At 61.8% G+C, this 140,515-nt stretch overlaps 1 protein-coding gene across 2 annotated transcripts; it reads right to left on the bottom strand.

Annotated features, from left to right (window-relative positions):
- Positions 1-20,712: 20,712 nt before the first annotated feature.
- On the bottom strand, positions 20,713-114,756 carry TAFA5 (TAFA chemokine like family member 5). 2 transcript variants are annotated; one of them, XM_087814030.1, is made up of 4 exons: positions 114,628-114,756; positions 51,548-51,697; positions 32,800-32,927; positions 20,713-21,280 (listed from the first exon to the last, which is right to left on the bottom strand). In XM_087814030.1, exons 1-4 carry the CDS (start codon positions 114,737-114,739, stop codon positions 21,272-21,274), a joined length of 399 nt encoding a protein of 132 aa, XP_087670156.1. In that variant the 5' UTR covers positions 114,740-114,756; the 3' UTR covers positions 20,713-21,271. The 2 variants fall into 2 exon arrangements, with proteins under 2 accessions (XP_087670156.1, XP_087670157.1); XM_087814031.1 differs by lacking the exon at positions 114,628-114,756 and adding an exon at positions 72,543-72,655.
- Between the last annotated feature and the right edge of the window lie 25,759 nt (positions 114,757-140,515).

The following is a 140,515-nucleotide window of genomic DNA, read 5'->3' as shown; positions in this document are numbered from 1 at the left end:
CTGTGGTTCCCAGGGGCCTCGGGGTGACACGCCCTGTGTTCTGTCGCCTGGGACTGTGAGCCAGTGTCCAGCCGGGTTACCTGTGAGGACTGTGTCCCACCTGGAGTGAAGGGGTGTCCTCGGGGACACTTGCATTTGCTTGGCCAGGTGACTCAAAGCACCGCAACTCCAGAAGCCTTTTAAGCTCATTTCTTCTCATTTCAGTTTTGCAGACTGTGCAGGTGGCGGAGATGCCAAACGCAGTGGGCCAGGGTGCACCTTTGCCTCCGGCTCACTGTTTCTCCATCCACCCTTCCTTTGCTGCTTCCACAGCCTCCGAGAAACCTTCCCACATTTCCAGGCCGGGAGGAGGCTGCCCCCGGCAATGCCAAGCACACGAGCTTGTCCCCTGTGTCCTTGAAGACAAAGCCGAGCCTCCCGGCTGCTGAGGCTGGCAAACAGCCCGAAGCCATCGCAGCTCCCATGGAGACTCGGCGTTTCTGATCGCTGGGCCTCCTCAGTGCAGCCCTTGAGGATTTTTTCCCACTTTCTGTAGAGCTCACTGCATTTACAAGAGTATGTAATTGTTATCTGCAGCCTTTCTGTGCGCTTGGAAGGACAGGATATCCGATTCCGCCCACCGCTCTAGGCGGGAGCCCCCGGCCCTCCGAGGCCCTGCCTGGCTGTGCTGTCCTGGCCGCGGCCAGTCACCAGGATGGCGGAGAGCCCGTGCGGCCTGGAGGAAAGCAGGGACGCCCACGGTGCAAGAGAAGCCGTGTGGACGGGGAGGGAACCCTACGACGGAGTCTGTGGCCTGTGGATACAGTTCCTGAGGACCTACTGTGTGCCAGGGGTTCAGTCCAGCAGCAGAGCTGGGCCTCTACTCCCAAGCCGAGCATCCAGCCTCACGACGAGGAGAAGCAGGGTGAGGGGGCGAACCCACAGCCTCTGCCGTCAGCGGCCTCGGGCAGACTCATCTCTCCCAGGACACCTCCAGGAAAAACAGGCAGAAATTAAGGAAAACAAATCCCGCTCGGATCCCTCTGTGCTCCTAAAGGCACCCAGAGGGCACGGTCCACTCACTTTAAATCATTCACTCCGACAGCAAAACACAGCAGTCGATGGTCTTCCAGCAGCCAAAAGAACCCCTGAAACCTCTGTGGCCACAGCTTGGGGACCCGAGGCTGCGCTGCAGGACCTCTGCGGTGACCCCTGGCTGTTCTCTGCGTAGGAGCCTCTGAAGGCCAGGGTGAGACCACGGGGTCCCCTGCTCAGAGCCCAGCAGCCACTGTATCCCACAAAGAAAGGAACCAGCATCCTCAGCGGCAGCCTCCAGGACCTGCTTGATCAATCACCGACCCTGACCCTATCCCACCCCCTCCAGCCACACTGGTCTTCTTGTCACCCTCAGGAAAAAACAGGTTCCCCAAAACCTCAGCCGCCTGCACCCCCTGAGCCTTCTGCCTGGGTCTCCCTCCTCCCGCTTAGTCACATGACTTGTTCTTTTACCTCCTTTGGGGCTTTTCTCAAAAGTCACCTCCTCAGAGAAGCCCTCCAGGACTGCAGTATCTAAGCCAGCCCATGGCCCCTCTTGCATTCAGTTTCTCCCCAGCACCTGGCGGCCTTCTGTTCCTTCCTTGTCGTTCCCTCGCTGGGCCCCCGCTTTCCTCTCCGCCCCATAAGCTGCAGGAGCAGGTGGGTGTCTGGCCTCCTGCCCACTCCCCTGGGGCCTTCACAGGTGCTGCCCACAGAGTCCTAATGGATGAACTGAGCACCCCCCGTGGGCTGGCACCAGGCCACCGCCACAGGGACACCAGTCCACAAACCTGGGCCAGGCTCTGCCTCTGCCTACGGGAAGCCCTCCCTGCCCCCGGCCCGCCGCTGCCTGGGAGCCCTGGGGGGGGGGGGGGACTCAGACACCCACAGCTGCCCCGCGCCCCTGATGACTCATCTGTCTTCATGTCGCTTTGCTGACAGCTGTCCCCGTGTCCCCCGCCGTAAGCGCTGGCTGGGCACACGCAGGGCCCTGGGCCGTACCTGCTCCGTGGAGTGTGTCTCCTCCCGACACGCACTTCGCCCACTCGACTGGTCATTAACTAATCATTTGCTGCCTGGAGACAATATTTCTAATCCGTAATGCAATTTACAGAGCAGGGAAAGTGCTTACGGGACAAAGCTGTTACTGGGGGTCGCGACCCGCGCGGAGATGGAAGAGGCTGCGTCCCTCGGAAGCCGGGCGCCTGGCGGGGCCACCTGCGCGGGAGCCGCCGTCAGCCCCGAGGGCGGGCGAGCCTGCGCCTCTCTGGAAGCCCGTTGGATGGACTGCGTGTCGCCCGAGGAGCCTCGCCGTCCATCACTCGGGGTGATGCACGTGGGTCAGGCCCCACCGACGATTTTAATCTTCTAAAAGCACATTCCTATGCTAATTTTTAATTACAGGGAGCCCAGTGTCAGCCCGAGCTCTGGGGACCAGCTCCGTGGTGTCTCCCACCCCGGGAGGGGCACTGCGGGAGCGGCCTCGGGGAGCGGCGGCTGGGTTTCAGGGACGCGCTCCAGCCTCGCGCAGGACTCTGTGGATGGACGGGGCCCGCAGTTTGGCTCTCGTTCTGCGGTCACCACCCCTTGTCCTCCACACCCGCGTCTGCCCCCCCGCTGCACCAGCCCCGCCTCCGAGCAGCTCTGGCCTGGCCTGGCCTTGTCACCGCGCACCGAGGGGGGTCCTTGGAGGCTGGCTTTGCGGTGGACACCAGGCTGAGCCTGCCGCTGTGGGGGGAGCAGTGGGGTCTTGGGTGAAGGCGGACACCTCACCTGTCACTTGAGTTAGTGTAGCCTGTGGGTCCAGGCAGGCGGTCTGAGAGGGTGGCCGTGGGCACTGCTCCTCCCTCCTGGCTGCTACCCACCCCTGGCTGCCCCCCCCAGGGCTGCCCCTCCCCCCCCAGGGCTGCTCCCCCCCAGGGCTGCTCCCCCCCCAGGGCTGCTCCTCCCCCAGGGCTGCTCCCTCCCAGGGCTGCTCCTCCCCCAGGGCTGCTCCCCCCCCAGGGCTGCTCCTCCCCCAGGGCTGCTCCCCCCAGGGCTGCTCCTCCCCCAGGGCTGCTCCCCCCCCAGGGCTGCTCCCCCCCAGGGCTGCTCCCCCCCCAGGGCTGCTCCCCCCAGGGCTGCTCCCTCCCAGGGCTGCTCCCCCCAGGGCTGCTCCTCCCCCAGGGCTGCTCCCCCCCCAGGGCTGCTCCCCCCCCAGGGCTGCTCCCCCCCAGGGCTGCTCCCTCCCAGGGCTGCTCCCCCCAGGGCTGCTCCCCCCCAAGGCTCCTCCCCCCAGGGCTGCTCCCCCCCAAGGCTCCTCCCCCAGGGCTGCTCCCCCCAGGGCTGCTCCTCCCCCAGGGCTGCTCCCCCCCAGGGCTCCTCCCCCCCCAGGGCTGCCCCTCCCCCAGGGCTGCTCCCCCCAGGGCTGCTCCCTCCCAGGGCTGCTCCCCCCAGGGCTGCTCCCCCCCAAGGCTCCTCCCCCAGGGCTGCTCCCCCCCCAGGGCTGCTCCTCCCCCAGGGCTGCTCCCCCCCAGGGCTGCTACCCCCAGGGCTGCTCCTCCCCCAGGGCTGCTCCCCCCAGGGCTGCTCCTCCCCCAGGGCTCCTCCCCCCCCAGGGCTGCTCCCCCCCCAGGGCTCCTCCCCCACCAGGGCTGCTCCCCCCAGGGCTCCTCCCCCCCCAGGGCTGCTCCCCCCAGGGCTGCTCCCCCCCAGGGCTCCTCCCCCACCAGGGCTGCTCCCCCCAGGGCTGCTCCCCCCCCCAGGGCTGCTCCCCCCCAGGGCTCCTCCCCCCAGGGCTCCTCCCCCCCCAGGGCTCCTCCCCCAGGGCTGCTCCCCTCCAGGGCTGCTCCCCCCAGGGCTCCTCCCCCCCCAGGGCTGCTCCCCCCAGGGCTGCTCCCCCCCCCAGGGCTGCTCCCCCCCAGGGCTCCTCCCCCCCCAGGGCTGCTCCCCCCAGGGCTGCTCCCCCCCCAGGGCTGCTCCCCCCCAGGGCTCCTCCCCCCCCAGGGCTGCTCCCCCCAGGGCTGCTCCCCCCCAGGGCTGCTCCCCTCCAGGGCTGCTCCCCCCAGGGCTGCTCCCCCCCCAGGGCTGCTCCCCTCCAGGGCTGCTCCCCCCAGGGCTGCCCCTTCCCTCCTGTCCCCTCCCCTGCTGCCCTGTCCCCTTCCCTCCCCTCCCCTCCCCTCCCCTCCCCTCCCCTCCCCTCCCCTCCCCTCCCCTCCCGAGCTGCCCCCTCCCAGACCTCCCCCTGCTCCGACCACTGGGCTGCGGCTGGGGTGTGGCCACGTCTAGACTGACTAGCGCGGGAGGCCCAGGTCTGGTGGCAGCCCCTCCCTGTGCTTGGGGAGCCCTGACCAGACCATGGGGACAGGTCAATGCAGGAAAATGTCCCCCCACCCCTACAGTCCTCGGGGCCCCTTCTTGGACTTTCCAGGTGGGGTCGGGCAGGTGGAGTGTGGCCACGAGCTCAGGTCCACAGACGGACGACTTTAGGGAAATGGTGAACTGCTGCTGTTTAAGCCACAAAGTTTGTGGGTGACCTGCCCCCCAACCACAGAAAGAGCATGAGAGAGACGCCCCCCAGGGACATGCAGGAAAACCCTTGAGTGGAGGAGACGCTGGCCTCGGGCCTCCACCTCCAGGAGAGTGAGGAGGGGACAAGGGGCTGCACCCCACTCTCATCAGAGATTTGGGGGTGGGGAGAGGGTGGCGGCAGCCTGAGGCTAGAGGAGAGGGAGGCAGGGAGGGCCCCAGAGCCCTGGGCATCTGCCACCCCCCCACCCCCCGGCCAGGGTCTCCCCCACCTTCCCCTCAATGTCTGTGGCTCAGCTTCATAATAAAAGCTGACAGAATGCAAATGAGTTTCTAAAGGAACCAGCAAAAGTGGCAATTTTTCTCATTGAATCTTCAGACGAGCTGTCTGTCTCTGGGAGCACAGGCTCATTAGAATTCGGAGACTAATTTTGTCCATCAACACGAGATTATTGGTGTGAGCGAGGTTGGGGGCGTCCTCGGGGCCAGGCTGGGCTCCCAGCTTGGCGCCCGGGGCGCCCTCGGCACCTGCACAGGGAGCCGCGAGAGTGGGGACCCCAGCACAGCCAGCACTCAGCCCTCTGAGCCCAGGAGTCGGGGGGCCTGGCTGCCAGTGGGGTGTCCTCCTGAGAGCGGGGTTCAGTCCGGAGTGGCCCTGTCCGGGCTGTACAGCACGGTACCCGCTGTCTTCTAAGGCCAGGCAGAGCCTGGTCGCTGAGCAGCTGGGGAAAGGGGGTCCCATCCACCTGGGGCCACAGAGACCCTCCTACAAGGGCTCGGCCAGGAAAGAGGGAGGCGCCCGTCTGGCCAGTGGCACCTGGTGGGCTCTTAGCCCTGGCGAGTCGAGCATGTCACCAGCCTCATTTCACATATGAGCCTGATTGTTCCTAAAAGAAGCTTCCAGAAAGGTGCACCCTGGGCCCCACTCACCAACACCTGACCCGTGTCCACACCTGGGCCTGTTCCTCTGCTCAGGGTTAATGCACCCAGGGGGGCCTCTCTACCTGCCCTTTCTCAGGAGGACCCCGCTGCCTCTCTGCACCCCTGAGATGGCCCATCCGGGTTGGGTGAGGGGCAAACAGGCTGACCGAGGGCCACAGAGTCACAGGGATAGCTGGTTGCACCCAATTTTGGAAAAGGCATAAATCAGTGCAAAACAGATGCAAATGCAAACCAGTGGGGGAGGGCAGGCTGCCTTGTTGGCGATTCCGGGGTGCGTGGGCCCTGTTCTCCGTGCCCTGCTCTGGGTGGCCCATTGAACTCTCGAGCCAGGGGCCAGCCTGGTGCATCTGCACATTTTATTTTTCGGCTCTGAGTCAACAGGCACAGTTGTTTGGGCCGGAGGCTGTGCCCGATGGCGCTGATGGATGTTAACGAAACCTCAAGCGGAATGGAAGCTTCTCCTGCTCTCCGAGAGGCAGAGAGGCCGCAGCGGGAACCCTCCCGTGTTAATTCGCGAGGAGCCCAATCCCCGCTCACCCGCCCTTCAGAGAGCGTTTGACAGAAGGCTCGGGAAGGCTCTGCAGGGAGGCCCGGGAGCTGAGTCCGGCTTCGTGCAGGGCAGGGGCCAGCTTAGCTTAGGCGGCGGGGGCTCCACACTCGGGTGCTCTCAGGGACCTGACACGCAGATGTGGGCCCAATACAGGAGAGGGGGGCACCCGGGTCCCAGGCCCCTGAGTCCAACCAGCAGCTCCTCTGAGAGGAAAGTGACATCGGTTACCCATGAGCCTGGGATGGAGAACGCAGGGACCGGGCATTGTGCCCTCTGCGCCCCTCGACCACGGGAGGAGCACTGGCCTCCCGTGCGGTAGGATCTGGGGGAGGCAGTTAAGCAGACCCCTGACCCTCTGGACATGTCTGAGCTCGCGGGGACAGCCGCTCCTGCAGGAAGTTCGGGGTTAAGTAGCTCTGCTCGGTCTGCTCTTTCTCCTCACTACCCTGGGGTACCCCGAGATTTCCCCCTGCAGGGCCTGGCTCACCCAGCTGGTGTCTCCTCGCTTCTGAGGTCAGAGCCTTGGCCACGGCTGTGAAGGGCTTCTTTCCAGACCCAGGGCTCCCACCAGGGTGACACCCTACGCTAACCAGGTCCCTCCTGTGCCACCCCACCCAGCCTCGCCCTCTGCTCCATGGTCAGCGCCAGGCTCTGGTAAGTGTTCCAGGCAAACCTTCCCGATGCAGACGGGCCTTGCGTTTTCTGCCCTCGTCACCCTGCGCTGTCCCCACATCCTCACACAGACACACGGGGCCATCTGAGCTCGGGCAGCTGTGGAGAAAGGATTACCAGGAACAACGAAGAGCAAGAGGCCCAGCGCCGCCCCTGACAGGGTTAGAGACGCCCAGGAAACACTTCTCACCCCAAGGTCAGCGTAAGCTCCGGGGGCCACACCTCCTACTCCTGCCCGCACAGAGGCCCCTGTGACCTGAGGGGGTCCTGGGGTCCTGGGGTGCTCAGGGATGGTGTTGAGCTAAAAACCTTAGGACAGAGCGGCATCTGTGGGATAAAAGGCAAGGGACTGCACCTAAGCCTGTCCCCTAGTGGACAGGGCTGACCCTCTGATGCTGCTGGACATGCAGGTGACTGGACGGTTCAGTAAAGGGAGGCGGCTGGGGGCCGGTTGCTCCCTGTCCTGGTGGGGGTTGGGTCAGCAGGGCAGCAGGTGATGGACAGGATGTGGAGATGGCCGTGAGGACGCAAACGGAGCCTGGTCAAGACCCGGGTGGTGTGTACAGATGTGTGGATATGCTGGTGGGTACACGTGCATTTCCTCTCTCTGTGAGCTGAGAGGACCCAGGAGCAACAAGACCTCGCCCTCTGAGACACAGGCTGCCATGGGACGTGGTGGATTCTAGGACTAGGAGGGACGCGGGCAGGCGGGAGCAGCTCCCAGAGCCAGACAGTCGGGGAACGCTCACGGGACAAGCAGGAGGGAACAGGAAGGGAAAGTGACACAATTACGGGTGGTCCAACGGAGAGTTCCCGATGGCCAAGGCAGGAACAAGGTGCTGCAATGCAATGAGCACAGGACTGTACAAGGAGCTACAATGCGATGAGCACAGGGCTGTACAAGGAGCTACAATGTAATGAGCACAGGGCTGTACAAGGAGCTACAATGTAATGAGCACAGGGCTGTACAAGGAGCTACAATGTAATGAGCACAGAGCTGTACAAGGAGCTACAATGTAATGAGCACTGGGCTGTACAAGGAGCTACAATGCGATGAGCACAGGACTGTACAAGGAGCTACAATGTAATGAGCACTGGGCTGTACAAGGAGCTACAATGCAATGAGCACAAGACTGTAGCCAGGAGCCTGAGTGAGCACCAATGAGTTTAGGCTGACGTAAGTACATGATGGAGCAACTAAGTAAATGAGACAAAAGGGACATTTTTCCCTGCAAAACAACCATGAGAAATTTACGTGGATGTCCACCCTGGAGGAGGTGACATCACTCCCATCCTCACCCGAGGGTCCTGCAGAGCCACTTCCTGCCAAAGAGGACAGGACGCAGGGACAAAAACCAGGATGTGTTAGAGGAGAAGCCAGGCAGACGCACCTCAGCCAGGTGACCCAGGCCAACCTCACGGTGACAAATCATGTTGGCAGCTGAGCCCTGGTTATCTCCCTGCAAAGTAACAGCAATGCCAATAAAAATACCAGACAAATGCAAAACACCCGAGGGGAGATTTGGAGAGGGTGAGACGGCCGGGGGTGCCTGAAAGGGGACAGTGCGGTCCTGTTGGTCAGGAGGTGGCCTGCACTCCAGATTCCACGCCCAGCCCAGGTCTAGGATGGGCAGGAACTGTGACCGTGGGCACTGCAAAGGACAAGGCACAGTTGACACCATGGCCTAGAACTATTTACTTGTCAGTCTGTTCACTGCCCTGCACTGGAACCGGGATGGGATGGGGTCTCCGTTCTCCCCCACCAAGAACACACTGGCTGGGGAGGCACACGGAAGCCCAGTGACAGCTGCCGGCCACCAGGAATCTGTTGCTGTTGGATTAGATGTTAAAGGCTCCCTGCTGAGCCCAGTACTCAGGTTGGAGTCCCCATTCTCAGGCCTGGAGCTGAGCCTCCTGTTAACACGGAGGACAGACCTCTCCAGCTGAGGCCTCCCTAAAGCTCTGCCATCCCCCCTGGAAGTGCTGAGACCTAAGGGAGGCTGGCAGGGGAACCGAGGGGGAGGAGGCAGGAGCAGGGCAGCCGGGACACCCCAGAGGGGCTGCTGGCTTCTGTCCAGGCAGATCCTTCGCACCCCTGATGCGGGAGGCAGCCTGGCGTTTTCAATGGCTTCATAAATGTTAAGGACTTGTTTACATAAACGGCCCATAAACATGAAAAGATGCTCAACTCAACAGTCATCAAAGCCACGCAAATCGGAGCAGCAGTGTGATCAGTACCTGTTTCTGATCAGCAACGTGGCAGATTATGCAGAAGATGCTGCCCGGTTTGGGAAGCAGGGTGGTAAGGGCTCAGGTCCCCCTGGGTGGGCGGGTGGTTGGGTTTCCGGTGTGTGTGTGGGGGGTGCTCGGCTGCTGCAGAAATAGAGAAATGCAGAAATGCAAGGAGCTCCCATCCGCTTCACCAAGCTCCTCCGCCACGGGCTGATCACAGAGCACAGTGAAGTGGGCCTCGGGGTTGCACAGGAACCTGTTATCCACCCGCATTATCCGTCTCAGCGGAACGTGGGCCATGAAGGGTGGGCACAGAGGGCTCAGTGCTGCTTGGACCCCACATCACCACTGTGGATAACTGGACGTGTGACTGCCCTGGAACTCGTCACACAGAGGTGGCTGCAGAGAGCAGGGTGCGAACAGCTACACGGAGCCCTCACCCGCTCAACCCGCAAGCTCTGACGGTGCCACCGCAGGTGTGGAGGTGACCGCCCAGCACAGACTAAGGAGGTTTCACCAGCAGGTGCAGAAGACGAGGTGTCAGTCCCCAGAGTCACCAGGGCTGCTAACCAGTCCCCACAACTAGGTGGTTTAGAACCACAGGATTTGTTCTTTCGTGGGTCTGGGGCCAGAAGTCTGAAGTCCAGGCCTCCGTGGGGCCAAGATACCTCTGGGGACTCCAGGGTTGACCCTTCTCTGCCTTTTCTGGGTACAGGTGACCCCAGCATTCCTGGGCTTGTGGAAGCCTCAGTCCAACCTCCGTGTCTGTCTGGACCTGGCTTTCCCCGTGCCTGTTTCTCTCTGTGTGAGGACAGCAGTCACAAGGCTTAGCCCTGACAGACTCGCAGCTGATGATCTCCAACCACAAATCGGTGACATCCTGTGCCCCGCGGCCCGTCGCCTCCAGGCCTGTCCTCCACAGCCCACCTTACACGTGGGGCTCAGACAGCAGGTTGCCCGGTCAGAGGGCCCATGCGGTGGAGGCTCCAGGTTCTCACTCACCTCCATCCCCTCCCCTGGGGGCTCCCCAGAGGAGCTAGGACAACCCTGGGGACACCCCGGCACACACCTCCCCCCTCTGTCCCCAGGCCGCCTACCGTCCAGCCCCAGTAACCAGTCTCCTTACTTTTATGGACATAAACGTAACTTCTCTGTTTTCCTTCGGAGTTTCACAGCTCACAACCACATCCCTGAACCCCGAGGCCGAGTTCCGCCCCGTCCTGTCCCAGGACTAGAAGCCGGTGGCGCTTGCACCTCGGGCCCTGTGACTTCCCGGCAGCACTGACTTTGGGAGGGAGCCTGCTTCTCCTAGATTTGGGGTTCGTCCCTTCCCATCGCTGAATACAGCTCATCGATTCCATCTGCCGCGGACACGGGCCCTCGGCTTGTCCCCACTCGGGGCCCAGGAGCACTGAGACCCAGTGCTGAGCCCCCGGTGGTGTGTGTCCCGCGAGCAGGGCCGCCCGGGTGTGGGGTGGGGGTGCCCAGTCTGGTCGGCCCCCATTTCCCTCGAAGGGGCCTGAGTGGGGCGGAACCTGGCTGTGCTCACTTCCCCTCCCTGTTCCCGAGACGCTTCCGTTCCTGGAAGCAACCCCACGAGTCACTAAACCGTTTGGGGGGAAGCTGAGGGAGGAAGTGGCGCTGTGTCGGAAGCCGGGACTCAGGCCTCCACCCTGGGACCGGGGATCCTGTGCCCTGCTCCGTCCCAGCCCGTGGCAGACGATGCTGCTCTCGGGCCTCTGCTCCTCCGGCGAGAGCCTGCGGAGGGAGTGAAGCTGCAGGCGCCGCAGGTCAGCCTCAAGGTCAAGTGTCAGAAACTGGCTGTGGATTTGCAGCCTGAACGTAGCTCATTAGAGCCTAATGAGGCAGCTGTGCTCCCAGGTACCCCAGCACCTCCGGGTCACGGTGTCAACACAAGTGCCAGTCCTTTACAGTGACCTGCCCTCAGGGCTAAGTCAAGTCCCCCCAAATTCACACCGTGATGCCCTGACCCCCGGGACCTCAGAATATATTTGGAGATAGATTTTTGCAGAGGTAATTAAGTTAAAATGAGGTCGCATGTGTGGCCCTAAGCCAGTGTGACCGGTGTCCTTATATGAGGAGGAGACTGGGGCACAGACGCCTGAACAGGGACGAACAAGTGAGGACACGGGGAGGAGATGGCGTTTGTGTGCCCAGGAGAGAGGCCTCAGGGGAACCAGCCCTGGGACGCCTGGGTCTCGGACTAGGGGACAGACGGTCAGCTGTGCGGGCCCCGGGCTGGGGTGTCTGTCACGGGAGCCACGGGCGACTGACCCCTGCACCCTCTCGCCCTCCGGCAGCCTGTGGTTCCAGAAACGGCGCCTCTTTCCACCGCCTCCTGTTCCTTCCTGTTCCTCTCTGAGCAGGTCCCGCGGCCGCTCTGCCACTGGGAAGGGTAGGTTTTTGTCTTTATTTTTTTTTAAAAATACATTTTTATTTATTTTATTTTATTATTTTTTAATATGCTTTTATTGATTTCGGAGAGAGGAAGGGAGAGGGAGAGAGAGAGAAACATCAATGATGAGAGTCTTTGACCGGCTGCCTCCTGCACACCCCCGACTGGGGATCGAGCCACAACCCGGGCCTGTGCGCTGACCGGGAATCGAACCCTGGCCTCCTAGTTCATGGGTCGACGCTCAACCGCTGAGCCACGCCGGCCGGGCTGTGGTGGTTAGTTTTATGTGTTGACAGGACAGCTAAGGGACGGCCTGCTGGCTGGTAGACCTCGTTCTGGGCTTGTCCACGCGTGTCCGGAGGCCAGGATTTGAGTGGGTGAACTGGGTAAGGACCTCCCCTCCCCCGGGGTGTGGGGGCCTCATGGGCTCCATCCAGGGTCCAAATAGAACCGAGGGGGGAGGAGAGGAGAGCTCTCCCTGCTGGAGCTGCCCTGGGACTTGGGTGCTCCTGGCTCTGGGCTGGGACCCACCGTCTCCGCCTGTCCCGGCCATTCCCAGGCCTCTGGATGTGGGCTGAGACGCTCAGCAGGACCTCCTGAGTGTCCAGCTGGCAGCCCCAGGCAGTGGACGGCCGGGTCTCCACCACACGGAGCCGGTTGCTATACCGGGCCTCCTCTCCCGTGTCCACAGGCGCCCTGTCTGGGCCCTGCCTCGCAGCCCTGAGGGGTAGGACCGCCGCAGGGCCCGGGCCCAGGTGAAGGCGGGGCGGCACCCTCCGCACGACAAGACCTTGTCTGAAATCCTGCGGGCCGGGTGCGGGTGGCCTGCTCCAGGCCGGCTGTGAGGCCCGCGTGAGTCCCTGCGCCCCTGTAAACCCGCTTTCTCCCGTGAGAGGAGGGCGATTGTCCGGATTAAACAAACGGCCCAGGTCCAGCCACGCCGTGCACTTGCCCCGAGCACGTCTCTCTTGCTCGCTGTCTCTGCACCTGGAGAGACGGGGACCCCTGCGCTGACCCAGGAGCAAGAAGGGCGCCTGCAGGTGCGCCCGCCCCAGCCATCTGGGGGTGCGGATGGGGCCACCGGCCCGGGGACAGCAGCTCAGCGGGCAGGAGGAGAGAGGAGCCCCTGGCCCTCGACATTCTGCTGACGTCCAGGTCAATTTTAAATAAGTTGCTCAGAGAATTTTGCAAAGTCCAAGGTTACAGGAAAATAAAGGCAAATGGGCCATTTTATGATTTCATACCGGCCACCATCGCAGGGTAAATGGCACCTCGGTGCGGAAACTGATCGATTAATCTCCCCGTGTCTACACCCAGGCTGGCTCGGAGCAGCTCCCATCCGCGCCCTTCACGCGCCCTTTACCCCTGGTGGGGGCCGGGCTCCCCGACCCTGGCCTGTGAGGGTGAAGCCTGTCTGCAGAATGGTCCCCCTGGGCCCCAGCAGGGAGCCTTGGCCCCGCCCCGAGCCGCTGTGTTGGTCCTGCCAGGCCCCTCCACCCCGCCCCCCCAGTGGCAGTGTCTTCCCATGGTCTGGGGCCCCCACAGCAGCCAGTGGGCCTGTGACCCCTCAGTCAGAGCAGCCCCACTCCTGCTCCTGGACACACAGCCGCTGGTGGGTCCCACCACCCCTGCAGGGGACCCGACCACAGGGCGCCCGTGGGCTCTGACCTCGCTCGTGACCTCCAGGTGCAATTCCTCGGGCTCCACACACCCTCCAAGGCCCTAACGCCGGCTCCCACGTAGAAACCCTCCTTGCCTTGTGGCCCTTGGGTGCCTCCACCCACCCAGTAGTGACGCGGCTCTTTCCTTACAAAGCCAGTTCTGTCCTTAATGCTCACGCTTTACACTAAGTGACAGGATGTTTGCGACGCCTTCCTGTACCGTGAAGCCCTAAAGAGATGTGAGAAGGCGGCTTTCACGAACTCAGGGCGACGACAACCCTGGGGGGGGATTAGAAGAAGAGACTGGGGGTGGGGGCTTCGCAGGGGCTGGGAAACGAGCGTTTCGTTTCCGACGGCTCTTTAAACCGTCCCCATACGCGCTGAGTGCGTGATACATTTCATAAAGACGCCAAGGACAAGACAACCCGATAAACAGATTTGTGGTGACAAATGTGCAGACTTCAGTACACTAGAAACATTTCTACAAAAGTATAACTTAAAAAAAAAAAAAGACCCCAGAAGAAATCGCAAGCCCACCCAGACCTAGAAGCGCTAAAGAAAGCGCGTCGCTATTTTAAAGCCCACCCGTACGATATTTTCAATTTAAAAGGAGGCACGGACGGTTTTATGGGTGACTTTTACCAAACAGTCAATGAACAGATCACTCCAATTTCATAAAGAATTTTCCAGACGATAAAAAGCGAAAGAACTCGTTTTATGAGTTGAGTATAATCTCGATCGCAACCAGGCGAGAACAGGGTAAGAAAAGAAAACCGAGGGTCAATATAATTCATGAGCGGAGGCTTCAAAGGATCAATCAAAACATTAACAGTTCAAATGCAGGAGCCCATTAAAGTGGCTCCGGAACGGCTGGGGGCCTCAGGAGTCGGGGGGGGGGGGGGGGGGGGGGGGCGCCGGCTCCACGGCTGGAACTCACCGCACCAAAGCCCCGCAACGGCGGGCAATGGGCGGGAGAGAGCTTCAGAGGATGTGACCCCGTTTTTTACAGAAGCCGTGAGACATGCGTGAAGAGGGATGTACGTCCTTAACTCAACACAGGCCATCTGGAGACCGACAGCAAACGCCAGGCTCCGGGATAAAACTCCTAGACACACGCTCTTTAAAATTTGGGACAAGTTAAGGTGACGTCGAAAAGAAAGATGAACAGAAAAAGTGGCATCCTGACGACTTTACTGGATCGACAGACATGTTATTCAAGTGCGTAGAAGTTTCCCAAAGTCGCTCCGCGTAAAAATAAGGAAGAGAACCTGGAGACGTGGAAGTCTGCTCGGGAGAAAACCGGGAGCTGCTGCTGAAGGACACGGAGCTAAACAGTGGCGAGGTCCGTCGTGTCCGCTTAGTCAAGGCTCGGTGACTTAAAAAGGTCGGTTTTCCCACGTTGACCCGTAAATTCAATGCCATTCTCATAAAAACTCTAATAAGACTTTCGGTGGAAACGGACAATCTGAAGTTAAGACGTATGTGTTCGGATCTGTGGCGTTCATTGGAGTCTCGCCTGGGACTCGGGGAGCCGGGAAGGGAGATAGTAAAAGGACAGTCGGCCTGTCGGGAAGACGCTGACCCCAGAGGCCTCGGGGGACTGCAGGGAAAACACAAAATTAACCTGAAGGCAGGAATATTATTTCCAAGGGAGAGGGCTCTGACACAGATCAGAGTTTTGATTTAATGACAAGATACAGCAGTATGTATGGTGCACGCTGTTAATAAGGGAGCTTCCACAGAAATAAAGAAAGAAATTAGTGGACCTGCTGGGGAAAGTAATAGGCCATCATTTTAGTGGGAGATTTAAAAAAATTTTTTTTAATATATCTTTATTGATTTCAGAGAGAGGAAAGGAGAGGGAGAGAGAGAGACAGAAACATCATTGATGAGAGAACCATTGATCGGCTGCAGCCCACAGCCCGGGCATGTGCCCTGACCGGGAATCGAACCCTGGTCGCCTGGATCCTAGGTTGACGCTCAACCTCTGAGCCACGCCTGGCTGGGCTTAGTGGGAGATTTAAATGCACCTTCGGTCTGGATAGGCCAGGCCAAGAAGCGTTCCCTGCCCGGCGTCGTCCGAGTTCGGTGAGGGCTGAGGGCTGGGCCTGGGCCACCGAGGCCGGACAAACGACTGGGGTCCAGCCGCAGCCTTTGACCTTGAACGTGGAATATGGAAGGTGGAGGCCAAGGCACCTGTGAACAGGGGCGGAGGTTTTTGGAGAAAAGCAGTTGGTTTGGAAGTTCCTACAGGAGCACGGAGAAATCCGGAAGGGCCCACTCGTAGCCACGCGGCCTCTGGGAGCCGTTCTAGAAGCTCCCGTCTCCTCTCGTTGCTCATGTCACTTTTCAGGGGTGGCGTGTGTGTCAGACGGGTAAGCGGGTGCATGTGTGGGGGGTGACCGAGCCCCACACTGTCCGCCACCCCGCAGCCTTGGGGTGTCTGTGCCCCCCCAGCTCCCCCGTGAAGGGACCCCTCGCATGCCCTCAGTTACACGGACGTTTTCCCCAACGGGAAGGCAGGCAGGCCACCTCTGGACTCCCCTCACCCCCTCCGTGATTTAGGGGCCCTCGCGGTCGTAATTAACGGGAAGTTTGCGAATCCGAAGCAGAAAAGGGAGTTTAATTATTTGAAAGTCAGGAGGCTCATTCTCTCCAGGTGATTTGTGACACCCAGCCGCCCGGCCCACCTGACGGCAACACCGGGTCACATTTTAGGGATTAAACTGATAACTTGGCCAAATTGATTTCATTAGCGGTTCTGTCATATCTGCAGTTAATGATGGCGCGTTTGGAACAAGAGCCGGCGACAAGCCCTGAAAAACGGGCAGGTCGCGATTGCCTCGGGCTGGCGGCCTCGCACGTTAACAGATCGCTGCCTCTGCTGGGTCTGCCTTCAGAGGGGGAGCCGGGCTGGGGGGGCACGGTCGTTGTCCAGATCCACGGAGAGGGGGCTCAGGGAGGTGAGAGCAACAGGGCACACTTTCTGGATGGACGTCACGTCCCCCCAACAGGCACGGCCGGGCCTCAGCTGCTCCTGGGAGATGACGTAGGTCCGGGAAGACTCGGGTGCCCTTTATAGTTCACAAACCTGAGCCCCAAGCCTGCTCCGCCTCCTCCCTGCAGCCGGCGGGGGAGAGGGGACCCATAAAGTGGTGGCAGAGGCCCCAGCAGTCCACCATCAGCCGGGGCCACCGGCACCCTGGGCTGTGGCCTGACGTGGCCCCGACTCAGCCCGGTTAGCGTGCCTCGCAGTGACTGGGAGCCCCGTGCTGACGCCCCACATGTGGCGGCCTTTCTGGGACGATGCCTCACAGGTACAGGCGGCCAGGACGCCGCACCTGCACCTGAGTCCAGGGCTCGTCCAGACCTGCGGCCAGGGGGCCCGGGCCTTCCCACCTGCCGGGCTCCGCGAGACCTCATGCCTGGCGATGGGTCCCAGGACCATTGGCAGTGTGGCCCCCACCCCTGGAGGTGACGGGGTGTCTGGTCCCATCCTGGAATCATGATCACTGACCCTGGACAGAGCCCACTGGGCCCAGCCCGGTCACTCACGGGCTGAGCACACCTGCCCTCCCGGGACTGGAAGGAAAGGGCTTTCCGCACGCCATGCGCGCTGGGCCTCATGGACCTTCCGGAGTCTGGGCAGCATCAGACAGGTGTCACCCTGCCGGTGGCCTCTGGGGGTGACCCTCCTCCATCCCCCTGCACGGGCTCAGCACGAGTCAGGCCGCCTCCCGGGCTCCAGGCTGCCTCCTCGCCTCGTTGCGCTGAGAGAGAGGCCGGCTCTGCGGAGCCGTGTGCAGAAGGCACCGTTTCGGCGTCGAGGGGAAACTCCTGACGGCTCGCTTCCCGTCCCGCGAGGGCAGGTGCGCTCAGCCCGTGAGCCACAGGCCTGTGGCCCAGGGGTCGGTCCAGGGCCGAGCGCTGTGATTCCGGGATGGGACCAGACACCCCTTCACCTCCGGTGGCGGAGGCCCCAGGACGGGCTCTGGGAGATGGAGCAGGGCCACCTGTGGGCACCGCCAGGCAGAATTGCCCCTGTGCACCGGGACCTCCCGCGCTGCTTCTCCCTGGTCCTCGTAAAACCCGGGAGCTCAGACCATGCCGTTTCCCACCGATGGGAGGTTGAGGCACAAAGCGGACGTGTCACCTGCCTGTGCAGCACGGCCGAGCCAGGCCCACCCCCAGACTCGGCCCCTCCCCAGGCCAGGCAGGGCCCAGAGGGAGCTGTGCGGGGCTGCAGGCGTGGCCAGCGGGCGGCCTTGGGCAGGGGGCTGGCGTGGGGCCCTCCTCCCGGGACAGCACCCACGCACCCAGCCTCAGCTCACACAGGGCCAGGACAGGGCACCCGCAGGGAGCACATGCCCAGGCGGCCCAGGCTGACCGTCCCCGCGGCAGGAAGGTGGACCTCATGCTTTGCCTCCGCACGGGCACTGAGGCCCACACAGGGCTCCCCCCAGCCTGGAGGTGGGCAGCAGTTGACTGTCCTGTGCGGTGGGCAAGGAAGCTGAGGCCAGAAGCCCAGGTCAGCGAGCGACACACAGTGGGAGCCAAGGGGCGGCGCTGTCTCCCCAGATCAGCCATGAGGGGCCTCCTGGGAGGCTGCGGACGGCCCTGGCTGCGGCTCCAGAGTGAGGGCTTAGGATGGTCAGCCTGAGGGGGCTGCTGGCTACCGCTGCTGACCAGGCCCTCCTGGCTGACCAGGGGCTCTGGTGGGCAGTCGTCTGTTGGGCGGGGCTCTGGTGGGTGGGATCTCTGGTGGGCGGGGCTCGGTAGGGTTTGGGCTCTGGTGGGTGGAGCCCTGTTGGGAGGGGCTCTGGTGGGCGGGGACTCTGACACGAGGATTTCTAGTGGGCGGGGCTGCGACGGGCGGGGCTCTGGTGGGTGGAGCCAGGCTGGGCGGGGCTCTAGTGGGCGGGGCCCTGTTGGGCGGGGCTCTAGTGGGTGGGGCTCCTGTGGCGGGGCCCGGTGGGCGGGGACTCTGACATGTGGACTTCTGGTGGGCGGGGCTTTGGTGGGTGGGGCCCTGTTGGGCGGGACTGCGGTGGGCGGGGCCCGGTGGGCGGGGCCCGGTGGGCGGCGGTGTCCTCGCTCACGCCCCTGCTCTGAGGAGCTCGTCCTGGTCTTTCCACGCCCGGCGATGGTTTTCCCTCCGACACCCCCGAGACACTGGAACAGTCACGGGTGGGGGGGGCCCTGCAGACTGCCGGGGGCTCCGGGGGGCAGAGCCACACAGGCGTCTGGCGTGAACGGCTTCCCCGGCCCAGGACACCTCGGGAAAGGGCCGGTGGGTGGTGGGTGGTGGGTGGGCCGTGGGGGCTGGACCTCGCCCCTGGTCGCGCCGCCCGCCCTGTTTGTGCCCCGGAGCTGCTCGCCCGCTGCGCCCCCGCACCGGCCCTTCGGCACCGCCGGGCCCCTGGGAGGGGGCGCCCGGGTCCCCGCCCTAGGCCGGCCTCCGCCCTCCCCTCCCGCCCGGGACCAGGGGTCTCATCTCCCCCTGGGACAGCTCCAAGGGCCAGAGCCACCGCGGAACCACACTCACTCCTCGCGGCCCACGGCCCCGGCCCAGCTGAGGGTCAGCATGTCCCAAAGACCAGCCGCACGCTGACCGGGGCAGCCCCCTGCTCTGAGCACGTCCGGAGGAGTGGACAGAACTGCGAAGACCTCTCTTTAAAGACCCAGGTGGCCTGCCCTGGGAGGGGGTCATTCAGCTGTGAGGCCCTGTGGGAGCCCCTGAACTCAGTCCTGCCCCTCTGGGCCCTGGGCCATGTGTGGGACCCACAGGCCCTGGGGAGGGGTGGACGGATGTGGCCCTCACATCCCTCCGGCCTGACCGGGGGCACTGTGCCGGGGGAAGGAGGTACCTGTTTTATCTCGGTGGCCAGGCACTGACCAGTGGGAGGACTGGACTTGGCCTGTGGCTGGGTATTCACATAGAGGGGGAGGGAGGCCCCTGACTGTTACTGGCCGGGCACTGACCCCTCACCTGGGCCATGCTCCAGGGAGCACCCTTGGGGCTGCGGGAAAACCCAGAGGGCTCACAGATGGCGCATCCTGACCGCAGGCCCGGCGCCTGGGAGGAGGGTCCCATCGATCACCATGTGCACTGTGAGCTCCGTCCCCGCTGGCCACGCCTGCCACTGCCCCTCTCCCAGGACACCACGGCCAGCGAACAAACGCCATGCTTATCAAAGGACTTTTTCTTTATTTTCATAATTTAGCTGAATCAACACAAAATTGAGTACTGTGAAACAAGAAAAAAAATGCTGTAACATCTCAATCTCCCAGTCTCTGCCCTCGAAGACGTCTGCACTCGCTGTAGGCGAGGGGGAGGTGGCGGGGGCGCTGCCAGGCCGGGGCAGAGGCGGAGGTGTGCTGGGCTGGGTGGGGGATCCTGCCAGGGTCCCGCCCGGTTCCGGAGCCAGCCCAGGCCGTGGAGCCTGGGGCAGCCGCTGGGGACAGCACCCCGGGCAGGCCCAGGGCCTCTGTGACAAGGAACCCGAATCTCAGCCGGTGCCTTTACGCCAAGACACAGGTGCCTAAGTCCGTGGTGACCGAAAGGTAAATGAAATACTCATGGACGTGGGGACGGGTCTTAAATACGTGGATTTTCTGTCCTACCTTTAGTCTATGGGTGGCGGGAACAGTTGCTATATAGTTTGGTTTTTTTTTTTTTTTTTTTTACTTTTTTCAGTAGCATAGAACTAGCATAATACTCCTGTTAACTGGACGCTTAGGTAGTATACTTCACGGAAACTCAGGAAAACAGAGGCACCTGGCACAGGATGGCCAGGGGAACGAAAAACAGAACTGTCCCTTCCCATTGGGCCCAGGGACCCCGCCTCGTAGGGGGACCGTGGGGAGATGGGCCACCCGTCGTTCTGTGTGCCATGGCCCAGCCCCATTGTCCCAACCTCGGCCACGAAGGCTGGGAAAGGGAGCATCAGGGAGGGGCTGCCCGCTGCCCTCAAGGTCTGTGGATGTGACAGGTAAGGAAAAGGGACACAATTCACCAGAACAGGTGAGATCCAGATACTGTATACTCGGGGGTCACCCAGACAGAGGCCCACGGGAGGGGCACCGAACGCCAGCCAGGTGCAGAGACGCGGCCTTCCCACCGGCACTGTCCACATCTGTGACATCACGCCCTGGTCCTCAGCTCGCTGCCTGAGTCCCCGAGGTCGGGCGGCCGGCTCCTCACTGTGCCCACACCCCAGAGCCTTCAGGGCCACCTGGACTTGGCCCCGTGCTCAGGACGGCTGGGGCTGCCACATGAATGGTTAAATAGGATTTTCTACAAATATACAACATATAAAAACTGTTAAATATATAACTTTAGGCTTTGCAAAATACATTTAATGATCTCTTTCAAACAAGTGTTACTTCAGTTTCCTTTAATTTGCTTTCTGGAGCTAAATGGTGCATCGGATGAGACAGCGGTCACGGGAGACCCAACATGCTCTTGGCGGAGACTGGATTATCCCACTATCGGAAATGGAGCGCGGCGGCGAGTCTAACTGGTTAAAACAGAGTTTAGTACGGTGGTCGGTCCATCTCAGCACAGAGGAGCAGTGCCCGCGGCCCCTGTCCCGGGGAGGCGCCCAGGGACCTGCGAGGGGTCATCGCCCCCGCGTCCCACAGGGCTGCCGGCGTCCTCAGGGTGCGGCCCCTCTCAGGGCGCACCGCAGTGTTCGTGGGGCGGGGGCCTTGGCCGGGGCCGCCCTCTCCGCCCCGCCGCGGCCCCCGGCATGTCTCTGCCCCTGTGCCCCGGAGTCGAACCCGGGACTGGGATGTGGGGGCGAGTCCACGTTAAAATAGATTTGCTCTTTGGTCTATGGAGTATACTGAAAGGGTAAGAAAATAAAAGCCATTCGGACAGTCTGGGCACAAGGAGAGGCCACTTCTGCGCCCGAGAGTCATTCCTCCGCCAGGCAGGCGCCGTCCGGTCCCTCCGCCTGGCTGGGCCGCAGCCCCTCTGCCTCCTCCTGGTCCTGGTCCTCTTCAGGGGCACAGCCGACGTGGGCCAGGGAGGGCGGGTGAGCAGGCTCCCCGGATGCAGGCGCACCCCCAGCTGGGGCCCAGGCCGGACTCCTGGTGCAGCCGGACAGACAGCTCAGAAGGCCCGGGACGCAGGCCGTCCCTGTGGGGCTGCGGAGAAATGGAGGGCGGGCCGATGGCAGAGAATGGGGGTGTCTGTGGCTGGAGGACCCTCGCCCAGGCGTGGACTCGCCAGGGAGCCAAGGCCTCTCCCGGGCCCCTCGGGAGCTGCGTTTGTCAGGAGACCTGAGGAGCAAAGAGAAGAGAACAGTCAGCCCCCCAGACAAGAAGGGTCCCCGTTAGAAACGGTGGGAACTCAGGAAACACCCCAAGGCCCGCCCGGCGGGACAGCACCCTCAGCAGATGGCAGTGACCCCCTCCAGGACCTAAACTACATGGGGACCTGCGTCCCGGGGGAGTGGACACGTGCTGAGAGCAGCGCCCCGCCCACCTGCCCCCTGTGTCCTGTGTGGGACCCCCTTGTGCAGTGACGAGGTGACAAGAGGGCACGCGACTGGCTAGGGTGCTGGATCCAGGTCCCTCTGCAGGTTTCTCTTGCGGTGCCTCCAGCCTCGCCATGCACACAGCAGGCGCTGCCTAGTTGCACAGGGAATAGTGGTGGACGCCTGTGGACCCGTGGAGCCCCTGGGTGGCCAAAGAACTGGGGTGGCGTGCATGTCCCTGGTCCATGAGGCCCCCTGCACCCCGGCCACCCAGCACCCCAGAGTCAGGAAATGCAACGGAACAGCCAGCGAGCGAGCAGATGTGAAATGACAGTCCCGTGTCACGGGTGGGGCAGCGGGAAAGCCACCTCTATAAAGGCAGAGAGAAGAGACCCACAGACTCCAGAGCCTCTGCCTGGGGGCCCGGTGTCCAGCACCCTTTGTCCCATGTCCCTGCTGGCTGCCGGCTCCCAAGGGTGCCTGAGCTGCCGGCCCTCCTTGAGGCTACGTGAACGCAGGCCACAGACGTGCCACACAGCCCTGACCCAGACCTGGACAAGCCTCGGGGCTCACATCCTAAAGACAGGCGGCTGGTACCAATGGGGGCCCCCCATGCCCCGTGGGAACTGGATGAGTCCAGCACAGCCTCCTGCTGGACTCTGCATCCGTGTCCCCTACTGTGGTCCCAGACAGCAGAATGGACAGTGACAGGGGACCATGGGCAAGGTCACTGACCTCCCTGAGCAGTGGAGCAGCCATGCCCTCGCCCTGGACTCAGGCAGGGTGGGGAGATTTTGGGCCCCATGCAGAGCAGCCAGATCTCAAAAGTGGTTCCCGCCTGCGGTGCCCACAGGGTCCCCATGCCCCTCCGGGCCACACTCCTTGCAGTTCCGCCCGCCCTGACCTCGGGGAAGACAGGCGGCCGTCCTGTCCTCACAGCCTGTCTGCAGCCAGGCCACATGCGGACACCACAGGGCGCCGTCCCAGCCAGGTCACCTCCAGCTCTGCGGCATGCTGGCGGCCACCTCTCCAAAGCCTCGTTTGTGTTTGGAGCCGCAGGCTCGCCAGGCGGCATTTCAGACGGGAGTGTTGACAAGCGCAGGATGGCTCTGCGGCCTCCGAGCCGTGTCCTCTTTGTCCCTTGGCTGGGCTCCCAGGTGGCACCGGCTCTGAAGCCGCCCCGGCCTGCACTCAGGGCTGCGGCTCCCTGGCGCATCAGAGGACCACAGCCAGTGGACTCTCGTCCCGAGCCCACAGGTGATGTGATTAAAGGGGCCTGGAGGTGACAGCGGGCGGAGGGCAGGCAGCTCCTCAAAGGCAGCACTGAGCCCGCTCTGGCCGACACCTCGCCATCCGCGGCGGCGAGGGCGGGCGACATGCTCCTGAAGCTCAGGATCAAAGCCCCACTGAGTGTCCACTTTCAGGGGCCACGGCCACGTGGCAGCAGGGAGGTCACCTCCGCCCAGCAGGGTCAGGCAGAGCAGAGGAGTCCAGAGAACAGGGGGCCCACGCCGGCCACACCCCCTGGGCTCGGATCTCCGACCGTCTGTTCACAGCGGGTCCCTGAGGTGTCGTTCACACACCCACGGCCCATCAAAGGGTCGATTCAAGCTGTGTAGTCTCCTCACGGCTGCGCAGCCTGCAGTCGGGCCAGAGCACCGTCGCCTCCCGGAAGGAGGCCTCGCGCCCCAGCCCCGCCTTCACGCGAGCACAGCCTCAGCCACCTTTCTCCTGATTTAGTCAAGTCCTCCAGGTCTCTCGCCCGAGGCTCTGCCCTTCCCCCTGCGGAGGTGCCACCTTTCCCCGCCACGGTTATTCGAGCGTTTCACGCTCATCCTGCTGTTACTCACGGAGCTCTCTCCTCTCCCACGCGCTCACCTTCATTTCACGCACTCACTTTAATTAAAACCATGAGACATTCTCGACAGGCAGCCTCGGAAGCGGGAAGGCAGTTCTGTGTTCGCATCTCCTCCGGGGGCAAGTTCCCCCCAACAGCGGCCTGCGAGTTCACCCGAGTCCACCTCCTACCCGACGGCGCCTGGCCGCTGCCCCCGCATCCCGGCGGGCGGGGCTGGTGAACCCGCATCCGGCGGGTCCGGGTGGCCAACGCATTCGGGGAAGGGCCAGGTGGGGGTATCATCCACTTTGGGACGACTCGGCTCTGCCGCTGCAGCATGAACACATCCCTCGGTGACGTGCGTACGAACAGCACGGCTGCGTCCCAATAAAACTTTATGACAAACACAGGTGGGGGCTGGATGGGGCCGGCGGGCCACGGTTTGCTGACCTCTGGTCTTGTTTGTATCCATGAAACTTACACTGAACACAAGCGGAGAACCTTCTATATTCCTGCTTGGTCCAATTTAATCAACTCCGTAATTCGTTTCCAAGGCAGGTCCCCAGGGTCTTGGGAGCACCTGTGTACCTCGCTGGTCAGCAATGATGACCTAGTTCCTCTTACACATGCGCATGTGGCTGTCTTTGCCGGGACTCCCACGAGCAAGCCCTCACGGGATGGCCACACGGGGGGTTTGGGACCCGGTGGGCAGGGGCCGGGCTAAGCGCCCCGCGGGCTCAGGTCTCAGGTGGGCGCTGGGTCCCCGGTGGCTGCCTTCCCCTCCAGGTTGGCCGCAGGTCTGCTGTTAGCGACACCGATGTTTCTCGGAGGCACGAGTCTGGTGTCTGCCTGTGACTTTCTGGGCACCTCCTGGGCCAGAGCACATCTTTTATTTATCTCCTGCCAGGGCCCGTCCTCCTGATCCTGAAATATTAAAATGCACTTTCGTCTCCCGCACGGATCGGCGGTGAGGCCGCGTCCTGTTCTTTTACAGGGAAGCAGAGTGCAGCAGGCCGCGACTCTTGGCAGGGGCAGGTGGCCCGTGTCCCCATCACCTCTGCGTCTGGGGAGTGCGCATCCCAGGGGCGGGGTCACCATATTTGTCGGCAACCCCAAAGCAACGCTGGGTATGAGGGGACTTTGCTGAGTGAATCGGAGCCTGGCCCAGAGCCCGGCCCACGTCACAGGCTCCGAGTCTCCGCTGAGCGAGTCGACTTCGCCATGAACTTGTCTGCCTTTGGGGGCACTTCTAGCATCCGGCTTCCCTGGTCCCTAAAATAAACTGGGTAACGCCCCAGCGTTTTGGGAAAGTTACCTGCACAGTAAGTGTTTTCAAGCGCGTGACTGTTAAATTCCAGTCTGGGATTTTTACTGCAGAAGGTTAACGTATTTCTCCTTCTCTAGCTATTTTTTGGTAATTTCCCCCCAGAAAATCATATAGTTAATAAAATTTTCCCAAGTTAGTGATCGATACACTAGCTATGGAAGCGCACTCTTGAATAATCCAAGACTCTAACACAGGCCAATTGTCCCGTCTTCCTGGCAGATTCATTTTCTAACTTAAAACAATAACCGTACGTGACAGAGGCGAGAACACATTTTTAATCTTGGCAGAGAAGCAATGATCAATCCCAGGCCTTTCTTCTTAAAATTCATAAGTATTTCTTTTTCATCTTTACTAGTGTCTCTCTTTCCTCTTTTTTTTTTTTAGCGTGGCTCTTTCAATAGCTAAAGTTATTTATTTTCAATTCTTGCTGATTTAGAAGTAAGGTTATTTAAAGACACGGGTACACTCACGAGTCCATCTTTCAGGGAACTCGCAGATACGCAGTAAGGCATCGATGTTCTAATCTTCAATCCTCACAGCAGCCCTAGGAAGCCGAGAATAGCACTTTCCCATTTTATAAATGTGGAAACTGAGGCAGAGGGGTAAGTGACTCGCTCTGGGTCAACCAGATGACACACGCTCTACCCAGGATGGGACCCTGTACCCTGAATTCACACCCTGCACAGGACTCCCGTGGGCCGGCTGCACACTTTTTTTTTGGTCTTCACCTGAGGATATATATTTCTTTTTAAAAAATTGATTGTTAGAGATGAAAGGAGAGAGAGAAATATCGATGTGAGAGAAACATTGATCAGTTGCCTCCCATACATGCCCCAACCAGGGATCAAACCCGAAACCTAGGTATGTGCCCTGACCGGGAATAGACCCGGCAACCTTGTGATGCCCAGGATGACACTCAACTAACAGTCACTCCGGGACAATATAATATAGTTTACCTACTGATTTCCTTTGCACTTCATTTGTCTGGGGAATCTTTATTCTTTGCTTTTAGCCTTATTGTCTGTAGGAACACTCAGAGGGCAACACACGTTTGGCTATTTTAAAACTATTAAAAGAAAACAACCCTACAGAGAACAAAAAAGTGGAAAACAGACAAAAAACAAAACAAAACAAAAACAAAACCCTATTTGATGGTCTCTGCCTTTTAGTAGAGGAAACTGACCCATTTACGTTTGTTGTCACCACGGATACCGAGTCTCAGGCACGAACGGCATGGCTCTGCTCCTCTCGTGGTTCCTTTCTCTACTCTACGCACATGAACAAGGCATCACGCGCTTTTCCTCCTGCCGTGGTTTAGGAGAAACTGTGTTTTTTTCCTCCACTCCTGGCGGCTGGCGTGTGATTCATATGCACCCTGGATAACGAAGCCTTTTCTCTCATGACCTAAGTCCTTGGGGTTCCTTCCAGTTCATGAAGAGACATTAGGTGGCCCGGGCTCTGCAGCGGCCCCGTCCCAGCCTTTGTCCATTTAACCCGAGATTACACCTCAGCTTGTCATCACACAACATCACCTTCCACGGCAGGCAGAGTATTAAACACCACTGCTGTGGATTCCATGCGCACGTTCATACCCACGGCCACGGGGATGACTTATACCCCCCCATGTTTAACTGCTATCTACAGTCACCATCCACCCTCCTACCCATGACCTTTCCCATGTTCTGCTCCAGACTTTTACGCCTTCGACTGGCTCGAGTGTATCTTTCATTCACCTCAGGAAAGGTACGTGGATGGTGCACTTTCCACATCCTTGCACATTTAAAACTACTGTATAGTCCCTTCGTCCAAACAACAACTAGACATAGGGCTGAATTCATAAGCAAAACATTTTTTCAGCCAAATCTCCGGAGACGATCCTCCCTCTGGCCTCTGGTTCTGGGCCTCCTGGGGTCCGGAGGGCGCGTCTCTGCGCCTTTGTGGTTCTGGGGACTCTCTGCACCTTCATGGTTCTGGGGACTCCCCTCCTTCTGCTGTTATACTCTCCCCCCCACTATAACCGCCAGACTTAGTTCTCTTGTACTCTGTCAACTCAAAGATATTGCCATAGGATGGCCAGGTCTGGGCTGCTTTTGTTTTGTTTTAAATCGGGGATTACCCCCAGCTCCCGAGAGTTTCTTTCTAATGCTCCGTTTCTACCCTAACCTATTTGTTCTGTTCTTGTTACTGTGGTTGCCCTCGGAGCCTCACTTCTCAGGTGAGACACCGACCCCCGTCCTCCATACCTGCCACCTCCGCTCTCTGGCTCCATTTCTTTGCTGCCCCCGAGAAATCGCCTCCTGGTGGAGGCTGGTCCATGTCACTGCGCTGGTTTTCTGCAGTGACGTTCCTTTCATTGGCAGCTTCCAACAGCACTCGTTCCTCGGGCCTCTGTGGGCTCATCCCTCGCTCACCAGCAGCCCTCTGGAGGTCCGCCTGCACTCCACGGCAAGGTTCTCCCTCGGCACCTCGGTCCTGCGTCACAGAAGCCACAGGCCTGTGTCCCTCTGACCCCAGGAAGCACATGTGCTCCGGGCACCTCACCTGTTTAGTGCAGAGGCTATTTTCAGAGCTAACCGCCTTTACATCTTCAGAACGTTTCCTTTCCATAGAGAGGGCTGATGTTTTCACACTCACGTGGGCATTTGGCTTCGATGCAATTTTTTAAAATTCTCCTGTAAACAGGCACAGGCCCATCCTCACTTGGAATTACAGCAGGCTCGGTGGGAGCCAGTCCTCACCCTCCCTCAAAGGGCCTGAGGGTGCGGGTGGCCTCGCCGGGGCCAGGCTGGTCAGAGGGTTGGGGGAGGGTGCAGAGACCCAAGATCCTAGTGTGGGGCCCCAGGCTTTCCCTGTGGGGGTGGGGGGGGCACCTCCCCATGGGGTTCTTTCTCACTTGGAGGCCAGGCTTTCTGCCTGAGCTGCACAGGTCTGTGCTCCTGAGAAGGGAGAAATGAGCCGCTGACTAGGCCCCGGGCGCCAGTCCTCTTGTTTCTCCTGCCCCACGTGAGCGGCTCTTCCCACCAACTCTGCCCAGCCAGTGACGCTCCCTCCAGGGCCACCTCCCCTCCTTGCCAGGCTGCTGCACCGGGTGAAGGGACGAGTCCCGGGGGGCACGCTGCTCTCTGCCTGCTGGCTTTCGGACACCAAGCAGCCTCCAGGGCCTGACGTCAGGCCGGCACAAGGGGTTCCCAGGATGTGTCTGCATTCTGGGAGGCCACGGCCATGGCCACGGAGGACAGAGCTTTTCCTCCGAGGTGTCTCAGCTCTGTTCCTGGGAGGCGCCTCTGGCGGGTTCAACCTGAGCACACGTTTCTCTTTTCTTCAGGTCGTGGCGCCACTGTGCTTATTTCCAAAAACATGTGGAGGTGGCAGCTGGGCCGAGGCTGTGCAGCAGGGGGCCCATCTGCCGTGGTCATCAGGAAAGTGTGGCCACCGCTCGTGGTCGAGGATTGGCAGAGGGGCAGGGCCTTCCTCCCTCCTCCCCATGTCGGGGAGCCTGTCTGCTGGTGGCGGGTGGCCATGGTCCCGGGAGGAGGGGCTGCCACCATCTCCTGCTCACCTGCTCCTAGTCTGTCACATGCCCACCTGTCCTGAGAAAACCTGGCACGTGGGCCATGACGACACAAGGCCGGATGCCCCCTCAAACCAAGCAAAGCAGAGACGCAGCCACACGACCAGTGCCTGGGCTTCCCTGTGTGGCAGCAACGCCCGAAGCCCCCAGGTTCCCCGCGGGGGCTGAGGCGTGGCGCATTCCGAGGCAACGGGGACTCGGGAGTATTCCAGAAGGTGGCACGAGACCAAAACCACTATCTACCTGCACAGGCGCTCCTGGGTTTTGGAAAAGTTTCTGATCCATCATTTGTCTCTGTCCCCACCCCCTGTGAGGCCAGCCTGGGGCGCCCTCTACAGATGAGGAAACTGAGGCTCAGGTTAAAGCGACCTCGGCAAGGTCACCTACCACGGGCACGTTAGAACTGTCACCCTCACGGGCAGTGGGACAACTACCGGATCCAGAAAGAACAGCGGCCCCAGCGCAGGGCTCGTGGCCGGGGGAGGCCCAGTGAGGTGCCGCCCGCACCCTCCGGGCGCCACGGTCCAGGGGTCCCGCAGGAGCTCGGGGTCCGGCGCTCGGCCGTCGGTACCAGCGGGAGCCGGCGCTGCAGCTCGGGCGCGGCGGGGACCTGGCATTAGAGTGCCCGGGCTCAGGCGCAAACCCTTCTGTTCCCTTATAAAGACTGAACTTGAACAAGCGTCTCTGCCAGACGCCGGGTCTCATCCCCGGGCTGCGGGAGCCTCTGGACCGGCGCCTGCAGGAGGTCCCCGGGCGCCGCTGTCTGGGCCTCGGAGCTGAGCTGAGGACAGAGGGTCACCTCTGGGGACACAGAGAGGGCAGAGCACGAGGACAGCGACACAGGGACAGGGCGTAGGGGGCCTGAGGGCGTGGGCGAGGCTGGCCTGGGAGGGGCGGTGCTGGCGGCGTGGTTGTGTTGGGCGTGGCTGGGGCGTGGGTGTGGCCGTGTTGGGGCGTGGCCGGGATAGGGGCGTGGCTGTGTTGGGCGTGGCTGTGTTGGGGGCGTGGCTGGAGTGTGGGTGCGGCTGTTGAGGGCGTGGCTGTGTTGGGGGCGTGGCCGGGATAGGGGCGTGGTCAGGATAGGGGCGTGGCTGTGTTGGGCGTGGCCGTGTTGGGGGCGCAGTTGGAGTGTGGGTGTGTCTGGGATGGGGGCGTAGCTGTGTTGGGGGTGTGGCTAGGGGTTGGTGCGGCGGTTGGGGGTGTGGCCGGAATAGGGGCGTGGCTGTGTTGGGGGCGTGGCCGGAATAGGGCGTGGCCAGAATAGGGGCGTGGCTGGGTGTGGGTGTGGCAGTGAGGGCGTGGCTTGCTGAGGGCGTGGCTGTGGCGGGGCGGGGCCTGCCGCTGGGCCCTCGGCTCGGGACACCGTCCGCGCGGGTCAGGCGGGCGGCCGCTGCCCTGCAGCCTCCGAGGCCCCGCGGCCGCCTTTCCTCCACGCACGACCCGCCCCCGCAGCACAGCCGGGCGCCGTCGCTCCCACCCGTGTCCTTCCTGCAAAAGTCAATGGCGAGGAGGCCGCGCGGTAAAGCTGCAGAGAAAGCCGGTCCCGCTCTGCCCCACCTTCTGCCCAGGAGTTCGCGACCCGGGGCAGGAACTGGAAGGAATTAAGCGGCTCCGCTGGGAACGTGGGGTCACCTCGAGCTCTGAGTCCTGATCACACCTCGCTGTTGGCAAGACGGCGATGCTGGTGGGGGGGGGTCGGGGGGCGGCCAGTCCCGGGGCCCCTGACGTCGGCTTCCAGGGCGGCCTCGGCAAAGGCCCGGGGCAGGGAGGCGGAGGTGGGCGGGCATCCTGGTGGGTGGGCCTCGTGGTGGCAGCGGCATGTCCAGAACATAGGTCTGTCCCATTCAGGTTGTTCTTTGAAGGCCCCTCTGTGGGGCACGTCCCACAGCCAAGGCGGGGCCCTGCTGCCCCTTAGGATGGCTGGTTGGGGACCCTCGGGCAGGGATGTGGGACAGGGCACCTGGCCAGCACCTTCCGGCCTGAGCGTTTGCTTCCACTTCTCCAGCAAACTCTTTGACTCTCATGTTCTAAGCAATGCACCCGGCTCTGGGGCCATCTGTGCAGGTGCAGGCCCATCTGCCACCCAATAAGCACCCCTCCAGGGCATCCTGGGGGAGCTGCTGGCTCTCTGGGACCCTGGGGGCCAAGTGGAGGCCAACAAGGATGTGGGGGCAGGAGGAGAGGGGGGGACGGGGGGGCCTCCGGGCACACCTGTCACCTCTGCGGTGTCAGGACCACCACACCACAACGGGCTCACCCAGTCACGGTCCTCCATGGGCCCCTTTCCTCCGCGTCAGCCCTTCTGGGTTTACATAGTTAAGAACAACGGCTTCAAGGCAAATTGAGAGAATGCAGGGCCTTTACCCGAACAGCCGCTGCCTGTGACACCTCCTGGCTGGAGGTGCCCGAGAAAGAGGGGGCCTGGGCAGGCCCGTTTGTTTGTTGCTTCTGGGCTCCTTTCTGCCGAGCAAACGAAGGATGTTCATCTCCACAATACCAGCGGCTGCCGCATGGCCAGACCGTTTCTGTTTACACACAAAATGTGTTGAGATGCCGGCCGTTACTGTGTGATGAAAGGCGGTGATTCGGGAGCACAGGACGGATCTGGGTGGAGCCAGGGTGAGGATCCCGTCGCTCACGGTGCAGAGAAGGGCTGGGCAGAGCTTGGATGTCTGGGTGCCCATGAGATCAGAGGCCGCTGCTGCCTGGCACCCTCGGCCTCTCTGCTCCAGGGAGTGTGCTGTTGCTGGCATGACTTTCCCTGAAACCTGGTTCCTGAACAGAACCAGGCCGACACCCCGGAACTGTGCTCGGCCCACAGCGGGTCCTCATGCCGCACAGAATCCCAATGAGGTGCTTCAAAGCTGATCTGGAAATGGATTTCAACCTGGCGGTTTATTCAGAGTTAGGGCACCTTGCAACACACAAATGTGGGGAAACGTGGACAAATGAGCATGATTAGAATATTCCAGAACACGGGCACCAGGCACCTGTGGCCACGAGGTCCACGGACAGAAGCGGCGAGTGGGCAGGAAGGGGCCTGCTTGCTGTACGGCCCCGGGACCCGGCTTCCTCCTCTCTCCCTGCTCAGCGAGCCTCACGGCACAGGGCGGGGCGTGGCCAAGAGAGGGGTGACTGTCCAATGAAGCCTGTCCCCAAGAGCACGAGCCCGTGTGCGGTGCCAGGAGGGGTCACTGCCCTGGACCCCGGGGAGAACATGTCATGTCCACCCGGGTCACCCGGCTGGAGGCAGATGAAGGTCCACAGAGCAGAGACGGAGAGAGAAGGCAGAGCCTGGAAACCCAGCAGGGACGCCTGGTTCCCCACATCCCCCAGGGCGGTCCCAGGTTTTCACTGCAAACCCACCAGTCCCTGTGTCTGCCACCGGGACCACGCACATCTCGGTGAGCAGCGCCACCCTGGACATGGATGCCCTCTGACATTTTATTCTGTTTCCTCCTCCCTCTCGCTGCTGAGAGTGACCCACCGACACCTTCACGACCGGCTAACGGGGGACGGCCTGTGCTTTGGGAAGCGGGGGGCTGGGGACGGCAGCACCAGCACGCGTCGGGGGCCCGGTCAGTCAACCAATGCGCCAACTCATCCCACGTATCCACGGGCCCTGGGCGCAGGGACGGGAAAGCGGGACCGGAAAGGCCCACGCGCAAGGCTCACGCTCTGGGGCCGGGGACACCGGCTCCATCTCGGCCTCAGTGCTCAGCTGCCCGATCCCACAGACACCGGGGACCCTGACAGATGAAAACTCCGCCAGGGGATGGCCGGGGTGCAGCCTTAGCTGGAGTTGCCACCTCACAGCTTCTGTCCTCAGTGTGTCCCCAGAGGCCTGGATGGTGCTCAAACCCCACATGGCCTGGGGCCCGCCGTGGGGCCCAACCAAATTGGTCCCTAGAGCATGTGGATAAAACAGCCTGTCCGAGTCCTGAGAGGCCGCCAGGACAGGACACGGCGGGTGCTCCTCTGCCCCCGAGTGATCCTGGTAGAGACCCTCCCGAAAGGGCCCGGATCCCAGATGCACGCCCAGGGCACCTTGGCGGAAATCACGGCCAGGACCCCAAAACCCTCTGGGGCCTCTTTCTGTCCTAACGGCCACCATGCAGAGCCTGGGCAAGAGGCGATGCTGGGAGGAGGACCCCACCCCACCCGGTCCTTTCTCTTTAAAGTCCCTTCTCCCCGGGGAGGTACCTGAAGCCCCTCTGGGGTGGGGACTCTAACATCCCCCAGAAACAAGACAACTTCCACCAATGATCTTTCCTGTGGGCACAGAGAGAACTTTCGGTCTGACAAGCCTGGAGGGCAGTTCTGTCCAACCACTCGGTGCCAGGCCCAAGAGGGCAGCTGGGGACAGTGGGGAGAGCTGGAGAGAGACTGATGGTCCCCAGAGGGAGGCGTGGGGGTTTGGGAGGCTGAGGGGGCTGGTGGGATCTCCCCATAAGGAAGCCAGGGACCAGTTTCCTCCGTGCCTGTCGTTGCTGGTGTGAGGGCCACCTCCCTTCCCGGGTATGCCGCATGGCGGAGGCCTCTTCCCCTCCCCCAGGGCCCCCCAGGAGGCCAGGGGCCGCTACGCACCGTGGTGGTCTTGATGCGCCCGCCGGGCTGTGTGCACGTCCAGCCGGACCGGTTGATCAGCAGGTCACAGCCCTCCCCCTCCAGGCAGGGACGCATGTCACACCACTGCTTCGTCTTGATGATCCGGGCTGCAGGGGGAAGAGAGAGCCGGTCAGTCCCCCTTGGCCCACACACGACAGCACCTGTGCACCCGACCTTGGGGACAGAACAGCCTGGTGTCACTCAGGGTGGCCTGGCCAGGCCGTGTCTCCTCCCCCTTGTCACCCAGCCACAGCACCTGCTACACAGTTCACACACACACACACACACACACAGAGAAATGCACAAGTCACAAAATGCTCATGTACAGGCACATGCACATGTAAACACACACATGTGCATGGACACTGATCTGCACACACAGCCACATGTGTGGGGCCACTGGTGAGCGGCCTGGCGTGCAGCAGGCAAGTGGACACATTTGCAGAATGAAAGATGGGAGGACACTCAGAGTCACTGACCGCTGTCCCCCCGGGACACAGGCCTGGGTGTGCCCGGGCCAGCCCTGCAGAGGGCGCTGCAGGCTGACGCTCAGCACACACTGCCTGTTGTTTGCCAAGGCGGCTCTGCGCGCCCAGCCCTGCCCACTTCCTGCTGGAGGCCTGGGAGGCAGAGCGCCGGACCACCACGTCCCAGGGACAAAGGGCCTTTCATCCCACACGTCACAACTTCATTCCTTTGCCCAGACTTTGTGGCAGCTCTTGGCCGGGAGAGAGTGTCCCCAAAGGGCTGACGGTGCTGAGGGAGCCTGAGTGATGGTGGCTGATGGCTGGGGACAAGGTCCCAGACTATTCATGTGTCAAAACGCCGAGGGGCTCCCAGGGCGGGTCAGGAGCTTGGGGTCATTTATGGTCATGGCCTTAACGCCTGTCCCTAGGCCCAGTGGAGAGCAGGTTTGTCCAGCCTGGGCCACTGAGGGGACCATGCAGGCCCAGAACCCAGCCCAGGCCTTCTTCACCTTGCACCCAAACATATCCATGCACCCACACACGTCCATGCACCCACACACATCCATGTACCCACACATGTCCACACACCCACACATGTCCACGCACCCACACACGTCCATGCATGCACCCCCCCCACACCCACACCCACACCCACATGTCCACGTGTGCACACAGCAGGCCTTGCTCTCTCTAGTGGAGACCCCAAGGGCTCAGGCTCTGGCCGGAGTGACCTGCTCCTTTCTGGGCTCTGAGTCTCCCTCTCAGAGGACCTTTGGGTGCTTCTGGGCACAGGGGCTCATTCCCCGGCCTCCCAACCCCCAGAATGAAGCCACTGCTACAGCCCAGATACTTGTGACAACAGAACAGAGGACACAAGCGCCGTGAGGACAGAGGGCTGGGGACAGAGTGAGGGGCACACGTTTCAGGGAGGGGCGCAGGAGGGTGGAGGGAGAAATGACGGGCAGGCAGAGGCCACCACGGGCTGGGCCCGGCCTCATGGTCCTGGGACAGGAGCAGGGCCGGCTGCCTGGGTCCCGGCGTCAGGAGAAGGGCTGAGAAGCTGTGGGCTCAACGGGGCGCAGGTCCTGGACATGCAGTGGCTCAGGCGGGTCCTGGTCACTCAGCTGAAATTTGACAATCTGTCAGGGAGACGGTGGCTGGGTTAAGGACAGACTGCGGCAGCCACGGGTGACACGGACCTGGCAAGAGGGTCGGCAGGGACACGTCTGATAAAGTCAGCAGTGAGCCAGCAGGGGCAGCCCCTCACCAGGGGCACGGCCACACCGACGCCCGGCCACGGGGCAGGTGGGAGGGAGGGGCCTCCAGGGCCACGTGCCCCGACTGGGGTCCTAACAGGCCTCCGGGGACCCACCTGGGGACAGGCTCCTTCTTCCAGGAGACGGAGGGAGAACATGAGCCTTCACCTGGGCTGTTTTTGTTACGTGAGGGTGACGAGGGCTGCGGCGAGCTCTGTGGTCCCTCCCAAGTCCCTTTTGCGCAGACATCAGCCTGGCCACACCCCAGTCGCCTGGCCACACCCCAGTCGCCCTCAAGGCAGCGCAGCGCTCTGTGGGATGAAGCCTGTCCTCAGGGAACAGGCCGAGGGGGAGACACCGGGATCTCCCATCTCACGTGCTGGTGGGACGGTCCTGCGGGGGACGAAATGCCTGCTCTACACAGGACGGCGCAGTGGCCTCAGGCCTGCGCCCTCCCCCTCGCGCCCGCTGTCAGATGCTGGAGGACCCGAGCCCGGCAGGAGCCAGCGGGTCCACTGACGGCGAGCCCGCCGCTAGAGCGCGTCTGCGCCAAGCAGCTGCCCTGCAAATTTAAATGTTATTGGTTTTGCCATTGTGTTTGTTTAATTTTTAAATGGGCTTCAGTTTTTCCAGTTTATAGTCTAACGAGCGCTGCCGGCCTGGTGTTCACTTAGATTCCTGCAACGTGACAACAGAAACTAGTTAGGCCGATACTGGGGGGGGGGGCAGGGAAGCATCTTCCCCTTAGAAGGGTTTTCATGAGACTTAAGTCTGAGGAACACTGTGGCCGGTCCCCAGCGACAGGGCCTGACCGGAGGGGCCGCCAGCAGGGGCCGCAGACCCACTGAGCAAGCCCTGGCCGGGCCCGGGGCCTGCGGGACCGAGCAGAACCGGCCTGGGCCGCAGCAGGGGCTCCGGAGGCGCCTGCCCTGCAGCCGGAGAGCTCTCGGGGCGGCCCCAGCTCCCTGCGCCCACACAGGGGGCTTCCGTGTCTTGGGCGCAGGCGTGTGCGGTGAGCACGGGTGTGGTGTAGCCTTCGGGCCGGCTCCCCTCTGTCCCGCTGACCCTCCAGCCCCCCGCCACCCCCCCAAATCTAAGGAACTGGACCACAGGGGTGACCTTGTTGAGCCCTGGAGTGGGTGGATGGCACACTTCCAGGGACAGCTCTGCGGGGACACACATGCTGCTGACTGGGGTGTGGACAGATGGACAGGGACAGGCGGTGCTGATCACGGGGGGCCGGGGCTGTGCTGCTCACTGCTCACCCAGGCCCCCTGCTCACACACTGCGGGGCTCCCCCGAATAAGCTGTTTCTTCATTTCCATTACATGGGAATCTGCTCGCTTTACCCAACAGCTTGGAAAATGAGTCATCAGAACAGAACAGCGGGGCTCCAGCAGGGAGCCCGGCCACAGCCGCGCCGTCCCCAGGGGCCAGTTCCTCCGCCGGGCAGGCGACGCTCTGGCAGCCTGTGGCCCAGGCGGATATGTCCCCCAACTGCCCCAGATCCTGCTGGTGACGGGGGGTCAGGCAACACAGGGAGAAGGGGCAGTCGACATTTAATACGCACATCTACATATTAATTATATATGTATGCACTCCCCACACACAGTCCCACACACAACCACATAGACACAATCACACAGCCACACACACAACCACACACGATCACACACACAGTCACACACACATGATCACACACAGTCCCACACACAACCACATAGACACAATCACACAGCCACACACACAACCACACACGATCACACACAGTCACACACACACATGATCACACACAGTCACACACACACGATCACACACAGTCACACACACAACCACATAGACACAATCACAGTCACACACACAATCACACAGACATGATCACACAATCACACACATGATCACACACACACAATCACATAGACACAATCACACAATTACACACATGCAATCACACATACAATTACAGCCACACACACAATCACACACAAGTACACATACACAATTACAGACACAGTCACACACATGAGCACACAGCCACACACAATCATTTAGACACAGTCACACACACATGATCACACACAATCAGATAGGCAATCACGCAATCACACACACAACCACACACACTCACAATCAAACACACATACTGACGTAGCAGGTCTGACATCTCGAGGGTCCAGAGGAATCGACCGCATGAAGATGGAGACAGGGCCCCTGCAGACGTTGTGAGGTCCCAGGAGGCCTTTTTGCCCCAGGTGCTGGCCGTGGTACCAGCTCAGGCAGAAGGCCCGTGGGGCCGGGAGGTCAGAGGGCACCCAGAGCTGTCCTAGGTGGCCTCTCCTGCAAGAGCCCTGTCATAGGCTGGCCCCAGGACAGAGAGGAATCCGACGAGCCCTGCCCTGGAGGACAGGACGGGGGTGGCGCAAGGACAGGCGACAGGCACGTTGAGGCGCTGGGGGTCGGGCGGGGGGATCCCAGTGTCCACCTTCCCATCTGCCAGGGTCGGCGGCGCCGGGTTCAGGAAAATGCAAACAAGCCCAGAACCCCAGTGGGGACACCCTGGAAGAAATTCATTTTGCTCACCTCACCCCCCGGGACCTGGGCTCCAGGACGTCACGTCTGAAAGGCCCAGGCTTAGACCCACCAGGTCACCGTGCCGGTGGCGCAGCAGGGTCACGGGCGCGGGGGCTCTGCCGCCACAGACGCAGTCGGGAGACCCGCCGTCCCAGAGCCGCAGGGGGCTCCGGGGCCGGGGCGGCACGAGGCTGGCCAGCGTCTCCCCCAGGCCCCAAAAGCGGGCAGAAAAGGGCACCGTCTCCTCTCAGCACTGAGCCCCTTAATCACCGAGGAAAGAAAAATCTGCAAAACCCACATTACGTCTTAAAATTAGACTAAATTTTCTTTCTACAACTTCTCGACAGCATAATGTAGTGAGAACAGTCTCGATAATTATTTTTTCTTTAAATAGTTTCAGGAGAAAGTATCAATTTTCCAGACGGTTCTCTGATGAGTGCGATTCATTAGCCGGGCGCCGTCCCCGCGGCGCGGGACAGAAGAGCCTCGGTCTGTGATCATCAGACGGCACCGAGCAGCGGAAAACCCTCCAAACCCGGTCATCAGATTCGACCGAGAAATAAACACACAGCCGTCGCGACCCACCTGTTTCATTATTTCATTAGAATTAAGGGATGCAAGGAGAGGGGGACAACACTCCAATCATTCTTCTTGGGCAAATTTCCACAAACTGACAGGAACTACTTACAAGGGAAGAAAGAGCGGCAGCCGTTTTTTAATTCTAATGCGTGGAGGGAAATGTGCCCCCCTCCAGTTCCGGGGGCCCCGGGGGCCCTGCTGGTGGCGCAGCAGCTGCCTGGGCAGCCGCAGGGAAGGTCGGGCCTTCGTGGGTGGGGCGGCCACGCGCTCCTTCGTGGGTGGGGCGGCCACGCGCTCCTTCGTGGGTGGGGCGGCCACGCGCTCCTTCGTGGGTGGGGCGGCCACGCGCTCCTTCGTGGGTGGGGCGGCCACGCGCTCCTTCGTGGGTGGGGCGGCCACGCGCTCCTTCGTGGGGCGGGGCGGCCACGTGCTCCTTCGTGGGGTGGGGCGGCCACGCGCTCCTGCACTGAGATGGGACACTCCTGCCTTTGAGAGGCCACCCCAAAATGAAATCACCTCCCGGGTGCCCGTGGAGTCAGGACCTGTGTTGTGGGTCAGTCTCCAGGGAAGGGAGGGGTGACTGTCCAGGGAGGGAGGTCTTGCCGGGCAGGTGCCTGACCCGGTCCCCTCCATCGCCGCCTCCACCCAGGGAGCGCATCGAGTTATCCATGAGCCAAGGCTCGGGCTTGGTGACGTGGTAGCCCACAGTTCTGACGGTCCGAGGCCACCCCTGCCCAGGGAGGGCCACGTCCACTCCCAAACCCGATCCAGGCGGTGGCAGCCGGTACTGAGCTTGCGTGACTTCCCTGAGGTTGTGCACGTCGATGACACGGAGGCACGCAAGGGAAGCACGACACGGGTCACACCTCACGTTCCACGCCCCACGCTCAGGCGTGACCAGCGGAAGGCCCACGTCTCCGGGAAAGTGGACCACACAGTGGGCGAGGCTGCCCAGGATCCAAGGCGAGGGTTCCCCGCCGAGCCGGACACCACGAGGCTGCGGCGTCTGCTGAGGCGCGTGGCACAGGCCGCGTCTGGACGATGCTGAGTGATCGGCGAGTCTGCAGGAAGGGCAGATGGCTTCTCCTGAATCAGAATTTTGCATGTGGTTTTACCTTAGACTCTGAGGACGGCGCCTCTACGGGAGCTTCTCACTTGGGTTTTGAACTTTGCAGAGTCTGATTCCGCCACGGGAAGCAACTCTCTCCTGATGGCCTGTCTGCTCAGTGCTTTGGTCCACTCATGACCCCAGAGTCTCCAAATTGGGGGCAGACTAGGTTCTGGGCCTTGGGATGTGGTTTCCTTGGTTATGACCATGATTCACAGCCGCCCCATCTCGCCCACCTCTGAGCTTCGGGAAGCTGGGGGCCAGCACCAGGTCCGGCACAGTCAGGCCCTGGGGGCCGGCGGCAGAGAGGCCCCTCTTCCCTTGGACCCTGCCCGCCCCCCATGCTCTGCGTCCTCCTGCAGCTTTGCAGGTGGGTGGTGATTAAGGCCGGGACACAACGTCTAATTGCATTAATATGGATCAGCCCAATATCGATGCCGAACAACAGTGCAGTTTGCAGACTGTGGTTCGGTCAATAAAGCCACCCCAGCCTTTGTGGGGACAGGGCTTGCGTTCTGAGGAGGGACAAACTGGGAAGGTCACCTCTAAGCTCCCTCCAGAGCAGGTGGAGACGGCCCCCGGGTGGGTGAGCCCTGGCGCAGAGCCCGACGCCGGGCCTCCCACTTAGGGGAGAGGACAGGACCCCCAGCTGCCCCCCCGCTCACTCACCCAGCTCCCCCGGGTTAGAAAGAGGCAGAGGCGGCCGGGGCGGCCCAGGCGGAGGCCCCCGCCGAGGAGCAAAGGGAAACGGACCGCAGGGGAGCAGAGGCAGGCAGGGCCAGGCGCCGGGCAGCGTATTTCAAAGACTATCTGTCCCCAGAGCGGGTCACAGGGACGTGGCTGATGCAACATGAGCTGCCAAAGGGCTTCAAGGAGGCAAACGCCAGCGCTGTCGGGAGTTCACAGCAAGACTCTGGAGCAAGGACACGCAGAGTTAACGAACTCGGCCAAAGTCCCGATCCCAAACCCAGCAGTGACGTCGCCCGCGGACAGGTCCCCGTCGGCCTTGGGTGGGTGGCTCTGCCTGCGCACACGCCCAGCCCAGAGTCCCTGGTCGCTCGAATCCACTGCCGTTAGCACCCCGGTCTCTGTGACAGTTAGCACCCCGGTCCCTGTGACAGTTATGAACACCCACAGGGGCCTGGGTGCTGGGCTTCCATCCCCCGTTGAGAACACTGATCCAACAGGCGTTCCCGGGACAGCACAGACAATGGAGATCGCATGGGGTAAGTCCCCGGAGGTGGACCTGAGCCGTCCATTCAAACTGCCCACTGAGCGTCCCCTCGGCTGGGATGTAACCCAACGGTGGCTGAGTCCAAAATTCAAAGGGAAACTTGGAAAGGCCGTGGGCAGGACGGGAGGCAGGGCACAGAGAGGTGGCAGACGGAGGTGCCCGCCCGCACCCCGGCATCAGACACACGTGGGGGCTGTGAGATGACACGTGAGGCGCTGTCCCCACAGCTGAGTGACCTGAGCTGTGATTTTATACCCAGCCGAGACATCTCGCAACACGCGCCATGGTCCGAGGCAACGCTTACCCAACGTTCAGCAATTTCCGTGGCTTTTTAAAATTATCGTTTCTGAATCATTCAGGGGAAGCTGATACTTTCGAAAAAGCTACTAGCAGCTTTCTTTGGGTAGGAAAAGTATATTTTTCTATTTTCTGCTTCACACTGTTTTTCTCTAGTGTCCAGATCACCTGCCACAGACACTTAACATTTGATGCTAGTTTTAAGGTAAGCGTTGAAGTGGGTGTCGTGTCACCTGCCGACGTGGAAAACAGAACAGTGTCCCACAAGCCACCTCTCTCTCCCAGGGTCCTCGGTGAAGGCCTGATGGTCAGGAGCCAAAACAAGCAAAGAATAAGAAATGTGGGCAGTGGGCCAGCAGGGGGACGTCTAAGGGTGAAAGTGTCGTTAGCCGAGATCGGTAAATACCACGTGACGGCACCTACCGCTTACCGATGTTGTCTCTGGCCCCCGAAGCAGGTGCTGCACCTACTTTACAGATGAGAAAACTGAGGCTCAGAGAAGTTAAGCGGTTGCTTCAAAGACACACAGTTACTAAGAGCAAGACTCGTGCCTGGAACCCCAGCCACTGGCCCCGCGGCCCAGGCCCACTCCCCAGGCGCTGGTGTCCTTTGGGTCTTGGAAAGAGGCCGTTTCTGTCTGTTCCTGCAAACCTGGGCTCTGGGCTCTAAGACGGGGTCGCAGGTGGGACACACTCCCAGGGGCGCTCCAGGAGACAGCTGGTTTTGGGGTGTTGTGTGGGTCTCGGCTTCAGGACAGCGGGCGAGGCTCTGACAACCTGACGGCTAGTGTGTGGCCTGGTGCAGGTTCACCGACACCCGTGGACGGTTCCACGGAAGTGCTCAGTCCTGGCGGTACCAGGACACGGCATGGAAGCCTCCCTGCTCCTGGCTCAGGCGGGCTGAGTGCTGATGGAGAAGGCAGGATGCCTTCTGACACCCCCGAGGGTGGAGGCCACCCCAGGCGAGCCGTCACCCCACCCAGCTGCGCATTTCTGTGCTTCTCAGTGGAGAACCCAGAGGCCTGACACAGCCCAGGTGGGGGGACAAAGACAACCTCTCTGAAAATGCACCGGCTATCGAGGGTCCCCGGGCAGGAGAGAGTGGGCGCCCTGCAGCGCAGGTGGGAGGCAGGCGGGGCTCATCCCCAGGGGCCGTCTGTGATGTTGGGGGTTTCTCTGCTCTCCCTGCTCCTGGGGGAACCAGCGGGTGACCACTCGGCCAGACGCCGCCGACACGGAGGGCTGGGTTCTCCGAGCTTTGGTGCCACGTGAGTGTCAAAGGCACGATTTAAGAAGTGAGTCTGAATGTCCCCAGCCCCCCGGGTGGACTGCGTCCCCAGAATACAATGGATCCTCCAGCATTTGCTGATAAATGCCCGTGGTGACGTCTCCCCAGCCCCTAATTTACGGGCAATGAGCAATGACAGTTTGACTAAAAGAGGTTTAGGATTTTCATTCAAACGGTAAGTTAGTGCCGACCGGCCCGGCCCCTGGAAAGCGGTGTCCCCGCCGTATTTACTACTCAGGATAATAGTCAGCGGAGGCCCGTAAAACCCGGCCGTTCATCACGGCTCCGTCCTGTGCACTCGCCCTCCTCCGACGCGGGAGGTGCTCGCCTGCCGTCAGGGCCGTGGTAAAATGCCAGGACCCCGCGTCTCCCGCATCCCAGTGACGCGGCCGACCTGCGCGGTCGTCACCCCCACATACAACATCGGCTCTGTGCTGCCTGGAGCCTCTTGACCTCGGGGTCACCTCTGCCTGGCCACCCCGGCTGCCCCCCAACAGGCCCCCTCCATTCTCAGGCCCTGGAGCCTCATCCAAGAGGCCAGGCCGGCGTGTGGGGCTGACCTCGGCCAGTGCCCTCCTGGGTCTGAGCTGACAGCCAGCCACGGGCTTGGCCACTAAACAGTGGACTGGAGTGAACACCGGTCCACTTATCGAGTACCCACCAGACACGGCCTCCCGGCAACTTCCGCGTGGCCGGCCCTCGGAGCCTTCCCCCAGCCAGACCCTTCATCAAGAGCTCTCCAAGCCCTCTCCAGACACCCGTCCTTCAGAGGAAAAACGCCCTCGTCGTAGACATGTAACAAATACTACGCTTATCTAACACAAAAACCACCACTAAGGGCTGCCAACCCGAAAAGCACTCAGAGCGATCAGTGGCCAATTACAGGATTACAGGCAGGGGCACCTGCCCCCGAGCTCCCGGCCGCCCAGAGCCCACCCTCCCCGAGGATTTAAATGCCTAACCTGGGACAGAGTCCACACATCTGCTCCTCGGGGCCACGTCCATATTTCTTTGATTCGCACAGCTGGCCGGGACAGGCTGCCAGGGCCGGGGGCACAGACGAAGGCCAGAGGCCCTGTTTCTCCGCGTCCGACTAACTGCACAGAGAGGCCAGCTCAGGCAGGAGGCAGCCGGCCATGGGGGCTGAGAGATCTGAGTTCAAAACCTGGACTTTGCTTACTTCTGTGCAAAGGCCGGAGTGAAGGGTGGACCGAGGGCAGGATGTTTTGGCTGCCACAGGGTGGACGCTCCAAAACACCGCCTCCACCCCTGGGTGCCCTATTCTGGGCCACTAGAGACAGTCCACCAGGGAGACCACCAGGCCAGCGACCCCCTGAAGGAGGCCAGCATCCTGGCCCGTGGAGCCAGGCCTGGGCTGGACTCAGGCCGGGGGACGGCAGGGTTGGGGGGCATCCGATATTTCCTCACCATGAATTGCAACCCAAGATGTCTGAGAAAGTGGAAGGGAAACAGGGAAGGGAGATTCCGTGAGTTCTGGGCATTCGGGGAGGGGAACAGTGTGCAGTGGCCTGTCGGACGCTGCAGCCCAGCTCGCAGCCACTGAGACGGCGGGAGCTGGCGAGCTAATTAGATGCCACGTGATCAAGGAGGGGCCCACCTCCTCCGCTGTGCCTCAGAGACGCCTTCTAGAACTTTACGCAAAGTCAGGATGAGTAGATAAGGCCAGAAGTTTTCAACAAGTGATGATGGATCTGCCAGATGCCCACACGGGGAAAAACAAACAGGGATCGCAATCCCAGGCCACGTGAAGCATCGGCCAGCAGCGGATCGTGGACCTGAAACGGCACAGTGTGTGCTGCCCGGGGACGTCCCCTCGACCTTGGGGTAAAATCCTATCTCTTGGACAGAACACAAAACATGAAACATAAGAAGAAAAGACTGATAAATTCAACCTGGCTGAAAGGAAGAATTTCCGTTCACCCGACCACACCCATAAGCAAATGCAAAGGCCTGGCTGGGAGAAGACACGAGCGGGCGGGTCAGAGGCACAGCATAGGAAGAGCTCCTGCAAACCATTTAGAAACGACAAACAACTCAATAAAAACGGGCAGAAGACTTGAAGACGCCCTCCTGCTGACCAAGAGCCTGTGAGACTGTGCTCAGCGCTATTACCCAACGAGAAATGCAGGTCAGCACTGCAGGGAGGCAGCACTGCACACCCAGGAGGATGGCGAAGCTGCCCGGCCGGTGTGGCTCAGCGGTCGAGCGTCGACCTAGGATCCAGGAGATAAGGGTTCGAGTCCCGGTCAGGGCACATGCCCAGGTTGCAGGCTCCTCGATCCCCAGCAGGGGGCGTGCAGGAGGCAGCCGATCCTTGACTCTCTCATCATTGATGTTTCTCTCTCTCCCCTTCCCTTCCTCCCTCTTTAAAAATCAATAAAAAATATTTTTAAAAAAGTCTGACAATAACAAGTGTTGACAGGAACACACACAGCAAAGGGAACTTTCAAACACTGCCGGGGGCAGGTTCAACATCACGGCCCCTTTGAGAAATGCCTTGGCAGTGGCTGCCGCAGCTGGCTCGCACCTCTGCGCCTCCAGGTACATGCCCGTGGCAAGTGAGTGCACATGTCTACCTAAACACGCACACAGACGCATTCACGGCCGCCGCGCTCGTAATGACTAAAAATTCAAAACAGCCCAAATGCCCGTATTCTGTAGGACAAACTGTGGTACAGTCATACAGTGAACAAAATAATAAAACAGCAACAAAAATAACAAAATACCACTCAGCACAACACGGATGATCTCACAGACATAGCAAAAAGTGCCAGATGCAAAAAGTCTGTTTACTGTCTGATTCCGTCTCTGCAAAGGCTCAGAACAGGCTAATCTGTTGGGACAGAGGTGGGGACACTAGAAACCTGCCTGGGCCGGGCCAGGCCAGAAGCATCAAAGCTGGTCCTTACAGTCTGTGCGTGTGCCCGTAGGTGTGTTATATCTCAATCAATTTTTTTATAAAAGAATAAAACATTTTGCATGTCTAAGTTCTACGCAGGGCCATGCAATCTTTTCTGATCACGTCCACCGGGGCATTCTTATGAATTTATATAACTGTATAGATACAGATTCACGGGGTCCCCAGAGGCGGCCTGGTGCTGACAGGAACGTTTCAACGACACACAACTGCGTTTACTTAGCGTGGTGCTGGGACCCTTGCTCACATTCGTCAGGTTTCAGAATCCACATCAGAGGAGATCCAGCTCTTTTAAAAAATGCGCCTGCAATTTTGGTTTCCTGCCACCAGGAGGCGGTGGAGCAGAGCCGCCCATGGAACCACGAAGGCCCTGGCAGGTTCCGCGTCTGCGCTCGCTCTGCCCAGTCCCGTCCCGTTGACTGTCACCCGTCAACACTGGAAGGGCCCTCGGTGCTCGGGACAGGAGCACAGCGTGGGGGGAGGCGACCGGACGAGGTCACCTGGGCAGGCACAGGACCTGCAGGGCCCAGGGTCACTTAACCCCAGGTGGGGCCCTCAGCCCACGGCACGGGCTCAGCGTCAGCCTCCGGGAGCGGCACCTGTTCACGAGTTTATGGGCTCGGAACACGAGTCTCTCACCCTCCCAATTACAAGTAAACTGTCCAACCAACTGGCTGGACTGTGAACCAGAGACACTTAAATCAACAAAAAGTAAAAGCCAAACAAAAGGCTCACCCAGGGGCCCTTCTCGCTAATCCTGAAAAACACCCCACGCAGCCACCCTGACTCCTGAGGGCCCCCCGGTCCCCCCAGCTCCTCCTGACTCCTCAGGCTTGGGGGGGCAGGGCCACCCCTCTCTCCCAGCTGCCAGGCGTCCCTCCCGCCTGGGCTCCAGCTGCCCAACCCTGCCAGGCCCTCCGAGTAATTAATTAAAATGAATCTTTTATTCACCTCTCGCTCCGGGCCCCGCAGGCCTCCTCCTCACCCGCTCAGCCTCGGAGAGACGCTGACGTCTCAGGGCTGCCGCAGGCCCTGCCCACGGCCCAGCTCTGAGCAGCAGCCGCGACCTGGAGGCACCATGGCTACGGCCGTGTCCTGTGTCCCAGCCGCCTCCTCCTGCCTGCTGACCTCTCTCGCACACCCATCCATCCGGGGCTGCCTGCCAGCCCAGCATCACCCGCCCGCCCCTGCGGGGCATTTGCGCACCGGCCCACCCTCCGGTGAGCACACACCTGCCTGGGCGGGGGGAGCGTTCCAGGCCCTCGCCCCGTATCCTCGTGTCCACACAGAACCCTCTGCACCTGCTGCTCGGCCCGGCTCAGGTGGCTCAGGTCTTCCCTCCACAGGTGCCCATCGCCTGGGAAGAGACCCCCCAGCCCCGCCAGCCCCGCCACCCGAATCACTCGTCCCCAGGCACGGCTGCTTCGTCACCTGCCTGACCTCCCCAGCAGTCACTCTCGCTGCTGGAACCTGCTGTCCAGAGAGCAGCAGACAGATCTTTCTAGAAGGCTGCCGGGCACAGGCCGGGCTGCCGGGCACAGGCCGGGCTCCCTGGCCCGGGGAGCCTGTCCTCGCACAGTGACCTGCGCCCACCTCCTCCGGGGCCTCGGCCTCCCGGAGCTCGACCCCCGAGGACTGTGCTGGCAAAGGGGCTGCACCCAGCGCTCCCTGCAGTGGGCAGAGCGGCCAGGCAGCCGTCGGGCGGGCTCGCTCCCCATCACCCACGCCCATGATCAAAGCACCTGCTGAGATCAGAATAACACTGTTTCCTCCCCGTTTCCCTGCTTAGATTTGTTTCTCATCACAGTATCTAATTTAGCTTAAAATCTCAAATAACATCAAAGAGAGCAGGAGGTTTTGTCTCCTCAAAGGACGGCCTGCTTTGGGGAGGTGCGGCCGCCTCTGGGTGCTCCACAGGCCCGGGGCCCGGGGCCAAGCCCCCCCCACCACAAAGGGCCGGGAGGTGCCCTCCAGCCCCCGCCCTGCGGCTGCCCCACAAGCCCAGGGCAGTAGCTGGGGCCTCGGGGCAGGAGGACAGGGCGCTTGCAGGGAAACCTGTCCCTGGGCCGCGGGGGAGGAACCAGAAGGAGGCGGCCGCAGGTCTGTCTGGTGATCGGCGCAGACCCCTGCACCCTCCCCGGGACAATGTCACGCGTGTCCCCGCCGACGGTCGCAATCAGACCCGCGGGTTCCCGCCCCCTGCTGGGGCGCATCGGCTCCCGGCCTCCTGGAGAGACTTTCCTCAGCGATGTTTCAAACATCGCTCTTCTCCTACAAGCTGATTGTTCTCGAAAGCTGATTAAAATGTATAAGAGGAGGGAGGCGCCGCTATTAGCACAGCGCATGCCGGACACTTTACATGATTGTTAAGGACCTGGACGGTGGCACTCAGATCCAAGAGCTGCGGTGCCCCCCCGCCCCCCGCCCCCCGCCCGACCCCACCGGGACCACAGGCTCACCGGCTCCTCAGCGTCGAGTTGCCAGGTGTTCTGTAGGTGTTGGGACTGAACAGCGGATGGCCCTGCACACCTGTCACAGCCCTGCCATGGGCCATGCCCTGGGGACCCCAGGAGCCAGGCTGCCTCACCCGGGCCCCTGGCTGGCTGGGGCGGGACGGGTGGGGAGGTGCCCGAGCTGGCTGCCCGGGGAGGGCTCTCCGGCTAACTCTGCCCAGCTCCGTGTCCAGCATTCCCTGTCCGCGCCTGACGCTCCCTTTGTTCAACGTATCCTTGAGCGTCTTAGTCTTTCTGAGGCCACTGTACATGCAATTGCCTCCTTTAGATCATTTGCTACCAGGGTAGAGAAGCGCAATTGATTTTGTGTATTGATCCTGCGTCCAGCAACCTTGCCGGGCTCCTTTATTAGCTGTGCGCGTGTGTATCACTCTAAGACGTCCTCGTAAAAGGTCAGGGCAGCCGTGGAGAGTTTGGGACGATTTTCAGTTATTTTTTCTGCCCAGGCCCTGTTCTCACCGCCAGGGCCGCGTTGAACAGCAGCGTCGAGGGCAGAGGTCCTCGCTCGCTCCTGATCTCGGGGCGGAAGCATCCGTCTCCCTCCACCGAGTGCCACGTCACCTGCCGATGTCCGCAGAAGCCCTCTGTCACCCCGAGTTCTCTGTCTACCCCAGTGTGCAGAGAGTTTTTATTGGGAAAGAGTGTTGGACTCCGTGAAACGCTTATTCTGCGACTACTGAGATGAGATGTGAATTTGGTCTTTATTCCGTTAACATTACATTTATTGATTTTCCTACGTTGATCCAAACCTTGTATCCTTGAGACAAACCCCAGCTGGTCATAATGAGCGATCCTTTCAATATGCACCTGGACTAGGTTCTCTAGAATTTTTAAAAAATATGTTTTTATTGATTTAGGGAGAGAGGGAGGGAGAGGGAGAGAGAAACATCAGTGATGAGAGAGTCACTGATCAGCCGCCTCCTGCACGCCCCCGACTGGGGATCGAGCCCGCAACCCAGGCCTGTGCCCTGACCAGGAATCGAACCTTGATCTCCTGGTTCCTGGGCCGACGCTCCACTGCTGAGCCATGCTGGCAGGCGGTTCTCTAGCGTTTTGTTGAGGATTTCTGCATCTGTATTCATAAGACTTGTATTTTCTTGTGAGGTCTTTGACAGAAACTTTTGGTATCAGGGTAACACAGGCCTCATAGAATGAGTTAGAAACTGTTTCTTCTATTTTTTTTTCCCCTTCTGTTTTTGGAAGCATTTGAGAAGAATTGGTGTTAACCCTTCTTTGAATTTGGTAGGATCCACCAACAAAGCCATCGGTGCTGGGCTTTTCCCCCGAGATGTCACCGCATTACTCTCGCACTGTCTTTGCTCGTGTAGGTCTATTCAGACTTTCTATTTCTTCTTGCATCAGCTTGTGTGTCTCCAGGAACGTGTCCAGTTCACCCGAGTTATCCAACATTTGCCACACGGGTGTTTGCAGTTTCCCTTTTAACCTTTTGTGTTTCTGCAGAGCAGGTAGTAAAAATAAAGAGGGAATCCCCTCTCTCATTCCTGCTTTAGTAATTTGATATTTCCCTACCTCCCCCTCTCCCATCAGTCTAGCTAAAATTTGCCCATTTTGTTTATCTCTCAAAGACCTAACGTTTGGTTTTGTTGACTTCATGGGTTTCCTGTGCTCAGAGGCCCTGGGAGGTCACCCCACAGGTGAAAGGGAAAGGACCGGAACCAGACCCACAGTCCCTCCCTCGGAGCCCCACCCCTGATGTGGCCCGAGGGTGCTGGGCGGAGGACCAGGGGAGCTTACACCAGGTTTGCTCGGCTGCCCCCAGCTGGCCCCTCCCCACAGCTCTTCCAGACGCCAGGATTTTCCGCAACGTGGGGGTTCCGATGTCCCCATATCCCGGCCGACACCTGGAGAGCTCCTCTGCATCCCTCAAGGCCCCACTGAAACGCTCTCTTCTGAATGCAGCTTTGCCAAGGTCTTGGGCAGGAAGAGACGGCTGTGCTCTGGGGCCCCACAGCCCCTGCCCCACGGCACTGCCTGCTCTAGGTATTTGGTATTTCAGGAGCCAGCCTCCCCTCACCCCCGCCCTGCACCCGGGAGTATGCACCTTATTTGAATTAATAAACAAGCGAGGCAGCGAATGAATGAGCAATGAACTGACTGCTAAATGGATGAACAGAAGCAGCCGCGCGTCCCTCACGCTCACACATGCACAGACCACGGCAGGGTCGGCGTGACCGTCCCGACACGCACCCCGCCCGCACTAGATCCGGCGCAGCCCACACGGCCCACGTCCTTTCTTTAGCAGACGTGATCCACAGGCGAGGAAACTCATTATGCACACGGAGCAAGAAAACAGAAAAGCAAAAATTAAATTAGGTGGCAGCCCTGGAAAATGCCTACTGTGCAAAACCCACAAGCTAACTAATTTGTTTGGCCTCCCTTGAAAACGGGCAGGTTTTAATTTGGGGCTCTGGGACCCGGCTCCTGGGCGCAGGCAGGCTCCGGGGAGAGGGGCGAGGCCGCGGTTTCAGATGAGCAGACCCCGATTCAATTAGGAATCCACCGTGACCCCCACTGTCCCCGCAGGCTCTCGGAGCTAATGAGGACTGGGGAAGGGGAGGCAGTGGGTCCGGGCCTGCGCGCCTCTCTCCAGCCCCTCCCGGGGAGAATCAATCAGCTCAGGACGCCGAGCCCATTGCAATTACAGGAGCTGGGGGCGCGGGCGGGATACGGTGAGAATTAATTCAGTTCTCTGGGAGTGGAGATGGCCGCCCCCTGGGCCCAATGACCAGGGAATTAGGGGGCAGGGCGGGTCTGGAGCCCCGACAGCCGTCACAGGTCACAGCACGCGGGCTGTTCAGTCGCACACCTTTTGGGGGAGACTGATTAATAGATGTGGCAGGAGGATTTGCAATTAGGACGGATGATGTTTCCCAACAAGCAAAGCCAGCTCCACGGCGGCTGCACCGATTTCGGACGGAAAGGAGCCTGGGGGTGAGCACCCGTGGAGGAGACAGGGACCGAACCACCACCCTGTTCACTTGAAATTCACATAGTGTCAGTCACCAGTGTTACAGCAGCAGGTTTCAGAAAAGGAAGCCAAGCCCGGCCGGGGTGGGTCAGTGGTGGAGCATCGACCGTGAACCAAGAGGTCCCTGGTTCGACCCCCGGTCAGGGCACATGCCTGGGGTGTGGGCTCGATGCCCAGCAGGAGGCAGCCCATCAGTGTTTCTCTCCCGTCGATGTTTCTCTCTCTCCCTCTCCCTTCCTCTCTCTAAAATCAATTAAAAAAATAAAATACACAAAGGAAGACAAAACCGGCCGCAGTGACGTGTCCCAGATCCTGAGAACGCCCCCTACCCCCCACGGCAAGGTCAGCCTCCTGTCCACAATCCCGAGTGACCCCAACATTCCCAAAGAGCCCTTCAGGGCTGGTAGCACCAGGTGGTGGCACCTGGACGTGAGGACCACGGGGAAGCAAAAGCAGAAGCCTGGGGGGGTCATCAAGAGTCCCATTGTCCCCGACTACTTCTGGTCACCCCGGCTGTGTGAGTACAGCCCCCACCAGGCAGGGCCTGGGCGGCCCACTCAGCCCCGAGAGCACAGGGCGCCGGGACTAGAAGTGGAGGCAGCCACGGCCCTAGACAGTCCTAGGACACGCTCATGGCTGACACTGGCGAGAGTCCCGGATCCAATAAGCCCCCGGTCCCAAGGCAGCCCCAAGGCTCTGCTGATCCCTTCCTGGGGGCCATTCTCACCCCACCCAGGGCATGTGCAAGCCTCCCTCATGGGGACAGAGCCCTCACTCCCCTCGAGGCCCAGACACCCACCTGCTAGTGCTCTTCCGAGCGGGTGTGCACCCGGCCCTGCACTCAGCACCCAGGGAACAGAGGTGGCATGGCCTCCGCCACGGCGGACGGACCCACATCAATGCCCTGAGAGCTGGGCAGGGCTCTCCTTCCCCCTTTGAAGACCCGGTTTTACGCAGGCCCCCGCGGCGTTAACTCAGAAGGATGCTAATACGCTCGTCTCACCCACCAGATGGCTCGGCCCCGTGCAGGAGTCGCCTGCAGCCCACTGCGCCAGCTCCGCAGCTCGTCCTCAGAGCCCGAGGGCCCGGGCCAGAGGGTGCCCAGCGCCTGCCAGACCCGGTGGGAGGAGCCCAGCACATGGGGGGCAGCTGCAGCCAGAGACCGCCTGTGATGGACACACAGGTACCACAGGGCATCCTGCAGATGGCAGGACCCCTGGTGCCCTCTGCCCACAGCAGAACCTGGGGCCACAGCTTGCCAGGCAGCAAATCCCCACGAGCTCGCTGGGGACCCTGGCTCCCTGCCACCGGCTGCCCCCTGGACACCCCACCATATGCACAAGCCAATACTGCCCCCGGGACAGTAGTGCTGGAGACACTGTCCAGCCTGAGGCCAGAGCCAGAGAGCATCTGGGGGTGTGGCCGTGTCAGGCGGACACCCGCTGGGCACGCAGCCTCCTGGCCTTCCCGGGGTCCCTGGGCTCTTACCGTCCACACAGGCGGGCCGGGCCCTGGTAGTGCCCGCGATCTGCCCCTTTCTGCATGCACAGCGAGCGGTCTGCCGGGCAATCGTCCTCCGAGGCTGGCTGCTGTCCCGGTCCAGGGTCACAATCTCACAGGTGCCGGCGGCCAGCTGACCTGCAAGAGAGGCACAGAGTGGGCTGAGTGGCCCGGTCCCGGAGACAAGCACCAGCCGTCCCGGCCCTGCAGCTGGACGCCCACCCAGTGCCCACCCTGCAGAGGGGCCAGGGGGCCGCTCCCCTCAGACCACAGAGGATGCCCTCGGAACCACACCCATAAAAGCCGCGCCAAGGTCTGGCTGCCATCCTGGCCGCCCGCAGTGGTGGTGCCCCAGGCCGGGGGGCCTCGGACACGGGCGCCCTGGCGCTGTCCATGGTGCTGACAGGTGACAGTCTCATCGCTTTAGGGAACACGGCCCAGCCCAGTCTCCCCAGACAGGCCCCCTTCACACTCCCGCCCTGTGCTCAGCTCATCTATAAAGTGCTGCATACGCCACGAGGGAACATTTTAGCAAACCCTGGGGGAAAACACTTAGAGACCCCTAAGAGCAGCAGGACGGGACCGGCATGCGGACGACGGGGAGGCGGCTCCGGCACCACTTAGGCCGGCGACGGGTGGAAGGGGCAAGCTCCCCCCTCCCCGCCTCCCGCAGACCTCGGCGCGTGTGGGGAGTTTCGTCCTAAGTGTGAAACAGCACCAGACGGAAGCTGCGCCCGTGGAGCTTGGCGAGGACACACTGGTCACGCAGGCAAAGGCCCAGGCTCAGAGCCAGCGATGGGGCTGCTGCTGTTACTGGTTTCACCGCGGGCACCACTCACCAGACCATGTGGCTGGAGGCCACGAGCCCAGGCGGGGAGGGAGAGCCCAGGGGGCCAGGAGCCCGAGACCACCCGCGCCAGGCTCTCGGGGGCACACACGTGCGGGCACCCCCCCCGCACCTCCGAGGTGCCCTGCTCTCCTTCCACAGGCACCTGAGGGCACCCGGCCTCACCCAGCACCGGCGGTGTGTGAGCGAGGCCTCCGTGTCCCCGGGAGGGGGTCAGGCAGGTCTGAGAGACGACACGTGGTCCGGACCATCCCCTCTGCTCAGAATCACACTCGGCTCCCACGGGCCCAGCACCCAGCACACTCACCCACACGCCGCCCGCTGGCCAAGGGCACCAAGGTGACAACTGGCGCTGCCCAGCACAGGGCGAGGAGCCCTCTGCCCCTCTGCCAGATCGAGCTGTGCCATGCTGACACTGGGGCGTCCTGGCCTGGCACAGAACCCCTCTCCTGACGCCCGTGGAAGACGGTGCCGACTTGGGCTCAGCCTCGGCTCCGGCCTGAACCCACAGGGCTGTCCGCAGACTGCGGGCTCGGGACCCGCCTCTGGCCCAGGCCCAGCGAGTTGGGTCCCCACCCAGAGCAGGTCCGGGCTCCCTCGCCCACGCCCAGCGTCTCCCACATGGGCACCGCCGCCCGCATCGGAGCTGCCCGCCGCTCCCCTCGGCGCCGCGCTCACAAATGAAGTGGCTGCTGTCTGGTTTTGCCCCTGGTCACGCAGACAGTGCGCACCAGGATTAAAGGCTGCAGGGGGGAGAGCTCTGTTTTTTTAAATCCTCACTCGAGGGTTTTTCCCGCTGCTTTCAGGGAGAGCGGAAGGGGGAGAGCCATCGATGCGAGAGCCACGCCGGCCGGCTGCCTCCTCACTCGCTCGGCCGGGGCCGGGGACCGAGCCTGAGGTACGTGCCCTTGGCCGGGAATCGAACCTCAGACCCTTCGGTCCGCGGCCGGCGCTCCAGCCACTGAGCCGCGCCGGCCAGGGCAGGAGAAAACGCTCCTTAAACGGCACCGGGTGCCACAGGCTCAGCCCCGGAGCTCCACTGGGGTCAGACTCCCCTCTGGGTTTGGCTTCAGCAGAGCCGGCTCTGGACGGCCGCAGGTCCCAGTCCCTCCCGGGGACGGTGCGGGACGCCCAGGGTTATCTCTGCGCGACCTCCTGTGAGGCGCGGTAAGGAAATGAGGGGAAACCCGAGCTCGCAGGAGGCGCCTCCCCGGGCCCACGCAGCTCAGGCCTCCAGGGGACCGTGGCCAGGCCCACAGGCTGCGGGGTCAGCCCTGGGCTGACTTTCCCTTGTAAGGCTGGGTCCGGGAACTGCAGGCCCGGCCCCTCGCTCAGGGGAGGATCTGGAGGGGAAGGTCGTGCCAGGGTCAGGGTCAGGGTCAGACCCCCGCCTGGGCGGCGGGCAGCTGCTGGGCGGTGCCTGCGGGGAGAGGCGGGCACGCCAGCTGCTGCCGCCAAAGGCCCAGGAGCAGGGTGGGGGGGGGCAGCGGCTGGTGGAAACCACAGGGCAGGGCCACCAGCTCCTGAGACCCGGAGCCACCAGGCCTGGGCCCAGCGCCTGGAGACACCTCTGTGGCCACCACAGCCCAGCACCTTCATCGCCCCCGCAACGGACAGTTCCCTGGGCCTCTGGGCCTCGTCCACGCTGCCTCTCTGGCTGGAAGCCCGAGTCAAGCTCAGCACACCCTAGATCAAGAGGCGCCCCTGAAACTGCCCAGCCCGAGGTCAGGAGCCCACAGCCACCTCAACTTGTTCCTGGGCCCCTTTGGCGCCCCCTCCTCCCAGATGACCTTCCCCACTCATGCCCGGGATCTGGGAGACCACGGGTGGGACTGGCGAGCTCAGGTGTGGAGGAAGCAGGGGGCCAGGTTCCCCATGCAATTCACGGGGGCCCGGGGCTGCCTGTGACTTCCTCGCTCTGGCACCGAGAGTCCCTGGGTCCGGACCCACCGGGCAGTTGGTCCCACAGCCATCCTGCCCTGGCCTTGCTTCCCGGGGCGGGGGGGGCAGGACAAGGTGGGGGCGCTGGGGGTGACCCTAGGATTAATGAGAAGCCGCATGCGCCCAGACTGCTGGTCCCGGCGCTGCTCACGGGCGCCCCCCCCCCCCCCCCTGACGACGAGCCTCTGGGTCACCCGGCCCGGATTTCCTGGCTGTCCCACTGGCATGTGTGACGTGTAATTACGGCCGCTCCAGAAAGTGAAAGGTCTTCTCGCGGCACCTCCCAGGCACAGCTGCCCTTGTCCCAGCCGCTCGCTCGTCACGCCCGCCACCTTCCTGTGCCCACTGCGTCCTCCCATCGGACCCTCGTTCCCGCCGAAGCCCAGAAGCTGAACGAGCTGGACCTAGCGGGCAGCTGGCCCCGCCCCAGCCGAGTGCGCCCTTCTGGAACCTTCTGCCGGGTGACCCCACGTACCAGGAGCAGCCTGCCCCTGCCCGGCCCGGCCCCTGCCACCTGTAAGTCTGAAAACCTGGAAAAGGCCCAGGTATGCAGGCGGCTGTGCCAGGAGGGAGGAGGGGCCCCTCTCGGTCCAGCTCAGAGCGGCTTCTGCTGAACGCCCGGGGGTGGGGCTGTGTCGTGAAGCACAGGCCACGGGCTGGGGGAGCCCCACGGCTCCCCATCCTCTAGGACCCAAGCCCCTGCCCTGCTGAGCCCTGGATATCAGCAAGGGAGGGCGGTTTCGGGGCTCCCCCAGCTGGTCTTGGGACCCAGCTGCCTGGTTTCAGACGGCATGTGGCCCCCTCACCGGCCCTGGGATACTCGCCGGTCACAGCTGGTCCCCTGGCCCCCTGGCCCCTACACGGGTGTGTCATGGAGGGACAGAGAGTAACGGGGACAGGACATGTCATCCTCAAGGCAGAGCACACGGGTGCCCACTGTTAAGGCCCCGCCACCATCCAGCTGGCACCCAGTCAATTATCCCCGTTAATGTGCCTGTTAATGAGGTGCTGCCGGCGGCCCCCCCGCCGGGGCTGGACTGGAAGCTGCTGGCTCAACACCGTCAACACTGTAATTGCGCCGCAGTTTGTGACTTCGCAGAGGTCAATAACAGGCACGTCCGGCGTCACCCTCGGGACCCACAGCCGGGGCAGGCTGGGGGGCTGGGCGAACCAGGCAGCTTCCTGGTGCTGGCCACGGGGCAGACCATGGGGCCCACCCGTCATCTCTGGGGCACGGAGGCTGGAGGGGGCGGAGGGCTCAAGGCAGAGCCGGCTTCTCTTCCAGCCCCACGGCCCTGGTAAGGTGAAGCCCAGCCTGAGGGGGCCCAGCCTGGACCCCAGAGAACCCATGTGGCTCCTCAGCCCCAGTGCAATTCCCACAGGAGGGGCACCTGCAGGCCATGCCAGCAGCTGGCAGGTGAGGCCCCCCTTTCCCAGTAGCCACATTCCCCTCTTCAGCCCACCTTCCTCTCTGGGGGAGGGTGCCCCGCGGTGCCCCTAGGCCCTGGGAGGCTGGGCATCCAGCTGGGCACGGGGAGCCCCCTGCTGTCCAATTAACTCCCCCAGCTCTGCCGCCCCCACGAGGACGCTGGGCTGAAGCAGGTGTCCCTGGCGTTCCTGGAAGCGGGGGCCACGGCAGAGCTGTTTCTGGCCGTGACTGTCTGTCATAGGAAGAAGCGGCCTCAGAGGAACCCAGAGCTCGGACCTGGCCTGTCTTTCCCTGGCCCTGGCACCAGCGGGACAGAAGGCGGCTCGGGGACAGCTGCCTGCCCTCCTGAACACATCACCCAGGGGTGCCCTCTGCCTCCGGTGGGCCCGCCTCCACTGCGGGTGGCCTGGGGCTGCCCACACCCCTCACGGGGCTCCCAGGCAGTACACAGAGGGGTGCCTCCGGCTGGCACGAGCATCAGGACAGCCCTCTCTCCCGCGTGGCACCTGGAGCGTCCCTGGGGCTGCACAGAACAGGGCGCCGCACACCCCACCCCAGGTGGACCGGGCCTCCTGGCTGGGAGAACAGCCGCCCCGCAGCTGGCAGGCAGGCGCGACCGGCGACGTGGCTGTGGCTCCGGAGTGGTCTCCTGGGCGTGCCACATGCAAAACGTGGACCTGGACACGCGCCTGCCGCCCGTCACAGAGATCCGCCTACAGTGGGTCTGAATGCGAAAGGCGGTGATGGGCCGCGTCTAGGAGACCCGGGAGCCTCCTGACCTCAGCTCGGTCACCAGCTGCTGCAGGAGCCACCCAAAGCCGACCACGGAACTAAAAACTTTTCTACCGTGAACTTGTCCTCCAAAGTCGCTGAGCGAGACGAAAGGATGAGCCACAGGCCAGGGGAAACACCTGCAGGCCCCACACCTGAGGAAGGACCCGCACCCAGGGCCGCGCTGGGCAGACGCCCCCCAAGGCGCCCGGGGCGCCCCTGGGAAGGTACAAGGCGCCGTCCCCGGGTCACTGCCAGGTAGGGCACCGCCGAGCCCGACCCGACCCGGGAGCGGGACCCACCCGCCCACCTGCAGGCCCAGGCGCGGGGCCGCGGGGCCATGGGGCACAGACGCAGGTGGGGCGCCCCTCGGAGGGGCTCGGGGGCTCCAGCGGCACCACGCACCCCTCTCCGCGGGGCCGGCGGCCAGGCTCCCAGGGTGTCCGCCCGCGGGTCGGAAAGCCTGTGCCCCGCGGCCCCTTCTGCCAAACCCCCGCCTGTCCCCCTTCCCGCGGCCAAGGCCATCGCAACAGGGAGCACCTGAGAGCCTGTCCCGGCCGGGAGGAGCCCAGGAGAGGTGACGACCGGAGGTCACGGCTGTCGGAAGGGGGTCCTGGACAGGAAAGGACAGCAGGGGAAAGGCGAGGAATCCTGAGAACCACACAGACTCGAGTCAAGGACGACACAGCCCAGCACTGGTCCTTCAACTGTGAGGAGGGCCCCAGCCTCCAGGAAGACGGTGACACAGAGGAGGGGGGAACAGAGCAGGTGTATGGGGACTTTCTGAGCTGTTTTCACAGTTTTTCTGTAAATTTACAGCTGTTCTGAAAAAACAACAACAACTCGTCTATTAAAATAGGAAAACTGCTGAGGAAAACGGGTCCCCATAGGCACCTGTCCAGGAGCCCAGCCGATGCCCAGAGGTGGGGAAACGGCCGCTCACCCCACCCCTGCTCCTACGCCTCACCTGGACCAGGCTGGCCCAGAACTGCTGAGGGGGGCCCTGGGAATCGGGGTCCAGCCTGGCCTCAGCAGGGAGTGACCTCATTCCCCCCCCCCGGGAACCTTTTGGTCCAAGCACAGCACCCACCACGTCCGTGAGACGCACCCTCTACTAACTGGTGGTGAGCCTCACGGGAAGAGGCAGGTCCCCGCACAGGCCTCTCGGGAGCAGGACGACATGTGGGTGTCCTGTCCACCTCCGTCAGAGCTGTGTCTCGGCCTCGGGGTGATTTCGGGAGCTTTCTATCTGCCTCTCCCGCTCAGGATGAAGGAGAAAGAAGACACATTGCAGGGACAGAGCCACGAGGGCTCTTTCTGGACAGAGTGGCTCAGGAAATACCAGCCTGGCTTCAGGTCGACCTGCACAAGCTCCTGAGCCAAACTCCTCCACGAAAGTCACCAAGGGGCCCAGCTCCGGAGCCTGAGCCTCGCCCTGCCTCAGGGACCTGCAGACACACCTCTGCTCTGGGGTGAGCACCCCCTTCTGAACCCCAGCTGCTCACAGGAGACCCGCAGGGCTCTCAGGGAGCAAGGTGCTCAGCCACCCCCGGCCTCCGGAATTTGGGACTCTAGGGTGGGCCGAGGTCGGGGGTCAAAGCCATGTTACAATAAAGACCCAAGACTCTGAGGACATGGGGCTGGGCTTGCTTCATGCTGAGGCACAGGGAACTCAGCACCTGTCCCAGCGGGACCCTGAACCCTACAAGGCCTATCTTCCTGCTTCTACCTTGGGACCCAGCCTGCCTTCTGCACATTCCTGCTACCAGGCCCCGGACCCTCTGAGATGCCCCTCACTAGGGTGTGGCCCCCAGGCCTTGCCGTGGCCAGAACAAACAGGCTGTCCAGTGGGCTCCTGGGTCCGCGCTCGGGGCTGGTGGCCTCAGGCCATTCTGTTTACTGCTGCCTGCGGAGACCAGACGCCCACCATGTGGGTGGGTGGATGGATGGGTGGATGGATGGATGGATGGATGGGTGGATGGATGGATGGATGAGAGGGAGGGACGGAGGGAGGGGAGCAGCTGACCACAAGGTGCCCCAGGGCGGGGGTCATTCTGTGGGCATCTCCACATGCCTGGGGCCTTGGGGATGGAACAGGGCAGGCGTCTTATAAACAGATACACAGCCCCCAGGATTGGGATTTGAACCCCAGGATGGAGACGACCCCCCCCCCCCGTGGGAGGGAGGCCCGGCCTTCACGCATCCTGCCAGCATCCCAGCGAGAACGCGCAGGGGAGGCGCTGAGAACGCACCAAAAAGGAAGCCCTGGGCTTTTCATCTTCTATTTGGAGATGAAATTAAATTGTTCTCCTCAAAAAAAACAACAACAAAAAAACAAACAAAAGGCAGGAGAAGGAGGGAAGACGCTCCTTCCGGGAGGAGGCGGCCGCCGCAGAGCTAGCTGATTAAAACCCACCGCCCGGATTTCATGAAAACCAGAGAAGTCCAACCCAGGCTGAGCCGCGTCGAGATAATGAAGACAAACGCTCAGCTCTGGGAGGAAAGGAGGCCCCGGAGCCGCTGCGAGGTGGGACAGGCAGCCGGACACAGGAGGGGCTGGCCGACTCCCAGAAAGGCCAGCTGCCCCTTCCTCCCCGCCTTCTTCACCCACCCTCCCCAGGCCCCAGTGCCCTGGGAGTAAGAGGGGGTGCTGGGCAGAGGAGCCTCCGGCCCCACCCCCAGTGTCGCTCCTCAGGGAAGGCCCACAGCGGGCACAGGGCACAGGGCCTCAGTGGTGAGCACAGGGGGCCAGAGGGGCCCCAGCCCTGCACAGGTGGGACCCTGGGTGGCCTGTCAGTCAGGCAGGAGGAGGGCTGGGCCCCACTCAGCCCGGGTCGAGGGGGGTGCTTCCTATGATGAGCAACACAGAGGTCGGAGGGTCTGCCCTCCTCAGAGTCCTGACTCCCTCCCAGCTCCAGCTCCATCACAAGGCAGGGCCGACAGGTGTTTGCTGAATGACTGAGGGAGCATGTTATGGCCCAGACCCTTGGTTAGACTCCTTCAGGGCCCTCAAGTTCCACACCCTGGGGAGACAGAAGAAACACCAGGAGCCACACACAGGGACAGCTCCAGAGCCTCGGAGGGGTGACCGCTGGCTGGTGCCTAGAACCTGGTCCGGCCATGGGGAAAGCCTGGACCATATGCACCCAAACAAAACCAAGTCCCTGACGCTCAGTCTAGCTCAGGGCAAGAAGGGAGAAAATCACCCCGAGGCCAGCAGGGCACACATGTGGTGACTGGAGACCACAGGGTCAATGAGCTCCAGCAGGTGACTCTGGACCCTGGGTCCTCTGACTTTGACCTTGGGTTCTCTGACCTTGACCCTGGGTCCTCTAACCTTGACCTTGGGCGGCTCCCCAGCAGGCAGCGTCCTTCCCGCCCACATCTATCCGTCTAGGTACATGGGCCCGGCCCGCAGGGACAGTCAGGGCGCGGAAGGACACTGTGGGGACAGAGGACCAAGACTCGGCCGGACTGTCAGGAGCTCTGGGAAAATCAGGAAGGACCAGGCCCGAGGACCGACGGCGGGAACAGGAGAGCCTCAGCCCGCGCAGCGGGACAGGAGCCCGCAGAGCACGTCTGAGGAGCGGAGCTTTCTGGGAGCTGCTGCGTCTGACAGACGCTCAGGGCTGGAGCAGGCAGCTGATAAACCGAACAAGTGCTACTAACAGATAACAGGACAAGGGAACGGGGCGAAAGAGACACCGCAGGACGGCGCGCAGACAGAAAGGGAGAGGACCGAAGGGAGAGACCGTGTCTCGGGCTGGCTGACGCGGTTCTTCCAAAGCCACCAAATATCGGCACCAGGAAGAGCCAGGAGGAGGGTGGAGGTGCCGAGAGCACCGCTCACAGCGGCCCCCGAGGGGCCCTGAGCCCTAACTCCAACACGTATCACAGACTACACGCCACGAACTCGGACGCGCTCAGCAGAGCGCCTGAGGGGGAGACGCCCACGGCCACGGCCACGGCCACGGCCACGAGCGCTCGGTGCGGAGACTCAGCTCTGCCCAACTCCAGCTGCAGGTTCAATGCGATGCCAACCGAGACCCCAGCAAGCCATCCTGGGAACCTCAGCAAACCGATTCGAAGTTTAGACGGAGGCAAAGACCAGAGCAGCCAATACAACACTGAAGAGCAGAGCTGGGGGACCGAGCACCCGGCCTCCAGACTTGCTACAAAGCCGCAGGACTGGCCCAGGGACGCAGCCAGCGTCCCAGGGCCCTGTCACTGGACATGAGGGCTCCCTCCTTTGCGCCGGGGCACAGTCACCACCAGGCTCAGCGTCTTCCCAAAACGCGCCCCATTTCTTCAGGCTGCGTCCAGGGGACGCGTGGTTCGCACTCACTACAAGTCCCGAGCGGACTCGCCGGCGCCCACCTGTTCGGAAGCCATGACATGGAGGCATCAGCTGGACATTTCTGCCTCATGGTGCTGACCTAGTCCCGTCGCCCACGGTCCCTGAGTCCAGACCGGAAGCCCCCTCCCCAGCCCCACGTCCAGTCAGCTCCGAGCTGCTCAGCACCTGGAGTCCCAGCGTTACACAGTCTGTGAAGCCAGGTGAGCAAACCCCCGCCTCCTTGGGAGAGAGGACCTGGGGGCACCCTTCACTGGAACTGCATTCAACCCAGGGTCTGAGGAAACACCCCTGGGCGTTCCGTGAAGAAGCTGAGCTTTTCCTGGAAAGAGGAGAAGCCCCCGTTGCACGAGTGGCCACAGGCAGGGCGGCCTCTGAGCGTCCAGGAGGGCAGGAGGCACACGGTTGCCAGAGCAGGGAGCCCGGAGAGTCCAGACATGCGGGACCCCAGTTATCCAAGGGCGGGCCCGCCAGGCACCTGTGCTCACCGAGGGGAAGGTGGAGAGGGAACTGGGCCGGTGCTCCCTGGACAGGGCGCACCCTCCACGTCCAGGGAGTGCCCACAGCCTGGGTCACCCCCACAAGGCGCCCGCCTGCAGCCCACGTCGCATGGGGGGCTCTGGGCACTGGGGTCAAAACGAGAGAGGATGCCAGGAAGCAGGGGTGTGAGGGCAGGGAAACTGCCCCATGTGACAACCGTGGTGGACGCAGGTCACTGCGCCTCTGTCAGGGCCCATGGAATGTGTCTGCCTTGTCACTGAGCAGTGTCCTCAAGGCTCATCTACGTTGTGGCAGGTGTCGGGATCTCCTTACTTTTCAGGGCTGAGCAATGTTCCACTGTGTGGATATACACGGTGTAACCTCCCCAGAAGGAGCCGGGAGGCTGCTGCCCTCTCTGCCCAGCTGTGTCCCAGTGCCCACAGCTGGGCGTGGCCTGCAGTGACCGGGAAGGGACGCTTGCCTCATCCCTCTGAGGTCACCTCGGCCTCTCCCGCTCGCCTTCTCTGAAACAAGTCATTGCGATTACTTTCAGGAAAACAACATCTTCCTAATTAGACGAAAAAAATCTACTGGCAGAGCCACCTCCTCAGCAGCAGCTCAGGGCCATCTCTTGTAGTCCTGCGCAGGCGCTCAACACCAATTACCTGCTCCCGGGATTGTCCTTGGCCCCCGGAGGGCTGTGGGCAACTTCGCTGGCAGGTGGGCTGCTCCCCGCAGGGCTGAGCCCGATGCCCACTCTCTTCCATGTCACTCCCTGTCCCCAGCATCCCAGGATGGTCTCTGAGGCCCCCACGGAGCCCCGCTTGGCTCGGCTGGGCCCTGAGAGCCGTTCCTGGCTTTCCTGCCCAGTGAGGGTATCATTACTGTTGGCAGGGATGGCCCAGACTGGGACTTGGAGACCCAGCAAGTCAGGGCCCAGCGCCAGCCCATCCTGAGACTGTGTGCACGGGATCCCAGGTCCCAGACGCCCCGCCTGGAGACAGCACGGGGTCAGGGGTTCCTGAAACGGGGCTGATCAGATTGGGACCATGAGATGTTTCTTTGCAGTTTAGTAACCAGCCAGACTCAGCCCCGGCTGACTCCAGGCCCCAGGCCCAGCCCCCTTCAGTCCACTCCGCAGGCCCCAGGCCCCCAGGCCCCCAGGCCCCCAGCCTGAGGGCCCTGACCCAGGGAGCCCTGTCCGCCCTCCGAAGAGACCTGCCAACGTCACCCCAGAGAGCACAAGCTCCTGAATGCCCCCTTCACCTGCATCTCCTGCTAAGTTTTCCAGAAAATCCTATATACGCTCGAGCTCTCAGCCAACACGGTGTGACACCTCAGTCGAGTCCCCTCGGGCTCCTGGGGCTGAGCATGGCCTTTCTGCACCGAATGGATCGACGCGAAGGTGGGTCGGGGTCAACACGGGAGGGAGCCGGGCCCACTTCAGAGGGTGGGCAGGTGGGAGGGGCTCAGCCCAGTGCTGCTCTGAGCTCTTCCTGACCCACGTCCCCTTCACCACGACCTTGGGGCACCTGCTGTCACAATTCAGGGGAGGAAACCGAGGCACGGAGAACACAAGTCCCCGATATCACACGACAGGAAGAGGGGAGCCCAGGCTCCACCTGGGAGGCCAGGGCTCGGGGGACTGTCACCCAGGAGGGGGGGTCCGTTCGGGGCCAGGTGGGCCGGGGTGAGCTGGGCCCTGCGGAGGACAAGGGCACAGAGCTCCAGGCACGCGGGGCGCTGGTGACCAACTGGCCCAGGCCCTTGCTCAGGACCCTTCAGTGCACAGGAAGATGCTCTACCCACTGAGCCGCACCCCCAGGGCTGCCCTGGTCCCCTCCTGCCGGGACCCAGCGTGGCCGCTGCCTGCATCTGTGTCCCTCCTCATACGAGCAAGAGGCCACTCTCCACAGTGAGCCCCTCAGAACCTCGGGCACTTCTGTGCCCCCCCCCCCCCGAGGTCAGGGCCTGAGGCATCGAGAGCCACCCTCCAGGGGGCACTGTGACGGCAGAGGGCCCTGGGGGTCAGGTGCGCTCGGTGAGGTGACTGGGGAGCAGGACCCCAGGGAGCCTGCCATCGGGCCTGGGACCCGACCTGCTGCCCGAGCCTCTGGTCCCAGCAGCGTTTTCCACCCAGGAGGACCCGCCTTCCATCCTAGAAGGTGCCTTACCTCCTGGTCCCTGCTCACCACCATGCCCTCCTCCGGTGACAACGGAAATGACTAGTGACAGACTGCACTTCGCTCTCACCGCCCAGCCACGCGCTTGACGGAAACGAGAACCTCGCGAGGTCCCAGCCACGGGAGGTGACGCGTCGGGTGAATCGGGGACGAAGGGAGTGAACGGGAGGAACACGTTTTTAATAACATCCCAGGAAACTAACTGCGACACGGGCAATGGTCTGTTCCAATCGGAATAGAAAGTGCCTCGGGGGAGCCAGACACAAATGTCAAACAGGTTCACTATTTTCTTAGAAAAGAAAAAAAAAGACTATTAACTTTCAGGTGGGCACGAGCCACCCCGCTCCCAGCAGCACCGTCCTGGGCCCACTGGGTCAGCTTGGCCCCCGACGGCAGGTCCCCAGGCTGGGTGGGAGAGACACCCCCAGGATGCAGGATGCAGGGACCTGCCTGGGGTCCCCGAGAGGGAGGAAACCATTGCTCAGTCAGCCCATCATCCAGCAAACTGCACTGGCCCCCAGCCACCAAGAGCCCCAAACGACAGTGGGGACGGTCTGGCAGGGCTTGGAGCTTGTCGCTCTGAGATCTTCGAAACGGGGGTCTGGGCCCTGGGGGTTCTCTTCCACCCCCCCGTGGCGGGCTGACATGGGTCCCCAAAGATGGGTCCACCCAGAACCTTAAAAGTGGCCTTATGTGGAGTGAGTGTCCCTGCAGGTTAGGGACCTCAAGATGAGACCATCCTGGATCTGGGGTCCCTAAATCCAGTGACCAGCGTCCTGATGCAGGAGAAGATAGGGAGGCTGGAGACCGGGAGGCAGAGGCCACGTGGCCACAGGCAGGGACTGACATGATGTTGGTGGCATCCCCGGGGGCTGGACAGGGGCCGGGAAGGACCAGCAGCCTCCAGAGGGAACCAACCAACCCAGCCGACACTGCGGTCGGACTCTGACCTCAGAACTGGGAGACAGTAAATGCCTGTTGCTTCAAGCGCCCCCATCCTGGTCCTTAGTGACGGCCACCCTGGGAAGCTAACACACCCACCTCTCCGCTCCTGTGTCCACTCTGGGGCCCGCCTCCCCCCGAGGGGCTCTTCCTGGAGGCCCGAGGTGACCGTGAGACCTCAGGGCAGACCTGCGATGGCCTCGCCCACCTGCGCCTGCAGACCCGCTGCCACCCGCCTCTCCCTGGGGGCCCATCCTGCTCCTGGCACGCAGTAGGTGCTCAGTAAACACATGCTCAGCCAGCACAGCGTCTCCACCGCGATTTCACCACATCTCACGTCATTTTACTGTTAAAAGTAACTCTGGTCTCCCTGTAAAAGGAGCCAATGCCGTCGCCATAAATAGAAGGTAACCGTAAAAATAAACACACAGCTGTTAGAGTGAAAAATGCCCCCCATTAAGCATCGCCTGTGCCAGCAGCGCCCCTGCCCTCACCTGGGGAGACGCCGAGTTTACGCACAGAGGCACGTTAGGGATTTCCAGGCTGGCCACCGGAGCCCGGCCTCCTGGGGGGCTAGCTCCTGCCTCAGCCTGAAACACAGGGGTCGTCACTCCCCAACGCGAGACCCTAGCTGGCCCGCCTGGCCTCCTGGAGACAGGGGTGGGAGGAGAGGCAGACCACCGGGACCCGTGGCTGGACTTCGGGGCTGGGCCCCTCTGTCATTTCTGTGTCCGATGAGTTTCCTGGGGCTCCCCTAATACACGTCCACAAACTTGCTGCTTAAAACAACAGTCCTGGCGCCACAAACCCAGCACTGTGTGGGGGCAGCTCGCGCCCCCTCCAGAGGCTCTGGGGGAGGCCCCTCCTCTCGCCCACCTGTGGTGGCGGCAGCTGTCTCCTGGCTCGTGGCCACATCGCTCTAGGCTCTCCCTCCGTCTTCCCGTGGCCTCTCCCTGAGTCTCTTCCCTTCTCTTTGGATTCAGGGATTTGGGGTGGACCCTAAGCCAGGATGCCCCCATCCGGAGATCCTCACCCTGACCACCTGTGAAGCTCCTGTTTCCAAATGAGGCCACAGCCACAGGTTCGGGTGGACCTGTCCTTGGGGGCCCCACTCGGTCCCCACAGCTCCAGCGCTGCCTCCGGGGACCCACTGGAGCTCCAGCGCCACCCCCCCAGCCCGGCCTGGCACACAGCAGGCAGTCAATACGTGGCCGGCATGTCCATCAAGGCTGTCACCAGGCAACCGGCCGGGAGCAGGGTGCTGTGGCTGTCGGGTGCTCCCGGGGGACGGGGCTGGAGCTGGATTTCACGGTTCTGCAAAGCACGGTAATTTGGACGCGAGGCCTGGCTCTTCTCCGTGGAGCTATTCGGAGGGTCCGATCGGCCGCCGCTGTGACGCGGGGAGAAAGGTAATCGGCTAATAAAGTCGCCTTCTCTAGGCAGAGGCTGGTTTTGGAAAGCATGCATTTAAAGGCCGCGTGGCCTCCTCTGAATATACACGGGGGAGCTTGCAGGGTCCAGGGCGGATGTGAGGGGTCCGGGGTCCTGTCTTCCAGCAGGGTCCAGAGACGGCGCCTTCCCAGAACCTGGAGTCCCCCACAGCACCCCTCCCTGCCCAAGCTGGGGCCTGGGAGGCAGGGGCCGGGGTGGAGGGAGCTGGCCTTGGCATGTCCAGCCTGAGTCCCCCTGCAGGACGCCACTGTCAACCAGGTGACCAGGGCTCAGAACCGGCTGCTGGCACCCAGAGGCCACAGCTCAGACCCCAAGTCTCACCCCAAGTCCAACGCAGAGCGGGGGGCACAGGGCCCACGGTCAGCGTTGAGGTTGGCATCGCCCTGCCTGAGACCTCCAATGGCCTCCCTTCCTGCCGGACACCCAAGACCTCAGCAGGCTTCTTAGGATGTGCTGCTGGGGCCCCGGTCAGGAGCTCAGCTCCCAGCCCTGACGCCCCATCTCCAGGCTCCCAGCCCTGGGGCCTTGGCCAAGACCCTGACCTCTGTCCTTGAGTTTTCTCAATGGTGAAGTCACGAAACAATTCCAGCCTCCTCCCGGGTGGACGCAGACCACAGGAGGTGACGGCTGGGAGCTGTGGTCATCCTCCCAGCCCACTCTGCCCCAAGACCCCCCGCAGGCTCCGTACGGGATGCACTGAGCTCCTGAGACCCAGCGAAACCAGATTTGTCTCCCACAGTGAAAGGGGAAGACAGACAGGGGGCTCCCCAGGATGTGTGGCGTGGCAGGTGGGAGGTGAGCAGGGTGCTCCCAGCACCGCATGGGACCCCACATGGCCTGTGAGCCAGCAGACCACCCTCAGAGTGAGCACCAGGGCCCCTCAAGGCCATCGACCAGGAGTCCAGGAAAACTCAGGCAAAGTGAAGGCCAGCGGCTGCCCCAACTCAGCATCTGGGCTGTGTTCTCCCAAACACCTACCAGGCCCACACCTGAGCAGCCCACACCTGAGGCCCACACCTGAGGCCCACACCTGAGCTGCTCACACCTGAGGCCCACACCTGAGGCCCACACCTGAACAGCCCACACCTGAGCTGCTCACACCTGAGGCCCACACCTGAGGCCCACACCTGAGCAGCCCACACCTGAGCTGCTCACACCTGAGGCCCACACCTGAGGCCCACACCTGAGCTGCTCACACCTGAGCTGCTCACACCTGAGACCCACACCTGAGGCCCACACCTGAGCAGCCCACACCTGAGCTGCTCACACCTGAGACCCACACCTGAGACCCACACCTGAGACCCACACCTGAGGCCCACACCTGAGACCCACACCTGAGGCCCACACCTGAGACCCACACCTGAGACCCACACCTGAGCTGCCCACACCTGAGCTGCCCACACCTGAGGCCCACATCCCTGGGACACGTGCCCGCGGGCCGGCGTCCTTCCTTCACAAGATGCGCTGCAAGAGGGTTGGGAACCAACCAGTGTGCGCCCCGGCCCCTGGGGGAGGCCGAAGGAGGGAGTCCAGGGGCGCTGCACTGTCCTGCTCCCGAGGCCAGGCCTCCTGGGGAGACGCCCACCCAGCCCTCGCCTTCGCACACTTGCCGACCCCTCTCCAGAGAGGGGCCCGCTTCCAACAAAGACAAGCCCAGCGCAGAAAGGACGTCTCGCCCGTCACCTGAGGAACGCAGGGCCCGGAGAGCTGTCCTTTCTAACTGCCGAGCCCCTTCATGCCCGGCTCTGCTGGGCCTCCCTGGCTTCCTCGGTGAACGTGCACCTTCCCCAGGCCGCTGCGTGGCTCTGGGTGTGCAGAGCCTTCTGGAGAAGCCCAGCCCGCAGAGTCAGCACAGGGGACTGACCACAGAGGCCTCTCCCTCAGCCTGCCCTCCTCCAGGCTGAGAGGCTACAGGCACACAGGGGGTGCACACGTGTGTGTGTGCATGTCCGTGTGTGCACGTACATATGTGTGAAAGTAGGGGCACAGCTATGCCATGTCCCCCAAAGAGGCAGGTCCAGTGGCAGAAGGCTTCTGGGTTAAGGAGGAATTCCCCAGGGGGAGGGCTGGTCGCCGATGCAGCCAGGGGTGACTGCGGGGTCACGAAGTCTCCATCAGAGGCCCGAGCCCCTCCACTGAGACGGCCGTGTGAAAGCAACCACGTGCTGTAGACACGGGCACTTACACACGTGACACTATATGTCACACATGTTCACGCTATCACACACGTCCTGTAGAGCATACTGCGTGTAAGAACCACACGCAGACATGGAGATAAGGGGGCTCCACACCCCTCCCCCAGCAAACGGTCACCCAGGCCCTCTGCTCCCCAACTCAGCAGCCGCGTATTATTTAAACCAAGTTCACAATGTACTCGTATATCTCATATGCCCAAGCGCCTTACATGTAACTGTAAAATGTGTATTTAATCAATACAACTGTGTTTGTGTACACACACACGCACATGCACATGCACACGCGTGCACTCAGGTCAGCAGTGTGGCACTGCAGAGACACGCCCTGTGCCCGCCTTCTCCAGGCCCAGCTGGCACTCGGCCAGGGGAGGGGCCGTGCAGGCCCCACAGTGCCCTCTGCTCCTGGTGCCCACAAGGGGCGACCCAACACGGCTGGGCGGGGCCCCTGGGAACACGGACAATGGCCAGGCAAGGCTGCGATGAACCACGTCACGTCTGAACTGTCACCCCCAGTCCCAGTGTGTTTAAATTTTTACAGCTGTCAGACTCTCAGTGATGAAGTTCCCATAAGGTTGGTGTGGATTTTATTTAGATCCTTTGTCACCTAAGAACTGATAGTAAATGACGATAAAGAAGCAGCTTACTTTACCAGCCTCTTCAACTCCACCCTCCCGCAGCCAGTCATATACATGGGGCCATTCAAACAGACTGTGGGTGCCGGGGGCACCCTGGCCAGGCCCCTCCACATGCAGCCCAGAGGCTCAGACTCCGGGGGATCAGCAGCCAGGCTGGGGGCCCTGCAGCCCACGGGGGAGTCTGGGTGGGGGCATGGGTGCAGCAGGGCCGGGAGCCCCTAGAGCACACAGGCCCCAAAACCTGGGCCCTGGGCCCCTCTGAAGTCACAGACTCTGCGGTGCAGCAGGCGCAGCATGGAGCCCAAGAACCTCCGAGAAGAGCCTCCCCACAGTACAAGCCTCACATGGTCTACTGCTCCCTCCCACACAGGGCATCGCCCACAGACCCTGCCCATTGCCCCTCCTGCCCCTCGGGGGCACCGGACACCGGGACGCATGAGCGTGGGTTACAGGTGCCATGATTCTTTGCATCCAGCAAATGCTTCCGAGGGACTCCAGCGCCTGGAGCCGAGCTGTGTCAGTCCCGAGTTCTCAGTCCATTTCTTTAAATAAACTGAGAAGGTAACAGACACAGTGACACTCGGGGTCGGCTGCTAGGACAGTGAGGACCACGGCCACCAGCGACCGGTGCACAGAGGCCACGGAGGGAGGGGTCTTAGAGGCGAAGCTGCCCCTCCCCGGTCACAGCTCGAAGAATCCTGCTCAGCTCCAGGATAACTAGCTCGGTAAGTAAATGAAAGTTGAGGCCTGTTGACTCACTCAGCCTTCACCCCCCCCCCCCGCCCCCAACGGCAGGGCAACTCAGAGAGCAGGTCTGGAGGGGGACGGGCCCTGCAGGGGGGCCAGGCTCACCCCCAATACTTCCCAGCAGGAACCTGACAGGCAGCTGCCAGCCTGTTTGCGGCTGGTAAGCTCCTCGGCCACCGACAGATTCAGAGGCTCAACCCCAAGCCCATACCTGCAGGAAAAGGCCCGAGCACCCTCCCCTCTGGCCGGGCCTCCCTCCCGCCTCCCTCCTCCCACAGCCCCACACCCCACAGGCCGTCAGGTCCACGCCCTGCCTCTGCTGTGCTTCTTGACTCCTCCGGGCACTTAAGACCTAGAGGAACACCTTCATCTGTGATCTGCGGGGGGGACAGGGAGCCTGGAGAGAAACAGCGGCAAGTCTTTGGAAGTGGGAGGCGGGGAACAATCCCAGCTGTTTTTCCTTAACTGTGTTCTGAGGCCAAGTACAGTGAAGGCGAAGGAACGGCCCCCCTCTGCCCTCGCCTCACAGGCGCTCTGCTGGCCGCTTGGATCTTAGATCAGGGCCCCAGGCCCCCGCCCCCCACTTTGAGTGCAGTTCACACACACACAGCATCTGCATTCACTGCACAGGACGGGGCTCCAGCTTGCAGGGGACGCCGGCCAGGGCGCCCCAAGGGGCAAGCAAGGAAGGTGCACACCCCACCCATGGCCGCACCCCCACCCGTGGCCACGCCCGGAGCGCCTCCCTGCCAGGCCAGGCCTGTGGCGGCGGGATGGTTCCCGCAGAGACTGCCAGCCAAGGCCGCAATTAGGGCCCACAATGCGCCTCTCTCCGGGTTCGCCGCCCCATTCATCTTCGCAGACACCGGAGGACAGCCTGGCCGGAGGGGGACGGATTGGCCAGTGGCTGACCTGAATCTCCACACAAAAGGCGGAGTGTGGACAAGCGGCGCCCTGTGTCCCCCATTCTTCATCCCCCAACAAACCAGATTCACGGAAATGGCGATTTGAACAGCTCCTTCCCACTCCCCCGCACACAACAAGTCCCGATTGTCTGCCGCCCGCCCGGCTCCCTCCTCCCTCCTGCCGGCCAGCCTGCTGCTGGAAGAAAGTGGCCTGGAGCCTGCAGCCCATGGCCGCGGGGGACCAGGGGCCGCCCCCACCCTTCCCAAGGCCTGCCCAGGGCTCTGGAGCCCAAGGGGCCGAAAGGGGCATCTCAGAGAAGACGGAGGGGGCGGCACTGCCCTCAGTCAGGACCTGTCAGAAAGACGGGCAGAGGGGCTCGGTCCCCGTGCAGCAAGCGCAGACGCTCAGGATGGACACCGGACGTCCCAGGACCCTGGAGGGCTGTGGGGGGGAGGCTGGCCTCCCCTGGGTGGCGCCTGACTCAGTGCCTTCCTCCAGGCACACCTGCTCCTGCCTCCCCCTTCTGCTCCTGCCCCGTCTTCCCAGCACAGGGGAGCATGTGTCTGCTTCGCGGGAAACCCCGAGGTTTCTGCGAGGGGCCCTCCAGACCCCATCCACACAAAGGCTCTAGGCGGTGAGCCCCGGCTCCCTCCCAAGCCCTGGCCTGCCTGCACCTGCCACCTTCCACTCCAGGACACAGACACGCCTTCCTCTGACCAAACACACCACCCATGAGACCAGGGCTGGGCGTCTGCGGTGCCCCCGGAGACACGGGGAGCGGCCAGTGCCCGCGGGCGAGCGCCCGGGCAGCCCGCAGCCACAGGCGGCCGCAGCTGTGCTCTCACTAGATCACGGCTTTAAAATCACGGACAACTCCCCTCGTCCCAGAAAATCCCTGCAGGCCGGCACTGCTGGCCTCAGAGAGGAGCTCTGAAACTTTACACGCGTCCCCTTTTCTAAGTGAACCCCAGAAAGAGAGAGGTCAGGGAGGGAGTGAAAAACATGTGGCCTGAACCAGCCCAGCCGCACAGGGTCCCTGGGCCTGGGTGGGTCCAGGCTCCCTGGACACTTGCCCGTCCGGGGACCTCCCACCCACAGAGCCCCGTCCAGGAGCAGAGCAGTAAGTCAGCCCGGGTGGGGGGACCCGCTCCAACTTCGGGAAGGCCGCTGGGTCCCTCGCAGAGAGGCCAGGCCTGCCGCAAACCCGGGGGACAGCCGCCTCTCCCTTCAGGGCCTGGACCCAAAATCGAGAGAGGGACACGGAGCCGGAGAAGCCGGTAGGGGCCTGGGCTGGCCTCCCACACCCCCGCTTCCCGGGCAGCCAGCAGCTGCTCATTAGGGGGACGCAGCTGAACCTTGAGTCCTCCCTTTGCAGGAGCCGAGCTAATGAGGACCTGCCCGCGATGCCGCCACACCGGCTCCCCTCCGTGCCACGGGGGCACAGCACCGGGAGCGCCCGGCAGGGAGCCTCAGGACAGGGCCAGGCCCGCGGCGCGAGCGAGGCCGGGCTGCTCCGCCAGGGCCCGGGCTGAGCCTGGGTGCGCCAGGCCCCTGCTCCGCGCGGCCCGGCCCGGGGACCCAGAGTTTCCAGGGGCGCCCGGGGTGCCCGAGCGCGCCCCAACCACACCAGCCCCGGCCCCGCCTCGGGCCTTTGGCGCGGGGCCCCCCAGTCCCAGGCGCACCCCCAGCTGCCGGGGTCTGACCACCCGCACGTGCGCCCCAATCAAGTCCCAAGAACAGGACCCGAGCCCTGCGCGCCAGCGGGCACCGAGGGGCGGGGGCGAGCGCGGCGCGGGGCGCGGGGAAGGCCCCGCTCCCTGACCCCCGGGGCCCGGCGCGGAGGGGGTGCGGGCGCGCAGGCCTCGCCCCGGGCTCCCTCCCGCGCCCCGCGCCCCGCCGCCCGCGTGGAGCGCGGGTGCCACCTACCGAGGCCGCGGGGAACGCCGCCAGCCGCCGCGCGGGGCAGGGCAGGCGGGAGTCGCGGGGCCCGGCTCGGGGCGCGGGGCGCTGCGAGGGGCGCCGAGGCCCCGTTCCCGCCGACCCCGCGGGGCGCCCCCCCCCCCCCGGCCCCGGGGGCGCGCGGGGCGCGGGGCGGCCGTACCTTCCCGCAGGAACTGCGCGTGGATCACCAGCACCAGGAAGCAGCAGAGCGCGGCCCCCGCGAGCGCCCAGAGCGCCTTCAGCGGCTGCATCGCGCACGGTGCTCGCGGCCGACGCCCCCGGAGTCGCGCAGCCGAGGTCCGGGCGCCGCATCCGCGCCCCGCCGGCAGCCGCCGCGGCCGCCCGCTCGCGCCCCCCCGCCCGCCGGCGCCGCGCGGCTCCGCGACTGCAGGCGCCACTCCGGGGGCCGTCCGCGTCCTCTCGGCGGGGGCGGGGCGGGGCGGGGCGGGGAGGGGCGGCGGGTTAGCGGAGGGTCGGGGGCCGCGGCGGCCGCCGCTCCGGCCACTCGGCCACCATCGCGGGCTGCGGGGCGCCGGGGGCCCGGGCGCGGGGGGGCGGCCGCCGCGGCCCCATGAACCGGCCCCGCCGCCGCCGCCCTCGGTGCCGCGCCGCCCGCAGGGCCCGGACGGCGAGCCGCGGGCCGCGCAACGGCCCGGGGGCTGGGGGCTCCCGCGCGGCCCGGCCCTGCGCCGCCCGCCGCCTCCCTCGCCGCCGCCGCCCGCGCTCGCTCCGCCCGGGGCTCAGGGGGCCGCCGCGCCGCCGCCACCCCCGCGCGGGGCCGGGCTCGGGGCCGGGGCTGCGCGCAGGGCGCGGGGCCGCCGCACCATCGCCGCCGCCGGGGTCCGCGCGGCCCGGCCGAGCCCGCGGCGATCGAACTTGCGCGGCCGGGACCCCCCCGCGCTCCCCGGAGCCCGCGCCGCCGCCGCTGCGGCCGGACGAGGCCCGAGCCGGCGTCTCCCCGGGGCTCGCGCCGCCAGCCCTGCCGGTGCCGGTGCGGGTGCAGCTGGTGGCGGTGGCGGTGGCGGTGGCAGCGGTGGCGATGGCGGGGCGGGCGCGCCGACAGGTGGGGAGGGCGCCGCCGTGCGCCTGGCCGCCCGGGGACGCCGCCGCTCGGCCCGGGGACGCGCGCCCGCCGCTCGCCCGCTCGGCCGGCCCCGGAGGCGTCGGGAGGGAGCCGGGCCGGGCCCGCGGGGATCGCGCTCCGCCCGCCGTCCGCGCCCGCCCGCCGCCGATGCGCACTGGGCCGCGGGGACCCGGGGGATCCCGCCGCCCGCAGCGCCCCCGCCCGGCGCGCCGGGGGTCAGGCGGGGCCGCGGCCGGGAGCGCGCTCGGGCTCCCCCTAGGCGCGCAGGGGCCTCACTGCAGCGCGGCGGCGAGGGGGGCCTGGGGCGCCCGCACCCCGCACCCCGCGGCCCCGGAGGGACGGGAGCCGGCCGAGCGTCGCCAACCCCCGGACTGACCCGCGGTGGCTCCGGAACGACCGGCTCCCCGACGGGAGGCGCCGCCCGCGGGGCGCAGGGCGCGGGGCGCGGGCTCCGCAGACGCCCCCAGCTGCGCGAGGAGGGCGCCGGCCTCGGCCTCCGCAGGGAAGGGCCGGTGTCCGAGTCCGTGTCCGAGTCCGGCCGGTCCTCCTCGCTGACCCGGCCCGGGCAGCGTCTGTCCTGCCCACAGGTCCCGGGGCAGCGCAGGGGCCTCAGGGCATTTTTGTCTGAGCCCAACCTCAAATTCAATTCCAATGCCCAGCGAACAGTTTGGGACCGGGGTGGGGGTGGGGTCCTCTGCCGGAGCCTCTGTCCCCAGGGGGCCGGGTGGAGACAAGGGCGGCGCCCTGCTGAGAGCCCCGTGACTGTGGGGGGGCCCCGCCGAGGCCCCCCCTGCACAGCCGGTCCTGCGCCGGGAGGGGGGCGGCCAGGCCTGGAAGGCCCTTGGGTGTCACACTGGGCAGACCCCAGTGTCCACCTGGGGAAACTGAGGCCCGCATACGCATGGACGCCGTACCAGCTCCAGCCATAAAGGGCAGGTCTCCAGGGCCAGGCCTGCGCGGCCTCCTGTCCGCCTGTCTCCCCGCCCGCCTGCCCTGATCCGGGGTGCGCAGCCCTGGTCAGAGGGGCCACCGAGCAGCACCCACACCTGGGCTGCATCGCTCCCCGGACCCCCCGCATCCTGGGAGGTCTGAGCTGGGGGTGCTGGGTCCAAGCCCTCACCTGGAGGAGCGGTCAGGCCTCAGCAGTCCAGACCACTCAGGACCTGGCTTGAAAGGGGCCGCATGTCCCCCGGGGCAGTCCCCTCTGGGAACCCCACTTCCTGTAAGCGCCCATGCACCCGTTCCTCTGCCTTCACCCCCAGGCGTTTTCCAGGAAAGCCTGGCTGCAGTGACCGTGTGGAGCCAGCGGCCTGTCCTGCAGAGCGTGACCTCCACCAAGGTCACTGGCCTTCCTGTCTCACCTGCAGCAGAGCTCACCACCCGGTCTGACGGGCCAGGGGGTGCTGGTGACACACCCAGGACCCCAACGCGGCCTCCATCAGGGAACAGAGCCTGCCCCTGGCATCACGGTGTCCCCAGTCAAGTGCATATTATTTGAAATTTTGAAAATTGGAAAGTAGTCTAAATTCACTACAATATGGGGGATCTTCTTTGAAGACAATTGAAAAGAAAATTCACAAAGAGAAGCACGGCCGGAATGCACCTTCCCCGGGGGGAGCGGGAGGCCCGCGTGCGCACTGTGGGGGCCAGAGCACCCTCTGGAATCTCTGCTAGTGTGTGGCGTGGCACATGGCGTGTGCCCCGTGAAGAGGTGAGGATGGAGGGTGGGCGCCCACGGCCGGCGTTCAGAGGGTGGGCTAGTGGTAGGGCAGGAGCACCCACGGGGGTGGCACTCGTTTCCGGGTCTCTCACGGGCATTACTCCGGGCGCGTAGGCAGCGAGCCTGACGGTCCAGGTGTGAGTGTGGCTGTGTCACTAGCAGGTGACAGGACTCTCCACGACCCGTTACAGCTCTCGCGAGTATCTCGGAACCTCCCTCTCGCTCCCGCTTCAGTTACTGCTGTCCCCCCACAGGCCATTTCCTGTGGTGTTTTGATAAAGAAGCAAAGTTATCCCCGTATCAGAAAAGATTTTTCAACAATTGATAAAACTGCCTTTCGATATAATTGGTTTTCTCAGTGATCTCGCATATTTTATTCAGTCTGGGAAGAGTTCCTTGGGCTCCTCAAGATTGTGCAGAAGGAGCCGGGAGCCCCATTCGGGTGAGTGTGAGGGCCGGAGAGAGGGCGTCCCTGCCGAGACCGCTGGCCACGCTCTGCTAGCAGGGTCAGGGAGCTGGAGGCAGAGCAGTCCCCGGGCGAGGTGCCCAGAGTGCCAGCTTGCCTGCCCACGGGGCCATCTCGACTTCCGGGGCGGCCCATCTGTCCCACACCCTGCCTGTTCCCAGGGAACCTGCAGTCAGCTCCCCAGGTCAGGCAAGAAGCCTGCTGGGCTACGCGGGGCCGAGGTGAGCCCCCTGGCCAGTTACTGTCCCTCCTAGACCTGTAGTCCTCTAGAGAGGACCTGGGGGCAGGCCCAGCAGGAAGCTGAGGGAAGGTGGTGGTGGGAAAGACAAGGCACGTCCAGGACGTGTGAACATGACGCGTGTCCCTGAGGGGGAAAATCATAAGTGATTCAGGGAAAAGTACAGTGATGATGATAATAACAATAATAGTAATAATGATAATTCTGAATGGCCTTATTCTCAAAGAAATTCGGGAGAAGGCAAGACCCGTGAAAGAAAATCACGCTGCTAAGATAAAAGAGAAGAAAAACAGAAAGAACTCTTGGAAATTAATGTAACGAGCCAATTTTAAGCTACGGAGGAAGGACTGAAGGGTAACACAGGTGTGACCAAAACCCAGGCTGCGGAAAATCAAGTCAGAGACGTTTCCCTGGGTGGGAGAAGATGGAGAGAGATACGGAAAGGCAAGCGAACGCTGAACTGTGGGTGTCAGACTTTCATTTGTTAGAAATTCCAAAGGAGAAAATGAAAGGCAAGGAGAGGAGGAAATAGTCCAGTAAAGGAACACGCGTCTCACGACGGCAGGGCTCACCCTGTTCGGGAGAGATCCAACGGCTAGGCCTGGGCCCGGGTGTGGAGCACAGGCCTGCGAGACATAGGGAACCAGCCACACATCAGGCGTGTTCTCTGAGCTCGGACACGAGCGGACTCACCAGCAGTGCTGGCTCCTGGGAGACACTGGGGCCGGGTCTTGAAATTCTAATGGAAAAAGTCAGGGATCTAGAATTTTATACCCAGCTGCGCTGGCAGTGACGCCCACCCCACAGGCACTCAGAGTTCAGCCCACCAGGCACACACCCTAGAACGACACTCGGGCAGAGAGAGGAATGATGAATTCGGGTTTGAGAATCTGGGACAAAGGAACACTTAGCACCTTGGATTCTCTAGAAGGGCAGCAAGCTGTAAGAATCACATCCAAGGAAAACCCCTTCGGCCGGTAAAACCTTCCCAAGCGACTCGCATCTCTCTCTCCAGAGTCCTGCTCACAAACCCGACGTCCCTGGTAAACACCACGTCTGGAGCCACATTATAAATGTCATGTATTGCATCTTGAGTTTTAAAATTAATATGTAGACAAAGGTCAGAAAAATATTTATAGTAAAAAAAAAGTAAAAATCCTTCAACCTCAATTATTTTCTAAATGTATGAAAGACGGGAGGGGGAGTGTTGCGGCAGAGAGAGGGCTTTCTTCCTGCTCAGGGTGGGGAGGTCGCGGCGCTGACCACAGGCAACGGAGTTGGGAGCGGGACTAGGCGAGCTCCTGAAGCCACCAGGCTGGGTAAAACAGAGCCATGAAAATTAAGGCAGGATGGGCCAGAACGGGGGGAGTACGCCACGAGGAGTTTGCCCTGGGGAGAAGTCGAGGTGGGGGGGCGAGCAGAATCTTGCTTTTCATTCTGAAGCTTCATTTGCCGCTTGAGTTTTTTACCGAGTGAGTCATATCATGTTCTGCGACTTGAGAAAACCTAGTATCATGAAAATAATGTAAAGTGAGGCCGAGCTCGAGATGTAGGCTGGAGAAGGCTGGGGGGCAGGCAGAAAGCCCGTGCGGTGACGGGGCCCCATGTTTGTGACTCAGTACGTCGCATTTCTACAGCCTCTGCGAAGACCCAGGTACCTGGCCGGGAAAGGTGGAGCCAGATCCCTGCACAGGGAACATCTCCCGGGGATTCCAGCAGAGCCAGAGCACTGCACTCAGACCCTAGGATCTGGTTCGTCTGATGAAAGTCATGCATGCATGACACGTGTGCACACATGCACACAAGGCACATGTGAACACATACATGACACACGTGCACACACAGGCACATACGCGACACACGTGCACATGCACATACATGCACACATATGCACAGTGCACACACTTATGCATGCAAACGCGCACACTGTGTATGTGCCTCTGTGCACGTGGGGGTGGGGTGTCTGTGTCTGCGTGCGTGTCATCTCTGGGAATATGCCTCTAAGATCATTTCAAAGGAGAGACACATTTCCCCAGGGGACGTGGAAGCGTCTAACGCCTCAAGTCTCGAAGACAGATTTGTCAGTCCCAGGGGAGTAAACTCTCTCGGGGGACCTGCTAATGAGTACACGCACGCAGACACACAGACACACGCGACAGACGTGCACACAGCCTGCAGCCTCCTCCAGCTGCGAGTGGCAGGGGGTCCTCCTGGAGCCCGTGGACACCCTCAAGTGTGGACACCCCAGGTGTGGAAGGAGGGAGCACAGGAGACTGGGCACCACATCACCCACCCCCAGGCTCTTCATTTCAGCAAAGTATGTGACAAGACCCACAGTCCCCTTGTCCAGCGCCTCCAGCCAGGGTCATGGCAGTGACCTATCCGTGGCTGGCTGTGGCTCTGGGGCAGGCATCTTAGTGGTCACCAGGGCAGCTCTGCGCGGGCCCCTGGGGTTCAGATCCCCTCCCTGCCTCTGAGTGCGGGCCGAGCTATTGCGCCCCTCAAGATCCAGTGTTCCCACCTCTAGAAGGGGAGGGTGTGGCACTAACTCAAAGGTGGGGAGGGCGCTTGCAAGCGGTGCAGAGGCCGATCGCTGTGGGTGCCAGGCCCATGCCACCAGGCTTGCCACACAGCAGAGGGCTCCCTGGGGGGGGGATCCAGCTCTTTTATTTTAACTCTCACCCAAGGATATTTTTTCCACTGCTTTTCAGAGAGTAGGGGAGAGAAACATCAATGTGAGAGAGACACATCGATTGGTTGCCTCCCGCAACCCCCGAGGCTGGGGATCAAGCCTGCCACCAAGGTTCGTGCCCTTGGCCAGAACTGAACCCGGGACCCTTCAGTCCACGGGCCGGTGCTCTAACCACCGAGCAACACTGGCTAAAGTCAGCTCTTTTATTTTAAATTTTGTTTCAAGATCTGAAGTCTTCCCAGCTGGGTTGAACCGTAGGAAGCCAGAACTTCACTCTAAATTAACTGTTTCTGAAGAACTGGGGTGAAAACCTGCTTTAAACGGTTGGAATTCTGTCTCCATTGAACCCCTCAGACAGGGCGAGGCCATGTCCCAGGGAAGACGATTCTTCACATCAGGGCTGCACGGTGGCCCGTCCCCACCAGACTGGGAATCACATTGGGGGGGCACCCAGCTCCCACCCTGCCGGACCTCTGCCTAGTGTGGGAGAAATGAGGCCCCACTGCCCTGTTTGGGGGGCCCCTGACCTGTACTCCAGCCATGGTGCTGGGGGACAGGGAACAACCAGCTCCCAGGGAAGCCCCCACTCACAGCTATGACGATGCCCTGGTGTTAATACACCCACAGGCCCGGTGGGGACAGTGACCACAGGGGACACTGAACGAAGGGCTGCCTCAGGTGACTCATCACCTCAGCACTTCCCCCCCTGAGGATGGAGCTGGCGGCAAGGGACACAGTCAAACTTATTTTACAAACACAGGCTTGGCCCAGGGGCCACAGTTTGCTGAGATGATTTTTAAATATTGTGTTAAAATCTTACTCATCTTGATGACTGAGTGTGTGAACACTCCCTAGATTTTGTGCCTGACCCGTGTCCCCGCCCTGGCCACTGCTGGCCACAGACTCCGAGTAGCTTCTTTGTAGTAAACCCCTGGAAACAGTGTGATTGTGGCACATCCACAGGATGGGATACTATGTAGCAGAGGACAAGACATGAACTAGACCCACTGTGTCAACAAGCACCAGCCCCAAACGCCCGAGGTGGGCACTGAGGCCAGCTGCTGGACCACCACAGGGACAGATCCTGGGAACATTCCCCAAGGTCATGATCATGAGCTGAGGCCCTGTCATGGGCCACCCATCCCCATTAGTCCCCACAGTCACCTCCGGAGGCACAGGCTCGACTTGTTGCCGAGGAAACCAAGGCTCAGGAAGGTCAGAAACCTGCCTATGGCTGGACAAGGAGGGGCTGGTCTAGGGCGAGGTCTACCTGGGCAGCCCTTGCTACCTCCCGAGAGGTTTAACGTCCTTAGAGCCCCCGCCATCTCTCCACCCATGTGTCATCCATCTGTACATCCATCCATCCTTCCATCCATCCACCCATCCATCCATCCATCCATCCATCCATCCATCCATCCACCCACCCATCCACCCACCCATCCATCCATCCTTCCATCCATCCATCCATCCATCCATCCATCCATCCATCCATCCATCCACCCACCCACCCACCCACCCATCCATCCATCCTTCCACCCATCCACCCATCCATCCACCCATCCTTCCATCCATCCATCCATCCACCCATCCACCCATCCATCCATCCATCCATCCACCCACTCATCCATCCATCCATCCATCCATCCATCCATCCATCCATCCATCCATCCATCCATCCATCCACATATCAATCTATCCATTTGTTCATTTATCCATCCACCCATCTTCCTTCCTTCCTTCCTTCCTTCCTTCCTTCCTTCCTTCCTTCCTTCCTTCCTTCCTTCCTTCCTTCCCTCCCTCCCTCCCTCCCTCCTTCCTTCCTTCCTTCCTTCCTTCCTTCCTTCCTTCCTTCCTTCCTTCCTTCCTTCCTTCCTTCCTTCCTTCCTTCTGCCCATCCATCCATCCATCCATCCATATCCATCCAGTCATCACACATCTGTTCATACATGTATCCATTTGTCCAGATATCCATCCACCCACCCATCTACTCATCCATCCACCCATCAATCACCCATCTGTTCACCCAGCCATCATCCAGCTAGTCTGACCTTCCTTCCTTCCTTCCTTCCTTCCTTCCTTCCTTCCTTCCTTCCATCCATCATATATCAATTTGTTCATTTGTTCATCCATCCAACCACCCATCCTTCTACCCACCCACTCACTCGGGAAGCCAGAGCTGTGACTGCGGCCAACCTAGGTTTCCTGAGAGCTGAGCATGGGGCTGAGAGGACACGCAACAGAGGCCCAACACGGACAGAAGACTTTCAGAAGGTGGGTCTGAGAATAACGAGGCTTCTATGCAGACACCAAAGGAGTCCATCTGAGGGAGAAAATGCGAGGTTCTCCTCAGGGCAGGCACAGGCAGTGAGGCTGAGCATGGCGGGGGGGCCGGGCCGGTGGGGCATGGTGAGACCCAGGGCCCCGCCTTCTCAGTATTCCTTTCCGCGTGCTGGGACCCAGCATCCCGTGCCCCCAAAGCTAGAGGCTTCCCCCACGCAGCTGTGTGATAAGGGGCTTACTTTCATGATAGCCCGAGGGCCGGTCTGGGGACCTCTGTGTTTCTGCTCTGCTCCCTGGGAGAGCCTGTCGGACACTGCAGCCAGCATCAAGGAGCCCACACTTGCACTGTCTTCCCTGCACCTACGTGGCCATGACATGGGTCCTTTCATGTCCCCTGGGCCACCCTGCCTGAGCCTGCATGCCCTTTCAGGAGCTCAGTCCAGCCTCCTATTTGCCCCTGACCGTGGCGGCCGGTGTCCCCCAGGGGGGGTCTGGTTCCTGCTCCTCCCCACCTGGCCACCCCGGGCTCCAGCCTCCGCCATCCAACCAGCCCGGCCACCAGGAGGCAGTGTGGCAGACGGAAGAGGGCAGACGGCCTCTAGAATTTGGATTTCTGCCTATAACCCTTACATGGTTGTGGATGCAAGCTCATAGCTCTCTCAGCCTCAGTTTCCCCACTTTATCGTCTCCACAAGGCTGCCCCTGAGAGAAATTACCTGGGCTATGAAGGTGCGGGGGGCCCCCACCCCTGGGCTGCTGTTCTGATGTGATGTTGGTTATTGTGGGTATGAACCAACCCCAGACCTTCCCTCTCCTCGACCACGGCTTCCCTCGTTCCTGGGCCTTCTTCCAACTCGGGACCAACCAGAGAGTCCAATACACCCCAACCAGTCACACGGGTGCTCACTGGCCACCCCAGCTTCCCAGGCCCCAGAGCCCTGCCTCACCCTTCCTACCAGCCTTGAGCTCTAATAACAGTCCTGCTGCCCCCATGGGTGACCGCTGACCACAGCCCTGCTGACACCCTCCCTCTGTCTCATGTCCTCCCGGCTGTTTGCTCGGGTCACAGGGCACACGCATCCTTGTCTAGAGGCTGCTTTGGGGACCCAGAGGAAGGCAGCCTTGCTCTATCAGGCACCCGCTGTAAAGGGACAGCCGGAGGGTGCTCTGTGTGACCCCCCCCCCACTCCGGGGACCTGGATGCAAGGACAAAGGGCCTGGGTGAGGAGAGTGAGGTGGCCCTGGCAGCCTCCACTCCAGGTGGAGCACAGCATCTCTCCCCAAACCCCTGACCCCCAACCTCGACCTCCAGGCGCTGCCTTGCCCCCACCCCCACCCCCACTAGCCAGAGGCTGGTCAGTCAGTCCAGGACGGCGCTGAGAAGGGACAGGAAATGGGGACACTGCCACTTTCCAGGCTATGACTGGGCCCCGAGAGGCCCTGTCCAGGCCCAGGACACTCCTCTCCCGATAAGATGCGAGCCCTGTGGGGGGAGGCCATGCTTCTCGCTGCCACGCAGCTGACCCCTCTGTGTCCAGGCACCCTCGGAGCTCCTCTGCATGCCACCCCCCACCTTCTAGACAGGGACGAGGGAGAGAGGATTGGGATTCTTAGTAATAATAGCAACTGTGGCAGCTGATATTTATTCAGTGCCAGGGGCCAGGCCTGTCCCCACGAGGGCCCTGAGGTGGTGACTATCACTAATTCCTGAGAAAAGCAGACTGAGCCCCGAGGCTCAGAGTCCAGGCCAGGGCAGGACCCCAGGGCCATCAGCCGAACGCCCACCTGCCGTCCCTCCCAGGCCCCACGGTCATGGGACAGAAATGATTCTGACCACATGCCACCTTTCCGGAGTGTGTGAGGCCTGGGACCTGGCCCCGAGCAGCCACGCGGGGGACCGAGAGCATCCACCTAAATAAGGTCGGAGCCCCGGCCAGAACATCACAGATGGCTTATTGATTTTAAAGACGTGGGGAGCTCTGCTTGTGAAAGTGGTTTATTTCTACCGCTGGCGTCCGGAACTTTCTAACAGGGTTGCTGGGCCTCTGTGGCCACTGTCACCTCAATAATAACAGAGTCAATCATCTCAGCGCCGGGGGACCCGCGAGCTCTCGTGGGCTGATGAGGAAGGCGGATGCTAAATGCCTTTCAGACTGTCCAGTGCCAGGTCCTGGGCCCCAAGCGTTTGGGGGCATTTTTCACCCATGAATTGTGGGGAGACACACCCACAGCTTCCCAATGGGGGCGACACCAGCCGCCCCTCACTTGCCCCATTGGCCTCACAGTCCACGGAGCAGTGCAGAACTCAATGTCACGTAGCAGGAGCACAGAGTGTCACCGGGAGGCAGTCCTGCAGCTGCGGGAGGGGACGGCTCTGTCTGGGTTGTCCCGTCGGTCCGTCACGGCTCTGTGAGTCTGTCCTCTGAGCTCTGACAGCGGCTGCCGGCCCCCAGCCCGCACAACCATGCCCCAGAGCCACAGAGCGGAGGGCAGATCTGACCCGTGTGACCTCACCCGGCCAGCAGCCCTCAGAGCCACGTCACCCGGCAGCTTTCCTGATGAAAGGGCTCAGGTGAGGCCTGACACACTGACACAGGTGTCCCACCCGAAGCTCCATCACACCAGAGGGACAGGAGGCAGCCCAGCAGGACGTCGGGAAGGCCATGGTCAGGAGGCGGCGGCTGGGGAAGGGGACAGAGGCCTGGGGTGGCCAGGTCACTGCCTTGTCCCGGGAAGGGCCTCTGCCCGAGGACCCCACTGTTCACCGAGGGTCCTGAATCAGCCCCACTGCGCGGCCCACATCCTGAGCAGCTGCTCACTTGTCGTCAGCTTCCCAGAAGATCCCCTGCTGCGTGTCCCAGGTGCGATGACAGGAGTGTCCACTGCCCTGCTGACCTAGTCGGCTTGGTGGCCATGACAATGTACCTCGGACGGGGGCTTGGAAACACATTTGTTCTCACAGTTCTGGAAGCAGGGAGTCCGAGATCAAGGTGTCGGCAGGCAGCCCTGGCGACGACCCTCCTCCTGGGTGCAGATGGCTCCCACGTGGCAGAGCTCGTGTTCCGTGTCTCTTCTCTTGAGGTCACTTGTCCCATCACCGAGCCCAACTTCTAATCCCTCCCAGAGGCCTCACTTTCAAATACCTCAGGGGGTAGAGTTTCCGCATGGGGATTTGGGGGGCAGGATTCAGTCCATGGCACCTACTACTGTAAATTTCCTATTGGGCACCAGCTCACACGGTCTCTCTGGGAGCCTGGTGGCTGAGTGGACACCCAGAGGTGGACTGTGCTTCGTCCATCCGTCTGGCTCATGTGGGCACTCGGGTGCCTATCGCAAATGGTCAGCCTCCCGGGGCACCTGCTCCGGGATCCTCACTGTCCAGGACACATGCCCGCCAGGACCTCGCCAGCCTGCAGCTCCTGGACCACGAGTCCATATCCACATGCCCACGTGCCCATGTCCACGTCCCCCAGTGGTGGCACGGAAGATGCTCAAGACACATTTCATGGCCGGCGCAATGACCAAACACACACAGGAAAACTGAGCGGCTTTTCTGCAAACGACCGCGCTCCTAACGGCTGCCCAGGCCAGCGGTGGCGGGGAGCGTGGCGAGGGCCACGTGGGCCCGGCCCCATTTAATGGCCCCATTCTTGTCTTTGAGGATGTGTCCCTGTAAGTAATCTGCTGCCTGGAAATGCAGATGGTCCTGCTCCGGGACCCCGAGGGAGCGGCGGCTGAGACATCCTGCCGGCTGCGGGGGGGGACGGGGGGGACCTCCAGACCGCGGTTTAATTCGTCTGCGTGTGAAACGCGGGCCTCGGAACACTCCCAGGACTAGCAGCAAATGAGTGTGTGCCGAGGCGGCGCGGGCGGCGATTTGCGGGCCGCCGGCAAATTGAACATAAGCTCGCATCACGATGCGGCCGCAGAGAGCGGCGGGCAGTAATGACTGCGCCGGGCTGTGGGCCGCGGCCCTGCATGCGAATGAGGCCTCTCCGGCTGCCCCGTCCCCCGGGGGCCGCGGCACCGCCCCTCCGCCAGGCGCTGGCGCTGGGCCGTGCGCAGAGCCCGGCGGGGGCAGGGGAGAGAGGCAGACGCCCCCGCCCTCTGCCGCACCCACGGGGAGGGAGAGATGGGGGCTGCCGCCGTGGGACCTGCGCCACAGTCCGCCCGGGAGCCGAGGGGGCGCGTGGCCAGGTGTCTCTGGGTGTCTGTGAGGCACCTGTGACTTCAGGAGCCAGGCCTGCAGGTCAGGGGCACACAGACAAAGCATCTCGGCAGGACCAGGCTCCCCCAGCCTCCACCGTGGGAGCCACCTCACTGCCTCCCATCCCCGGGCACCTTGCACAGGTGAGCCAGGGCTGGGCGCCAGGCTGGGCGCCAGGCTGGGAGAGTGCCCACAGACAGGCTTTCTCTGTCCGTCCTGGAGGCCGGAGGCCCCAGGCCAAGGTGCCTACAGGGCTGGTTCCTCCTGAGGCCTCTCTCCTTGGCGTGTAGATGGCGGTCCTCCCCCCGTGTCCTCACGTGGCTGTCCCTGCGTGTGTCTGTGTCCTGGTCTCCTCTTCTCAGAAGGACACTGGTCATGTTGGAACAGGGAACACCCCAGTGACCTCATTTTAACTTAATCACCTCTTTAAAGACCTTATTTTAAATACAGTCACCCTGAGGCGCTGGGGGATAGGACATCAGCATGTGAACTTGGGGACAGTGTCAGCCCATGACACACCTCCAATGCTCCCAATACTGTCGTCACTGGAGGTGACACTCAGGCCTGACTCTCACCCCCTGGGGCCCAGGTGGCTGTGGACACACCAGACCACACCGGGCTCTGCCTGCCACTGTCGTTTCGTCGGGCAAGGGACCAGCCCGCCGCGTGGGACGCCTTCTGCCTCCTCCCAGGACTGAGCAGGGTGCATAAGTGAGCCTCAGTCAATGAGGACTCTCCTCTGTGGACCCCAGGGTCCCCAGACCCGCTTCCCCGGGACACGGAGGGTCCCTCAGGTGAGCGGGCCCTGGAATCCAGGTGCAGAAAGAACCTGAGCCAGCGCCTGGGATGGACGCCCCTCCGAGCCCAGCAGAGGGAGGCTCCCGACCTGGGATGGGTGGAGCAGGAGACAGAGATGCCCCCCCAGGCAGGGCACAGGCTCCTGACGGGGTGTCCCCAGTGCCTGCCGAGGAGCAGGAGCCCAGAAACTGCTGGAGGGACGACCAGCCGTGGGGCCAAAGGGGCTCCAGGCCCCCTGCTCCCACCGTCTTCACCCCGACCCCCATCAACGGATGATCATGGACTTGACAGCAAAGACCCCCCAACTTTAAATCTGGGCAGTATCTCAGACTCAGGCAGGTCTCCCCGGTTGCCAGGAGGGGGGACCTGGGCAGCGCACCGACACCTGCTCTGTGCTGGCCGCGTGGCCCAGTGAGGGTCCAGAGGCTGCACCCCCCTCGTGAGCACCATGTGCCCCGGGGCTGGGACTCAGAAGGAAGACCCTGGGCAGGGAACCCGGACCCCAGAGACTGCCTGGTGTTTGGGCCACAGGAAGCTGGGTGTGTGAGGCTAATTCGGGCCACCACCCAGTGCGGCAGGGGCACCTGTGTCCCTGTGGTGCCACCTCATTGGGGATCTGCCCGAGTCCCTGCCCGCTGCACTCTGCGCTCTGCGTGGCTGCCCTTGGTAACAGCTCAGTCTTGTCCCTGGTCACGGCCTGTCACCCCACCTGGGAACCCAGCCCCTGTGGTCCCCGTGGGCCCCTGGGGACTCCCAGCTTTCCTGTCACAGACCAAAGGTGTTCCACACGGGCTCGCCTGGGACGCGTGCAGATGGCAGAGGCAGATTTAAATAAATCTATTAATTATGCGCAGCCTAGCGTGTGTACGTGTGTAAACTGCGGCTTTCAGCATCTATTACATGTAATTACCTCTTCCTGTGGTGTGTGGATCGAGACTCGGTGATCACAGCGTGTCCCCTGCCCCAGGAGCCTGGGAGCCCCAAGGGCTGCTCTGCGGAGGGCCAACCGCTCTCCCCGACCTCCATGGAGCCCACAGCTGGGGAGCATGTCCTCCCAGGGACCCCCCCAGGTCCCTCAAAGTCCCCCAGCACCCAGGCCAAACTCATACCCTCTGCCTGAACTCTGCCCAAAAGCCCCTGCGCCGCTCTGAGGCTCACAGACGACATAGGTCGCCTTTTCAGAACCCCCAGTCCACCAGTCCCCACCTCCAGGACTTCAGAGTCGGGGGCCTTAGCCAGCTTCCTGGGTCCCACTCACCCACAGACCCCACCTGGGCATCAGGACACCTGGCTGGAGGCATTGAGGGTGAAGAGGAGAGAGGGGGCTGGGCCCACACGAGGTCCCAGGGCCTTGGTCTTGGTGGGCGCTGCTCCCAGTGGGTGAGACCCCACAGTCCCATCAGCCACAGCTCCCCTTCCTTGCCTTATGTCCTTGCACCCCAGCAAAGTCACCCCTTCTCTGAGCCCTGTGAGAAGGGATGGGGTCAGCCGGCTGCAGGATGCCCCCAACCACTGGCCGTCCACTCACGGAGGACACTCCCACGGTCCCCGGGGTTAACTACTTCCTTTGTCCTGGTTTCCCTCTCTGTCTCCAATGGAGATGCCACTTCTGAGGACACAGACACACTTGGACACCCTCCGTGTGAGATGACAGGTGCAAGGCCAAGCGGGGGCGGGGGGGGGCTCTGAGATCAGCAGGGGTGAGCAGGGCCTGTGAGGATGGGCAGCCGGATGCCTGGGGAGCCAGCCACACGCACAGCTTCCCAAAGGCAGAGCCCACGGCACCCCGGGCGACGCGCCCATCCACTCATCTCTATTCACAGGGCCCACCGGGTGCGCCAGGCATGGGGCTGTGTCCAGGAGCCTCCGTGGTCACACAGGGAGGGACAGCTGCCCAAGGGCCGGCGGTTGGGAGAGGGGGTGTCCCCCGCCTCCCTCCTGCATCCTGCTGATGCTGGTGGCTCCTCGGCCCCCTGTCACCACCTCTGCTGACTCAGTCCCGGCCCGGCTCCCGCTCAGCGGCCAGGGCCCCGCCCACGACTGTCCAGCGACCTCCTCGGACACAGAGCAGGCTCTCGGGGACCCCAGTGGACGAGATGCCTGGTCACCGTGTTTCTGCAGAGACGATCCCAACAGTTCCCATTTGGGGACCGAAGAGCCCACGCGTTTGTGGGAACATGCACACGGGGTTCTAGGTGTACCGAGAGCCTGGCATTTAATAATTCTTAAATTATATCCCAGACGCCTGGGAAGTTCTGAAATTATAATGATGTGGTGCTCTAATCTGTTAAAACAATAGCTTTTAATATTCATTTGTTACTGGCAATAAATGGCCATAATAATTTGGTGATTAAGCTGCCGTGACCTTCACCGAACCTCAGCAAGTTCATTTACATTCTCATTAAAATGACACTTTCTGTCTCATTCTTTGAAATCCACAGCACCCTCCTTCCCGGAACTTCCAAAGCCTCCCTAAAGAGTAATTAACTCATGTGATTAAAAATGTAATACATTGGGAACATTTTTTACTTTCTGAAGGTACCAGGTTAAAAGTTTTAATATGCGCTGCATTAATCACGAATCGTTTTGATTAAAAAACTCACAGCACGAGAAGCGAAAGGAAAGCTTCCCTGTCAATGTTGGATTAGGATAATTTCTCTCCTATCCTAATTCTTATTAATGGAAAAAAATGATGAACTAAACTAGCCCGTCAAACTCCCGCACCTTCAAAGCCTCAGCCCACGCGCCCCAGGTGCCATTGCAGGGAGCCACACAGACCGTCTGAGGGCGGCGCCCCCCACGCTCCAGCGCCCTCTGCCCAGGCCGCCAGCACCCTGTCCTCTCCCAGGCCCCCAGCACCTTCTCCTCCCCCAGGCCCCCAGCACCCTGTCCTCTCCCAGGCCCCCAGCACCCTCTCCTCCCCCAGGGCCCCCAGCGCCTTCTCCTCTCCCAGGCCCCCAGCACCCTCTCCTCACCCAGGGCCCTCAGCACCCTCTGCTCTCCCAGGACCCCAGGCAGAGGAGACCCGGGAAGGAGGCGGGTGGGCACGGTAAGGATGGCAAGGGTGGCACCCACGGCTGCCCCGCCCAGACTGAGTACAGATAATTTGGGAGAAGCGAGTCTCCTTCAAGGCACTGCTGGGTCTGTCACCAGCCTGCTGTGCCCATTGGCCAGTCCGCAGTTGGGGTGCCAGGTGCCTGGTGACCCACCCCTGATCCTGCACCCGGTGTGGACGGGAGAGCCTGCGCATTGGCCCCCCACCCTCCAGCCATTCGCCCGCTGAGCCCTGGACACCTCGTGAGTGATGGGTGGGTGGGTGCATAGATGATGGACGGACGGACGGACGGACGGACGAACGGACAAGGAGCCGTGTCTACTGAGATCCAGCTGCTGCCCCGTCCCCAGGAGCCTGACCAGGCCCCTCCACACATGATAAATATTTATTTAAGGTTTTCCCAGTTGTCAGTGTGATAAACGGACCTTTGACAAAATCGATGAATCACATAAGCCCAGTTAATCTACAGGAGCCCCTCCCGAGGGCATGTCCCACTTTGCCTGCCACTCAGAGATCTGCGGGGGTCGAAGGTCAGTCCCCAGTTACACCCAGGGCAGGGCTCGGCGGGCTCCAGGCGTCTGGGCCAGAGAAGGCACATTCCCGTCCGCGCAAGACGGGCAGGGGGACAGGGCCGGGGCTGTGCCAGGGTGGACAGGCGTCCCAGGGATGGGGGCCCAGGCACAGAGGGAGGCCTGGGGAAGGACAAACAAGGACACGGCCTGGCGTAGGTCAGCTCAGCCTCACCCCGCGGCCCCTTGGACCAGCTGCCTCCAGGCCGGTGGGGCAGGACCCAGCCCAGGACCAGACTCCTCAACTGGCTCAAAAGGCGCCCAGTTTGATCTTGCAAATCTGCCACCAACAGCTTCCCCTGGCAGGTGGCAGCGGGGTCGCTCCGGCCAGGCAGTGGGTGAGGGGCGGCCTAACTCTACTGGACAGGCTTCGGAAGGGGAGAGGGGCCTGGTCATCGCCTGTCTCCCTCCCCGTGGGCCCGTCCCTTCCAGAATGCGGCCAACCACGAGAAAGACGCGAGACGCACCCCGCCTGCGACGACGCCACGCACAAAACCGCACACAAACCTCAGAGGAAACATCTGTGACAGACCCCAACGGGTCTATATTTAGAGCTGAACTTTAAGTCAAATATCAAGGAGTTCTGGAGCAGAATTCCTGATGGGCTGGTCCCACAGCGTGAGCCCAGAAAGCCAGCGGCCCCGCCATCTGCCCGCCTTGGGGTGGGCTTTCTGCGCCGGCTCGCTCTGGAAGCCTCGCACGGTGTCCCCCGTCCAGGCAGGATGGGGCCAGGGCTCCGAGGCCAGAGGGCTGCCCGGGTCCAAAGTCCCAGGGGGTCCACCTCCTGCTCCACGACACACCTGGGGGGCGACCGCACCCCTGAGCCTGGGGCATGGAGGGCTTTGGATGCTGCTGCTCAGGGGGACCCAGAGCAGCCGGTGGGCTGAGGGGGCAGGACACCAACCGGCCTGTGGCTGCCCGAGGAGCACCAGCTAAAACCCAGGGTCCGTTCCCAGCAACAGGGCAGGCTGTGCGCAGGGTCCTGCCGAGTCCAGCTGTGCTCTGGAAGGGCAGCTTCACTCCCGGGCGGGGAGAAAGCCGGTGGGGGGGTGTCCTATCAGAGGACAGAGCCCTGGACCAGGACCCGGTGGTCCAGGCTCTGGGACCTGCTGGCCGAGCGGCCGGGGCAAGGCCTCCATCCCTCCCTCCCGCCCCCTCTCTCTCCCTGCCCCCTTCCCCACCCAGTGTGCATGTGTGGGTCCCTCCACAAGGGCTCACAGCCGATAGAGGCCTCTCCTTGGCAAGGCCTGGTGTCCCCCAGCCCGCACGGGGCCCTGTGTCGCCGGCTGGCTGAACATCCCACAGAAGTGTCTGCTCCGTGTCTCTGGGGACACTCGGCCCGGAGCCCTGCTGTCACCCTGTGTTCCCACAACTTGGACAGAAAAGTCGGAATTCACAGTTCTAGGTTCCCAGCAGGATCTGCCAGAGACAAGCGGGGTTCCCGGCGGTCCCGTCCCAGGTGCCCCACCCTCGGGATGTCCCCACGGCTCCCAGATGGTGAACTGACCGTTGGGAGTTCTCGGGCCGAGATCACTCTCCTTCCAAAGGCCGTCTTAGGAGCTTCTTTCCGACAGGTCCTTGGAGGCTCCTGCTCCTCCTGGGGGTCGGGACATGGGGACCACACGGAGACACATATATTCTAACATCCCGAAGCACCACGTCCTTCACTTACTAAGTGCGGGTCCTGCGGAAGCCCCGGGGAGGGGGCAGCCAGCACAGGGAGCCCGGCCCGCACGTGGCTGATGGTCTCAGGACCAACCAGGTGCCGTGCGGAGCTTGGGGGGGGCCTCGAGCCGTTCAGAGGAGGCCCCAGAGGCGGGCGCATCCTCAGAGCACGTGGGACAGGCAGGGCCGCGAGGGGGGTGGCGACAGGCGGGTGAGCGGCAAGAGAAGCCGCTGCCCCCACAGCCGTGTGCCCGATGGGCATCCACACGGGTGGTGCCATGGTGCCCAGCTTCTGACACCCGCTGGTCCGCGTGCTCAGGTTATTTATTTACTTTAATCCGCACCTGAGGATATTTTTTCCGTTGCTTTTCAGAGAGAGTGGAAGAGAGAGAAAAAGAGAGAGACGTCAATTGGTTGCCTCCAGCAAGGGCCGGGATCGAACCTGCAACCAAGGCACCTGCCCTTGACCCGGAATCGAACCTGGGACCTTTCAGTCGGTGGGCTGACGCTCTAACCACTGAACACACCGGCCAGGGCTCAGCTTATTTAAATGCTCTTTACTCAGTTCCTTCCTAGGAGAAAGGGGTGCCGGGTGGCACCTCTCAGGGTGTCACAGCCTTGAGTGAGTCACTGGGTGTGAGTCACCTGGACCGGTGCCCGGAGCCTAGTAAGCTGTCAGGGCGCCAACAACGGGAAGAGCGCACGCGCTCGGCCGGTGGGCACGGCCCTGTCCATCCCGACCGTGTTCGGTCCTTGCACCCTCGGCACACACAGGAGCTACGGCTCTGTCACGGTCAAGGCCACACGGGGAGCGAGGGCCAGAGATGGAGCCCAACCCAATGTCTCCCTCCCGGCCACACTGCCCAAGCCCCTGCCCCTGCTCCAGGCACCCCGTCTGTGTTGTCATCTCCAGAAGGATGGACAGACGTGACAAGAGCCAGCCAGACCCCTTGGCGACACCTGAGCCACTGTGGTTCCATTCCTATAACCTGCTGGGCTCCACGTCACCTGTGTCCACATGGGGGGGTCACGAGGTGTGGCCAGTTTCTGAATGAGTCCAGCTTATGGCTCCATCACTAAGGAGCCACCGGGCTAGGAAGCTAGTGACATGGACTCTCTCAATTCCACGGGGGGGGGGGACACACACACACATCGTGGCCACCTCACAGCAGCGGTTTTCAAACTTGTGTGAACATCAGGCCACTGGGGGGAGGTGGGGGACCTGGGCCACCAGGAGTTTCAGATTCAGGGGGTCTGGGTGGGGCCGGCGCCCGCATTTCTGGCACGCTCCCAGCCCACGCCCAGCAGCCGGTCCTAGGACCCCGGCCGAGGGCCATGGCGTGAAAAGGCTTCAAGATTAAGCAGGACATTACCCACAAGTGGCCAGCAGGGCTCCCACGTGGCGGGGCTTCTTCAAACCAGGTGTCGGGGTCGGCTACTGTACAGCTAACCACCGAAGTAAGTCTCCCGCTGCCCCGGCGACTCCTGCCAAGCCCAAGGACCCCCACCGCCCTCTCATCGGGCAGCTCCGGGGCCTAGAACATCCCAAACGTCCTCACTTCCCCAAAGGCACATCTCGAAAGGCAAAGTGACGGAAACTCCAGTGGCAGGGCTGGACCGTGGGGGACCCCATACTGGGAAGCTGCCCTAATGGGTCCAAACCATGGGGACCAACATCCCCCACGAACAGCTCAGGGATCCCCTGGGTCCAGCCCCTGGGCTCAGCCGGGGAGGGTCAGGGCGGGGTCCTGACTCCCCCAGGCGGGGGGCGTTGGCCACGTTCCCCGGCAGGTCTCCCCGTAGGTGGCCGGGCTGCGGGGCTCCCGCCTTTTCATTGGAAAGTGGAGATACCATCAGACATTTTGATCATTTCTATTTCTGTGTCTACACTTCAATTTTGGCAGCACTCTCCTGGGAGCTGGGAAAACACATTTTCTCTACCATTTTTAATGTTCTTTTATTTATCAAACTTAGCTCCTCGTTTGGTGGATTGAAACAGACTTGGACCGAGTCTGCAAAAACAAACTCCTTTAAAACAAGACAAAGACTGAGACTGGCCAATTGGCTACTTTCAGTCCACGGCCAGCTGAGCGAAGGCGGGCGGCTGGCACAGCCCACGAAGATCGAGGCCCCTTCCCATCCAGGCCCTGGGGCTTCTCGGGAGCCCCCAGAGCCAGTGCCCCCGGCGTCACCGGGCGCTCTCCCAGCCCCCCAAGCAGGCCGAGCCTCCAGGAACCTCAGGGGCGGTGGTCCCCCTGGGCAGGACCTGCCCTAGGCCCACAGACCCTGGAGCCACCCGTGCCCAAGCCAGCAGGGCACCGGCCCTCACTCACTCATGCACCCCGCAGACTCTGAGCCCCTCCGCCCTGCAGACCCTGGGGTGCAAGCCTGTTAACACAGCGCCTCTAACAGGGACGGACATGGGGACGGCGCTCTGGGCTCCTTGGGGTGCGGGGCTGTCACACTGCAGTGATCGCCTCCTCCGCAGGCTCGGGGGCCCCACAGCCACAGCCCCTCCCAGCCCCCACCCCGCTCTCCTCACTGCACCGCCCCGTCCGCGTGGGGGGCCTGCCCGGGCCCCGCCCTGCCTGTTTCCGGAGTGGGCCCTGACGCTCAGAGGCTCAGATGCTGGGGAGCAGGGCCAGCCTCCGAACTTCCTCCCTGTCCCAGCCCCCACCCCCCTCATTCCCTGGCCACAAACATTCCTTAAGCACCTACTGTGTGCTGGGCTGTCTGTGGGGTGTTAGGGACACAGACACTGGGGTGCTGCCCTCTTGGGGATCACATTTGGTGATGATGCCAAGAAGCCAAGTCACAGTAAGTGAGCCCTGGGCGGGTGCGGTCCGGCTGAGGCAGGGGCTTCAAGGGCATTCGGGCAGGTGGCAATGAGGAAAATTGTCCCAAGAACATTAAAACCAAGAGGCCTTGAGCAAGTGGTGGCCGTCACTGTGGCCATCGCTGTCGCTGTGGTGAGGACGGGCCTCAGGAGCCAGTGGAGAGGCCAGGGAGGGACAGAGAGAGGATGGCACGTCCTAAACACGTCACCATGTCCCAAGGACAGGAAAACTCACTCAGAACCTAATGTCGGGAGCAAGCTGGGGACGGTCCAGGTCGTCACTTCTGGGATCTGTTCCCCCGCGGTCTGACCTGGCGGCCCTTCCCCTTCATCCCATAGAGAAGGTCACGCCGGGGCCCAGCTACTGTCCATTGAAGAGAAAGGTCCCTGAGCCCCATTCCTCCCGTCCTGACCCTTTGGGACCGGGGTGGATGGCAGTGGGTTCAGGACGTCAGCTCCTGTGAGCCGACCCCCCCGATTCTCTCAACTGGATCTCAACAATCCCCCCAAGCCTGTTTCTGTCGCCCCCAGCCCCCCGTCCATGGTGCTGACATCCTCATGGTGGTCACAGAAGTGGGAGCTCAGGAAGCCTGACAGGCGGCTCCTCCAGGCCCAGATGGGGACGGAGACCCGTGGGTGTCCTCACTGCCGAAGGAGCAACACAGGACGACCGGACAACGTGTCGGACGGACAGACGCAGCACCTCCTCAACGCTGATGCTGAACGCTCGCAAGTGAGCAAAGCAGGTAGAACTGCAGCCACCTAAACAGCTGGTGCCCGATCCTCTCTCCCCGGGAGGAAGCTGGCGTGGTGTTAATGTCATTAACACTGTTGTCACCCCTCCTGGTGCCGGCTGCTGCTCATTTGAATAAATCCCAAATTAGCATTCGATGCCGAGGTCTGCATATTTCACTAAAACGCTGTCTTGTCAGATGTCACCTCCGATGACGGGCTGATGGAGTCCCTGCCAGACCGAGGACAGGCCCTGGAGGGAAGGCAGCAGCTGGAACCGTCCCCGAAACACGGGAGGCCACGGCCCCTTGCCAGTTGGCCCCCCATAAAATGGGCAAATAGCTCACCCTGCCTCTTCCTGGCCAACTGTCCTTGGATGCACCCCCGGCCCGGGTCCCCACTCCCGGCGCGAGCCCCTTCCCAGGGCTCCTGAGAGGACCAGAGCTGCACGTCCACACGTCAACCCCGGTCCCCGGGCACCACCTGGCAGCTCTTCGTAAACGGCGGCTCTGTTACTGGTGGTGGGCATGGTCCAACCGGCTCACGCTGAGGGACCGGCCAGCGCGGGCTCATAGCTCCTCCTCTGAGCCACGGGAGCCCAGGCCGAGGTCACGGGTTTCACAGCACATCGGTGGCTAAATCCTGAATAACCTACGACAACCCTCCCCGGCCCCTGCTGAGCCCCTGGCCCCTGCTTAGCCCAGTCCTGGGCTTCCTGCTGATTTGGGACCCTGCAGTGTCCCCATGGAAAACCACTTTTGGCTTCTTGTTACCCAGCACTGGGCTAAAACACCCCTCCTGGGAGTGGCCCTCCTGGAACCCTGCTCCCCTGCGGCAATTCTTTGATGGGACTGTCCAGCCACCAGGTGTACCTGCTGCAAACTTACTTACTTGCTCCTTTGAGGAGCAGGAGCCCCTCCCCGCAGTAAGGCTCCTGTCAAGCTGAGAGGTCCTGGTGCCCTGGCCTCAGGGGAACCCCAGCACCAGCTGGGCTCTCGGGAGCCTCTTCCCGTCTCGGCCCGGGTCCCCATTCCCCGCCATGGCAAGGCCAGCCCGGAGCCCGGCGTGTGGAGCAGGGCGCAGTGGGTGCTCTGGGCCTCCGCATGGCTCCCTACGTGCTCGCAGCTTCCCAAGGCCTCTGTCGGCTCCAAACAAATAAACCAGAGGCTGGGAGGAAAGGCGGATTGACAAGGGGCACCCACCTAAACGAGACTGGTCTCTAGGACAAAGCAACGTCATAATTCTCTGTTTCACGCCAGGTGCCAACAGGGAAATCAGGGAGCACGTCCTGCCCGGGAAACAGGAACAGCCCGGTCCCGCGGCTGCTCCGCCCTGCGCACCCCCAGGGCTCGGCCACGCGAGGGTCGCACAGCCGCCCATGTCCTATTACGATCTTTCTTCGCCTCTGATTACCTGGCAAATAAACCGATTTGGGGTCTCACTGGGGTCTCTCTGGACCCCTCTCCAGGGCCTGGCTGAGCGGCCATGACTTCATTTCCATACAGCCAGCCTCCTTGTGAGATGGAGAAACGTCTCTATTTACCAAGAAGGCGAGGCCTGGGAGCGGCATTGCTCGGCGGGTCCCAGGAGGCCCGGGTGCAGGCCCCTTCTCTCTGCGAAGCCAGCCTGGCCTGACTGGGGCGGGGAGATGCTGCTTCTTGCCCGGAGGTCCCCAGGCCCCGTGTACCGGCGGGCTTCACAGAGGAGGGTGCGTCCCCCGAAGATTTATTCACGCCTGACTGTGTGAATCTCCTGCACACTTTATAAAATAGACGCTGAAGAGACCCAAACGGGGGGAGGCAGTAAATGTGGCAGGACTTGCGCTTCCTCCGTGGGCCCCGTGGCTGGGCTCTGGAGGCGTGGAGGCCACCGTGGGCAGACGGGACGTTACCATCCACCCTGATGGCCATGCCGTGAATGGGCTATTTCTCTGCCCCATGGTGTCGGCTGGGCCAGGAGACGCCCTCTGGCAATGGACTGGCAATGGGTGTGAGCCAGGCAGGAGCCCCGGGTGAGCCCGTGTGCTCGAGTGGGGTCTCCTGTGGGCCCGTGATTTACATGAGAAGGACACGCGGGGGAGTGAGGTGCAGACGCAGGAGGAAGGCCCGACCCCTGCCTTGCCTGTGTGCATGTGTGCGGGTGTGTATTTGTGTGTGTGTTTGTATGAGTGTGTGTGCACATTCAATGTACATGTATATGTGTGAGTGTAAATGTATGTGCATGTGTGTCAGTGTAGGGCATGTGTGTGCATGTGTGTCAGTGTAGGGCATGTGTGTGCATGTGTGTCAGTGTAGGGCATGTGTGTGCATGTGTGTGTCACTGTGCGTGTATCAGTGCATGTTCGTGCGTGTGCGTGCATGCATGTACAAGTGTGTGCCCAGGGCGGGGCCATGAAGACACCGTCCTGCACTCGCATATGGACAGTTGCCTCTGCCAAGTTTCCGGAGGAGAAGCCACCGGAAGCTGAAAGTGCTGCTGATTCAGCTCTGCTGCGAGGCTCGGGGAGGGGAGGGCGCCCCCGAGTGCCGTGCGGGTGCGTGTGCGCACGTGTGTGCGTGTGCGGTTAATTCGCGCAGGGACAGCGCCTTGGGGCCCCGCCCCGAGGACCGGCGCTGCTGGCCCAGGATGCGGCAGCTTTACGGCGCCCAGAGCCTCTCCGCCCCGTCCCAGACCCACCCCGCGGGGCAGGCAGGCGGGAGGCGGGGGCCCGGGCCCTGGGGCGGGGCTGCCCCGTCACATTTTATGCCTGGTGTCTCCAAACGCACACGCCCGACAGTCACAAAATCAAAAGACAAGTTACGACGGGCCTTTGTGATGAGAGAGAAAATATTTGAAGGCAAAGAAGTCATTTTAAAAAACTGCAAGGACAGCTCGACGTCTCCCTCCAGCCCCGGCTCACGGCTGACGTCATCGCCGGTTCTTCTAATGACACATTCAAGAGACAGAGGGAAACGGTACCCGTCAGCTCGGCGTTCAGAGCAACACGTTCTGCCCGCGGCGTTCAGCGCACCCCCCCGAGCGGCGCCACCCTGCCTCCCCCCGAGTCGCCCCGCGATCCCCTCGCTGCTCCCCGATGAGAACTCGCGCGTCCACGTGGCAACGGCATCGGGACCCGTCCCTGCTCGCGAGGACCGGCGAGGAGGGAGCAGTGGGCCGTGCCCCGGGAGCCCGGCGGCGGGCACTGCCAGTCGGCCGTGCAAAGCGGGCGACAGACGCCGCGGCTCGGGCCCGTCCTGCCCCTCGGGGGGCGGACGAGGGGCTCTGGGGGCTCCTGGGCCCCGGACGACCGCCGGGCAGGCGTGGCTGTGGGACACGTGGCCACTGCGCTTGCTCCCGCCCTGTCTGTTGGGAAGGATTTGGGGTCGGCTGTCCACGTGCAACGAGGGCCCCGAAGCGGGGCTCACCTCAGCTCCTGGAAAGGAGGCAGGGACGTCCCCGCCAGCACACACGGCACAGCCGGGGTCCCCGGCCTGGGGGCACCGGGACTGGGCCCTCGGGTCTGTGCAGAGAGGCCGTGGCGCGGAGCCCTCCAGCCCGCAGGTGGCCGAGCCGCGCGGGGAATGCTGGTGCTCAGGTCCCGAAAGCCACACAGGGTGTCCCCCGGGTCCTTAGCAAGGGCCACCTGGAGCCCGTCCAGCTGACTGTGACCTGGGAGGCCCCCAGCTGGGACGAGAGCCCTCCGAGCACCGGCTGGGCCAGCGGCGTGGGGCGAGCCAGGCGTGGGCAGAGCTAGGCGCAGGGTGAGCGAGGCCTGGGGAGAGGGAGGCGCGGGGTTTCTTTGGGAACAATGATCTCATCGGCCCCCACAGCTCAGGACACCAGACAAGTCCAGTACCCCCCTCTCCAGGCAGGCCCCCACATTCACGTCAGGTAGAAGCCTGGTTTGAAGGACATGGCACCACGCCCAGGGTGTCCAGGCGACTGAGTCAGCGGCTGTCCCCCCCTCGACCCCCCCTGCGCTGGCCCACGTGCCTCCCCGCGCTGGCCTGGGTCACATTATGGCAGAAACACGATCCCCAGGCAGATGAAGGCTGTGTTCCCCCAAACCCTGTGCGTGAACGTTCGTCCCTGCCCCACGCCGGGGGCAGCCAGGTGTGCTTGGAGGGGCGAATGGGCAAACCCTGGGCCCCCCACACACCACAACACCGCTCAGCAAAGGGACGGCTGTGGTCCACGCCAACGCAGGGGCTTCGTGTGGAAACAGGAGGCCGGTCTCCATGCACAGCCACGACCTGGGCCAGTCCAGGCCGGGGTCAGCAGGAGCCAGCGCTTGTCACCTCACCCCTCGGGAAGGTCCACAGAGGTGGGTCCACGTGGCAGGCGGGTGACAGAGACCCGCGGTCACGCTGTGTGCGGCCGGGACCGTGGCCTCCAGCTCGCCGCCCCCGGGACGCTGGGTCTCCTGAGCCACAGCCCATCCGGCCCGGGGCCCGCATCAGACGCTCCGAGCCGGGTCCCGGGACCCGAGCATGATCGCCTGCCACGCGATTGCATAAAAAATAGATTAGGGCGTTAGGACCAGAGTTATTAAAAGTGAAAAATCCTCCCAGAGACGGGCAGGGATGCTCGGAGCCTGTGTCTCCTACAAATACGTAATGAAATTTAAATTGAATCTTGGTTTAAAATCATTTACCTTTTGACACCGCGTATCAGTACACTCCACGTCGGCTGGGGAAGCAAACAGCCTCTCAAGCAGAATGAAAAATTACTCTGTCTCTTTTGATTCCATGTTAATTTTCAAATTTAAACGACCCCAGAGCTCTCAGCTCAGGTTCGGCCCTGAAGAGCTGTTTTCTGGGCGAGGCCCCGGCCGTCGCGGGCACCCTCCTGGCCTGCACCGTGGACTCGGGGCGGCCTTCCCGGGCCCGGGATGGGTGCTGGGGACCAGCCGCCTTACCATACGGGGGGGAAAAGCGGTGCTCCTGTTGTTCTGGCCCCGCCCCTCCTGGGGGTGCAGGCACGACCTCCCTCGCCCCTGAAAACGCATCCAGTTAGGAGTGAGACCGTCCTCCCATCTTGGAGGAACTGTCCCCACCGCACTGTGGGGGATGCTGGCAGAACCCCCTTAGCTTTATGGGGTCCTTGGTACAATCATTTTCTTCGGGGGGGGGTCCTAGTTTTCTCATCTGTAAACATAAGCACCCAGCCCGCTGGCCTCTAAAGGACACTGTGGCTTTCAGGGTTCCAGGGTGGGACTTGTGGGGACAATAGGATGCCTGTTGGGCTGGACGGGTGCCTGGCCCATTCTGTCCACACCCAGGAGCCACTGCTGGGTCACCGTGTCCCTGTGAGGTCCCAGATGGCGATGACAGTGATGGGGACGGATGGGGACAGTGGCCAGGCAGCCCTTCAGGTGGGTGGAGCTATGACCACGTCACTCACTTGTATGAACCCACTGAGGCCACCCAAGGAGCCCTGGGGTAAGTGTCCCTCAGCTCCTACCCGCTACACAGATGGGTAAGGCCTGGGAGGCTGAGCGCTCTGACCCGCTGAGCGGTCACTGACTGTCCCAGCCAAGAACCAGACCAGCCTCGGCATGTCTGAGACCGGGACCCAAACGCCCGTGTCCCTCTGGCTGCCACTGGGGCCCAGAGGTGGGAGTTCTCTTGTTTTGGAGCAGATGAGAATGAGCGGCCCCACCCGCCAGCCAAGCTCAGGGGGCCCTCGGCCAGCCCTCCGCGCTGGGCACAGGCCTGCTGCTCCCCACGGTCACGGGCAGGAGGGGCAGACGCCTGGTCACAGCTGCTGATGGACAGCCTTGGATTCCGTGCCAGCCTTGCGTGGGGACCTCGGGCGGGTCCCCCAAGCCTGAGTGCTTACTCAGCTGTGCAGAGGCGACTTGGGGGACACTGTCCCATGTCACAGGTAAGAGAACCGAGCCCCGGGAAGAGAAGCCTCCGCCTGGGCTCCCAGCACAGAAGGACAGTCAGTCTCAAATCCGAGTCCTCGGCTCCCAGGTCCCGGGCTGTTCCCAGGATCAGCCCGGCTCCGGGCTCTGAAGGACAGAAAGGGAACAGAGAGCTGGCCTCAGACCTGAAGCCCCCGGGGAGCGGGGGGACTCTGCGGGCCTGGGCGGTCTTCCTCAAACCCTATTCAAAGGCTGGGCCCGCTCGTCCAGCCCCTTCTGACCGTGGCTGACGTCCAGGGGAGATGGGGGCCCGGGCCCCTTTCGAGGCCCTGCTGCTATTTCTTAATTAGCCAAACGGACAAAGGGGCCTTTCACGAGGCCTGTCCCCTGCGCTGTCACATGTGAGCGTCACTGGGCTGGAAGACAGAGCAGGCTTTGCCAGGACTTCACCCCGGTGCTGCCCCCTCAGAGAAGACGGGCGGGGAGAAGATGGGGGGGAGGGGAGGGAGGTGGCCTGGTCCCGAGGCTGTGCCTGGTCCCGAGGCTGTGCCTGGTCCCGAGGCTGTGGCCTGGTCCCGAGGCTGTGCCTGGTCCCGAGGCTGTGCCTGGTCCCGAGGCTGTGGCCTGGTCCCGAGGCTGTGGCCTGGTCCCGAGGCTGTGCCTGGTCCCGAGGCTGTGCCTGGTCCCGAGGCTGTGGCCTGGCCCCGAGGCTGTGCCTGGTCCCGAGGCTGTGCCTGGCCCCGAGGCTGTGCCTGGCCCCGAGGCTGTGGCCTGGCCCCGAGGCTGGGCCTGGTCCCGAGGCTGGGCCTGGTCCCGAGGCTGGGCCTGGTCCCGAGGCTGTGGCCTGGCCCCGAGGCTGTGGCCTGGCCCTGAGGCTGGCCGAGGCACAGACCCGGCCGGCGAGCCCGCCCTCCGACCCAACTGCTGCCACTGGGCACAGGGACCCAGTGTCCAGGCAGTGGACAGGCTGCCCCCAGTGCGGGACTGCTTCCCACTGGGACACGACGCAAGGCCTCAAGGGCCCAGAGCCAACCCCGGGCAGCAGCCCCGGATATCTGTGCTGTCACCGCAGCCGTCGGGGTTCTGGGCACAGCCACAGCGCTAGCCCGGGCCTGGCCGGTCAGAGCCGGGGCCTGCACCCCCCACGCTCATCTCGGCCCAGCCGGAGGCGGCCCTCAGCATCCCAGAGGGAGGCGGGAGGCAGGGTGGGGCGAGAGCATCCCGGGAGGTGGCGGGTGGGTGGGTCAAGGAGGGCTACTCCCTGGTGCCCAGGGGTCTCCCCCAAGGGCAGGCACACCTGGGCATCGGGGCAGCGGGGCCCAGAGCACAGCCCCGGTCTGTTTGCCTGTTGGGCCAAGAAGGGAGGGACGCATGTCTGCAGTGCCCAGAATCCCCGCTGGATGCCCAGAGCTCTCTCCACCTTCGCTTCAAAAGGGCTGTGAGGTTGGGGGTTCCTGGGGGCTTCCAGGGGCCAGAAGAGGTGCCGGGCAGTGACCGCTAAATGGGTACGGGGTTTCCTTCAGCGTGATGACCTCTAGAACCCGACAGGGATGGTGGCCATGTGACCCTGTAACAAGCTAAACACGTAGGAGACTCGCACACTTTACAACGGCTGATTCTGTTGATGTGAATTTCACCTCGACACAAATTCTTTAAAAGCCCTGAGGTCAGCCAGGCTCTGAAAGAGCAGGCGAGGCTGCGGGCACTTCCCGGCGGACCCCTGGGCCCCTGCTCACCCCCCACATGGTGCACAGGCCTGGCCTAGGTGCAGCCACCGGCCCCCAGAAAGCACCGGCCCTCGTGGTGGCCGCCTCTCCTCCGTCGAGGGTCGGGCATCCCGAGGGGCCAGCTCTGCCTCTGAGCCCAATGGCCCTGAGACACCGGGACAGTGGAGGATGCCAGGGGCACCGGGCAGGCTGCACAGCGCCAGGAAGAGGCCGTCCGACCGTGTCCCGGGCCCTGGCGGGGAAAAGGCCTGCCAGCTCCTGCCGAGAGCCGGGGGTTGTCCCCTTCTTCAGCTGCTAACGCCACCCCGGGGCGTGATGATCCAACATTACACTCACTTAAGTTCCACCAAAGCCGAGTGGCCCGGAGGCCTCGGTGACGGGAGACTGGGAACAGCGAGACACAGCGGGCGCGAGGGAGCACTGCGCCGAGATCACCGGGAAGGGTATTAGCAAAAGCCGTTAATATGTAGTTAAAAAATTCCTAATCTCCGCGAGCATATGCCATTCCCCCTAATTTTGATCAACTTAAATGTAAAACGTCTCCATGCCTGCACTCGGGTTTTGCCACCATCTGGTTTAATTAGTCCTCGGGTAGCAGCCACGGCGCTAATGGGGACACCGCCGGGCCAATCGCAGGGCGGCTGCTGTGGCGTCTTTCTCCAAGGTTGTCTCTCCTCAGCCTGCTGATGGGGAGGTCAGGTGGAGGTTGGGGGGGCGGCAGGCCCGGGCTGTGAGGCTGGGGGCTGGCGGGACGGCTGCCAGGGTGGCCCTGGGCAGGGCGGGGTCTCTGTGCTCAGACCCCAGGAAGAAGGCACCACCCACAAGGACTGGTAGAGCCTCAGGAGGCCTGGGATGGGAGACCCTGGGGAGCCCGGGCCCCCCCACTTTGATGTCAATTCTTCCTTCAGACTCTGAGGCAAGGGCTTAGTGAAGAGTGGGTGGGAGGGCTGAGTGGGACCCCTCTTACAGCCTGGGGGGTTTCACCCTAGAAATGGAACTAAGCGGGCCGACCTGCCTGGTTTTGGGGGTGAGAGACTTGTCAAGGTGCCAGCACAGCCCTGTTCCAGCTGCCTGAAGGCTCTGAGACGAGTCCTGTTCCCTTGTTGCCATGTCTGCTGGGAAGCTCAGAGCTAAGTTTTGTGCTCAGTCCCAGGAGCTCCCCACAGCCCAGGCTGACGATTCTCAGCTGGGATGAGTCCCCTGGCCGGCAATGGGGCGGGGCTGGCCCAGCACAGATCCACCTGGGAGGACCCTCAGGACCCTGGCTGTGCTGCCTCAAGATGCTGGGCCAGGTCCTCGGAGCGGCAGCCGACCACACGTCCCCTCGACTCCAGCTCGCTCCTGGGGAACGAGAGATCACTGCCACCCCATCTCACGTTGCACTGCCCACGGGAGACCGCTGACCCCACAGTGACACCCGGAGAGCCCACACCCAAGGGCAGGAGAGGTGCCCCCGACTGCTGAAGTAAAGCAGTAAGAGATGATGGTTTCTAGAGATGGGTTAATCAGTCTGACGCTGCCTGGGGACTGTAATATAGAAGCAATCAGCCGGCCTCCTCACCAAGGTGAGACGCCAGGACCGTGTCACTGATCCTCCAGCGCCCCCACCGCCTCTCCTAACTTACTGTTGTTACAATCATCTGATGAAGGTTTTGCAATCCGGAGTTTCGGGGGAGACCCAGGCCTGCGCCAGCCACCTGCGGGAGCTCTGGGGCCACCCGGCCGGCAGAGTGAGGGGCTCACCGAGATCGCCCCTGTGTCCCTGAGAGAAGCACCCAGTTTTGACTGAGTCTCGGCAAGGGCGTTTTATAAAATTAAAGTTGGGAAAGGGTTTTTCGGCAGAGCTGAGAGGACAGGCCCCTGGGCAGACGCAGGGCCCGGGAAGGATGACCCTTTAAGGCACCAGCCGGGCACCAGCGAGGATCACGCGGCTCACCTGCCGGGAAGTGCAAGGCACCTGACCCCGTGGGCAGGAGCCTCGGAGGCCTGCGAGAAGCGAACCCTCCGGAGGCCACGCCGGCCTCCCTGCCTGAAGCTGGGGGCAGCCCCTCACTCCTGTCCCTGTGGGAAACCGAAGCACCTGGAGGCGTGAGGGGCCGAGGGGGAGACGGTCCATCTGGGCACCACTGTGTGTTTAGGGTCCTGGACAACCCTAAAATTGCTGGGTGTCACTCAACAGCACATCTACATGACAGGTGAATGCAGTGCAGCCGTGGCCAGGACACACCTCCTGTGTCCCCCACTCACACCAGCGGGCTCTCGTGGGCCGGACACCCACCTGCCCAGTGCCTGGAGACGGTGCTCGGCACTCACCACGCCACTGGCCACCCGGAACCTCTGAGGAACCCAAACTATGATGGGGTCACGCGGGCACCTCTCCTGCAGCCCACAGGCCACCTCGGATGAATTGTGTGCAGAGCGCGTCTGGGCTGCGGTGACACTGTGCCCTCCCGTGCCAGGCACAGCGACAAGCTCTAGTCTCCTTCAGCCTCTGCTACGGGCAGCCTGGTGCCTGGTCCCTGCGCCCAGAGGCCCGGCCTGGCCCAGGTGGGGACAGTTAGAGCTAAGGAAGGTTGCCCTTTATCTGCAGTTGGACGGAGGAGTGGACCCCGCCCTGGGCACGCGCTTCCTCCCGCTGGGAGGCAGCCCCGGGCCCTCTGGATGGTATGGGGCCCGGCGGGCAGGGCGCCCTCTGGCCGGGCCAGTGAGCCGCGGGGTAGGGCCCACGGCCAGCCCCTGCCCTGCCTCCGCCTCGTCACGCTCACCTCTCGGGGGTGGCAGAGACCGCCAGGTCACCCGAGAAAATGAAGGTCTCGCACCACCTCCGTGAGGACAGCATCGGGCGGGGCTGCCTGCGCCAGCTCCACGGTCCCCGGGCTTCGGAGCTGCAGGGGGCCGGCGGCCAGGGCCGGCTGTGCTGTGCGGGCTTCATGCTCCCCTGGTCTGTGAGGCGCCTCCCTTCCCCTCTGGAACCTCAAGACGGAGACGAAGCGAGACCAGAGCGGACGCCGGCCTCCTTCAGTGAGCGCGCTTCTCTCGCGTGCACTTCGCGTGCGTTCTGGGTAACATGCAGTCTTTTCAGACGGGAACGTGGTTTGTCCTGTGACCGTGGCCCGTCCCCAGACCCGAGTGCGCCGAGACAGATGGCAGCGGCCCCTGGCTGCCCACGCCCAACGTCCCGATGCTTCGGTAACAAGTTTTGTCCTTAGTCTGGGGGCTCATGTCTCCCAGGCCGGGGTTCAGAAGGCTCTCGGGTTCCCTGGCGTGCGCCTGCCCAGGGCCCAAGTCCCGAGAACACTATGCGGAATCCGTGTGGTTTGGGAGGAACAGGGGAGCAGGACACAGGCCCCTGCCCCCGGGAAGCAGAACTTGGAGGTCCCCACACACCTGGCACGACGCAGCACCTCCACACCGCGGGCGCGGCCAGCCAAAGGGACCGCACGCCGCCCCGTCTCACGATGGCCCTCCTCGGGGAGGCCGAGACTCGGGCAGCCGTGCGGGCTTGCCCCTGCCAGCCTGAGACAGGAAGAGCTCGGGTGAGGCGACGGGCCCTCCTGAGCAGGGAACACCTCTGTCTCCCCGCAGAGCTCACCCCGATAGCCGATGGGCTCCCCAAAGTGAAGAAGAGAGACAAGATGCCGACACAAAGTGCATAGAAAGGCTCCCCATGGCTCCCGTGGCCCATCCTGTGGCTCCCGTAGCGCCTCCTGTGGCCACAGTGGCGCAGCCCAGGAACATCAATTAGGGCCAATTAATTAGCGCGAGTCCTCTGCAGCCCATTAACGGTCCTTAGCCGAGTTCCCGAGGTGCCATCTGGGATGCAAGGCTGCGGGAGGAAAATGAAGTAAAAATAGAGCCGACGTGGTTTTCGAAAGTCCAGCCACTTTTAAAACAGCTTCCGAGGCATCAGCACTTTGGCTTCTAGAAAATCGTGATATGAAGGCTCCGAGGCTTCAGGCCACAGCAGCCTTCACGGCAACTTTCCTCAACGTTTGATAAAACCAAAACCACACATCCGATCTTGAAAGGACAAAGGCTTCCCGCCCCAACTTCCCTCTGAGACCCCTCAGTCTGTTCCAGGCTTCTATGTCTCCGGATCTATTTTGTTCATCAGTTTATTCTGTTCATTAGATTCCACGTATGAGTGAGATCACGTGACACTTGTCTTTCTCTGACTGGCTCATTTCACTCAGCATAATATCTCCAGGCCCCACCATGCTGTCCCAAAGGGTAGGAGAGCCTTCTTTTTCACAGCTGCATAGTATTCCACGGTATAAATGGACCACAAAAAAAGGGGACATCTGTAATACTTCCAACAATAAAGATAAATAAATAAATAACGGAAAAAAAATTTAAAAATAAACCACAAACTCGCTTCTCCCCCAACATCATCCTGATATCTGTTAAGAGGCAGCCGCGGGCCCGCACGATGCTCCGTGGGTTTACCGGGCCGGGAAGACTCCTCCGTCATCACGTTATCCAAAGGATTTTAAACACGAGTGTGTAAGCTCAAAGCCAGTTACCGCGTAATTCTGGTCTAGATTTTCCTAAACCTCAGGTGAGACCTGGAGCAGAGATGAGAAGAAGCTGCCACCACGGCTGTTGGCCAGGACACTGAGCCACCCTGCCAGCCTGACGTCCAAGACACAAAGTCAGGCGGGTGGGGCTGGGTTGGGTGCCCCGGCCGCCTGCCCCATCTCTGCAGGACCCCATTCTGGAGCCACCGGTACACCTGGGTGCACGATGGGGCTGTGTCCCCTGCCCTGGAGGGGCCCACACGGTGGACGGCAGCCCAACATCGACATGACAAGGGACAACAGTGACCCTGGAGCACAGCCGGCTGGCCCAGCCCTCCCCCAGCTCACACTGGGACCTCCTGGGCAGGGAAGGGAGGACCTCTCGGGTGCCCCAGCTCTGTCTGGCTCTTGTTGCCCCAGCCATGGCCATGGCATCACCCCAGCCCAGGACACCCTCGCAGTTAGATTGCCCAGGTCTGGAGGGTGAAGGCCTCCTACCCGCAGCCAGTGCTTATCTGCACCTCTGATGCGCATGCACCTTTCCAGCCATGCCCCTCGTGTCTGGGCACCCCCTGTCCCTGCACCCTGAGAGGGTCTGCTCTGCACCCTTCCTGCCACCAGACACCTCCTGCATCCCTAAGATGATCATCCGGGGCTAAAAGAGTGAGGTCAGCAAGCTCAGCCCCCGAGAAGCAGCTGTGTCTCTGGGCCTACACCCCATGCCTGCACCAGGCAGCCCCTTCCCCGGACACATGAGGCTGGACAGAAGGGCATCCAGGTGGGCCGGAGCATCTTTGCTCCAGCGTGGTCTGCTGAGCACACCCAGCCGCAGGACCTGTGTGAAGGGGGGGAGGGGGGTGTGTGTGCATCTGAGCGCACAGGTGCCGAAAACTGCAGAGGCCTGCACAGCTAGCGGTCCTGGGGCTGATCACAGCTGGTGCTAGAGCCTGGCCTGGGCGCCCAGGAGCCATGAGCGCAGGTGCAGGCCCAGGGCCCAGGGCCCAGGACAGAAGGCCTCTCTAGTCAGTCCATGCATTTCCACCACCAAGCCTCCCCCATCCAACGCCTGAGTGGGTCCTGCGGGCAGGGAGGGGCTCACCAGGAGGAGGCACAGTGACCCAGGTGGGGGGCTGCAGCTCACAGGAAGCCTGTGTGGGACACAGCAGTGGCCCAAGGAACCGGTCACTCAGAAGGTCTGGAGGGTGGGTGCAAGGTGGGGTGTGACCGAGAGGGGCAGGCCAGAGAGGCAGGACCAGATGCCCCGGAGGTCCTGGCAGCTGGTGTGGAGCCAGCTGAACCCTGGGTGACAGGGTCAGAGTGACAACCCCACCAAAGGAAGAGGCTTTTGGCAGAAGTGGCATGGGATGGTGTGGCTGGGCCTTCTGAGCTGTTCCCTGCCAGGACCCCAAACGTGGGCCCCGATCTTCATCAGCTCCTTCCAGGGTGAACAGGGGACCCACCAGGCCTGCCTCCTAGCCCAGGCCCACCTCCCGGGGCCCCCAGCCCTGACTGTGCAGTGGGAGCCCCGAGGTGGCTCTGGCGGGGTGCGTTCTGGGACTCAGAGGGCTGTCAGCCAGGGCAGGGACCGCGGGAGGCGGAGCCCAGCTCCTGAGCGTTAGTACAGCCAGGTCCCCGAAAACTCCCTTCTAATCAGCTCTGTCCTTACAGGAAGGGCCCCACGGCTGCTCGGAGTCAGCGAGAGGGTTAGTTTTCATTTAAGTGTAATTGGTGCACAATATCACGTAATGTTAGTTTCAGACGTACAAGGGTTTCGACAGGGTTTGCTCTGCAACCCAGCCGGGGCAGAAATGGGCACAGCCGCTGACCTCGGGGGCCACCCGCTCTGCGGTCCCCGCTCACACGGAGCTGCCCACCCAGGAGGCCACCACGGTAAGCGTGGGGACCCTGCTCCTCTGTCCTCCGAGCTCACTTGGCACCTGGCCACCCGAGTGACCGGTTCCGTCTGAAGCCCATTCGAGTGTTTGTCCAGCGGCTTCACCTTTGCTGTGTGATTCACGGGGAAACCCCGCTGGCCTTGCGCTCACGGCCTGAGCGGAAAGCAAGCGTCACTGTGCCTGGTGTCACAGGCGGGGGAGGGGCTCCGGCCCAGGTGCTGCGGGGGCCTCGGGTGACTCTGCAAAACCAGGACAGACGGACAAAGAGGCCGAGCGACATGAGCGAGGGGAGACGGTGAGTGAAAGAGGGGAGGGCGCTCTGTGGGGGCTGGGGCCAGCCGGGGGGAGAGACTCCACCAAGGGCCATGGGGATGTGTCCAGGAGGAGTGGGGCCAGGCGGGAAGAAGGGCCCAGAAACGGGAACTGCCACCTGCCATTCAGAGGCTGGGGTGGCTGTGACCCGGCCGGGCAAAGGGCCCCCCAAACAGGGTGCCTGGCCTAGCCCACACGTCCCCTCCTTACTGCCTTTGCTCTGTGCTGACCATCCAGTCCCCCACCGGGACACAAGCCCTGGGGGCTGCCACCCTGCCCGTCTCCCTGTGCCCAGCGCTCCCTGACTGCCGCTCACCTGAATGACCTGGAAGCTGGTCTCCTGCCCACACAGATGCCCCGGCCGCCCCACCTCACTCAGCCTGGCCAGGGAGCCAGGTCCCAGCCGGGGCCCCACCAAGGCCCCCACGGGAAGGCAGACCCCAGGGCCGGTGCACACCAGGGATGGGGACAGTAGCTCCAGGAGAGGAGCGAGGCCCCTCCAGGGACACGGTCACAGGGGCTCACCCCCAGGCCGCCATTCTCAGGGTCGCCGCTGGCACACAGAGTTGGAACCGGGCCTCCCGCGGGCCACGGGACCAGGGTATTTGAGAGGCGTCCCACTCCCCTAGCTGGAGACAGAAGAGACTCCACCCTTCCTCCTGCCACCCACGCTAATAAATAAGGAAACGTTACGGAGCCTCAGGGAGCCCCCACGGCACTCGCCGGGTGGCAGCGAGATGAGAAGTGTCCCGGCTCCTGCCGACGGCTGGGCCGGCTCTGGAAAGCGGAGCCCCCCCGGCAGCTGCGCTGCGGACAGAGGGCGCCAGCCCAGGCCTGGGAACCGCAGAGCGTGGAGGGAGGAGCCGGCAGGGGGTGCGGCCCCCGGACCTCTCGGACCTCTGGGACCTCTGGGACCTCTAGGCCAGCTCCAGGCCCTCCGAGAAGCCACGGGACAGCCACCCCAAACCCCAGCGTGGCGGGTCCGCAAACGGTGTCCAAGGCAGCGTTTAGAAACGGCAGGCTCTGCCAGCCTCACGCACCAGCGCGGGCCCCGGGCACAGCTGAGGCAACCCCGAGATCCAGTAAAATCCAGCACAGCTGCGGCCTCCCGCTCTCTGGGTCCCTTCGGCGTCCAGGCCCCTGGCATGCAGGGGGTGGGGGTCCACCTAAGGAGTCTCCTCCCTGCCACTCGGGCTGTCACCGCGGTGCCCTGGGTGACAGGTGGCGTCCTGTAGAGGTCATTACCTCCAGGGCTCCCCATTTTAATGCCAACGCCGAGCCCTTGTAAATCAGCACAGCTGCGGAGCTATATAAAGAAACAGGGATTTTAATGTTTTGCTTTTCCCCCCTTTTCTAGAGCCACATTATCATAACATTTCCCCATAATTACGCCATAAAAGTCACCTGGAAATACTTCACGCCACAAAAGTTGATCTGCATATTTTATCCCGGGGACGTGGAGTGGCAGGTCCTGAGCAGGGGAACCCTGAGCGGAATTCAGCCAGGATGCAGGGGCGGGGAGCTGACCCCAGGCACCGGCCGCTCCGTGGACACGCCGCCCGCTGAGGCGCCAGGGAGCCTGCGGGGCCTGAGCCCTCCCGAGGTACCTCCGGGAAAGGGGAGGGGGTGGGACCGGGGAGGGGACGGCGGAGCCCAGGCAGCCTGCCCGGCATCAGCCGGAAGGACATGGTCCCAGGCCCTCTCTGAATCCTCCCCCAGGGGTCTCTGCCCCACAGGCCAATCCCAGGGCACAACGGCTTCCACCAGGCGGGCCTCGGGCATCGAGTCCAGCTCACGGGAACCCCACAAACGGAGGCGGCCTGTCTTCCTGCGGTCAAAGGACCCAAACAGCGCAAATGCGTCCTTCAGCACGAACACGGCGGGAGAAAATGCGAGGTGAGGAATGAACTTCTGAACGGCATCACTCCATTAAACCTCAGTGTTTTCAATTTCACCTCTTGGAGAACCCAGAAATGAAACTCGAACAGCGGGGAAGTGGCATATTCTAATATCTGCTAAATACGCCATAAATTGTGTTTATACAGGAAGCATGGCATCGGAGGGCCCACGCTCGGTTAATATTCTAATGGATTAAGACAATTCTGGGGTTGTTTGTAATCTCTCCTCATAGCTGCCGCCGAGGACATGCGATTTAACTTAAAGATATCATTCCATTTGTTTTCTTTTTTAAAAATATGTCTTTACTGATTTCAGAGAGAGGAAGGGAGAAGGAGAGATAGAGACAGAAACATCAGTGATGAATCATTGATCGGCCGCCTCCTGCACACCCCCTACTGGGGATCAAGCCCGAAACCCGGGCACATGCCCGGACCTGGAATCGAACCGTGCCCTCCAGGTTCACAGGTCGAGGCTCAGCCACGCCAGCCAGGCCCCTCACTGTTGCTTTAAAATACCGACTTCCCTCCCACCATTTCTACGCTGGGGACGTCTGTGCAACCAGCCATTCCCAACAGGGGACGTGCAGTCCCCACTGAAGCGCCATGGCTCCACTTTTGAATTAACTACTGCGTGTCTGTGTCTAAGTCACGGCCCAGTGTGGTAAGACATCCGCCAGCCCATCCTTTCCCGTGTCCCTCATAGCTAGTATGTTGAAAGCCGGCGAGCGAAGACCACAGTGGGGTGCCCAGCTGCAGGCCACTCTCTCCAGATGCCCGAGGGGGAAGGTGATCGAAACTGGCGCCTTCTGAGCCACGACAGCGGAGGTCTCCCCGCCAGAGGGAAGGAGCTTCAACTTTCTCACGGGCGCTCAGCATCACCCAAGTCAGCTCCACCCAGCGCCCAGCCCCGCTGCCGACAGGATGCGCCCAAAGACTAGTGATGGAGCTTCTTAAAGAACCAACGCCAGCCGCCCCTCCCGCCCCCCCCCCCCCCCCCCCCCCCCCGCTTTTCCTGGCAATTCTTCCCCCAATAGGAGAAAATGACAAGGCTGTGTCACTATAGCAACTAACCTAATTGGTGGACTGCAGGTCTCTCTCCAGCCGGAGGGTGGAGCCCATGGCCCGGAACAGGGACCTGAGCCGGCTGCAAAGAAGGCCGGTCTGTCTTCACTGGGCCAAGAACAGTACAAACACCCGCTCGCTGAAAACCAGGCCAAGAAATAATCCGGTTTCCTCTCAGCCGCGCCAGGAAATGAGCACCTTGCGTGCTGCAGAGGCGCGCACAGATTGAACAGGCAGGATAATTGAATCCTGCGGAAGACGTATCGCTTTCCCTAATTAATATGATACAAATGTATCTGCTCCGTAACACAGAAGCTGGTGAGTAATGAAAACCCTGCCTGCTAACAAAAACAACTCGCCAGCAAGGATGCTTCCACCTCGCCTCTCCCTCTCCGTCCCGGGGAGGCTGGGAGGGAAGGCAGAGTCACCGGGGCTGTTTCAACGGTTTTATCGGCATTTTCAATTCCCAAAAAAAAAAAAAAAAAGAAGTGTTTTCTTCTCCAAGACTGCTGTTCAAGCTGTAAACTATTACTGTGTCTATCTCGTATTTTAGGGAAAGGGTTTAATGTCTCCAAGTGCACGTCTGGCGTAACGGGGGTGCTGGACACGGCACCATCCCGCCCGTTACTCTGTTTCCTGGACAAGGAAACCGCCATGAGAGTGTGGCGAACTGGAGTGTCTGTCCGACATGATCTCTGCTATCCTGGATCTGACTGTTAGCAAATGTCCTGGTCCTGGTGGAAGACCCACTTCGCGAATGCCAGGCGGGCTCAGCACCTGAGGCGGGGGTGGGGGTCTCGGGTCCCCGCTAACTGAGCAGCCCGCAGGCCCAGCAGGCCCGGCCCCGGCGCTGACACCTGACTCCAAGCAGCGGCGGGGGTCCGGGAAGGTGTGAGTGTCGGGATGGGTTCCGGAGGTGGGGGTGGAGCGGGATGGTTGCACACACTGGGAAGGTGGGAATGGGGAGGCCGGCTGGTGCGCCCCCAGGGGTGTGGAGCACTGAAGCCACGGGGCGGGCGTCTGCACTTAACAACAATTAGCAGCTGCTCTTTTCCCACCTGGAGGGCTGCTTCCAGGCCGGCAGCTGTCGGCTGTCTCGGGTTTTCGGCATGGCCCCAAGGATGCCGCCGAAGCTGCCACCCCGCCGGAGCTGGCCAGGGATGGCGCCAGGAGCTCAGGGCGCTCCCTAAACGCTGCCGAATGAACCCCTCTCGCGGGATGCCATCAGGAATGGCACCTCCTCGGTACCGCGGAGTTTATCTGCCCTTAACCGGTTCCACATGGGCCAGGAAGCCGTGCCAGGGCTCCTCTAAGGACCAGCAAACGCCAAGGGTGGGCCCCGGTGTCCACGGGGAGCTGGGGAGTGGGCACAAACGTCACTCAAACCCCAAACCCAAACCCGCACCTGACACTGGGCAGGGAACGCTTCCCCAGGGTCCTGCTGTGCGCACGGCCCCCCGGGGTGGTGGTGCTGCTTGGCATCCAGGGTTCCAGCCCAGTGGGGACCTCCCAGCGTCCTGACGCTCCCCTGGAAGTGTCCAGCCATCCGGGCAATCGTAGGGAAATTCACCATGTCCTGGACCGGCTGGAGGACTCCCGCCCTGGGCGCCCGGCTCACCCCGGTTCCCGGCCCAGCCGTCCCAGGACCGCGCGGGTGGCCTGGGCCCCGGCTCCGGGGCTGCAGCCTCCCTGGGAGGCGGCTAAGGGCTCGCGCTGGAGGCCGGGCGCCCGGCCGGCGGGCGGCTGGGGGTGAGCTCGGCCGGCCTCTTTTATTTTTATGTTTTTAAAGAATCCATAGTTCCCCCCCGCCCCGGCGCCAGGGCAGTTCTCCAGGGCAGGTCCCCAGCGCCGCGCTCTCCGGACACGGGGAGGCGCCGGGAGCCCCGCAGCCCGGTCCGGGGCGCTGACCACCCGGCCCGCCGCGAGCCTCCGGCCTCAGCGCTGACCGCCCCCCCCTCCAGCCCCAGGCTTTGCCCGGGACCCTGAGAAGCCGTCCAGTTCCAGACCCGAGCCTGCGCCCCGGCACGGCCCACACCCGCCCCCCAGCAGGTTCCGGGCGCCCCCGCCCCCCCACACCCCGCGACGCCCCAGTCCCGAGGCCGCGGCCCCCTCGCCAGACCCGCCGGCCACCGGCCCGGGTCCCCGACTCGACCCAAGAAATGCCCCCGCGGCCGCGTCCCCCCCAGGCCCCCGCGCCCCCTTCCCCTCGGGACGGCGCCCCCGAGCCCGCGTCCCCGCCTCGTTCCCCGCGGGAGTGTCGCGGGCGGAACGCGCGGCGCTGGGCGCTGTGCCCACGCCCCCGGCGGGGCTGCCGGACCCGCACCCGCACCCGCACCCGCACCCGCACCCGCCGCCTCCGGAGCGCCGGGCTCGGCCGCGAGCCTCCGACCGGGCTCGGACCGCGGGCCTGGGCCGGGAGCGGCGGCGGCGCGCAGGGGGCCGCGGGCATCGCCACCCGGCCTGGCGCGCGGCCCTGCCCCGGGGTCGGGGGGGGGGGCGGGCACCTGCGCCCCCGAAGTGCCCGAGCGCCCGCAGGCCGGGCGGACCCTCCCTTCCCGGCCCGCGCTGGGCCGGCCGGACCCGGGGGCCGCGCGCCCCGAGATCGCAACTCCGCGCGGACTCGGGCCCGCCGCGCGGTACTCACTGCAGTAGGCGACGAGCAGGCCGGCCAGGATCACGGACGCCCAGAAAGTTGAGGACATGCTGGGCAGGGCGGGCGCATCTTGCCGGCTGCCGGTCCTGGGCGATGGCGCCATTGAAGCCGCGGCGCCCGCGCGGGGGGCAGCAGCGTCTCAGCGACCGGCCCTGCCCGCGCCCCCGCGCCGGCCTCCACGTGCGGGCCCCGCGCGCGCCATCCGCCGCCGCGCCCGGGCTCCGGCCCACTGCGCCCCGCGCGGCCCGCCCCGCGCCGCGCCCGCGCCCGCGCCGCGCCCGCTCCCGGGGACGCCGGCCGCGCTCTGGGCCGCTGAGCCCGCGGAGGGCGCGCGCCTGCCGGTGCGGGGAGCGCGCCCGACGCGCGTGCCCGGGGCCGCGGGGCGCCGCGGAGACCCCTGCGCGGGCCCGGGGCTGGCGGGGGGCGGGCGCAGGGACGCGGAGCCCCAGCCGCGCCTCTGGATGGCGACAGAGACGGCCCGGCGCCCCCGGCTGGGCGCCCCGCGGGGAGGCCAGGCCGGCGGCGGAAGTTTGTGGCCCGCAGGCCCGGGGCGCCCCCACCCCACCCGGCCCGGCCTGCGCGGGCGGCGCCCCAGATCGCTCCTGGGTGGCGGCCCCCGAGTTGTTAAGGACAGGGCGCCCTGGACCCTTTGCCCAGATGCGCCCTGTTCTTGGCTGCGCGCTGGAGCCCCCGGGCCCACGGGGGCACCGCCTGGGACCCGCGCGGAGGCGGCTGCCTCGGGCACCCGCGAGGCCAGGCGCAGCCAGGCGGGGACCCGGTCCCCGGTCCCTCTGTGCCCCCCGTCCCCCCTCACTGCTTGGCCTCCTGAGCTGTCTCCTTACCCATCACCCCACCAGGCCCCAGGCTGGTGTCTCCAAATTCCCCGTCCAGAGGCTGGTCCCTCTGAGCAGGATGACAATGATTATATTTCATTTTGTGTGCAGAGCCGATAATCACCCGCAAGCCCGGCTCATGCGTGGGAAGAGCCAGGATGGGGGACTTGGGTTGCTCAGGTCAGTGTCCCCATGGCCACTGTCCCCTCCCGTGTGGCCCCAGAACACCCCAGAGGGAGCCTGGAGCCCTTCCCAGGAGCCACCAGAGGGCCTGGGCGCTCGACTGACATGGGGAGAAGCAAAGATGCCACAGCCTCGGGCCCTCGCCTGGAGACCTGGCTGCCAGCCTCTGAGGGACAGTGTGGCTGCCAGGGGAGCGGGTGGGGACAGCTCCCCCAGGACTCGCACACACACCCTACACACACACACACCTTATACACACACACCCTACACACACACACCCTACACACACACACACCCTACACACACACACACCTTATATATACACACACACCCCTTATATATACACACACACCCTACACACACACACCCTACACACACACACACCTTATATATACACACACACACCCTATACACACACACACCCTGCATACACACACACCCTACACACACGCACACCTTATATACACACACACCCTACACACACACACCCTACACACACACACACCTTATATATACACACACACCCCTTATATATACACACACACACCCTACACACACACACACCTTATATACACACACCCCTTATATATACACACACCCTACACACACACAAACCCTATATACACACACCCTGCATACACACACACACCCTATATATACACACACACACCTTATATATACACATACCCTACATACATGCACACACCCTATATATACACACACACCTTATATATACACACACACCCCTTATATATACACACACACCTTATATACACACACACCCCTTATATATACACACACACCCTACACACACACACACCTTATATACACACACACCCTACACACACACACCTTATATATACACACACACCTTATATACACACACACCCCTTATATATACACACACACCCTACACACACACACACCTTATATACACACACACCCTACACACACACACCTTATATATACACACACCTTATATACACACACACCCCTTATATACACACACCCCCCCTACACACACACACAAACCCTATATACACACACCCTGCATACACACACACCCCCTATATATACACACACACCCCTTATATATACACACACCTTACATACATGCACACACCCTATATATACACACACACCTTATATACACACACACCCCTTATATATACACACACACACCCTACACACACACACACCTTATATACACACACCTTATATACACACACACCCTACACACACACACACCTTATATACACACACACCTTATATATACACACACCCTGCATACACACACCCTACACACACACCCTACACACACACACCCTGCATACACACACACCTTATATACACACACACCCTACACACACACACCCTGCATACACACACACACCTTATATATACACACACACCCCTTATATATACACACACACCCTACACACACACACCATATATACACATACCACACACACCCTACACACACACACCCTACATACACACACACCCTGCATACACACACACCTTATATACACACACCCCCTACATACACACACACCCTGCATACACACACACCATATATACACACACACCCCTTATATATACACACACACCCTACACACACACACACACAGCACGCGGCGGGTACGCCCCTGCCCTGCAGGGGGCGCTGCGGCAGAGAGGAGCAGGCTCGGTTGGCAGGGAGAAGCCCTCCCGCTGGAACAGGACTGCGAGCCGGCTGATTTTTCATAAATGTTCTCTTTCTGTCTAATTAAAGCTCCGACTCCCCACGTCTCCCCTGCTGGCAGGGAAGTGGTGGCAGGCCCTGGGCCCCGAGCCCCGGGCAGTGGGCAGGGAGGCCCTGCAGAGCCTGGAGCCCCAGGGCCTCCGAATCCCTGCCTCTCCTTTGATCCCGCCCTTCACCCTGCTCCAAAGGATGGGACTTTTTAAAACATTACATAACCCTTTTCATCCCGGCCACTCTGAACCCCTTTCCTTCACTGGACCTCTGTTTATTGAGCACCTACTGGATGCCAGGTGCTGGGGGCGGAGAGTAAGCAAGACAATGCTTTCCGGGCCCAGGAAACGTGTGGTTGGTTGGGGGGCAGAGGAGGAGATGGGGAGCCACAGCCCAGTGCGGCCCGGGCCAAGATGATTGGGGACAAGGCCTATTGGGTGGGTGGGGGGAGTATTAGGCCCCAAGTCGGGTTGGGGTTCATCCAGGTGTGCCCAGAAGCTTCCAGGAGAGTGGTTTCCAGGCATTTTGGGGGCCATCCCTGGGACACACGCACACCTGCATTGGAGGTGCCAGCAAACAGCACCTTCACTCTCAGCTCTCTAATCTTTCCTGCTCTGTCCCAATTCATTGCTCAAAAGGCTGGCTGCCCACCCGATACTCATGTGTGCTGTGATCTTCTGTTTGGAGAACACTGTCCCGGAGAGACGGGGCCTATGAGGATGGAGGTGGGAGGGTAGCTGGGCGCGTGCTCCGGGCACAGGGAGGGCGTGGGGAGTTCCGGGCCGACTTCACCCTGGACCCAGACCCGGAGATTTTTAGGCAGCTGCACGTTAAGGGTTTGACGTGTTAAAGAAAAAGTCTTCAGGGACACTAGCAGAGATCTTGCCCCGGGCCATCGGGATGGGGATGGGGACACAGTGAGGAGACTTTGCGGTGGGGGAGAGAGACCGGGCTCAGCTCCTAACACAGTGGTCAAGGGGGATTTACAGCCAGGGGCAGGGGGTCTGGGGTCAGGGGATGGAAACTTTTTGAGGAAACATCAGAGGTGACGGGGAACCTGGCTGAACCAACAGAACAGGATTCTTACTGAAGGCAGCCAGGTGCTCAGATGTCACCTGGGGGGTGTGGGGGGCGGGACCTGGTCAGACATTGAGGGCGGGAGTTCTGGTTACACTGACTCAGCAGGATTCTTGCTAAAACAGGACCTAACAAGATGGGCCCAGGTGGGCCCAGGGGGAGGGTCAGCGCCCAGTGGAGACTGATTGAGGCTGGGCCCCTTGGGCCGAGGAGGAGGGTCAGCGCCCGGTGGAGACTGACTGAGGCCGGGCCAGGTGGGCCGAGGAGGACGGTCAGCGCCCGGTGGAGACTGACTGAGGCCGGGCCAGGTGGGCCGAGGAGGAGGGTCAGTGCCCGGTGGAGACTGACTGAGGCCGGGCCAGGTGGGCCGAGGAGGAGGGTCAGCGCCCGGTGGAGACTGATTGAGGCTGGGCCCCTTGGGCCGAGGAGGAGTGTCAGCGCCCGGTGGAGGCTGATTGAGGCTGGGCCCCGTGGGCCGAGGGGGAGGGTCAGCGCCCGGTGGGCCGAGGGGGAGGGTCAGCGCCCGGTGGAGACTGATTGAGGCTGGGCCCTGTGGGCCGAGGAGGAGGGTCAGCGCCCGGTGGGCCGAGGGGGAGGGTCAGCGCCCGGTGGAGACTGATTGAGGCTGGGCCCCGTGGGCTGAGGGGGAGGGTCAGCGCCCGGTGGAGACTGATTGAGGCTGGGCCCCGTGGGCCGAGGAGGAGGGTCAGCGCCCGGTGGAGACTGACTGAGGCCGGGCCAGGTGGGCCGAGGAGGACGGTCAGCGCCCGGTGGAGACTGACTGAGGCCGGGCCAGGTGGGCCGAGGAGGAGGGTCAGTGCCCGGTGGAGACTGACTGAGGCCGGGCCAGGTGGGCCGAGGAGGAGGGTCAGTGCCCGGTGGAGACTGATTGAGGCTGGGCCCCTTGGGCCGAGGAGGAGTGTCAGCGCCCGGTGGAGGCTGATTGAGGCTGGGCCCCGTGGGCCGAGGGGGAGGGTCAGCGCCCGGTGGGCCGAGGGGGAGGGTCAGCGCCCGGTGGAGACTGATTGAGGCTGGGCCCTGTGGGCCGAGGAGGAGGGTCAGCGCCCGGTGGGCCGAGGGGGAGGGTCAGCGCCCGGTGGAGACTGATTGAGGCTGGGCCCCGTGGGCTGAGGGGGAGGGTCAGCGCCCGGTGGAGACTGATTGAGGCTGGGCCCCGTGGGCCGAGGAGGAGGGTCAGCGCAGGCTGGAGGCCGACCCAGCCAGGGCTGCCTGGGGGAGCAGTTGGAGAGCACTGACTGCTGGTGCTGTGGACTGAAAACTCCTGCACAGAAGAGGAAGGGAGCGAGTCCCGGGCACCCAGGACTCAGAACCCAGGATGGTGGAGAGTCTGGAGCCCAGGAAGGTTGGAGAAGCTGAGGAGCTGGGAAAGGAAGTGCGACGGGGGCCTCCTGGCAAGGGGCCGGTGGACGACCCTGGTCTACCTACGAAGACACAGCCAGGACGCAGCCCAGAGGTAAGGGCCGGCTGGCGGTTCTGGGGGCTGGGAAGAGACCGAGATGGAAACTGGGGGTGGGGGGGGGGGTAGCAGAGCACTGGATTCTGTTGCTAAGAGACGGAAAGCTGAGATCTGGATCCGGCCGAACCGCGGAGTGACAATGTGTTGTTGTTGACTGGCTGGTTTTGATTACCAGCCAGAACTGACAGACGCTCGATTTTGAAACCGTGTGCGTTTATGAGAGAATCGCCTCCCAGCGAGCAGAGCAAGGGATGGCCACCCGTGGGTGTCACTTCACACCAAGACCACGGTCCTGGGCTGCCCAGACTGGCCCACGGGAGGGGCGTCCTGCACCGTGGACGGCTCAGGTGGCCACGGGCACACCAGGAATGGAGATGGGGGCAGGGGAGGTCCCGCTCACAGGGGTGGTGTCCACTGTGCCCATGCGGAGCCTGGGCGGGAACCTCGCTGCTCCTCCCCAGGACACGCGTGCGTCGTTGCCCTGCTCTGCCTTTAACCCGGGAGCACGGGCGTGGTCCCCCGGTCTCTCGCCCTCCTCCGCGTTGAGTTACTTGTCATTTACTCGTGGCTCCCAGGCTCACCGAGAGCTCCCAGAGACCCCGAGTCCTGAGCGGAGTGTCCGGCCGGGTGAGGTGTCGGGCTGATCTACTGGGCCAGGAAGGGGAGTGTGTTTCAGGAAGAGGCAGGCACCCTGTGTAAAGAGTACATGTGGATCCATGAACGTCACGCAGCCAAAGGGGTGGACTGTATCGGGCCTGGCCGGCTCCGCCTTCTGGAAACAGCATAGCAGGCTCTCCTCCGAGGGACAGCCACCTGCCACCTGCCACCTGCCACCCGCTGCCTGCTTCCGCCAGGCCCAGGCGGGAGGGCGAGGGCGGGCCAGCAGGTGCCAGCAGGTGTAGGATCCAGGCGAGAGACGGGCTGGCCGCCTCTCCGAGGGGCAGCTGTGCGGATGAGGGCCACCTGGGCGCCAGGAGCCCTTTGGGGTGGAGCTGATTGGCCGGGGAACTGGGACACTGTGGACCATGACAGATGTCAGCATGGTTCGGTGCTTCTGGCTACAAAAACGGGAGGATGGCAGGGATGTCCACAGGGGCAGGGGCAGGCGCCCAAACCAGCGGACCAGCGGCTTCCCGAGGGAGCTGGGGGCCGGTGGACAGGCCGCGGCCGGGGGGAGGCACAGGGGGGTGGGCAGCGGCCGTGAGGCGGGCACGAGGACAGAGCCACCTGGCTGCGCTCTCAGTGCCCGCGTCAGCGCCCGCCTGGCAGGGAGCTGGTAGGCGCAATATGTCATTTTAAAGAATAATCACCTATTTTATGGATGCTCTGAGTGATGGCAGCTCTCAGAGATTCCTCAGCACGTGCAGGCCCGGCTCCCAGTTCCCGCACGCAGAGGCGCCCCTCGGTCCTCACAGACCCTCTGCACTCCCAGCACCTGCAAGACAGGCAGGAAGCCAGGTGGGGGAGTCGGGCCCGGGCCCGGGGTTTTAAGCTGAGGGTGGACCAGGCAGTCTGGCTCCAGGCAGGTGTTTCCTGCCTCTCACCACTAAATTAAGTGCATTTAGAGAGAATTTTGTAAAACAGAGAAAGAAAAAACAGAATGTTCCTTCCTCCTGCCAGTCAGCATTAGCCGCATTTAGCATGTGTTAGCACCGGGCCCATTTGCCACAGCCGCTCCGCAGGCCCCTGTAAGTAGGCTGGCCGGGCGGAGGGGGCCTGGTTCTGCGGATCTTATGTTCCTCCCGAATGCTGTTTCCAGCAGCCTGGCCGTCTGCAGTGCATACGTGCCACTGTTTTATTTAATCAATCATTTTTTATTTTCGGGGCAGTTGGTTTATTTCTACTATTTTATTTTTTTTTCTTTTAAACATTTCAGCAATGAACATACTTGTACTTAAATCTTTTTCTATACTATGGTGATTTGTAATTGTTAGGTCAAAATAAGGACACCGTTTTAGGGCCTTGCTGTAAACTGCCAAATGAATTTCTGAAAAATGTGATCCTCGCTTACGTTTCTCCCGACAGTGGCGGCGAGCACCCGCCCCTACGGGCCTGGACGGCTCCCTCACCCAGCGTCTTAGACACTGGTTTAGGCGACAAACAGTTGTCAGCCTTGTTTTATTTGCAGTTATTTGATCTAATGAGGGCTGCCAGTGTTTACGTAAAAGTCGTTTAGCATCTTCTGTGAATCGACTGTTTATATCCTTTAGCAAGTTTTCTCCTGGTGTGTTTGTTTGTCTTTTATTATTGATTAGTGAGAACTCTTAATTTTGGGAATTAATTCCTTTTAATTTTTTGAAATGTAGCAAATGCAGGAAGGTGTAAATAAGACAACAGGTGTTAGCAATCTTTCACGTACATTGCAAATCATTTTTTCCCCAGCTGCTGAATGTATCATGTGCCAAGTTTTCCTTTTGTAGATTGAAATATGCTGACAATGGGCATATGGGGGAGGGGTCTCATCTGTGCCTGTTGATAGTTCAACAGCTTTACACAGGTGTATTAGTAGAGTTCTCTGGAGAAACAGAACCAATAGGAGGGAGGGGAGGAGGGAGGAAGAGAGAGAAAGAGAGGGGCAGAGGCAGTCTGGAGGCAAAATTCTCATTTATTAGGGGAGTTCAGTCTGGTTTCTCTTAAAGCCTTCAACTGATAGGATGAGGCCCACCCACATTAAGAAAGTTAATCTGTTTTACTCAAAGTCTACTGGTTTAAATATTAATTATATCTAAAAAATAACGTTACAGCCCTGGCGGGTGTTCTCAGTGGTTAGAGAGTTGGCCCATGCAATGAAGGGTCTCGGGGCCTCTCCACTTCTTGGGCTTTAAGGCCCAGAGGTTTACAGGCCGAAGCTTTTCCAGGGGAGCTGAGCATCTTTTGAATTATCACGTAATTAGGATGCTAATGGCTGTTTATGAAGCTCTCCGCTCCATCCAGCTGCTCTCTGAATAACAGGACCGTCCCTTTGTTTCAGTGGAAACAGCATTGAGAGCAAAACCCTCCCTTAAATCACTGTTTGCATCTTTTCTCTCACACTGAAAAGGAATTTAGTGAAGCCCATTAATGCTTGTGTGTGGATAAACTGGGGAATTCTGCTCCCCACAGCCCATTTTCTTGGTGGCTAAACACCCCACTTCCTTGCTGGGGCTTGGAGGCCACCCCAAGAGCACAGCTTCTTAGTCGAAGCCTCAAGGAAGATGCTTTGTAACCCAATTCAGAAAACAATCAGGAGCTCGCGGGGACGGGTGCGTGCTCAGCCTGCGGTCAGAGTCGCAGCCCTGCTGCCCTGGACGGGCACAGGCTGTGCCTGAAGTCACAGGCCCGCAGTGACCAGGGACAGGGCTCATTCTGCAGCCCGGGGCCTGCGGCCAGCCAGGCGGAGTGGCCTGTGCGAGGTGACCCCTCACCCCCGTCCTGCGTCTGGAAGGACTGCCATGGCCAGTTATGGTCAAAGCTGACTTAGGTGGCGCAAGTACTAAAACTGGATCAGTTCGGAGAAGATTAGCCCGGCCCCTGAGCATGGAGGACACTCGGAGCATCACATTCCTTCTCAGATCCTTCCTCCACCCAGGGGGCAGCTCAGGGCAGCCAACGGGCCTCAGGACCACAGGCCCTGTGACCAGCCTGTGCTGAGCCAGACAAATCGTCCCTGGGCTGCTGCAGGTGCAGTGGCCCCTCCCCCCCCCCCCCCCCCCCCCCGAAGGGCCTGGCCAGGGCATCAGGCAGGGAGGCCCGACCGCCACCATGAGAACTGTGTTCTGCCCGGCGTCCTCCTGGGACAGTATCTGAAATGTCCACAGTGGATCCCAGTATGTGCCCAGGGGCCGGAGGGAAGGCCCATTGCCTCTGCGGCTGTGAAAGGCGGACTCGCACCCTCTCATCCTCTCACCTGCGCAGACCCCAAGGCCTCTCCCTGCGTTTCCCAGCCCTTTACGACTCCGCGTGGGCCTCTCCTCCTCCAGGATGGCCTCCTGCCCCTGCCCTCATTCCACAGGCCCTGTGCTCCCTGCTCCCAGGCTTTCGGTCCCCGCAGGACCTGGGTGGCTCTTTCTTTCTCAGGGACCCGGCCACACCGCCCGACAGCCAGCAGCCCCCTCAGGCCTCCTCAGAGCTCCTCGCTCCACCTACGGTTTTGTTCTGATGGTTTTCCTTTCAAATGCTAGCATTTTTATTTACTTTTTTCCCCATCATATATGCGAGGAGTCTTCTAATTGGTGTTCCAGTGCCTGTAGACTTGACCTACTTCTTGCAGTTTAAAAAATCACCTTGTTATTAAATACAGTTATTAATTTTTTTCTGCTATCTCTTAAATCTATCCAGCTATTATACACTCCTGATTATTGTCATTGTAGTTAAAATAAAAATCAAAGAGTAATTTGCCCAGATAAAAAAATATAATCCAGAGAACTATAACCAAGAAAATTGACTCCTGGCATATAGATGGACTCCAGGTGAAAATCATCCATGCCTTTTCATAAAGAGAAACTGAAGCTTCAACATAAGTATGTTCAGGGTGTTTATAGAAATAATTGAAGGTACATTTTCATTTACAGTTGAATAAAAAACAATGGGGGGGAACAGACAAAATGCTATCAGAACTCACTTTTGTGAAAGAGAATTAGCTGGAGATTTTAAACATGAATTTAAAAAGGAGTCGTCGAAATAAATCCGTACAAAAGCAGCACATGTCGGCCTGGCCAGGTGGCTCAGTGGGTTGGGGGTTGCCCTGTGCACTTCAAGGGAGCGGGTTTGGTTCCTGGTCAGGGCACATGCCCGGGTTGTGGGTTTGATCCCCGGCTGGGGCAAATACGGGAGGCGACTGACTGATGTCTCTCTCACATCAATGTTCCTCCCTCCCTCCCTCTCTCTTTCTCCCTTCTTCTGTCTCTAAAAAAAATTAAAAAATAAAATAAATAAAAACATTAAAAAAAAAAAAAAAGGCAAGACATGTTAAGTTGTAGCTGCTGGAATGCAGTCAAAATGAGAAGCGGTGAAATGGAAGACAGGGCACAGGAAATCATCCCAAACACAAGGCAACTGCAGCCCCGCGCCGGAACGGGCCTGCTTCGGTTTTAGCTTAGACCGTGTTAGAGAGACAAATACACCAGCGGGAGGAAACAGCCCGGGATGGACCCAGCTATGTGGAATGAATATATGCAGAGGTGATAGAGCCTCAATGAGAAAAATACAAATTTTCATTCAATAAATGGTATATGGATAATTGCTTATCAGTAAAAAATATATCATTATTTCATATCCTACTCAAAAATAATATTCAGGTACATTGAAAACTAAATATTAAAAAGCAATTTTTTATTTTATTTTTTTACTGTTTTAGAAGATACCTTTTGATGGCAGCATATCCTGTTATGTGTTCCGTGGACATTTGTATTTCTTTCATCTAAAAGCTGGCCGTTTCCTTCCTTTGCCTGGTTTTCTTCTGGGCTGTTTACTTTTTGCTTTTAACCCGTACAGAAGCTCATTGTGAATTCAGGAACAGCAGCTGGTTTGTCATATACATCGCACAGCATTTACCTCTTTGTTACTGTGTTTGGTCATTCTTTCTGACATTTTTAATGTTGAAAAAAATCACATTTCTATGTTGCTAAAATAAAAATAAATTCTTCTCTTCACGGTATCTCCTGTGCACCTTTGTAAAAAAAAAAAAAAAAATCAGTAGCTCTTACATGCAGGGGTCTGATTCTGGACTCTGTTCTGTTCCGTGATCTTTGAATGTCATTTATCAAGAAAACACGGCCTTCGTGACTATGGCTCTACAGTAAGACCTCAGGTAATAAAATCAGGTAGTACAGTTCCTTTAATTTTATTATCCTTCAAAAATTTTAAGCCAGTCCGTTCCCTTTGTCTTCTTATATAAATTTTAGCATCAGCTACAAAAATATAGGTATAGATAGAAATTGCTGGTAGAGGGATAGAAAGTGTGTGTAAACCTACTGACCCTTTTGGGAAATTAACGCTTGTTACATTGTGTCTTTCAATCCAGGAACAATGTATCTTTACAGTCCTTTAGGTTTCTCTGTCTTCTTTGACCAGGACGCTGTGGTTTTCTGAGAACAGCATATTGTTACGCTTAAGTAGCTTATATTCTGGGTTCTGTTGTAAAAGGTGTTTTAAAATTTCGGATCCGGTTGGTCGCTGGCGCCGCAGGGAGGTAGGTGATGTCGTAAACGCTTCCCGTGGTCTGCAGCCGGGCTGGGCACCTTGTCCCTCAAGGAGAGTTTGATAAATTCATTTCATGGCGATGATGAATTCTCTCGGCTTTCGTGTGCCTGATAAAAGTGTGTTTTGTTTTTATTTTTGAACTCCATCTTCACTCGATACAGAAATCAAGGCTGACACGTCTCCTCTCTATCGCGTCACAGGCGCTGAGCTGCGGCCTCCCGCCCGCCGGCTGCGGTGATGAGTCGGCCGCCGTCTTGATCGCTCTGCCTCCCTGCGTGGCCGCTCGAATCTGCTTTTAGGACTTTCTCTTTATCAGTAGTTTCGAGCAGTTTTATCAGGACGCCTCTTGCCATTTCACTCCTGTTTCCGTGAGCCCCTTGGATCGGTGAGTTTATCGTTTCCATGAAATTTGCAGCAGTTGCCCTTCCGCCTCCCGTGTCCCTCTGGGGACCCCGAGCCCGCGGGCGTTGGGCTGCTGAGGGTTGTCCTGCAGCCTGGCGATGCTGTGGTCACCCTGTGTCCCCTCTGGGCCTCGCGGCCTGGACCCACCTCTTCCTTCTCACGCCCCCCAGCACTTTCTCCCGAGAGGTCTAATCGGCGTTAACCCCGTTCAGTGCCGCTTTCATCTCGCACAGAGGAGTTCTCGCCTTTATGTGCTCGGTTTGTTTGATTTTCCGTTACCTCCCGTCTCTGCGGAACACGCCCGGTCTTTATATTCCCGGCCATGATCAGCAGTCGCCGTCACCGTTTTCGAGGCCTTCCTGCGACCCTGGGCGTCGGAGACGGGCCGGTTCTAACTGATTGATTTTCCAGCCTCCTTTGGGGCTGGGATTTCCTGCTTCTTTGTGTGCTTGGTAATTTTTTAATAGATGCCAGGCGTTATTAACTGTATTGTGTTGAGTGTTGAAATTTTCTGTGTCCATAGCATGCTCCCGGGCCTCGCTCAACAGGCAGGGAGGGTGCCTGGAAACAGCGCCCTTTCAGGCTCTTTCCCGCCTTCGCCGGGCAGGACCAGAGCAACGCCGAGCGGGGCTCATTTCCCTCTTCCTGAGACGCGACCTTTGCGCGATCCACCCAATGTCCCATAAACGACGGGGATTTTTAGCTGACTGGCGAGCGTGGCGATGCTCCCAGCCCTGTGCGAGTTCGGGGCGCTGCTCCCTCGATTACTTTGGGGTCCTTCTGTCCCGAGCGTGGCTGGTTTCCTCCCTCGCAGGCTCCATCGGTGCTCTGCCGTCTCGGTGCCACCCTCTGACCCGCTCATTCCAGCTGGTGGCCGGCCCGGCCTCGGCTCCGTCTGCGCAGCTCAGTTGCCTGCAGGGCCCCCGGGCTCCCTCCCTGCGTGTGGCCAGAGCTCCCCAGGCCTCCGCTGGGCAGTCCTGGGGTCACCTCATTGTCTCCACCGCAGGCTCCTGGGCCTTTAGTGCTGATGTCCGGTGTCTTAAAACCCATCTTTATTTTTTATGTTTCACGTATTCTGTCCGTCTCTGCTAGTGTTTCAGGCAAGAGGCGAAGTCCAGCCCCTTTTAATTCATCTCCGTCAGAAGTGAACACCCATTCTGTCCCTAACACGGAATTTGAGAAAAGATGGGACAATCTGGAAAATAAATATGCATGAGACCATACGGATACGAACGGAGGGCTGAGCAGATAAACACGGGAGAGAGGAGCCGTGTCTTCGTGGTCGAGGAATCCAAACATCGTGTGAGCATGATCCTGGGGGACAGTTGTCCCCGAGGTGGCTGGACTCAGGGACTCGGTTCCCAAGAACAGGCTTCACAAGGAAAAGCCGTCACTTTCCTGAGGAGAAACCTGGCAAACACCACGTCAACCAAGGGTGAAGGCCGACGTCACCGGTGAGGGGCCGGGAAGACACACGTGTGCCCTCAGGTGACACGGCGAGCTGGGCGCGGCCCTCGGTGGCGATGTCTCCAGGGACCACACCCCCAGTCCAACGGCGAAGGAAACAGCAGAAAAGCCAAGCTGGGTGACCTTCTGTGTTGGTCAAGGCTTTCAAGGTCATGAAAAGTCGGAAAGGCTGGGGAACGTGGCAGGAGACGGGAGACGTGGGCCTGGATTAGATCCCGGAACAGAACGGGGGCATCGCTGGGAAAACGGGCGGAAACGCCGGAGTCTCATTTGTAGAAAATGACCTGAAACCCAGCCGACCGCTCAGCGCAGGAGGGACAGACTCGCCGGCCGTGGGGGATCAGTGGATATCCGTGGAAAACGCCGTCCTGATCCCCACTTTTTACCTCGCATGGGAACCAATTTCGGACGGATTACGGCCTCGGCGTGAAAACAAGGAAGCCGCTGGCGGCGGGCCCGGGAGCGCGTCCTGCGGCCTTCGTGTGGGCGGGTTTCTTACCCGCGGCCCAGCTGAAAATTAGCTGTCGGGAGCTCAGAGCCTCTGCTTGTCAGAAATCAAGGTCAGGGGAGGGGCAGGCGCCTCACGGGGGGACCCTCCCCACAGACAGAACGTGAAAATTCCTCCCCAGACGGGACAACCCAACAGAAAACGGGGAAGACGTTTCCGCGAACTCTTCCCAGGACAGGGGCCCTGTCCGCAGACACCCGTCTCTCCCCGGGAACCAGGGCGGTTATTTGCCCCGAGTTCGCTCCATCAGAAAGCGGGTGGCTTCCAAAGAGAAAAAAATGTTTAAAAGACCGTGAGCACTGGACAGGCGGATGGAATTCATTTTCTCAGAAGCGGAGGGAGGCATTTCCCAGACGTATTGATCATCCGCGTTTTCAGAAGCCGGGAAGCCTCCAGCCGCGGCGTTTGCCCCCCCCCCCCCCCCCCAGTTCACCAGGAGCATGTGAACCGTCTTCTCTCCCCCAGGGACCGGCGCAGAGGGGAGCTCACCGAAGAGGAAGGGGAGGGGTCCCCAATAGGTGGCCTGTCCAGGCGCCACCGCCGGGCGCTCTCCCGGCAGCCTCCAGAGTGGGCACAAACCGAGGCAGCACCCTGACCGGGCGGCCGCGGACCCGTCCATCCCCTCGGCAGCGTGGTAACTCCCGCACCCGGCACCGTCTGTGGTGCGGCCGTTTCACGCCCACTGTCCTTCCCGTAGACGCGGGGACCTGTGTGCGCCGAGAGCCACACGCTGGGGTGTTCAGAGGGGCGCCCCCGAGGGCCCCAGCTGGGGGCGGCCACACCCTCCCCGGAGGATGGGTGCATAACCCCCCCCAAGTCACCCAGTGGGACCCACACGGCGACCGGCAATGAGGAGACACAACTTCCCGCAGCAACACCAGGAACCTCGCACCCACCTCGCCGGGCGGAAGGAGCCGGACACGGGACACGCGGTGGGTTCCACCTGCGAGACGCGCAGGAGGGGAACCGGACACGGGACACGCGGTGGGTTCCACCTGCGAGAGGCGCAGGAGGGGGGACGGGGCCGGTCTGTCCCCGGCAGGCTGCGGGCTCGCTTCCAGGGGGGCCACATGAAGGGGCCCCGGGGACTCCGGGGGACGGCCACGTCTTGGCCTGAGTTTCGGCGACGTGGCCTGTCCTGTCTGCGGAGGGAGTTGTGCACCCGCAGTCGCTAGAGAGACCTGAGAAACGAGACTTACTTTGATCTGCTAGAGCCAGGCCGAGGGTCCCAGGACGGTCCCTCTGTTCTCCTCTATTTTCATGTTACCTCTGAAATGACTTTAATAAAATAAACGAATAGAAACGATAGGCGGACCATTCCCGCCCTGCGTCCCCCGGCCCTCTCTCCCCCGCCCTCCGGAAGGCGCCGGCCGAGCCTACCTGGCCGAGCAGCAGCACTGAGGCGGCCTCGCGGGGGCCGAACGGAGCAAGACGGCCCGGCCTGGCCCCCGGGCTGCCTCGCAGCTGGGCTGCGGTTTCGCACTGAATAAACCGTACCCCAAATTGGGGAGCCCCCGTTGGCATTGAATCGGTGCCAGCGACCACAGGCTCACAGTGGCCATGAGGGTTTTGGTCAATCGAGTCAGACTTTTCCTCAGTGGACCTAGAACTCTGCTTACACAGATCAAGTAAAGACTTGGTGGGTGGCCCGCCCCCTCCTGCCCCAGGACACCACGGGCGCAGTCAGTGCCACAGGCCTGAGAGTCAGGCTGCGGTCGCCGCCCCCACCCGCTGCCCACCTCGGTTTTGACTAAGTGCTGCCCGCAAGGCCCTGCTGTGCCAGGGTCCAGCTATCCCCGCGGCTTGTAAGGGTCCCGTCTGGTGGAAGCAGTTCCCTCGGCACCTTCTGACCTGCCGGGGAGAGTGACACTAGTGCTTCCACAGGGCTGGGGCCCTTGGTGCCCACTGCTCACAGTCGTGGTGAAAGGGTGCTCTCCGGGCCCCCAGGGCGAGCGGGTGGGTCTGACCCGGTGAATCCGCTCTAACCCTCCAGCCCCACGAGCGTTTGAAATTCATCTGCCGCCACACATCACGGAGGCTCCGGCATCTCGGCCTCACTGAGGGTGACCGCCTCCCCATCCAGGTCTCAGCGCCCACAATCTCTAGGAGCCCTTTCTGACCCCCACGAGCCACAGCACTGCACCCGGAATCTCTGCTCCGGGGCCCACGTCAATCAGTTCAGGTTTCCTCCCCGGCGATCCACGCCCTTGACCTCCGTCGCTCCACCTATTCTCCGGGCTCGGTCTAAGATGGGAAAATGTAGTTCTTTTCAAGTGGGTGGAGCCCACCTCCAGTTGGTTTACCCTGTGAACCCCACTTTCTGGGGCCTGCAGGTCTGTGTGTTCAGTTTTGGTTTCCAAGCAGAGCTCGCAGGGTCTTGCAAGGCAACTGTCTCCTTCCCAACCCATGTCCCAGTTTAACAGCAGGTGCCCTGCAATGCTGAGAATTCATTTTCACCGAAATTTAGCCGCTCACAGGGGGGGCCTCTGAGTGCGAATTTCAGAAATTCCTGCTTTGCAGCAGCAGGAGGTGAAGGTCCCTTTCCAGGCAGATGTGGAGTCTCCGGGTCCTGTGTGTGGGGCCCACTCTGCTGAGCCCCATTGGGAGCAACCGGCCACCCTTGTTATAATCGTTAGTTTGACAGAAATGTTCTGAGTCATCAAATCAGAGGGCCCCTGGCGCCCCCCCCCATGTGTTTGGTGAGGAGGACCCAGGGGTGGTTTTGCACACACCTACCGCAGGGTCACACCACGGGCCCTGCCCCCTGCACATAGGTCAGTCCTGCCTTTACCCCTGATCGGGTTAGAGAGCCAGCTCAGAAAACCTGGAACCAGTTCAGACAACTGTCCTTAAGACTCTGTTCCTCTAGGAGCCACTGTGTCAGTCGGGTTGTCCAGAGAAGTACAGCAAATAGGAAACACATACACACACACACAGAGTCTCTTGATCTGCGCAGGCCGGCAGGCTAGAAACTCAGGCAGAAATCGTGACACAGAAAATCATGAGTCAGAATTTCCTCTTCTCCAGGAAATCTCTGTTTTTGCCCTTAGACCTTCCTCGACTGATCAGACGAGGCCCACCCACACTGCTGAGGCCCATCCTCTACTCAGAGCCTATAGGTGACAACCACGTCTACAAAATACCTATACAGCAATCGCAAATCACCGCTTGATATAATGACCGGGGCTGCCGACTGGCCGGGTGGACACACACAGCTGCCCATCACAGTGACGAATTCCGGGCCTTTTTGTGTATCCCGCTGACCTGCTGGTCCACCCGTTTGACTGAAGGAGCTATTTATACTTTATTTAAAAATAGCAATTATTAGAGACTCCCTGCTATGTGCAATTTAAATCGCGTCCAGTTTCCCAAAATACCCCATTAAGCAAATGGTCGGAATGTCATTAAATGCAAAGTTGATACAAGTGTATTAAACGAGACAGGAAGGACTCATCGTTGTTGGCAGTGATGTGATTGTGTTCCTAGAAAGCCAAAGAGACGGCATGGAAAATACCATTAAAATTATACACGAATGCGGGAACATAGCCAGAGGAGAAGGTAAATAACATTTCATTGTTTTTCAGAAATACCTAATTTCAAGTAGAAACAGACAGAAAACCCCACTCACAATAACCAAATAACCTCACACGATTCCTAAGGACGCATTTAGTCAGCACTGTATGGAACTCGTGTGGGTCCGTAACCCCGAGTGAAGCGAGGCACGCGGCGTTTCCGGGCGGCCGGACGGTGGCCCCGGGCGGCGGGCGGCCTTTCCAGCCGCGCTCATCCACTCCCTGGGTGGGCGCCCGACGGGAGGGGCGATGCAGGTGAAAGGGGGGCTGTGCTCGTGGTCCCCAAGGACACGCCCGCCCGTTTGTTTGGAGAAAGTTCTTTAAACTCCACAGATCTCTCTTTTTCCCCCTTGATAAAGGGTAACTATACCACGTGCCTCTCCACCCGTCTGGTTTTCAGGGTGGGGTGGGGTGTCCTATGAAAGTCGTGTGTGAGCTGCAAAGGAAGATCTCACGGTTGCGGCATCGACCTGATGAAGCAGCGTCAGGCAGGGCTCGGCATCACTTTCTCCCTCCTGCGCGTGTGGGTGTGCGTGGGTGAGCACGTGTGTAGCTGTGCTGCGTGTGCATGCGTGCATGTGAGCATGTGTGTGCGCACATGTGCATCCTTCACTTCTCTACAAGCTCCTCAGTTGAAAACCTCTCCTTTCCGTCTCTCTGGAGACACCTGCGCTCTGAAAAGCGCTCATGGAGACGGCTCTCCGGGCTTTCCCGCCAGCGGGCGCCGCGCCCGGGCTGACCGCCTGCAGCCTCCCGGGGCGCGGGCGGGCCCGGTAAACACACTTGGGCAGTTGGCGGTTTGAGATGCCACCGGTTAATTCGTGTCACCAAAGGGTCGTAAATTATTCAGGTGAGCTTGGGCGAGTCCATTAACCTCGCTGGGCCTCACTTTCTCCCTCCGCAAGCGAAGGGGCTGCAGAAACAGAGACGGACCGCGATGCTCCGATGACCGCGGGGCCGCCGCCCTGCCTCGTGGCTCCGGAGCTCGGGTTCCTGTGGTTCCTGCGGTTCCGGCAGCTGGCGGTGCAAACGGAACTATAAATAAACCGTCTTGGGCGGGAAGGTGTCACAAGCCTAATGCGGATCCTCAGGTGGAGGGTAATTATAATCCGCAGTGAGCAAGGAAAGCACCTAAAATTGTACCAGATGCAAGCAAATCCCCCTGATTATGAAACACAGACTCCAGTTCCTCCTGTCGTTAGGGTCCCAGCCTCAGCACAGGTTCCTCATCCTGCGGGGGGGGGGGGGGGACGGGACAGGGTTGGGAGGACGGGGTGTCTGCCCGCGGCCGGTTCCTCGCCAGCTGCGGAGAAGCTGGACTGGAAGATATTTAATACTGAACTATAATATAATTCAAGGCTCATTATTCAAGAGCAGGCATGGGATCTGGCCCGTGGTAATTATTAAAATCATGTTTACACCGAGTAATGCAATGAGCGTCACCTATTTTTGACCCGGCGGCGCTCGGAGGTGGGGGAGGCATGTTTTACATCTTATCAATTGGATTTGGAGCGCGTGGGCGCCGCGGCGGGGCAGAGGTCTGTCCGTGCTGATTAGAGACTGGCTGGCGGGTGACTGGCTGGCCGGTTGCCTGTGGTCTTCCCCCACCTTCTGCCAGAGAGATGTGGGGACCCAGGGTCTCAGCCGGGGTGTGGTCAGCACCAGGTGAGGTCCTGATTTCCTGGCCGGGCTGAGGTTTCCTCCCCCAGGTCCCATCCTGCATTCGGCCAATAGCTCCAAATATCGAAGGAACACGAATTTTACACCACGGGAGGCACCGGGCCTCAGGTGGGGTGGGAGGCAAAGGTGGGTTCCTCGCGCCCCCAGGAAAGGCACAAGGTGCCCCAGCTTCAGGTGCACACACCTTGCTCACCTCCAGGCAGTGGCTATGGGGCTGGGTCCCCTTATGAGGAGGGACTGGACCTTGCTGCCCCTGCTCACCTGGGACCCCCATGATTGCACACCTTCCCGGGCTGTTTCTGGGGGTCCCCGCCCACCGGAGGCCCCGCCACTGCCCCGCTGCTCGGCTGTTGGCTCGACTCTGTGCTGATGAGTGTGCCCGGCTCCGCTTCTGTCGGTGCCAGAGCTGCTGACCCTGGGGGTTCAGGCGGGAGCTGAGCCCCTGGGGTCCGCGTCCCCGGACGGGAGGCCTTGTGCCTCACAGATGCAGCAACAGGGCCCCTGTGCTCTCGCCTTCCATGCACTTAGTCCCTGGCTGGACACCAGCTTCTCAGTCTTTAGTGAGCCCCTGACCCATCCGCCAACCTCAGGACTCAGGGGACTCTGGGCACTGGACCGGCTGCCCCCAGGCCGCTTCACCCTGCTAGTCACTCACTGGGTGGTGACAGTCGCTCCCGAGGCAGGATCCTGGTGCATGGACGCCCCCAGCAGCCGGACCAGGGCCTGGACCACAGGCCAGGGGAGGAAGCGGAGGACCGAACAGGCCCGCGTGTCTGCGTCTGCGGAGCCTGCCCCTCTGATCCCTGTCCAGCCGCCTCCAGAGCGCCTGGGATTTGGCGCATTGGCGGCATCTTCCCCGGAAAGGAGACCTTCCCCCGCGTCCCTGAGGCCGGCTGCGGGCGGACCAGGCTGTGCTCAGCACTTGCCGCAGGAGCACGTCTTGTGCAGACAGGTTGTGTTCTCAGCCGACAGTCTGCTCCTCCGCGTTTCTTCCCCCCTCTCCCCGGTTTCTGTCGCCTGTCGGTGTCTGGCGCAGGGATCCGGCCGGGTGCTCGCTCCACAGGCGGGCGAGGCCGGCACACGGGCTGGGCTGCGAAAGAGACGTTCCTGCTGCTGACTCATTTGGTAGCAAAAGACGAGATCTGAAGACGTAATTACAAGTTAGATTCAAAAACATCCTTAGTTTCCGTTTATCAGGGGAAGATCCAAGTGGTCATAAGTTGGACAGTTTATTCTCCTGATGTGCAGAGTCAGCCTTTTTTGTTTCGGATGATTTGTTACATTGTATGTTACTGTCAGGTATCAGCGTCTAACAGGAAAACTCATGATGAATTCAAACTGTATCTGTTGACATGAAACATTAAGTAGTAAATTTACTAATCCTTTTTCAAAGCTACATTGTATTAAAGCCTGTTAAAAGCTAAAAAAAAAAACAACAAAAAAAACCTCACCGAAAACAAAACCCCACACGTGTTCTTGGTTTATAAGCCTCAATACGAGATTGAGCAGAGAGCGTGGTCAGTGGTCAGCGCCCCGAGCGCGGCCCGGCGGGAGCCGGCAGGAGCCTCCCCGTTCCCTCTCCTCCCCTTCGGAACGTCGTGTCTGCGATGAAGGGAACGAGTGGAAACCCAGCCACCAAGCCTGCTCTGCGCAGAGCTGGGCCCGCGGGCCCGCCCTCCAGGGCCCGTCTTTCTGGGGTGTCCCCGCAGCCCTTGAGAGCACCTCCGCACGTGACTGCGTTGGAGATGGGTCCCTACGGAGGTGACTGAGTTAAAGTGAGGTCATCGGGGGGCCTGACTCCAATCTGACCGGTGTCCTGATAAGAGGAGATCAGGACCCAGACACACACAGAGGGACGGCCATGTGAGGACACAGGGAGGGGGCTCGTCTACCCACCAAGGAGGGAGGCCTGGGGAGGAACCGGCCTGCCGAGCCCCTGGTCTCCGACCTCCAGCCTCCTGACGGTGAGAGTGTCTGTGGCCCCAGCCGCCCCGTCTGGGTGCTCTGTGTGGCAGCTCACAGACTGTGCACCCCAGACTTGGGCCTGTCACCTGTGTGGTGATCCCACTGGAATGACACAGGCATGTGAGGGCCAGAGCTGGTCGAATGCAGGACCAGGACGCAGACTCCCGGTGGTGGCGCGGGTGGTCTGGGCATCTGGGGGCGGGCAGCCTGTGCCCGCTGGGGCCCCCATGGTGGCAGCATCTGGGCCACCCCAGGTCATATCTCTGGTCTCAGCCCCCTCCAGACCCTCTCGCAGGCCCCGGACAGCAGACCGTGCCCGAGTTGAGTCCCCTAATCCTACGCCGAAGGCCTGGTTGGCTCTCACGTTGATTCTTAAGTGGCTTTTTCCTTCCCCACGGAAACTTTTCCTGGGAGGAAAAGTTGCAGATAAAAGCGGGAGTCGGGTACCAGAGCTTGTGGCCGGTCAGCGGAAAGGTCAAGCAGAGGTGAATATTGTGCCCGCCGTCAGGGATGCCCAGGTAACTTCCGCTATCAGGCCACTGACGTTGTCGGCCCCTGTGGTTACTCCTCCCTGACAGACTTTGCAGCCCCCCCAAGTGCAAGTGCCGTTCCTAATTCCCCATCTAAGAATCCACTTCCCAAAATAGAGGGAGGGGACAGAAATAAGCGTGGTGGGGGGTGGTGGCCGTCACACCCCATTGAGCACAGTGTCCCCGCAGCAGCCACGGGCAGGGACGCGGAGGGTCCGGCGGCCCGAGCCCATCAGGGAAGAGCGGCCGGAGCAGCCCAGCCCCATTCCCGTTCCCAGGGAGTGACCCGCCCCTTCGTCTTTACATTCCCAGCCCAGGCGCCGGCCCTCATGGGCTGCGGGGGCCCCAGCACTCACCTGGCACGGGGCAGGTGGCAGTGGGGGGGCAGCTCCCCTGGGTTTTGCTGTCTCGTGCTCCAAGGCCCGCGGAACCTGGGTGACCCTCTCAGGGTCAGGGCCGGCCGTCCAGAGCCTGACCTGGGTTCCAGGTCCCTGGGCCCACGGCCACCGTACCTTCCACGGTTCCACCCGGATTCACAGCCCGCCTCTCGCTGTCCTGCAGGAAGGGTCTGGGCAGGTTCTGCAGTTTTGGGGGGGCAGCCTCAGCACTGGGGCCACGGGGCCTGATGGGGTGGGGCAGAGGCCCTTCGTCCCCCTGGCCTGCCCGCCCTGAGGCTTCCCCCTGCCGTCACCCCCACACCGCCCTGCCCCCCGAGGAGTCAGCATCGTGGAGACAGGCATCGGTGCCTCCCGAGGACGTAGCAACCCGGCGCATAGTGGGGGGCAGCCCAGGGGGTGTTGGGGCAGAAAGGTTCTGCCTGGATCCTCGGCTTCCGTGAGGCTCCTGCTGTGTCACTGTCCCTGAGTGGCGCCCGCCTGCCCCTGAGCTGCAGCTGCTGCCCACCGGGGGGGCTGGGCGCCTCGAGTCCCACCCCCTCCCTCTGGGGCTGTCCCGCCCGTAGGCTCTCGGCCCCTGCTCAGCTTCTACCTGTCCCCTCGGAGGCCTGGCCTGCCCGGCTGGGGGCCATCGTGCCATCAGATGGCCAGCAGGGCCAGGGCTCAGCCAGCGCCCGAGGCTGTTCCCGGCCCCAGGAGGGGTGGTTCTCGTGGCAGCTGCTGCAGGTGGTTGGCCCGTTTGCTTATTTGCTTATTTGCAAAGAGCCTGAGCTCTTTCTGTCTCACGCGGCTCTGCCCGAGGGCGGCCAGCGCGTCCCTGTGTATCCTGGACGTTCCCTGATGGGAACTGAAGGTCTCAGATCTCGGCAACGCTCCCCCCCGGGGGACCTGACCAGCCCGCCCGCCCGTCTGGACGCAGGTGTGGGGTGCGGCGCCCCCAGATCTGCCCCAGGCACAGGCCGTGCCTGCAGAAGGACGCCCGCTCCCGTCCCTGTTCTACCACCTACGGGCTGTTGTCGTCAACAAGGGACATGTGACAGGACCGGTCAGGAGGTGGTTTTCTCCGGCTTCCCCAGAGCTCCTCAGGGCAGGTGGCACTGTCCCCGTGGCCCACGTGGCCGCACCCAGGCTGGACCTGCAGCCACTGCCACACACAGGCGGGCTCAGGGCGGGGACATCTCTAGGACCCGGAGGCCCAATCCCTGCTCACGGAAAGTGCCCTGCGGTCATTTCTCCAAGGACCCCGCAGATCTCTGTGCTCGGCGGCTGCAGAGACCTGGCCCTGCCCCCGGTGGCTCTTTGCGGGGAGGAGGGGCAGACGGGTGCGAGCGCTACAGCCCTGAGCTGAAAGGGGCCCATCATCTGATGGAAACTTGGATGAACCCCCGCATCTGGGCTCCGAGGGATGGTGTCAGCTGGGTCACCTGGGCCACCCTGGCCATGGAGCCAGTCCCCTTAATCAGCACCACAGCCTGCCGTCGGGGGCCCCAGGCCCGGCACTGGCTCCGGGGTTGTCCCCCAGGGTGGATCCATGGTCCTGGTGCGTTGATGGTAGTGTAGCCACATGTGGCCGCATGTGTGCCTCAGAGGCCGGGCCTGGCCATTTTTCACTAAATAACGTAATCTGTGCCTTTGCTGGGCAGGACGCTCCCTGCCAGGCCCAGGCCTAAGAAAAATGGGATGTAACGCAGCTATTCAAGGGCCGAGGCCGGCTCCCGGGACATTCCTCATCGCGACTTAAATGGATCTTCTGCCCACTCGAAGCAAATGCGATTCTCCTTTTTATGACTTTCGGTTATTTACACGGGAGAAGTCTAAACAAGGCCTGAGCTTCCACGGCCCGTTGCAGGCGGGTCGTGGTGCCGCGAGGACACAGGGCCGACCGGAGGCCCGGAGGGAATGGAAACGTGGGTGAGGGACGGCCTGTGGGAGGCGGGGGTGGCGAGCCGGGCAGGCCTGGCAGGGTGGGCTCCCGGCCGAGCGGCGGGTCCTGCGGGCGGCCGAGTCCTGCCTGGCCCTCCCTCCCCTCCTTCCCTTCCCTCTGCAGCCGCCGGCCCCCACATTCCCAATGTTGTGTCTGTCGTGGATCCGTCTGGGTCCTGGGGAAGCAAAAACGACCCAAACGGTCCCTCCATCGGGAGGGGAAAGGCTGGTGAGGGACAGTCACAGACAACGCCTGTCCCTTGGGACAAGCCTGTCCGCTGTTCCTGTTTCCTCGGTCCCGCTCTGTCCTGCCCCGGCTCGGGGGCAGGTGGGGGACAAGACAGACCTGCTCAGAGGTTCCGTACAAAGATCTAATCCCATCGGTACTTAGTCGGGAAAAATAGCCAGTGGCCTGAATGTCCCGGTTTATCTCGGCGCGCGCCCCTGCTTACCGTGGTTGGAGACGTCACTCGCAGGAGGGGGCCTCGCGCCCGTGCCTGCACTGGCCCGTCCCCACCCGGCGCTCGGTGGGGGAGCGGTCGCTGTGCTTCGGGCCCTTCCCTCCGGAGGCCCCTCCCCAGGCGCCGGGTGAGAAGGCGGCACTGACGCTTCCCTTCAGCGCCAGCGTTCTTGAGTCTTTTATTTCCGTTTTGGGTGAAATCAGATGAGAACAAAGCTCCCTGTGCGCAGCGGTCACTTCCGAAAGGAAAGCAAGTTGCTCCTGCGAGGCTGCGCCTCCCTTCCCGAGAAACGAGGCCTGTGCGGCGGCCCCTCCCGGACCCGGGGGACGGCCTCGTTCCTTCCCGGCGAGTGCGGCGCTTCGGGACCCCTGTGCAGCCGGGGTGAGCGTGGGCGTGGGCGTGTGTGTGAGCGTGTGTGCATGTGTGCGTGTGCGCGTGTGTGTGTGAGTGCACACGTGTGTGTGCATGTGTGTGCGTGTGCATGTGTGTCCCAAGCACACGCTTGTGAGAGCAGGACCCGCATCCTGATGCTGATGTCCGGGGATGGTTCCAGGAGCAGAAAGACAGCAGACCGGCCCCAGGTCAGGGTGAAGGGACTTAGAAGGACCAGTGGGGTGCACCTGTCTCAGGCCTGCCCTGGCCCCTTTCCCAGGACTCGCCCGGCCCCCCTGCCCCCCCAGGACAGCTGCTCAGAGGCTTGGAGGCATATGAATTGGGTGGCAGGACGGAGACCCCAGGGGCTGGTGGCCATGACCTGCCCCGTCAGGGGCTGGCTGCCTTCACTAGCCTTGTCCTCACCCCTGGTCCTGGGGTCACGTCTCCGCTGGCCTCTGCCTCCCAGCGTCCCCAACTTCCCCGCCTGCTCTGGGTCCTCCTGACTCCCCTCCCCTCAACCCAGGGGGCCCCGGGTGAGCTCAGGGCCACTTGGCTGGGCTGCCTGCGGCCCGCTGGCTGCTGGCTCGCTGTCCTGCTCTGCCCCTCGGCTCCGGCCTCTGCCCCTCGCCGGCCTCCCTCCTTGTCTGTGAGGCCCACGTGCCCGCCACGCCTGCCACCACCGCCAGTGTCTCAGGTCAGCCCACCCGCCCCAGCATCTCAGATGCCCACTGCGGAGCCGGACGGGCGTCCAGAGGCCTCCCGAGCCTCCGGGTGGCTCGGCCCTGGCGGAAGCCTCCCCTCGCCGCGAGGCTGCTATTTTTGTTGAGTACATCTGCAGAACACATCTGCTAATTTTCTGTATTTGTTTATCCACAGGAAGAATCTGCATTAGTAACTGTTTCACACTGCAGCTCGCAAATCAACACGGAGGGGAAAACACACAGAAATACTCAGGGCGAGCACGGGCGTCCTCGGGGGGCAGCGGCCTGGAGCAGGGGCAGGGAGGGGGCGCAGGGCGGGCTCCGCGCAGCCCACAGGGCGCGACACTCCCAGCCCAGGGGCTGTCACCACCTCAGCCAGCCCCTGTCAACCTGCAGAGTGGGCTGATTTGTCACC

This window comes from Miniopterus natalensis, chromosome 2 (genome assembly GCF_054644295.1).
Source record: "Miniopterus natalensis isolate mMinNat1 chromosome 2, mMinNat1.hap1, whole genome shotgun sequence".
NCBI lineage: Eukaryota > Metazoa > Chordata > Mammalia > Chiroptera > Miniopteridae > Miniopterus > Miniopterus natalensis.
The sequence above is the reverse complement of the archived record's forward strand: the minus strand, read 5'-3'. Positions and strand labels throughout refer to the sequence as shown.

Bases quoted from the DNA above. Each gene is read 5' to 3' on its own strand.
- TAFA5 (XM_087814030.1), bottom strand. From the start codon at position 114,739: ATGGCGCCATCGCCCAGGACCGGCAGCCGGCAAGATGCGCCCGCCCTG. The intron at 51,698-114,627 runs GTGAGTACCGCG...CCTCTCTTGCAG, and splicing joins CCTGCTCGTCGCCTACTGCA to GTCAGCTGGCCGCCGGCACC. The intron at 32,928-51,547 runs GTAAGAGCCCAG...TTCCCCCTGCAG, and splicing joins CCGGCCCGCCTGTGTGGACG to CCCGGATCATCAAGACGAAG.